The 120,517-nt window shown below is 60.5% G+C and overlaps 3 protein-coding genes across 3 annotated transcripts; 1 reads left to right on the top strand and 2 right to left on the bottom strand.

The window, feature by feature from the left end:
- Positions 1-10,201: 10,201 nt before the first annotated feature.
- On the bottom strand, positions 10,202-74,635 carry KCNT1 (potassium sodium-activated channel subfamily T member 1). Its single transcript, XM_082611826.1, has 30 exons — positions 74,505-74,635; positions 65,439-65,597; positions 38,951-39,030; positions 38,357-38,456; positions 35,878-35,934; positions 34,463-34,511; positions 34,331-34,390; positions 34,140-34,214; positions 33,990-34,073; positions 33,188-33,282; positions 32,138-32,318; positions 28,826-28,990; positions 28,388-28,524; positions 27,363-27,426; positions 27,132-27,240; positions 26,594-26,702; positions 25,648-25,797; positions 25,076-25,314; positions 24,519-24,753; positions 23,277-23,382; positions 21,738-21,910; positions 21,296-21,367; positions 21,056-21,190; positions 20,773-20,884; positions 17,108-17,209; positions 16,637-16,720; positions 16,421-16,543; positions 15,035-15,326; positions 10,449-10,533; positions 10,202-10,336 (listed from the first exon to the last, which is right to left on the bottom strand). Exons 2-30 carry the CDS (start codon positions 65,531-65,533, stop codon positions 10,216-10,218), a joined length of 3,489 nt encoding a protein of 1,162 aa, XP_082467952.1. The 5' UTR covers positions 65,534-65,597; positions 74,505-74,635; the 3' UTR covers positions 10,202-10,215.
- A 6,328-nt stretch (positions 74,636-80,963) lies between these two features.
- SOHLH1 (spermatogenesis and oogenesis specific basic helix-loop-helix 1) lies at positions 80,964-85,026 on the top strand (the record flags this gene model as incomplete). The annotated part of the gene is made up of 8 exons (XM_082627445.1): positions 80,964-81,028; positions 81,355-81,489; positions 81,924-82,071; positions 82,555-82,658; positions 82,747-82,790; positions 83,459-83,645; positions 84,130-84,200; positions 84,809-85,026. 8 exons carry the CDS (start codon positions 80,964-80,966, stop codon positions 85,024-85,026), a joined length of 972 nt encoding a protein of 323 aa, XP_082483571.1.
- A 29,505-nt stretch (positions 85,027-114,531) lies between these two features.
- Positions 114,532-118,986, bottom strand: LOC309801979 (beta-lactoglobulin-1/B-like; the record flags this gene model as incomplete). Its single annotated transcript, XM_082617134.1, has 6 exons — positions 114,532-114,590; positions 115,097-115,201; positions 115,922-116,032; positions 117,138-117,211; positions 118,064-118,203; positions 118,891-118,986. The coding sequence occupies 6 exons, from the start codon at positions 118,984-118,986 to the stop codon at positions 114,532-114,534; spliced, it is 585 nt and encodes a 194-aa protein (XP_082473260.1).
- Between the last annotated feature and the right edge of the window lie 1,531 nt (positions 118,987-120,517).

Raw genomic sequence — 120,517 nt, forward strand, 5'->3', positions numbered from 1 at the left:
CTGTCTACCCGTTTAGAATTTAACTTGGCGAAGAAAGCGTTGCCTGAATGGCTGAGCACATGATGAGGTTCATGTATGAGTCCTTGGTGGTGAGCTGGGATCCCAGGAGCCCAAATAAAACTGCAGTGAGTGAGCCCCATATTTTACAAATATATGTGCAGATGTATTAACTTATCCCCACACACGTGTGCGTGAGTGTGTGTACATGGTGGGGTGGGGGGGGTGGACGCTCGCACACACCAGAGACGGACTGTCTTTCCTGTGTGTCCTTTGACTTCACTTTGCACGTCACTGCAGAGTAGTGTGTTTGGACCCAAACTATGTTCTTTGCTCTGGCAAATTGAAAAATAGAATAATTCCAAAGTTATGTCTAGGTTATACTTTTTTTGTGTGTGTTATCTTCTTTTACTTATTATTTATTTTTGGCTGCACTGCACAGCTTGTGGGATCTTAGTTCCCCGACCAGAGATTGAGCACGCGCCCCCTGCAGTGGAAGCATGGAATCCTAACCACTGGACCGCCAGGGAAGTCCCTAGGTTATACTTCTATTTTTTGAAACGGTAGTTCTTACTTGGGGGGAAAAGTACCTGAAATAAAATTTCCTGTTAAGATGAACTTAGCCAGCCTTTCCTAACTGATGCTGACCTACTCTGTGAAACGCGGTTTGGCCTTTGAGAAGCGGCAGTGAGCGGCTTTAGGCAGCCCCCTCCCAGTTCATGGCCCTCGTTTCTGGTGGGGGCTCTGCGTGTGGGGAGGATGGGCTGCGCTTCTGCGTCACAGTCACGGCCAAGTCCGCCAGCATTGGCGGGGAGCAGAACACGTCTGGGTGGCATCCCACCAGGCCGCCTCTTGCAGGGATTGGGGGCACCTTGCTGTGGTCTGGAGCCTTCTCTGGGCTGTCCCTGACTGCATCTCCGTGCGAAGGCCCGAGCTGTGGGGACCGTTTGCGATCTCGGGGGCAGAACTTGCCCTGGGAAGAAGCAAGGCCCCTCTGTCTCCCTACCCCTCCCTGTGCTCATCTAGGAGGGGGTGATCTCCACTCCTTACGTTGTTCTCTGTTCTTTAGAAAGAGCAAGTTACCGTATCCAAGTGATTTCCTAAATAGCAAGGAAAAGCCACTTACAGTGGGAATGAATCATTGAACAAAGCATAGTAAAAATTATAGCCTGAACTCCACATTGTCAAGCCCGGATGTAATTTGTGAAAGGTTTGTTTCACGGGAACCCTTTCTTGGCAATGAGAATTTGGGGTCGCCGCTGGTGCAAAGAAATAGCAACAGCATAAAACCCGACCTTCCCATAAAAGTGAAGTCTAGGCTGGTGCTATTACGAAGGTCAGAAGCTAGCAATCTTGGCCTTGGAGTCACATCTCTGGGCCTGTGTTTTCATTTGGTGACTGATTGTCTGGAACTGGGAATGCTGAGGTACCATTACTGTGGGCCTCGGCTGCGCACACGTTCCAAGGTTACAGTTTGAAACGCTGTAATGATGTGATTGGTTCAATGGACAAGCCTGCAGCTCCAAGGGCCAGGCATTGAGATGGGGCTCAGATGGCCTTGGACCATGAGTGCTCTTTGCTCATCCAGGTCAGGATCCTGTGATGGGAGTTTCTGAGCATCCAGAAGGCGTCAGCAGTACTGCTAGGCAGGCTGAAGCATCAGGACTTAATTTAAAGTGTGTGTTTGGGTTTTTTTAAAGCAGTTATTTTCAGTTGAACTGATAAACCCCTCTAGTCTCCATTTTTGCAAGAAACAATCTGGTTTTTTGCCCTTTTAATTCTAGGTGGTGAGTTTTTTGTTGTTTTCATCACAATACAACCCTTGTTCTTTTTTTTAAATTGAAGTAGAACGTACCTACAGAAAAGCAAACGGATCCCAAGTACAGAGCTTGATAAAATTTGACAAGGTGTTTATTCTCGTTTTTTAAATGAGTGGCTCTCAGTATTTGTCACCAGAGTTCTCCCTGGAGTTTTTTGCTTCTAAAGTATATTTATTAATGGTTACTTTGTGTGGTTTTCGTAGTAGGCATGGAACTGCCAGTGGGAGTCGATCAGCTGGAGAAGCATCGTTGCAAGCCACTGTGTGCGGGGTGGAAAATACATGGTTATCTTTATATTTCTTCACACCAGACTCCTGTTCAGCTCGCGAGCGCCCTGTGTTTTATGGGCACTAAGATTCCTCATCCAAGGAGTGTTTGCTGCACCAGAGAGGCAGCCCTCCCGGGCAGAATCCACGGGGGTCAGGCATTAGGTGTCACCTGCTTAGGACGACGTGGCTGCTTTGGGAGGGTGTGCGCAAGGGGGAGGGTCAGGGGGCAGATGACCGGCCAGGTGAGGGCACATGGGGCGGACACGGGGCTTCTTGGGGGCAGCGGGGGCGTCTCTCTTTATTTGTTCTCGGCCCTCGGACCATGTTGCCGGCACCAGCTGGACATTTGGTGAAAGTTGGTTAAACTTGCTGCCGGGCTGGGGCTGGGGGACGCCAAGCCCTCGCTCTCGCACCTGGATGTGGGATGATCTCGCGGGACGTTTGCGTCACAAATCCTGGGGACCCATGGGGCGTAGGGTGGGGCCCAGAGCCCAGGGATGGGGATGTGGAGGCCACTGCCCGGTCACACGTGGACTGGAGAACGGGGCGGGGCCCATCCCACCTGGAGCCCTGCTCATCGTCCGGTGCCAGGTGTGGTCCCATGGGAAGGGCAGGAGTGGACGGCCACCCTGAAGTCGGGCAGGATCATCTGTTAGAGACAGACCTACGGGTGATTTGGGTGCTGGGACTGGGGCATCTGGTCTGGCTTTCTGAGCGCCCAGGCCCTCACGTAAACACTGGCGCTGCAGACCTCGTTCTAGAAGCCCTGGGCAGGTGGCACCTCAGTTGCCTAGAACTAGGTACAAGGGCAAGGCCTTGCCCTGGAACTTGGGGGGTTTCGCGCAGGGCGGGCAGCCCTCAGTGAGGGCAAACCCCCCCCCGCCACCGCCAGGCCTCCCACTGCCCGGAACCCACTCTGCCCAAAGGCGCCGCCCTTGAGGAAACACTGGGTAGTGCTCCCTACTTGGAGACGCTTTCCTTGGACTAGAAATGGATCAAATGAACAAACAACCCCTGCTTTCCGGACAATTGTGTTTTATGTTACTTTTGTTTATTTATAAAATAATGTACTCCTTAAAAGCATCAAATGCAGTAAACAGTTGAGAATCACACCAGGGGAAGCTGAAGGCTGCCTACCCCCAGTGCCAGTGCCCAGGGGGTCACTGCTGTCCACGCTTCCAGACCCTCCCGGGCATCCGCAGACTCGGACGTCGCACACACGGGGCAGGTGGCGTCAGCAAGCGGCCCCTGGGCGCCCTGTCCTCGTGGAGCTTCTGAGACGGGTGACTAGAAGGACCCGTGTCTGCTGGTCTAAGATGTCCTTAATTTTAAGATGTGCCACCAAGAAGGGGAAGTGCTGTCATGCAGACTGTGCCATGTCGTTGACCAGGAGACACCCTCAGAGATGTTCAGGTGTGTCTGGGGGCGGGGCAGGGCACATCTCAGGCGTGAGGAGGCTCAGGTAGGGGTGCTGTGCAAGGCCACACAGTAGAGTGACGCGTACAGCTCGGTTTCTCTGCATCAAAACCTGGCCAAAGACACAGGGACCGAAAATCATGCTCTTAGTTCCTGCTGGTGAATATAAAATACTAAAATGAACCCAGATTGAGACATTATGCTCAGCAGTGTTTAAATGGGGATAAAGATTCAACGTGAGAAAGTGTAATTTACGTTGTGTAAGAGGGAAACCACATGTAAAAAAACGTTGATGGCGTTCAGTAGGTATTATTCACGATGAAAAACGCTGCCGTTAGAATTCTCGTAATTTGATGATACCCGCTGGAGACCTCCAGCGAGCCCCACACTTAACTGGGGACACTTGCAGTGTTTCACTGTTAAGTCAGGGTGGAGGCCAGTTTGCCTGTGGTCACAGTGAGTAGCCAGGGCTTTCCTGGACATCTGAGCCGTTGTAATAAGACGGGGAAACAGGAGGTTTAAAGGTAGGAAGAGAAAAGCCCAAACCGTCTTTATTGGCAGAGATATAAAAGTCCTCCTAGAAAAGCACAGGAGGAGGTGGTGAGTGTTAGAAGCACAGCGACCAGCATGCAAACTGAAGTGTTTCCAGACCCGCTCGTGACCAGCGCGTGCATCGAGCAGGGCGGTCACGGGAAGTGAAGCCCACTGCTGACTCCCCGAACAGCCGCTTACGGTCACTTAGGGCATCCTGAAGGTGTGACTAAGCCCGAGGTTCAAAGTCTCCAGGTGCCGACCCCTCGCACCGGGTCTGCAGATGGGCCGCCACCCCACACAAAATCCCCAGAGGACTCTCCACGGGGTATCATCTGCTGATTCAGGGTTTGGCTCTGGGGACCCAGGACAAGGAGCCCTGACTCGGGTGCCTGCCTTCGCCCTGTCGTCTGGGCTTGGGAGGGGCTGGGCCCCAGCAGGTGAGCAGGGCCACGTGCCTCCACGTGGACTGCAGCTCCCTCCACCCACACGGGGTGCAGTCCCACTGGGGGTGGCGTGGCGGGGAGTCCATCCTGTGGGACTGAGCCCACGAGCCCTGGGGTCTCAGGTCGGGGGGTGTGGGGGCTCTGCTCGGGCTGGCACAGCGGGTGCACGGTGGGCTCATGTGGAATCCCAACGGCTGTCCTGCTGGTGTCACTGGGCGTCCCCTGACATGAGGGTGAAGCATTTTTTCAGATGTCTACAGAGCAAATTCACGCTTCCCTTTCTGGGAGATTCTGGTCATTTCCTTTGCCCACTTTCAATTGGGCCTCTCTAACTGGGTGGTTTTCTTACGGATTCATAGATTTTTAAATAATCTAGACAGGATTCTTTATGGGAGCAGCACATATGCCAAAGCGTGGCCTTTTTTTTTTTTTTTTTTTACTGTTGGTGTTTGGAATATAACCCCTTCTCAGCATTATTTATTTATTTAGTTTTGGCTGCGTTGTGTCTTCGTTGCTGCACACGGGCTTTCTCTAGTTGTGGCGAGCGGGGGCTACTCTTCGTTGCGGTGCGCGGGCTTCTCATTGCAGTGGCTTCTCTTGTTGCGGAGCACGGGCTGTAGGTGCACGGGCTTCAGTAGTAGCAGCGCGTGGGCTCAGTAGCTGTGGCTCGCGGGCTCTAGAGCACAGGCTCGGTAGTTGTGGCGCACGGGCTTAGTTGCTCTGCGACACGTGGGATCTTCCCGGCCCAGGGCTCGAACCCGTGTCCCCTGTATTGGCAGGCGGATTCTTAACCACTGCGCCACTTTTTAATTTTTTTTTTTTTTTGCGGTACGTGGGCCTCTCCCTGCTGTGGCCTCTCCCGTTGCGGAGCACAGGCTCTGGACATGCAGGCTCAGCGGCCATGGCTCACAGGCCCAGCTGCTCTGCGGCATGTGGGATCCTCCCGGAGCGGGGCACAAACCCGTGTCCCCTGCATCAGCAGGCAGACTCTCAACCACTGTGCCACCAGGGAAGCCCCTCTTAGTGTTTTTAATTGGCGTTTCCCTGGTTACAGATGAGTAGAGCATATTTCCATCTGTTTGTCTTTTTGATTTTCTTCTTTTGTGAAATGTCTCTTCAAGTTGTTTGCCTATTTTCCTGCTGGGTCGTCTTTTTCTAAACAATATACAGAAGATAAGTTTTTAAAGCATATTTATGTTATCTTCTGTATGTTATCTTACCTGTTCAGCGCTTCTTCACTCTCTTTTTGGTGTTGTGATAGGCAGCGTTTCTCAAGACTTATTTGGTTCCCCGTCCAGCCTCAGTGAGGACCCAGGCTCAGCCCCCCTCAGTGAGGACCCAGGCTCAGCACCAGCTCTTGGGGGAGGCCCTGGGGGAGGAGTTCCCCTGGGAAGACCCCCAAACCGCCCTGTGCAGCAGGGCAGCCAGGAACCAGCCACAGGGATTGCCTCAGAGCCAAGGTGGGCACTGAGCTCCCCATGGGCCCCCTCCGTCTGGACTCGTGGGGCTGCTGGCCTGAAGGGCTGGCCCCGAGATGGGCAGGAGGACAGGCTGTGGCAGACGCCCAGCGAGTGTGGAGCCCCTGCCATCCCGGGGGCTGTGGCCCGGGTCCCTGGGACGGTGCGGGGCAGCAGGAAGGCGGCCTGGGTGAGCTGTCCTCCCCAGCACGACCCAGAGGGACCCTGGAGGTGTGGTGCTTGGCTTCGAGGACCCCTGCCTCGGGGCCAGGTTCCCTGAACATCTTCCAGGACCCTCCCCCGTGACGAGGAGCCGCTCTGAGGTGACAGGGGTCCCAGCCAGAGAAGGGGTCTGCAGGGGCCGGGTGGTCTCCCTGCAGGTGACCAGAGCCAGAATGGAGGTCCACTGTGAACCCACGTTGTTAACTTGGGCCTCAGTCACTTGGAACTTGGGGGAGGCTGGTGTGCAATAGTCCTGGGTAGAGGTGCTTTTTCTATCCAAGACTCATCTTGCACCCCTCGCCCCCCGTACCACAGTCTCCTGAAGTATGACACTCAAGCCTGAGGGTCCCCTCCCTGGTGGGAGAGCAGGGCCCACAGCGGGACCGGGTACAGTCTGCAGCCTCCGAGCCCCAAGCCTGCCTGGGGATGGCGGGAAGGCAGGTCTTAGCCCACGGCATGCTGCTGTACCTTCTGCCCAAGTCCTCGTGAGAGGGGACAGGCCCTGGGGTGACAGGGACCCCACAGCCCGCCCAGGCAGGGGTCTTAGAGTGCCACGACGAGACCCTCGGGTGGACACGGGCTCTGCCCGCCCCATTCCACATGCTTACACCGCATCCCCAGTGCAAACCTCACGCTCCGGAACCTCCTCCTGGCTGCCTGGCCCCCGAGGCTTCCCAGGTGCCCAAGAGGAGGGCGAGGTAGAGTCCTGACCACGGCCCCTCCCTGAAGGACGGATGGTCTGCTGCTCCTCCATCTTCCAGGCAGCGGCCGGAGTTCAGGACCTGGGAGGGCAGCTCTCTGCCCTTGACAGGCGAGGCCTCGGGCCTGCTGGGAACTCACAGCCACAGTCAGGTCCCTGATGGAGGCCGGGCTGCCGGGAAGGGTGTCCCCCTGGAGACAGGAAGGTGCAGCCAAGCCTGGCCCACACTTCCGGGTCCAGCGGGCCTCTTGGAGCCTGCAGTGATGTGCCAGGCTGGGGGCCAGGAGGTCCCCCTGCTGCAGAAGGGCTGCAGAGGGTGTGGTTCAGTGCTGTGTGCCCCCCCACCCCCCCCCCAGGCAGGCCCTTGAGGGTACCTGGAGGTGCCCGTGCAGGGTGCCCGGGGCATGGAGGACCTGATGGTCATTCCCAGCTCTGTGCTCTGTGACCAGGGCCATGGAACGTGCTGCAGACTGTCTCTGACAGTCCCGCCTGGAGGGCCTGCTCTGGGCATCCCTGAGTTCCCCGAGACCACCCTGCTAGGCCCCCAAGCTCCTGCTGCTATCACGGAGGACGAAGGTGGCTCTGGCCATCTGGCCGCCTCTGGGGGCCTGGAATGCCGGGGGTGCTCCCCCAGCCCCCACCCCTGGAGGCCCCAGCTGAGCCCCCCAAGCCCCAGGTGGACGGGGCTGCCTTCAGGGCAGGCAGACTAAGGTCCTGGACGGCACACCCCAGCCGGCACGCCTGTCGGGGGACCCCGGGACGCAGCCCTGCCCGGGACGCAGGAAGCCGTAGCTTGCCAATCTCACAGGAAAATGCTGCGACTCTTCTGAGAGACCCACCCATCAGGGCGCACAGCTGCCCCCGAAAGGAAGAGGCACCTCTGAGACCACTGGGTGTGGACCGGGGTCGAGATGAGGGCCAAGAGCATTGTGGGGTGCCCGCCTTACGGTCCTGCGGAGGCCAAACATGCATCCGTGTTCGGCCTCTGGGGCACGGGGCGGGCCGGCGCCGTCCCGATGAGGGACCTCCTTCCTCTAGACAGGTGGACTTGGGGTGGAGGACTGTGCTGTGGACGCCCTGTCCTTTGTTTCTCCCTCTTTCTGCCTTCTCTGGCTTTAGTAAGCATTTGCTGTGGTTCCGTATCCTTTCGGCCCCCAGCTGCCAGTTGCACTTCTTTGTGAGATTCTGGGCGGCCGCCCCGTGCCTGGGCGCCCACTTGCACCTGCCGCACGTCTGCCTGTGAACACTCGGCTCCGGGGTGGGGCGAGCGGGCACCTTAAGCCGGTGTTCCCAGGCCCTGCGCCCTTGACAAGCAGAAATGGCCAGCACGTTGCTGGCATTATTGTTTTGACCAGCTTTCTATAGGAATAAAAAAAACAGAGGTTTTTCTCTAATTTTGTTATGTTTGAAAAACTCGGCAAAACATTGAGAAATGTTCTCTACTCGCTCGGTCAGGGCGCCTGGATGCAGGTCTCCAGCCTCCGCTGGGCCCTCTGTCTGCACTTAGCGGTGGGTGTGAGTGTGCATCCCGGTCTGGAGACGAACCCCACTTCTCACCGCCTGTCTTGTGCACCCCAGACTCAAGTCAGGCAACTCCTGAGGATCCCTGCCGGGGTTCAAGGGGCTGCAGCCCCACCTGGTTGGAGCCCCCGGTCCAGCGGCCAAGCAGGGTCCCCTCCCCTCAGGGAGTTGGAGCGTGGGTGCCAGGAGAGGTGGCGGGTGCAGGAGACGACGCTCACTGGCAGGACCCCAGGAGCCACTGACCCTGCTGGGACGGGCCCTGGCCCCAGAGGCCACCCTAGCCCACGTTGGCGGCCTGTCGCTCCATCAAGGGCCCTGGGGTCTCCCAAGCCGGTCAGCCCCCTTCCTGACTGCCCACAGCCCACACCATCCCCTAGGCATGTAGACGCTCTCTGGGCAGGAGGGGGTGTCCCCAGGCAGCCAGCGTGGAGGAGAGGAACTGCAAGTGTGCCCCTCCCTCAGGGCAGGCCCCTCCAGCAGCTGTGTGGCCCCGCCCTACCCTGGGGTGGCTGCGTTGGCTCCTCCGCCAGCCTCTGGGAATACTCTCTGGAGGAGCGGGAGCCCCACCCCAAGACAAACATGGCTGCCTTGTGCTGGCGTGGGGCACACGCCCCTCCTGGGCACAGCCGGGCTCCAGGGCCGGGCAGCTTGCCAGGGAGCCCTCCTGGACCCCGTCCCCGCCACCACCTGAGTTGCTTCCTGCTTTTCGGGAAGGCTCAGGCCAGCAGCATCTCCCTGGGGTAGGGGCTTCCCTGTGGGGCCCAGTGGGTTGGGGACCAGAGCAAGTGTCTCTAGCCCTTGAAACTGGGCGGCTGGGGCAGACCCAGGCCCAGAGCTTGAAGCCATGGAGGGGAGGCCTTACAAGCAATCCTCTTGTCTGCAGGATGCATCCGTTTAATAGAAGTTTCCAGCACTGAGCGTGCAAAACCTGTCAGAAACAGTCACACAGGAACCGCGGTGGTGCCCCGAGTCCCTCCCTCAGGAGGAGCAATGTCCCTCGTGGACGCCTGGGTCGGTAGCCCAGCGGCTGAATTGTGCTTCAGGTCTGATGTTAAAAGGAGGTCAGATGGCGTGGCTGCGAAAGTTCAGCGTAAAAACAGAGGAAAACGCTGTCATCTGATTCTCTTCCCCAAAGTCAAGGGCCGCGGGAGCCCCAGTGACTCGCAGGGCCGCTGTGGGGTCTCACAGCAGCCCCGCCTCCCTCCCAACGAGCCCAGGCTGCCGGCACCTCTCCAGAGCCCGCCCCGCCCCTGCCAGGGGCCCGGCTGCGCTGCAGACCCTCTTGCTGTCCATTTCCTTCTGGAAAAGGCTCCCTTCGCTTGCCTGCCTCACCGTTCCGGAGACCCTTGCGGCCCGACTCTGGGCCAGACCCTCAAGAGTGAGATCACAGGGGACCCACAGGGCAGACGAGGGTGGCCCACCGCCCCGTGACTTGGCTGAGAGCCGTGGGCGATGCCCAGGAATCAGTACCAGCCGTCGCCGTGGAAACGGGCAAGTTCAGGGGCTGCAGTGTGCCCTCCTGCTCTGGTGTGAGCCCCCGGCCCGGGCCTCTGCGGTCCAGCCTGGCTCCTGTCCCTGCACTGCGGCCAGACCCGGTCACGAGTTGCGGTGCGTTTGTGCAAAGGGCCAGGGATTGTATAGACTTGTAAAAACAGGTTAAAAAGGCTTCCCACCAGCGTCTGGCAGTGCCCGGGGCAGCCTCGGCCCTCACAGGGTCCAGTCCCGGGAGCAGCTCTGGGCTGGGCGGCAGGCGGGGGTCGGGGCCCTGCGCTCATGCATCACGCGGCTCATGGACCCTGGCAGGACAAGGTCAGCCCGGAGGGCTCCACATGGCACTCAGAACTGCGTCTCGTCCCGCGTCTCAGGGTTGCAGGAAGCCAGCTTGTTGCTGCAGCTGCTCTTCCGGCTCCGGGAACTGCTGGCCACGTGGGCCAGGGGGTCGGAGCGGATGAGATACCTGCGGGGAGGGCGGGAGGTCCCTGATGTCGCCCTGTGCCTGGGAGGCTGGGCTGGACGCCCACGCGTCAGATGGGCAGGTGTCCACACTTGCCCGGGGACCCAGTACTTACACGATGTCGTTGGGCTCCAGCCGCGTGTCCGGTGGGGGGTTGATGAGCACATAGGAGAGGGTGTTCTGGTGGTCGTTCATCTCGTCTGTGGAGACAGGGCCCAGCGCGCAGTCACCACTCAGCCCCCTGCCTCCACCTCTGCTCTGGGGGGCCCCGAGGAGCTGGCGGCTCTGGTCCAGCTGCAGAATCCTCCCGGCCTTTCAGCCGTCCTGCCTGAGCCCTCGTCCTGGCGAACCCAGCAGGGCCGGTCCTCCCTGACCGGCACTGGCCTCGGCCCCCGCGCTGCACGGGCATGGGGGCGGCCACGAGGGCAGCAGGCACTGGCTCCCACGGTCTCCCGATGGCTCGCTCAGCTGAGTCATCGGCATCTTCGGGTGCACTGACCCTGAACACGGAGCACACCTGTGCACACGGACACGTGTGCACACACCTGCGCACCCCCACTCCTAGTGCAGTCCTCACTCCCCCCCCCGCCCCCCAGTGCCCTGCATCCCCGCCCCATACAGGCCACCCCTGACCCCTCCTCAACCCTCCGCTTCGGACTTGTCCTTTCTTTCCCAAGACCTGCTCCCGTGGCACCAGCCCGGAGTCCGCCCGGCTCAGTCTTCCAGAGGGGCCCTTGGGCACACACGGGGTCCGAGCTGCCTGTCAGAGAGACAGCCTGGGGTCCAGCCCACGGGGTGGCTGTGGATTCTGGAGAAACCCTGGTCACCTCACAGGTGCCTCTCTGGCCAGATACAGGGACAGGGCTGGCCACTGTCTGGCAGTGACCCCAAGCTCACTGGCAGGAAACGAATGGCTGGCGGCCTCAGTTTCCCCATCTGGGTCAGGCCCTGGGTGGCCTCTGTCCCCAGCCCCTCCTGTTCCCTTCTCAGCACCATCCCTCCCGTTGGGAGGGCGCCAGCCAGTCCACTGAGGGGCGGGATTCTCTGCGAAGCTGGGGCAGCTGCCTGCTGACTAGGTGGGCGGGGGGCTGCAGCTCGCTCCTCTGAACTGATGAGTTCAGGGCCGTATCTGGCAGTGCGTTCGGGACCCGCACGGTGGCAGGCGGAGCGCGGCGTGCTTCCTGGGGACAGGTCGGGGCACAGGCTGGGACCCGGGAGCTGACGGACATGCGCAGACCCTGACGGGCATCAGCTGGTGCCAACCTCGCATCCACGCCCGGGAAGGGGACGGCCTGACCCCCTCGCCCACCCCCCATGCGCGGTCACGAGCCAGGTTGGCTCACGCTGGAGGCTGCGTGCCTCCAGGGTGGGCAGCACGGAGCTGGGCGGTGGGGGCAGCGGGTGGCGCAGGTGGGAGCGGGGAGGCTCCCGAAGGCTCTCAGGGACCCCGCACCCCTGACCACAGCCAGGGCGGCTCCACGGGGACAGGCGCATGGTCAGGACAAGGAAACGGAGAGGCCGGAGCCGGGCCGGGCCCCTCTGTGTGGCCGGGGAGAGGGGGATTCGCGCCTGCCTCGCTGGGCCCTCCCCTCCGGCCTGGACCCTGCTTCTCCCCCGGGGGGCATGGATCACAGGCGTTCCCGGCCCGAGGCAGGCCCAGCTCCGTGCTTACGGGGGCCCCGCTGTGGCGCCCGGGGCTGGGTGTGCTCGGTCGCGAGGCCCAGACCCCGACTTCCCTGGGACGGGGCGGCCTCGCCGTGCCTGCTGTGCTCTGGTGAGGGGCCGGGGGCTGGCGATGACACTCCTGGCCAGTGACCAAGGGCAGTGCTGCTGCACTCCCCCTCGCACCCCATACCTGGCACTGCAAGCCTTGTGCAGGCCCTCCTCCTTCAGCCCGCAGACCAGACACCTGGCCCGGCCCTGGGCGTCCACGCGTTCCTCTGGAGCCCCACCCTGACCACAGCCTCACTCTCCTCCGTGCACTGGGGGCAACTGAAGCACCCTCCCCCGAGATGCAGGCCGCTGCGGGGTCCTCGTGGCGGTGCCCTCCCCGGGGGACTGACTGCCCTGCAGGCCCCCAGGATCAGCCTCTCCTCTGGTTTTACGTCCTGGCTTAGGCACCTCTCGGTGTCCGCACGTCGGTGGGGGCTCAGGAGACACCACCCGGGGAGCCTGTGGGTGCGGCCACCCCTGCCTGGGAGCCTTGGCGGGGAGCAGGGGTGCAGCCGGGTGCAGGGAGGGGGGCGATGCAGCCACCCCGTTTGCAGAAGCCCCAGGCTTGGACTTGGGCTGGCCTGGGGGCTCTGCTGTGAATGCGGTCGTGGGGTGCTGGGTGAGGAAAAGCACAGGGACCCCAGAGATGCCAGGGCTTCGCCTGCTCAGGCCCAGCTGGGCCGGCCCCCAGCAGCTCCTCCGCCGTGAACCCCGGAGCTTCTCGCTCCTGGGCCTGGGTCTACCCCTGGCCGTCCAGTCCCACCTGAGCTAACACCTACCTGGGCTCAGGAGGCCCGTCAGCTCTGGGGTCACCCCTAACCCCAGGGGGCCGGGGCGTGTGGGCTCTGAGCCTCCCCGGATCGTGAGGGGCCCCCAGGGAGCGAAGGGGTCCCGGCAGTGAGGCCTGGGGCCTGGACTCTGCTCTGACCTCTGTTGGGGTCTGGGGGCACGTCTGGGGACTGTGGGGTGTCTTCTTGGAAGACACGGGGCCCCCCGCAGCACCTGAGCCTCCCCATGAGAATGGGGTACAAACGGGCTTTGCCTCAACTGGAGAGGGAACCCCCTCTCAAAGCCCCAGCTGGGGCGTGGAGGTCAACCATCCACCGGGCTTGGGTGGCCCTCCAAAGGCTCAGGGCGCAGCAGACCCCAAGGCCCCAGGCACCAGCCCAGGCCTCACCGTGCTCCACCACACCGGGGCACAGGCACCCTGGCCTGGGACCCTCCATCTGGGTGCTTCCCAAGAGCTGGGTGGGCTGCCAGGGGCTGGCTGCAGGCCGATGGCCACCTGCGTGCTCAGGGCAGGGCTTCTCTCAGACAACAGTCGGGGCAGAGGGGCTGGGATACTAGGGTCAGTACCGAAGTCAGCAAATGAAGGAGGAAAGTTAAGGTCCCTGCGGTGGGGCGGCCTGGGAGCTCGTGGGCCCCTGCCTGCAGGGAGCCTCTCTCGTGTCTTGTCCTGTCTGCCGGCCTGGCCGGGGCGGGCGGCCGCCAGTGGACCGTCGGCGAAGGGTTGGCCTGCCCCTCTGCCAGACTCCGGCCACCGGAGCAGAATTACCTTGCAAATATCCCAGGTTTACCCGATTCATGACATCACTGGCTGTTAAATTTGCTACATCCTCTACGGAACACACAGGAAGAGGGACAGACAGACAGAGAGAGAGACAGGTGAACAAGCAGTGCGGAGGCGGCGGCAGCGGGGAGGGGGGCGGGGCCGGCTGCAAGGCGGGAGGCCCGTCTGTCCCTGAACAGAAGTCGGCCCCTCATCTGCCAGGCTCTGGTGGGGGGGCAGGGGGCGAGGAGGCCCAGGGGAGCGCCGAGTGCCCACCCAGGGGCGCCCGCTCTGGGGCTCGGCTGGGCTGGAGCCTCTGCCAGTGCGCGATGCGGGGCCGTGAGCACGGGACGCCCCACTCGGAGCCCCGGCAGTCAGTGTGCCACCCAGAAGGGGCATGACAGCACCCTCCCGGGGAGGGGACACCGAGGGGGGACAGAGGTCAGTTGTGAGGCCGGGCTGTGGCCGGGAGGGGCTGGGCAGCTCTCACGGGCGGCCGTCCGCCTCGGGCCCCGCAGATGGCCAGGCCCGGGTGACCCTTGGGCAGCTCCTGGGTGAAGCCCGAGCTGCCTCATCCCACTTGGAGGGGACTCAGGGGTCCCTGACCCAGGAGGTGGGCGCCCGGGGACAGAGCCAGGGGCCTGGGAAGTGGGCAGAGTCCCCGAGATGGAACCCAGCAGAGGCCAGAGCCTTCACCAGGCTGGGCGGCGGTGGGGGGCTTGGGCCCCTTCCGGCCCCATCAACGGAGGCAGCAACTGTGGAGTGAGGGGAGGGGGTGGGCTTCTCTCCTCTGGCCGAGCCAGGGCACCCCAGGCCTGTTCACGGTCACGTCACAAACCTCTCCCCAGGACAAGCTATGGAGAAAATCTGCCGATGAAGACAAACGCCCTGGCACTGTCGCCCTGAAGTCGCAGGGATGGGGTGGCCGTGCGCCGGGAGCAACGGTGGGGCCCCCGTGGCCCGGGAACAGTATTTTGGTGCTCGGCCGTTCGACTGGCAGCCCCCAGGTCCGCCCCCGTAACCCCGAGCTCCAGCTGCTGGGAGGTCAAGGGGAGGGGTGGCCGGGGGCTCTGGGCTTTCCCTGCCACACCCTGTTCTTGTTCTCACAGTACGCAATGGGCCCCTGTGTTTCTGACCCCAGCAGGACCGGCTGCAGGTGGCCGGTCTGTCCCTGACCGAGGCCTGTGCCCTTGGCTTTCGGGGAGCCCAACCCAGCCCTCCCCACCCCCAGCTGCCTCCTGGAGGAGAGCTGCCTGCTGGGCTCGGCCGGCCTGGGCCTTTATTTTACAGATGGGGAAACTGAGGCCCCAGAGTGGAGGGGTGAGGCCGCCCTATGCGGAAGCTCCACACGGGGAGCTCTGACGGGCCGCGGGGCGGGTGCCCCGGCGGGCAGAGCACGGGCTAGGAAGGCAGACGGGCAGACGGCCCTGCGGCCTTACCGTAGCCGGTGGTGGGCAGCCCCAGGTGCTTCATGCGGTTCTTGACCAGCTCGGAGAGCTCCTGCCGCTCGGACCGCTGGTGCAGGCTGAGCCGCTGCTGGCTGATCCACTCGGCCGCCGCCTTCCCCGAGTGCCGGGCGCCCTTGCGGCTCAGCCTCCGCGCCCACGGCAGGCTCTTGCGCCGCAGGAGTGGGCGCTCCGCCGAGCCACCGCCCGTGCCTGCCTGTGAGCCCCAGGGCCCCTGCGCCTCCCGGGTTTCCTCGCGGTGCTCCACGCTCACCGAGACCTGGGACTGGCCGGGGAGGAGGGGTGAGGGCCCAGGAGAGGAGGGGGACCCAGGGAGGGGGGATAGGGAATGGGGGAGGGGCTGGGGTGACCCACGGAACAGCTGGGGTGACAGGGAGGAGGACAGTCACAGTCCCTGGGGGCACCTCAGCCCAGGGACGCCAGTGCCTTCCTCTGCAGCTGGGCAGAGGGTGCCGGGCCACAGCCCCAAACCACTCAGCCGTCCGAACTGCTGGCTCTAGGTCTGTCTCTGATTTGCTGGTGAGAGGGGGCACCTCCCTCAACCTCTCCGGGCCCTGCATGTCCTGACTTTGCCATGGGGCCGGGGGTAGGCACCTCCTCTGTGTGACTCAGTTTCCTCATCTTGGGGGGCAGGAGAGAGCGGGGCGGGGCACATGGTGGGCTGGGAAGTGCCAGGGGCTTGCATGGCTCAGTCGGGGTGTGGGGCTCTGTGGGTGTGGAGATTGGGATGGACAGCGGGGAGGAACGGGTACCTGCCAGGACGGGGGCCGTGGCACGAAAGGCAGATGTCATGGGGGCTGGGGGGGGCCTGGGCTTCCCGTCCTGGGCCTCAGTTTCCCCGTCTGTGTGGGGGCTGGGGTGATGCCAGGAGCCCTCTCTGAGCTGCACCTTGGCTGGTGCATCCTGGGGCCTTGCTCCCTGACCTGTCACCCAGAGCCCAGGGCCCTGCGCCCCTGCCAGGCGGGACTCGTGTTAAGTGAACCCCTGTGGGCCTGAAGGGACCACTCACCTGGGCCCTGAGGTTGTGAGGCTGCAAAGGAAACCAGGGCAGCCTGGGTACCTGTGGGGCTCCTGCCCTGACCGCCAAGGCTGCCTGAGCCCTCGTGGACTCAGGACCCGTGGGCAGGCCACCCTCTGCAGTTCCAGCGGGCGGCACAGGGGCCCCACGGTGCTCTCGAGCCTCCCCTCCCCCATGGGGGAGGGTCACAGCCACCCAGGGGATGTCCACGTATGGAGGTATGTGGGCCTGACCCCAAAAGGGCCTGACGGCAAAGGCCCAGATCCCCAAACTAGAAATGGGGTGGCCCGAGTCACAGAGAAACGGGGCCGCCTCGGGGAGCCCTTCTCCCCTCCCCGCACCTCCGAGAAGACGTGGCACTCGGTCCTGTAGATGCCGATGGGGATCTCGGCGCTGGAGGAGCACAGCTTCTGGAAGAGGCGGCCGTAGGTGCGGATCCACAGGTCGTCCTCTGTGACCTTCATCTGGAACGGGGAGCCTGGGCTGGGCCGGCCTCGGGCAGGAGGACCCTCCCCAGCAGGGCCCACCCGCCCTGCCCACCCGGCCCAGGCACTTACGGCACAGAGGTAGCCCGAGCCCGGCGTGGTGTCCAACCCCAGGAGCAGCCTGGTGATGGGGATCATGTAGTCCTTCACGAAGGACTGGAGAGGAGGGGCCGCGGTGAGGCCAGGCGGTGCGGGCAGATCTGCCTCCGCATCCCCTGGACACGCCCGCCGGGCACCCACAGCCTCCCATGCGGTGCGCCCAGCAGACAGAGCCGGCGGCCTTTCCTGGCCGGGGTCGCTCACTAGGTCAAAAGGGATGAGAAACCCAGAGGCTGCCGGTAGCCGACCCCAGGCAGCGCTCTCCTGGGAGGAAAGGACCGGGGACACTCGGGTGGATCCCTGCTGCTCCCCGGCAGGGATGGGGCCCAGAGCCGCCCAGTCCTGGCCGGCCTCCTGGGGACCCAAGGGCTGGAGGCTCGGCGAGGGGCACGTGGCTCAGGACTGGGACTGGACGCCGGGCGCCGGCCCCCCGCCCCTGCTGACCTGGTACAGCAACGTGTCCAGCATGCTGATGCTGAAGACGCGGCCGGCGGCGAAGGGCAGGCGGAACATGAAGGCCAGGTTGGAGCCGTTCTCCCGCTCCCTCTGCAGGATGAGGGGCTCAGACTGGCTGGTGCCCGTGGCTGCGGCCGCGCGGGGCAGGCAGCCCAGGGGCCTCCGCGTGCACGGGGTGTGTGCACGTGCACACGCGTGTGCAGGGCGAGTGTGTGGACACACACAGCAGACGGCCAACCACAGGCCGAGCACCCAGCTATGCGTCCCCCCAGACACACGGGGGGCCAGAGCCGGGGGTAAGGACTCGGGCTCTGCTGGGAAGAAACGGGGGCCTGTGCTTGGCTTAATGCCCTGCCGTTGCCACCGCGGAACCCTAACCCTTGCGGTAATTTCACCCCGGAGCACGAGTCCGTGAGCGAAATGGAGGGGACGGCAGGGCACGCACGTGAGCAGAGATAGACGTGTCTGCCTGTGCTGCGTGCATGGCGTCGCGAGGCTCCACGTGGGTCCCTTAGACCCACTGTGTACGGCTCCTGTGGCCGTGGAACAGACGACCACAAACCCCGAAGCTGAAAACCACACGCGTTTACTCTCTGTCGGTTTTGGACGCTGCAAGTCTGAACGGATTTCAGGGGCTGGAATCAGGCGTCACAGTGCCGTGCTCCGGCCGGCGGCCCCAGAGGACGACCCTTTCCTCCCCCTCTCGCCGTTTCCAGAGGCTGACCACGTCCCTGGCCTCTGGCCCTTCCTCCACCTCCACGCTGACCTCCGGCCTCCCTCTTGCAAGACCCCTGGTGATGATGTGTGGCCCCTGGGTGAACCAGGGCCCCCTCCCTCTCAGGATCCTTCAATGAATCGTGTTCCCCACCCTGTGCTGGTTCTGGGGCTAGGGCGGGGGCTTCCTGGGGGCATTGTCCCCACCGCACCAGTTCAGCCTGTGGCTGAGAGGTGGCTCCGAGCCCGTGAGACTGTCCTTCCTGCTGGACCAGAACATGCTTCAGACAGACAGACAAGGTGGGCCTCGTAGACCACCAAGGGCCCTCTCGTGGCCCTTCTCACTGGGGCTGCTCCTTGCCTCGGCAGCCTCCTTGCTGCAAGGTTGGACGGCGGGGCCGACAGACGCCGGGGGAAGGAGGCCTCACCTCTGTCCCTCCCCACCAGCAGGGAGCCCGAGGGCGCGCTGGACGGCACGCGGGCATCCAGGAGGGAAACAGTGCGTTATCACGTAAGAGCCGCAGAACCAGAGCCACGTGGCGTGGTGACTCCAGGCCGCGTCTTCCCACGGCAGCCTTCAGAGCCCAGGGCGCACGTTACGAGGACAAACGGAGGATTCCCGAGATCATTAACGTTGTCAGTTTCCCTTCACTCAGAACAATGAACAGTTTGAGAAGAAAAGAACCAGGACCGGTCGGGAGATGGAGGAGGAAGGAAGAGGCCTGACGTTTTAGTGGCTTCACAGGACCTTCCTGCTTTCTGAACGAGGGCCCTGGTTTCATGCTGTCCACGCTGTAGCAGCCGCGGAGGGTCCAGAGGCTTCAGCCGAGCTCCGAGGTCGCACGCGACAGTGAAACATGGGAACACATGAGGACGAGCCCTCCTGAGAACCACGCGGCTGGAGGGAAGCAGGCGCCTGACTGGACGGGCGTCTGGGGCCCTGCCAAAGGGGAGCCAGTCTGAATGGGCTCCCGGCCGAGGTCACTGTCACAGGTGCTGAGACTGTTACAACGATGACGCCACTGGGAGCCTGTGTCCTGGGATGCGGTGGGGAGCCCCGACTCTAGGAGATCTTCCTGAGAACACCCTCCAGGGAGACACGGACGCCACCCTCTGCGCCTGAATCACCCCCCCGTGCCAGTGCGACCTCTTGGAAGCACGTTGATCTGAATGCCGGGAACATTTCCAGCGTTCCTTGAGTTTCTACTCATTTAACAGGACTTGTCTTATGCAGGTTGTATGTACAGCGCGATCCCATCTTCCCTCCCCATCCTCCGCGGAATCCACTCTGCGCGGGGTGGGCGCGCCAGCTCCGTCTCCCGAGACTGGTGGCATCACGTGGCTCTGCCCGCCCCCCTGCCCCATCCTCAGCCCTGCCCCACGTGGACCTCAGCCAACAAGCGCCCAAGGCTGCAGCCGCCCACGGTCACACGTGCTCACTTCCTGACTTCTCTTCAGATCACAAACCACAGGACGGGGCTCCCACCGTGAACCCACGAGGTGGGGAGTGGGCTGCCCGCACCTGCCCCTGGCGATGCTGCTGCAGAGGAAGGTGCGATCGGGTGGTGATGCCTGCCACAGAGGGAGGGGGTGGGAGGTGGATTAGCGATGTCTGCCGTGCAAGGAAAGGGGAGTGGGAGGACGTCTGCTGGGTGTTTGCTGACGGACCTACTTCACGCCCACCTCCGGAACAGGTCGGGGTGCAAGGCCTGTGGGGAATTGGGTTTGCTCGAGGGAAGGCAGCAAGTGAGGACCAGCGCCAGGATGTCAGCCTTGACCCCAATTCTGTGCTGGTCACCCCTGCCCGTGCTTGGATCAGACTGGCCCGAGCGCCTGGATACAGTCCGGCGGGGGCTGCTGAGGCCGACTTCCAAAGCCACGGCCCAGCCTTGAGTGGAGGGAGTCTCAGCTCACGGGTCACTGCAAGGGGGCGTTTAGGGGGGTCCAGTGGGCCGTCGCGTGGGGTGCAGGCCAAGCCTCCTCCAAGAGCAGGACGGCCCGAGCTCCCGGGCCGCTGACTGAGGCCCCCGGCTGCCATCCAAGGAGCTCCAGGGCCACCACGGGCCTCCTGGGGGAACTCACTTCCATTGTCTGTCTGGGTTCAGAGCTCCCATGCTGTCCCTCTGTCTGCTGTCGGTGGCCAGGCCTGGCCTGGGGGAGCGGCCGTTCGGGTATCCTCCTCGGTGTGGCACAGGATCAGCCACGCAAGTGCAAGCCGTCCCCTGACAAGGACCTCAGCCCAGGCTCCCAGGGAATGGTCACTGCTCCCGACCGCAGCGGCCAGGGTCTCCTCCGTGGCAGCCCACCTGCTTCCTGGTTTCATCCAAGGCAGCCTGAGCACGGCCCTGCTCCTTGGTGGAGGGTAGTGCTGCACTGACCCGGGCAGCGGCCTGGGGCCCACAAACGTGCTAGGGTGGCACCACCAGGCCTGCGCCGCCCGTGTCCCTGGGCTCCACACCTGAGCCCAGCTGATGCCCTTCCTGGAGCCCGAGAAGCAGACAGCCGACTTCAGCTGTCCCACTGCACTGCTGTGTGACCTGAGGCAAGCTGTGCCCCCTTATCCCCCACCCCGTCTGTACCGGGACGAGCACGTCCCTGATGGGCAGTTGACAGAACGGACACAGTTCAGGTTTGGGCGCGGTGTCGGGGCCGGTGTCACCTGGGCTAGTAATTTCTGGCGTGATGGGCAACCTCTGCCCCACACAAGGCCCGGCCAGGCCCGGCCTTATGGGGACGATGTCCGCTCCTGGCCGATGACCCTGAGGCCTCCGGGCTACACACTGAAGAGCCTCATGCTGGGGCTGAGCCCAGGTCTCTGAGCCCCCTGGCCGGAAAAGGGCAGGCACCCAGGCCTCCCATGGCCCCAGTCGCCCACTCCCTCCAGGTTGTGGTGCAGGGGCTGAAGCCCTCAGCTCGGCAGGTCGGGCAGGGCTGCTCACCTTTTCCAGCTTGGAAAGAGCCAGAGAGTAGCTGTCCTTGGCACGAAACTGCATGAACCGCATGTTGGACGGGTGGGTGAGCTCCGTGGTGATGCTGAGGCTGGGAAAGAGCCTGGGTGGGGGGCGGGTCCCAGTCACGGACATGGGCAGGGGGCTCAGGGCGGGTGCGAGTCACGGACATGGGCAGGGGGCTCAGGGCGGGTCCCGGTCACGGACGTGGGGCTCAGGGCGGGTCCCGGTCACGGACGTGGGCGGGGGTCTCAGGGCAGCCCGCGCGTCGCACCGGAACATGGTCTGCACGCTGACGATGGTCTTCGCGTCGGCCATGTAGTCCTCCTCGGCGCTCATGGTGCTCTCCTTGTCCACCACCACCAGGTTGTCGGCGTAGATGATGCCGCACTGCAGCAGGCTGTCCAGGCTGTGGGGAGACAGCCTTGGGTGCGTCCTGCCCCCTCCCCCTGTGCCCTGGCCGCCCGGGGAGGAGGGGAGAGGGCAGGGGTCCTCCTGCGGAGCGGCGTCTTACTTGTCCACGGAGCCCTCCATGTAGTAGACCATGGGGAAGCAGCAGATGGCCTCCAGGAAGTGGTGGTCAGGCCTGTGGGCACAGCAGGTCCTGGAGGCGCCCACCCTGCTCTGCCGCCAGCCCAGCCCTGACCTGGGCGAGCAGGGGCCCCAGGACCGCAGCGTGTGGGACCAGGGGCGCCTTTAGAGGCCAGTGGGGCTGCTCTTGATTGTACCCACGGGGAAACCGAGGGCCCAGGGGTCAGGACAGCCTCGGCTGGACCCCGGCCTCTGGGCTGCCAGGCCTCTGGGGTAGCAGTGCTGGAGATTGGCCCCTGGGGGCTCACGGTCGTGGGGACCCAGTAGGGCCAGGAGAAGCCCTGCTGGAGGACGGTGGAGCACTGCCGAGGGCCGGGGGCTGCTCCCCTGCCTCCCGAAGGTCTGGGGTGCCCTCTGCCCCTCACTTGTTGTCCAGCAGCAGCACGATGGGGTTGAGCTCTCGGCGGGGCCGGTAGTAGGCCCGGAGCGGCACGATGAAGTTGTACAGCCCGTTGCCCGCTGTCTCCGCCGACACAATGATCAGCTTATTCTTGAAGCCGTAGGCCTTGGCATCTTCGTAGCTGTTGTGCCTGCAGCCCTGCGGGGGAGACGCCAGAATCAGCCACCAGGGAGGGAGAGAGGGTGCTGGGGTGGAGCCCTCGGCCAAATGGCACCTGGTCGCCAGCCACCTGGCCTCATGGGGCTACAGGCCACCAGCCTGCCGCACAGAGCACAGTGTGACCTGGGGCCACTGCGCGAGAGGTCACGTCCAGGAGGGAAGGGAGGAATCTGTGCGAGCACACGGTCTTAGCAGATGCAGATACGGACAGATGAGTTGTGTGTGTGCACACATTTGGTCGTGTGCATATACATTTGGTTGTGTGTGCGTGTGCACACATTTGGTTGTGTGCATACACATTTGGTCGTATGTGCCTGTGTGTACACACACCTTCTAGCTCTCTGCGTGGAGAGACTCAGATACAAAGCAGCAGTGAGCACACCAAGTGCCCAGACCTTATTTCTAAACGTGGTTTCCACTAAAAGGAATCAGGTTTCTTGGAGGAACAGTTGGTTCCAGGACTGGAGCAAGGCAGGAACAAGATGCGGGGAGGGGGGGCACCGTGGGTTCAAAGGCATGGACACGTTCAAAGATGAGGGGACATGTTGGAAGGACCGGGAGGCCAGCCTGAGGACCCACCAGCAAAAGTCCACGTGTCAAAACCCGCGTGATCCATATGGAATGCCAGTGTAGGAGTAACGACCAACTGGTTTGCCCTCTGAGTGAACAAGTGAGGCCACACTGACGTACACAAGTGGCTAAGAAAGGAGAAGCGCTTTCTCCCAGTGAAAAGCTGACATAAGCACAGAAGGAAGTGGAATCAGCGAACCGTCAGCTGGGGCGGAAACGCATCGGGGGAGCTCAGTCAAGACCGGCTCGTGTACCTGGTCCCCATGCATCTCCCCACAAACGACGTCCTAACTGCAAAGGCCAAACAGCAGCTCCTCCAGCAGAGAGACTGGGTGGGCGAGGCACCCGGACCACGCGCTCTAAGGCAGCATCACAGGGAGGCCTCCAGGAGGACGTGGCACCTCTGGGGGGTCCAGCCCCCGACACAGGGGCCCCCCGCCCAGGGACGCTCCACCAAACCCAAAACACGGAGGCCCAGAGACCCTGGGGAGGGGAAGGGGCAGGGAGCGTCCAGATGGAGGGAGACAAGCTGTGGCTCTGGCCGGGAAGGGCAGCGAGGGCTCCTGGGACAGCAGGGCGAGTGGAGCGTGGGCTGCGGGCCAGGCCGGTCGTGGTGAGTGGACGGTGGGTACGAGGGGCACCCTCGCCTCAGCAAGCGCGCGTGGATACGGGAGGGAGAGAACGCGCCCCTACAACAGACACGTCGGGGAGGGCAGGCGGGTCCGGGACGTCCCCGGCGCGTCCTTGCCCCTTCCCCAGCTTTGCCGTGACCCACCTTGTCCAGCCGCAGGCAGCAGAAGGGGGCTTTCACGGGCAGGAGGTGGCACAGGGTAGGGGAGCTGCCAATGTAGGGCGAGTTGGGGGGGTAGCCCTTCACGTACCTGGGGGGAGAGACAGGAGCCTCAGCCCGGCCCTCGGGCCCTAGGCTGCCACACGGGGGTGGGTGCCAGACCCCCGCAGACCTGACTGGGCCAGGTGAGGTTGCATGCAACCCATGCACGTGCACATACACACACACACACACGAGCTTACACAAGCCACGAAAGAACCTTAAGGGGCTCTGACGGCCCATCACCCCCTGGTGCCCCCAGCACCCCAACACCGGGGCAGACGCTGGCCCGTGGTCCCCGCTCCACTGGCTCCCCTGGGCCAAGCTGGTCACCCCATAGGCTGTACTCCCCCCGCCGTCCCCACGGTGCCCCGCGCACACACACGCGGTGGTCGCCCTGCCATGGTTGTCCCCCCAGGCCGCCTGGAGAGGTGCTGGCCTCCCGCTCCACCTCCGGTTGGCTTAAGGGACGTGGCATCCGAGGCCAGCCCGCCACCTGCCCCAGGTGTGCAGGAGCCCTGCTGGGCCCCTCGATCTCAGAGCCAGTCCCCGGCAGCCTGTGTTTAAAGCACGTTTACTCCACCACGGGGCAAAGGCAGGAGCAGAGAGTGGCTGCGGTGACAGCCCAGCTGGGAAGCATCGGCTGTGCAGGCCGGCGGCTGGCCGTGGCCCTGGGGTCGGGCGCCACCTGTCTGTCCCGGACGAGGCCAAGTGGCCAAGACCTGGGGACACACTGGGGCCTCTTCTGTCTCGTAATCTCAGAGGAAGACCTGGGCCCAAACCCAGGGCAGCATGATGGCTCAGGATGGGCCAGTGGCCTCCAGGCCCGGACGGCACCTCACCCAGGGCTCCCCTGTCTGTGACCTCTGCAGACCACGCTCAGAGGGCAGCCACCCTGCCAAGCGGGCCATGGCACTGAGGCCTGGCCGCCCAGGGCGTGATAGGGAAGGACGAGGGGTGAGGGCGGGCACTGCCTGGCCTTCCCGTCCACGAGCTGCGTCCCCAGAAGATTCCACTTGCCAAACAAGGTCTCCGGGGAAGCTGTTTGGAAGCCTTGTTCAGAGCATGGGGCAGACCCAGGACCAGCGCCGCCGGCCTGCCTCTTCCTGGGCGCCGGGCACTCACGTGCCATGCCTCCCCTCTCCCGTGGAAGGCTTCTGTTCCCCCTCCAGCCCCAGCAGCACTCACTCCACCACAGACAGCCCCTCCTCGTCCGACGGCGTCATCTCGTCCTCTGACTGGTCACTCAGCAGGTCGCAGGGCAGCAGGGTCGAGCTGTCGGCCACCTCCAGCACGGGCGCGATGCTGGGCCGCCGGCTGCCTGAGCCGTTCTCCGTGGGGAGCGCCAGCTTGCTGCCCCCGCTGCCTCCGCCGCTCTGTGCTGGCTGGCACTCCGTGTTCTGGAGGTCCATGGCCACTGTCCCTGGAACAGAGCGGCTGAACTTGGCTGGAAGCCCCTCCCGTCTGTCCTGGGGGCAGGGGTTCCCGGAGTGGAGGTGGACAGAGGCTCCCAGTGACCCTTGACGCAGGGCGGTCTCACCCGGCCAGGCACTTGGACATCGATGCCGACACAGGTCCCTACAGGAAGGCAGGAAGCCCCCACGGGACAGATGTGCAAACTGAGGCCAGAGAGACGGGACTTGCCCGGGGTTACGCTGCAGGCCTGAGCACCTGGGTCTTTTGGGCGGGTCCCCCGCCCGCCCCGCCCGCCCCGCCCTCCCACCGGGAGCTGCACTCGGCCTCACCCATGGAGGCGATGATGCTGTGCACGGGCAGGCGGGACGAGCCCTCGTACAGCCCCTGCCCCGCGAGGCCCTTTTTCTTCTGCTTTTCCTCCTGCTTGAAGATGAAGGCCGAGTTCTCCTCCTTGGTGATGTTGATGTAGAAGCAGGTGTCGGAGGTGGCCAGGATGTGCCGGGGCCCCGGGTTCAGCAGGATGCTCTTGTTCTCCTCCCGCTTCAGGCCAATGAGACACACACCGTACCTGAGCGGACAGGGCGGGGGCTCGATGGGGCCCAAAGCTGCCTCTCCTGGGCTCCTTGGGGGCTGACAGTGCAGCCCTCCCCTCGTGGGTGTCGGGATGCCTTCCCACTCGACGCAGAGACCCACCGGGGGCAGCCTCGAGGGAGCCTCAGAGAGAGAGAGAGAGAGAGAGAGGGGCCCCGTGCGGGTCTCACGGCTGAGTGGGCGTGATGTCTGACCCTGAGGCCCTGCTGGTCCACCCTGCAGCGGGCACAGGCCACGCGCATTTCAGCCTCCGGACCCCGCCCCGCACTCCTCCCACCCTGGCCTGGATCCGGGGTGGGGGGTGGCGTACTTCTTGTGCGCGTGGAAGGCAGCGTAGGTGAAGCTCTTGCCCTCGTACTCGCCGAAGAACTTGCTGTCCCCCATGCGGATGTGGTAGACCTCGTTGCCCGAGCAGCGTCCGTACATGCGCTGCCACTGCTCCGGTGAGTCCTGGCCTTCCCTGGGGCGTGGGGAGGGTGTCACCCCCACGGCTGCCCCCGCCCAGCCGGGCTATGGTGCCCCCCAAATGTGGCTTCTGCCGGTGTGGGTGGAAGCCAGCGTGACCCCTGACCCCAGCCCCTCCCCATCTGGCTGAGACTAGACCTGGGTGGCCTGATGGGTCCTTGGCCAGTTTTAAAAAGCTGTAAACACAATGGTCTGATTTTTAGGGGTGTCAAAGTGTTTCGGAGTCAAGACTGGCCTCTGCGGCCTGTGGGTCCTCCCAGGAGCCCCGGGCCACGTCCTCTTCCCCTGCCTGGTCCCTCCCCTAGGGCCGCCCAGGCCCCACACGGAGCCGAGGCCGCCCATCGGGGCCCCCCACACCCCAGCCTGGTCTTCCCAGAGAAGATGGCACCCCTCCTCTGTCCCAGGGCAGCCCCTTGCCTCAGGCTCTGTCTGGAACCCCAGCCCAGGTGCCAAATGCCAAACGCACCTTCTCTTACAAACCAAGCCCCGCCGGACCCTGTCACTGCCTAAATCCCAGGACTCTCCTGCTGCCCCTATGGCCCTCTGCGCCGTAGACCCTCTGGGCCCCGCCTGCAATTCCCAGCAGCCCCCAGGCCACCCCCCAGCTCCGACCCTCGCTCGGCGAGGCACCGACTGCTTCCTCAGCTGGGCCCTCGGCGGCCGCCCGCTGCGGCATCCTTGCCGTGTCCCCGGGCCTCGCCCCCCTCCCATCACAGGTCCCCTCAAGGCCTCCCGCTCCCCCAGCAGCCCCCTGGTCTCCCTGGCTGCGCGGTCCTGGGAGCAGCACTCACTGGCCGCGGGACGTGTGCACCAGCAAGGTGATGAGCGTGGGCGTGGCCGGGCAGATGCAGCTCAGGGCCAGCATGGCGTACTTGCACTCCTCCTCACACACCACGTGCTCTGTGGGCAGGAGCGCCAGGGCCACCACACGGCTCTTGCTGCCCCACGGCAGATGCCCCCTTGCCCAGCACCCCCAGAACCCCTCCCTCCTCTGCTCAGCCCCACCCAGTGCCCCGCCCCTGGGAGCCTGTTCATTCTCTCAGCTCTTCTGTGCTTGTCTCCGGGCTTGACCGAGAGCTCCAGGGCTGGGGGCGGGGGGGCTGCTCATGGTTCCCCCGGGTGCCCAGCACAGGCCTGCTTGCCTGTCCCCTCCAGGGGTCGGCACAGGTGCCCAGCCCGGGCATTATGCCCACAGAGGTGGTCGTCAGTGCCCCCGCCCTCCCTGATGCCCAGGCCCAGGCGCAGACCCTGCACGGGCTCTGCCTCTGTCCCCCACCCTGGCGCGCTTACCCGGGAGCACACAGGCGCCCCCCTCCGGGCCAAACATACCTGCAAACTTGACGTGAAACTTGTTCTCAGGCTTGAGGATCTGGACGTAGAGAGGGCAGTTGGGGGCAAAGTCCTTCACAGCCCAGGCACGCAGAATGGTCTGGTGGTCCTGGGGCGGGGAGGCCACGGTCGGTGCCGACGGGCAGCAGCAGGCTGGGGGAGGGGCTCTGCCCCTAGGCGCCCTCCCCCTGGCCTGCGGGCAGGTGGTGGGCGGCAGTGGGGGACACTCACCGCTGCGGTGCGGTCCACCTCGTTCCGGCTGCTGAGGATAAAGCAGGCCTCCCCGTTGTCCATCCTGCAAAACACCGGGTCTGAGCATCACCAGGGCCATCTGTGGTGCTCCCGTCTCGGCCGTCAGGGAAAGAGTTGGGCCTTGTCGAGACCCCAGCTCGCTCTGACCAGCCCTGGATGGGCTGAGGATGGGCCCCCGCTAACCCGGGGTGGGGCTGGGGCACGGAGTGAAGGGCCCACTTGGTGGCAGAGATGCTGGACCCTGCCCGCTGGCCTGTCCTCTCCCGGGACAGGCTGCCCGAGGCCTGGGGATGACCCGTTCTGCTCCCCTCATGCCCCCCAGAGCCCCTGGCTGCACAAAGGGTGGCTGAGAAACTGTCCACGCCCCAGGGCTGGGGGGCCTGGCGGCTCCCACCCCGTCACCCAGCACCCCAACTTGTCCCTGTCTGGGGCCTTGATTCCTGGGCGAGCCTGTGGGGCCCGAGGCTCAGGAGGTGGTTGTTGGGGGGACCCGGCTGCCGGGCCTCCTGCTCCCTTGGCCTCCACACAACCCACATTTCACCTCGAAGGTTACGTCAGGCCCTGGAATAAAATCCTGATGGGTGATGGGGGAGCCTCCGGGGTGTCTCAGTGTGCTGCAGCAGATTCTGGAAAGTTCCGTTCACAACTCAGCCTCCTTACCTCAAGTCACCCTGTCACCTTGTCTTCAGAAGAAAATCTGCCCACAGTCTCAGCTTCCCACCTGACTCAGAGCGGCAGCTGCCCCCGAGCCCCCAGATGAACAGCCAGGCAGGTGGGAGAGGAGGCTGGTGGGCTCGCCCAGGCGGCCCTGCAGGCCAGCCCGCAGGGGTCAGCGGGGTGCCTGGCCCGCCCGGGTGGGTGACTGGCACAGAGAGGGAGCTGCTGCCCGCCTGAGGGCCCCTCCCTGGCCTGCCTGTGCTCCGGGCGCCGCTGAGGCCGGCTTGGTGCCGCACCCTCACCCCCGGCCAGCGCAGTACCGCACCCTCACCCCCGCCGCCACTCACTTGGCCCGCATGAGGTCCTGGTCCTTGAGCGCGGAGCCCTGGAGGTAGATGACCCGCTGGGACCACAGCGGGATCTGCAGGACCCTGCGAACCTGGATGTCCATCTCGGTGGGGCACAGGATGACGACGTAGTAGTCCTGCAGGTAGGATGGGGTCAGCCCCGCCCGCAGGCTCGCTTGGCTCCAGCCCACCCTCCTCCCTAGTGTTTCCACACCAGTCGCCTCTCAGGAGCCCCAGCCTTCTCTGTGATGGTGTATCTGGCAGGAGGGAAAGGCAGGACCTCACAGACCCATCCCCACAGTGTGGGAGACCACCGGGGCTCCACCGCACAGGCAGGGAAACGCAGGCCCAGGGAGCTCAGGGGGGCCCTGGGGTTGGGTGGGGCCGTGGGTGGGGCCTCACCTGCAGCTGGGGGTGGGGCCGTGGGCGGGGCCTCACCTGCAGCCGGGGGTGGGCGTAGAACTCGTTCAGAAAGTCCATGAGCAGGTCGATCTTGAGGGAACTGACACACAGGATCACGTGCTTCTCCGTCTGGGCCCGGTGGCGGCTGTAGTTGCCCCCCGACTTCTGCCGCTCCATCCACAGGTAGACGAGCTCCTCAAACTGCAGGTAAGAGCATGTGAGCTCCAGGAGGCCTGGGGCTCCGGGAGCTGCGACAGCACAGAGCAGGGTGGGCGGCTGGCAGCACTTGCCGGGCACGAAGGCCGGAAGCGGCAGGGCAAGGACGGAACCGCGCGCGTCCCAACCACATCTCGGAAGACCACGGGGGTTTGCAGCACAGGCCACTCAAGGGGCCAGGTGGGGGCAGAATGGACGGTCCCGCCAGTGTGTGGGTAGTGAGAGATGCGGCAGGTCCAGCTCCCAGCCCCAGGAGGCCAGGCAACCGTTAGTGGATGCTGAAGGATACGCTCTGAGCATCCAGGTAACTATGAGACCTTTGGGTCTCCATCAGCACCTGAGACACGTTTTGGAGAAACCTGGAAACGTGTCTTAGAAAAGTCTCAGCCACAGAATTAGGGACCCAGATGCCCGGCATGGAAGGAGAACTTTTGAGTACCATGGTCCTGAGCCCACGTCAAGGGTGTGGGTGATTCGAGGCTGCCGTCTGGGGGGTGCCGTCCACCCTGGCCCACGCTTCCTGGCTGTGAGCTTTGGGTGTTGAGAGCCCTTTGTAAGTAGGACAGTGACACATTCATAAAGGTGGGCTGGCGGAGAGGGGACTCCAGGCTCCACGGAGCTGACTGGGGTGCTGACCTGCCCAGGGCCTCCCGCTACTGTCTGACTTCACGTCTGTGGGTGACAGCCAGACCCCGTGAGAGCACTGAGGTCGTTCATTTTTTTCCCACACAATTTAAAATGGATGGCAGCAGCCACTCCCTCTGGCTCTCACCTGCTCCGGGTGATGTGCTGTATCTTGCTAAGGGGAGATCACCTCACTGAATTTATTGAGAACCTACTAGGTTACAGTGACGAGGCCCCGTGGCCTCGAAGCACAGGACTGGGCCCTGGTGGGAGGGGCCAGAGACCCCAGGGTGATTCCTGAGGCCTGTGCGGGACTGCGGCTCTGACGGCAGACACCTGGACTCAGGCCTCCCATGTCACAGGCGTCGGCCTCCGAACGTGACCTTATTTGGGAATAGGGTCTCCAAGGACGTAATGAGTCATGACGAGGTCACACTGGATTAAGGTGGGCCCTATGTCCGGTGGCCGGTGTCCCGTAACGAGAGGAGAGGGCACAGAGGTGCAGGAATAAGCCACGTGGAGCCGGAGGCAGAGGTGAGAGGGATGCAGCCACGAGCCCCGGGACGCCAAGGACCATGGCACCACCAGAAGCTGGAGACACGGAAGCAGAGCCTCCCCTCAGGCCTCCAGGACCAGCCCTGCTGACCCCTTGGTCTCAGACTCTGGCTCTGGACTGTGAGAGAGTGAATTTCTGTTGTTTACGCCCCCACCCCCCCGTCTGTGGGGCGCTCTGTTCCGGCAGCTGCAGGAAGCACCGTGCTGATGTGTGGAACTCAGCCCTGAGCGGGGGGGAAGCTGTCAGCTGTCGTCACTGTACTCTGCGAGGGACGTTTACAGGTGGGCATTTCGTGGTCACCGTCTCTCAGGGCGCTGACTGGTGAACGTGGTTAAAGAGAGAATGGAGGACGCTACCTGGGACATTCCCTTTTCATCACTGACAGCACATCAGTCAGTCTCGCTGGTCCTGACCATCCACTAGCCCTGGAGGATGGTTTGTGCCTCTGACGCCGGGCCCTGCGGTCTCCCTCTCCTTGGGGCTTGGGCGCCAGCCTGGCCTGGGTGACGGGATGTAAGCGCCAGCTCTGAGCGGCCCCTGCACCCGCCAGGAGAGTGGGGGCCAGAGCACCGCGGGGACAGAAGCTCCGCAGCCGTGGGACAAGGGCACAGCCTTGCGGAGGCGTCCAGGGTGCCGGGGGCAGGAGCCAGCTTGCCTGGCACCGTTTACGTGAAACCACACACGACCCCTCTGTGCACTCACGGGGGGCGCACACACGGGTGGCAGCCCCCAGCCCCACAACCTGCCCCGGGGAGGGGAGACCGTCCCCTCTCTCTCCTGATGTAGCTCCTGAGTGGGACAGACTTTTTCATGCTTGAAAAAGTTCCAGATGGTAACGTAAAAATACAATTTTAAACTTAAAGAAATATGATTAATTAGAATTAAAAACATAATGATGTTCATAACTCATAACTATATAACTAAAAATGCAACTTAACTTATAACAAAAAGTAATTAACATATACAAATTTAGATATCTAAAATATTAAAAATACGATTTAGAAAACATGTGTGTATGAAAATATAATAAAATGTGAACGTGGATTCTAAAAGCAGCCAGGGCCCTGGGAAAGTGGATGGCCCGCCTTGAGGTGCTCTGTGGCCTGAGGGGGCTCTGCTGGGGCTCTGCTGGGGCCGGGAGGGAATGTGGGGAGGACAGGGAGGAGGCCACTGCTGAACCAGGTCCAGGAAGGCAAGTTCCGGCGAGCACGGGGATGGGGGTGAGACCTCTGTTTAGGGCTCTCGGCCCACGGGTGTCCCTCGCATGCAGCAGGCCTTCCTGGAGGGGGGGTGCTCCGGACCGGGGGAAGCAGGGAAGAGGGGGTGTCGGCTGGGGGCTCTGAGCTGCAGGGCGGGGGTGGGGAGTTGAGCTCAGGGTCAGCAGAGGACCCACGGGGTGGACTGGCCCCTGTTGCAGCCACAGTTAGGCACCTGCCCTGCCCCGTCCCTCCAAATCCTGAGTGTCCCCCGTGAGGTCTGGCTTCCCCCAATCCATCCTGATCCCTCCCTGGGCCTTTTCCTGCCCTCTGAAGGGTTGGGGGTGCCTGCAACCACTGGCCCCCTCTCCAGGCCTCTACCTGTCGTATCTAAACACGCGTGGCTCAGCCGGCAGACTGGCCTTGCTGACAGGTGACAGGGAAGCAGCTGTGCCCCACACGGTCCTGACAGCTGCTGCTGCTGCACCGGCTGAGGACTCCTGATGCCCAGCCCACGGAACACCCTGGCAGCCCCCGACGCTCCACACCCCGCACGGGACCTGGGGGAGCCGTCTGAGGACCCCCCCCCACTGTCCTGATGGCTGCGGGCCTCACTAGCTACAGACGCCCAGGAGGCCCCGGGCAGGCCCCACGTGAAGCGGCGTCCGCACCCCCCGTGCCCCCGTCGGCCTCGCGGCCCCTCCCAGCAGTGGCGGCCCTCCTCTCCCCTCCCGCCCCCTGCCGGGCAGGGCCCACCTGCAGCGGGAGCACCACAAGGGCCACGCAGATCATGATGACCACCAGCAGCTGGGACGGCCAGATCTTGGGCGTCACGTCTCCGTAGCCCACGGTGGAGAAGGTGACGATGCAGAAGTAGAAGGAGGTCAGGAGGGACAGGTTGTCGCCCGCGCGCTCCAGGTGCTGGATGCCGCAGGTCCTGGAACCGGGGATGGGGGTGGCGGCGGGGCCTCGGCCGCCCTGGCTCCTGGGGCGAGGCTGGGCCTGCCCGCGACAGCACGTCAGCTGTCGCCGACATAGCGCCCCAGCCTGGGCCTGGGTCCAGCTCTGCGCTTTCCGACCCCGGCCTGCGGGGCCGGCACACCCATCACGTGAGCGCGGACACGGCGCTGTGTGGGTTCAGCGTGGGTCTGAGGTCAGCGGGGGTGGGCGGGGCCCCCCAGGCTGCGAGCCCGTACCTGCCACCCACCTCGGAGCTCGTCCTCCCCCAGGAGGTCAGACGGCGCGGGGCATGCTCAGCCTCCCGCCCAGCTAGAGGTGGACAGTCCTTCCCCCGCCGTGGCCCTGCGTCCCATCCCCACGTACACCGTGGCGCAGCACACAGCGGTGCTCGGGGCCCTCCCCAGGTTGGACGCGCTGGCTGCGGGGAGGGGGTAGGCTGGACCACCCTGGCATTTCCTACCCCGCGGACACCCCGCCCTGCTCTGCTGGAGTGTGCGTGTGTCGGGGGGCGTGGGGGAGGGCAGGTGGGAGGCACACGGCCTTGGGACCTGCCGCGTCCTTGCTTGGGGCACAGGCACATGCGGGGGTGGCAGGCTCTCCGCTCAGCCCCCCGGCTGCTCCCAGACCTTATTCTCAGCTGGACCTCGAGCCGAGGGTCCCCCCCGGGTCCCCCCCGCCCCCCCCAGCCAGGAGCCAGTGCCCTCCTCCACCACATCTCCCCAGGCCCCAGAGGAGCCGGACTTGGCAGCTCTGGCCTAGGAACAGGGGCTCTGAGCTGCCTCCGGTCTTCCAGCCGGGCTTCCTGGACGCGAGGGCCGGCTACGCGGCCGCCTGGGAGGGACTCACCCCGTGAAGACGAGGCACAGCAGGGTGCAGAAGAGGATGAGGACCTGGTTGAACATGGCCGACTGGGTGCGCAGGATGGCTCGGTGGAAGTCGTTCTGCGGGAAGTGGCGCCATCAGGGGCAGAGCAGGGACTGGTCGGAGCCCAGGGCCCTCCCCCCGCCCCCTAATGTCCCAGACGCACGAGAATGAATGAACGGTGTGGGGGGAAGGGCGTGGCGCGGCTCCACCTGACCTCAGCTCTCGGTCTCCCTGTCCAGCCTCTGCCATGCCAGGGGAGGACCCCGGGCAAAGACCAGAGGCCGTGACCTCAGCGCCGTCACCTCACTTTGCAGTTGGGATGGGGGTGACCCGAGGGAGCCTGGGCTGGGGAGAGGCACCCTGGGAAAAAACAGTCATTGTGCTGCCTGCCAACAGGGGCCTTGCTCAGACCTCAGCACAGGGTCTGCCCGCGGCCCTGGGTCTCGGGGCCCCGCCTGCGCTCACTGCACTTTCACCCTCTCCCTCCTCCAGCCATGATTCCAGGGGCAGGGACAGGCCTGGGTGACTCTCCCGGGGCGTAAGGGCTGGGGCTCCGGCTGGTCAGGAAGGAGCTGTGAGGGCATCTCGTGGTGACAGAGACACATGTGTCCAGCGGTCGACCTGGCCTCCTGGGCACTGAAGGAAGCTGGCCAGCTCTCCACAGGGCCAGGGCATGGCGAGCTGTGCCCTGGGGTCCCGGGGGCCTCGCAGAGGTGAGGCGGGAGGGGCGAGGAGGGGCAGGGGGGAGCCCACCCTGCCCAGAGCTGCCCGGCCCCCGGCTCACGATCATGTTCTCCAGGGCGTGCTTGGCCAGCCAGCAGTTCAGAAACACCGGGATGAACAGATTCCGCAGCGGCGGCCAGAACATCTGTGGAGGAGACGCGTCAGGGGGCGGGGCTCGGCAGCCCCCTTCCGCAGCTGGCGGCTCACCCACCGTGATGATGAAGGGCAAGGTGTTGATCATCTCCAGGACGAAGGCCACGCGGAAGATCTGCTCCCAGATGTTGCCCTGGGGAGCCAGGGGGGCGGGCTTCAGAGCAGGTGGGCGGGGAGGGGGCCCAGGGTGGGGCTGGGGGAGGGGTGCGGGGGGAGGGCAGGGCCAGGCGGTGGGCGGGGGGCACTCACTTTGTAGCTGAGGTAAGTGAGGAGCATGGTCTCCAGGAAGCTGACCACGGCCACGGTGACCTGGGCGGGGAGGGGCCGGTGAGCGGGGCCGCGGCGGGCAGGGCCCCCCAGAGCCGTGCCGCCTCCACTCACCTGAATGGCCCACAGAGCCGTCTTCCTCTCCACCCACAGGATGGGGGCCCTGGGGAGAGAGGGAGGTGAGCCCTGGGCCTCTACGGACCGCAGGCTGCTGCTGGAGCTGGACGGAGGGGCCGAGGGCAGGAGGGAAGGGGAGGGGCCCCGGGGAAAGGGGGCCCCAGGGCGGGGCCTGTGAGGCCAGGGCCCAAGCGGGCTGCCCTGGGGACGGGCCGTGGGCTCAGAGTCCGCAGCTGGCCCAGGTGGCCTCCCCTTCTCGTCTGGGCTCCCGGGGACAGGCTCCTATGCCTGTCCCTGCAGGGGCAGGGGTGCTGGCCATCACACTCCCCAGTTTCCCACCTCAGGTCCTCGTCCATAACCCAGCAGGGGAGGGGAGTGACTTCCGGGGGGGGGGTGTCCCTGCCCCGACGCAGCCTTGGGACAAAGGCTGGGGCGAGACCAGCAGGAGGGGTCATGTGGCCGCGCTCAGCGCCGACCCTGCCCACCCTCCCCAGGCAGAGCCAGACCCCAGACGGCCAAGGCCCTGACCCCCGTGGGCCCCTGTGGGGTGGGAGGGCCCCCGCCGCAGTGGAGGCATTGGGCAGTTATTTCCTCGGCCGAGGGACACAGACTCTGAAATCCCCAGGCCTTCAGGGCTGCTTGGCTGAGAGTCGGGCCTGGGCTCAGGAGCTTCCCCGGCCGCCACTCCGAGCCACAGGCCCAGAAAGGAGAGGCTTCCAGGGCCGGGTGTGAAGGGAGGGGCTGGCGTGTCCCTTCCACCCCAGCTGTGTGTGCCTTCCAGGGACAGGGCAACAGGGCCAGAGTGGGAGAAGCTGCGGAGCTGGGGACAGAGTGTTCGGGGTCTGGTACATTGGGTCCTGCTGCTGCGAAGGACCAGGACTGCTCTGCGAGGCTGGGCCGCGGGTGCCAGGGGAGGGGCGTAGGCGCAGGTTAAGGCCAGAGGGGGCTCTGGGTCTGGGGAGGCTGGAAGGGAGAAGCCTCCATCAAGAAGGCGGCCAAGGCCCTGGGACACGTCCTAACCTGTGAACCAGGCACACCCGTTGCTCTCGCGTCACTTCCCACTGCCTGACTGGGCGCCTGCTTTCTTTGGCTAAAGGGTCGTGAGTTGCGGAGGCAGCGATCGACCCTCCGGCAGGTCCTCGCTGCATCTCTCCTCCCACCCACGGTCCATGAGGGCTGGGCCAAGCCGGCTGGCGGTGACCCCTGCTGCCACTCTTAGATTGCTCCTGGGCCTCTGGGGCTGTACTCTGAGGGGCCACCCCGCCACTGCCCGCTGCTTGGCCAGGGCCCAGGGATCCCAGGAGGGTCATGGGCTGCGGCTGGGCATCTATCCTGGGGGGCTGGGCAGTGTCACCCTCTGTCCACCCAACCCGGCCCTGGGCCTCTGAGTGGGAGCTGGGTGGCAAACTCACCAATTGATCTCGGAGGATGACTCATTGAAGGTGTAATTCTGCTTCGGGCAGCCCCAGCTGTGGAGAGACAGAGCTGGCCAGCCACGGCCCCTCCTAGCACCGCCCCCAAAGGGACCAGACCCTTCCCAGGGTTGCCACGGGCTTAGGGCGTATGGGGGGCACACTCTCCCCAACCAGGGCCAGGACCCCACAACTCAGATAGGCGTCTGTATTCTAACACCTGGGGGACGAGGCAGCCTGCTTGCACCCTGCAGATGCTCTCGGAGGGTCTCTAACGGATGAGGGGCAGGCCGGGTGAGAACACAAGAGGGGAGCCCAGGAGAGAATGGGGATTCCACCTGGGCTGCCGGCAGAGAAAGGGCTGTCGGCAGAGAAAGGGCTGTGTGTGGCCAGAGATGGACCATGGACCACTCAGGGCCTCCTGGAGGCCAGAGCTGCCGAAACAAGGCTGGACAATGTGCGTGAGACACGAAGAGAAAGCCGAGCTCCTGCCCCGTGGTGCCGACTCCAAGATGCATGTCCCTAAGTCACTCCCGAGGACAAGCCTCCCCAAGCCACCTGGATGCCCATCACTGGGAGGGTGGCAGGGGCCTGGCAGACATGCTAGTTCTGCCCCAGATTACAAGCGAAGCCACGGTCACTGGCCAACAGGACCTCACTCTCACAGAGCCCCATGGTGACGGGCAGCTCCCTGCTCCTTTTTTCTCAACTGACCCACTTCCTCCTAAGCCTGAGGCTGTTGTTGCAAACTCAGTGCCCATAGAAGTCGCCAGCCACCCTCCCATCCATCCACCCACACATCCATCCATCCACTATCCTTACATCATCCATCCATACACCCTCTCATCCACCATTCACCCCTCCATCCACTCATTTATCCACCCGCCCATCCATCCATCCACCCACCCATGCATCCATCCATCCACTCTCCTTACATCACCCACCCATCCACCCTCCTCTCATCCACTATCCACCTTCCATCCACCCATCCATCCTCCATCTATCCACTCATTTATCCCTCCATCCACCCATCCATCCTCCCATCTATCCACTCATCCATTTACCCATTCATCCATTATCCATCCATCTATTCATCCCTCCATCCATCCACCCACCTGTCCATCCATCCCACGCATACATCTACCAGCCCCCTCACCCATCCATTCGCTCTCCCACCCACCCGTCATGTGCCAGGCGCTCTGCAATGAATACAACAGAGCTGGTCCCTGTAGATCCCAGATGTCCCAGATGCCTCTGGGAGTGGGAGAAGGTGGGATGAACCCAGGAAAGTGCTTTGAGAGTCAGAACCCCGGTTTCCTTCTCAAACCACCACGGTGGGATCTGTCCTCCCGCACTCCCGATGAAGACAGGAGGTCCATTCTCAGGAGTGGGTGAGGGTCTGGCCTGGGGAACCCGCTCCACTGCACGTGACGGGGAGGTAACTATAAGCTTGCACTGCGAACTTTGACCCCGGCCTCCTTCCCAGCTCAGCCTGCAGGAGCCCAGGGGCCAGGCCTTACCCTGCAGGGAAGAGGGGAAGGATCTGCTCTGAGGAGCCGGGCAGACCCAGGGGACGGTGGTGACCAACTGGCCACACACCCTGACCGCAGGGCCCTCGGCCTCCGAGAGCCCAACCTTAGTGTGAGTGGCCAGACGCTTGAGGAAGTCCCTTCAACGCGAGCTCAGGGGAGCAGTGACTGAACAGAAGGGGGAACTGTAAGAAAGGAAAGCATTTCAGACAAACCCGAGGTGCTGATGGCAGGGCACCTGCAGGGGGAGCGACACTTGGAGATGAAGCGTTCTCGGAAATCAGAAAACACAAGAGCAGAAGTGAAAATCTCAACTAGAGGGCTGGAGAGAAAGCTGGGGAAACCCCCCAGAAAGAGCAAAAGAGGGAAGCAGGAGAGAGAGGACCATTCCAGAACCTTCCAGAATCCCACATCTGAGTATGAGGGAGTCCAGAGAGGCTCCCGGAGCAGATGGGGAGGTGGGCCAGGAGGGGCAAGGGGAACCGGGTGGAGCCCCAAGAAAGAGGCACACACCCTCCCCGCACCGCGAGGCTCACGTCCTCCCCCCACCGAGGCCTGGCACCCCTGCCTGCCCAGAAGGAGCTGCTGAGGGAGCCAGAGACCCTCGCTGAGACCCCCCTGCACACCCCTGGGCGAGCAGGGAGGGGGCATCCCAGACCCCCAGGGAGAGCTCTGTCCGGGTCCAGTGTGGCTGCAAACGCAGCCGTCGTCCACGACAAGGACACCCTTCCGCCCATGCTGAGCCGGCTGGTCAGCTGGAGCCTGAGGGTGGCGTCCTGGCCACGGCTCTGTTGGGGAGGGATGCTGGGTGGGGCCCCACAGGGGAAGGAAGGACTCCCCAAGGCCCTGGGCACAGGGACCAGGCACGGACCCCTGTGCGGACCCCATCGGCCTCTGTAACGGCAGAGGGCCCACAAGAAGGCCCAGCCCCGGGCACGCAGGTCACCCACCATCCGATCCCCAGGGCCGGGTCGTCCAGCAGGACGCGGACGATGTACAGCAGGCAGGTCAGCAGCTTCAGGGAGAAGTTGAACAGCCGGATCCTCAGGCCTGTGGGGGGCGGGACGGTGGTCAGGGCTCCCGGACCGGCCGGGTCCCAGCCCGCGCTCCGCCCGCTGCACCTGGGCCTCCGCGCCGGCTGCCCCGCCAGCACTGACGGGGTGGCTCTGCTGGGCCGGCCTCTGAGAGGCTTCACCCTGGCCCGCCTCACGGACGTGGGACAGAGGGCTCCCAGAGCTGGTGGCACCGGTGGCAGGGGGTGGGGGGAGCAACCGACAGGCTGACGGACCAGGACCCACGGGCACCTCCGCACCCCATCTTGCATCCCAGGGGGCCAAGCTCCTGCTGGGATGCAGGTGGAGGTTACCCGCAGTGGGAGGGTGGGGCCACACGGAGGGGCCAGGGAGCCCCTCGGGGTGAAGGGTCTGAGACGGTGCCACCCGGCTGCCGGGGGCGGCGGGCCCCCACAGGATGGAACGTGGTGCGGGCCGGAGATGAGGGGCACTCCCGCCGCCCCTGCCCCCACCCCCGAAGGCCCCACTCACTGGATCTTTGGTTTTTGATGAAGAACAGCTTCAGCCTCTCCTTGAAGGTGTTCTCATTGACGTAGAATTCCACCTGGACCCTGGAAGGCGGGCAGGAAGGAGTGGGCCCGGGGCCAGCGGGGGCTCCAGCCCGAAGTCCCCCACATGGCAGGCCCCTCCCTGCTGCCAGAGCCAGGGTCAGCACTGCCATCTCGGACAGAAGGCCCTGGGTGCCACGTCCCCATGTGCCCCCAGCGGACCTGCCCACCGGCTGCCGCCTTCTCAGTGCCCAGGGCCCTCCAGGCCCCACAGAGGTGTATGCTCACAGGCCCCCAGCCTGGGCTGTCACGGCAGCCACCAGGATTACATGTGGCCTGTGTGGCCCTTGGCTCAAAACATGCCATATCATTAGTACAGAATGTTCCAGAAGCCAATGGTCAGCTGCTTTGTCTGGAAGCCCCTGGTAGTTATGCCTGCAGACTCGCTGCAGCCCGCGGGATGGTCGAGGCAGACAGGCCAGCAGTGGGCCCCCACCCACCGAGGCCATTCCCTGGACGATCCCCAGATGCCCTGAGCCCCTGCCCGGGCCCCCAGCGTCCTGGGAACAGACCACAAGGACTGGCAGGAGTTTGCTGCCGAATGAGGAGGCGGGGTGGGGATGGCCCGTCTGGTCACTAGGGTTAACGTGGGACCCGGAGGCCACGGGCCGCTGCCCCCGCCTCGGCTGCGAGCCCGCTGTGGCCGGCATGCTGGCCAGGCGAGGGCTTAATGTTCCACCATAATGGAAACTCCAGTGTTGACAGCAGGCAGGACGACAATGACCCTGTAGCCAGGTTCCCGTGGCGGGAATGGTCCAGCACCGCTTCCCTCGCCGGGTGGGGGCCCCGGGGCTGGGCTGCCTTGCTCTGGGTTGGCACCTGGCATCTGCCCCACGGCCTCCGTTCCAGGCTGCATCTGCCCCATTGGCAGGTGGGTCTTAGGACCCCACAAGCAGCCCGTGGGCATCACTGTGGCCAGTCCTCACCCCCTGACCAGGCAGAGGCAGCAGGAGCCTGGGATTTGGGGCTTTTGACCGGAAAGGCCTGGTCCAGATGCCACACCCCATGCCTCGCCTCCCCCAGATGTCCGGTGCAGGCGGCCCCGCCACCCTCAGGGATGCTGTGCGGGTGCGACAAGACTGTCCAGGTGAGGCAGCCGCTCAGCCACACTCTGTGTGAAGCCCGTGACACAGCAGGCAGAGGAACGGAACACCCTGACGGCAGAGCAGTGCTACCCAGCGGAATCTCGGAGGGCTGCATGGAGGGGGTGGCAGTTGAGCAGATGGGATGCGGGACAGTGGTCCACAGGCAGAGGTGAGGGGCACGCTGGCCCAGGTCCCTGCTCCCCACCCCTACCTCCCTGTCGTCGTCCACCAGGGTGGAGGGCTGTGAACGTCCTCCCCCTCTGACCAGGCTCCAGCTCCTATCGATGCAGAAATTCATGCCGCAGTCACCTTGACAGTGTGATGGCACTGCTCTGCCTGCGGCCGGCTGCCCCAACATCTCCAAGAAGTGTTTAAAATATTCATCACTCCTCAAGCCTCTTCCAGGCACAGAGTGTGATACAGACTTGATGTGTTGGCAGCAGCCATCTGGACCTGCCCTGGTGATGGGCCCGCGGGAGGGGACTTGGGCAGAGCCCCAGCACCTCCCTGACCTTCGCCAGGTCGGGGGCCCTGGCCTGACCACAGTGGCCCCCACTGGTCACAGGGCTCAAGAAGGGCCCAGGGGGAGAAGCTGGTGGTGTGGGCCCTTCCCCACTCTCAGGTCCTGGTGCAGGGCGGTCAGCCAGGGTGGCAGGACGGGCCTCCCGCAGACTGGCGGGGTCCAAGCCCAGAGCCAGTGGTCAGTGCACCCCACTGCACACAGCATCCCAATACACCCACTGCACCCCAGCACACTCTCTGGCACCCTAGCACACCCACTGTACACAGCAGCCCAGCACACTCCTCGTGTCCCAGTATATTCCTGTACACGTCACTGTACCGCAGTGCACCCGGCGTACACTGCACCCCAGCACATCTCAGTGTATGCTGTACCCCGGTACACCCACTGTACTCCAGTATATCTCTGTGTACCCCACTGTACACTACACCCCAGTATACCCTACTGTATCCCAACGCATCCACTGTACACTGTACCCCAGCACACCCCACTGGACCTGAACCCCAGCCTCCTCTGCAGGTGCTGCCCAGAGCCGGGTCGTGGGAATCCCTGAGGGTCCCTTTGAGGAGTTGGTCAAATGCCTTCTCTCTGAAGGAGGGGCTCAGACAAGCTGGGCTGGGCCTGGGCCAGGTCAGGGGGTGGATGCCCCTCGGTGGTGCCCACGTGTCCAAGGGACCACTCCCCCACCGTCCTGCCCTGCACAGAAAAGCCTCAAGGAGGGTCCCCACCCCTCGTGCCCCTCCACTCGGGTACGCCCTTCCTGGCCCTCATCTGGCCAGCAAGGCCCAGCTCGGCCCACGTGGCTGGTGTGCGTGGCTGGTGGCCGAGTCTCCCTCCTTCCTCCTCAGCCTCCTGGGGACCTGCCCCCCGTGCACCGCGCCCCCAGCCCGCATGCCTCTCACGGCTGCTGCCGCTGCTGCCCCCGGAAGTCCCCGCCCAGGCCCAGGGGTCAGGACTGCCAACCGGGACTGGTCATGCCTCAGACATGGAACTCGTCAGCCCCCTGCCTGGGCGGCTGTGGACACCCATCTGGACAGGCCCCCCCGGGCGCTCTCCACACGGGAGGAGAGAAAGGGGTGGGGGGCGGCAGAGCCCGGCGGAGACTCGGCCCCAGGAGGTCGAGCCTGGGTGCCGGGGAAATCCACAGAGCCGCCTCCACTTCTAATGTCTCACGAGCTGTGGCTGCCCGCTTCTCGCACCACAGAAAGTAAGTTACAAGCTTTCCATTTATGAAGTGCGGGTGTAATTCAGCTGCAGGATGTGCTCTTGGCCCCGCAAGTTCCTGGGGGATGCAGCCACGCCGGGGTCACGGACCCTCTGGCCGGCAGAGCCCCGCCCCTTCCCTGCCTGTGGCCCCGCCTGTCTGAGCCTCGGCCGCCTCACCTGGGGCTCGGGTGGTGACAGGAACCGCCTGCCACGGGCGTCCTGAGGGAGCCTGGCAGGGCTGCCGTGACCGCGGAGAAGGTAACACGGTCCGCTCTGAGCCTCAGGTCCTCCCTCGTAAAGGCCAGGTAAGTGGTGGTTTTCAGAGAGAGGAAGAAGTGAGAGACGGCCCATGCCCGTGGCTCGGGCCCTGGCACCCACCAGCTGGGCGGTGCCAGCGATCGGGGCTGGACTTGCTCTGAGTCCGACTTTGGCCCGCACTTATCACTCACATCACCCGGAAGAGACGGCCCCGTGCCATAAACCCACATGTATGGCTGCCGGTGGCACGTGGCTGCCAGCCACCAGCTGTGGCTTGAGGCCCTGTGGTGGCCCCATGGTGGAGCCGGTGACCAGGCCCACAGGAAGCTGCTCTGGGGAGCGGGGGAGGGCTGGAGGGAGCCCAGAGCCAGGAGCCGGCTGACAGCTCACAGGGCGACGGGCCGGCAAACACAGCTTGAGAGCTCTGGGCGAGGGCAGACGAGGGGCCCACCCCGCCTGCACCCGCTCGCATCCATTCACCCGCCCATTCGGCAGGACGCCCGGCAGGGAGGACGGCGCGCCGCAGGGCCACTGCTGCCCGCAGCACTGGGCAGGCCTGGTCACGGGGCCCCGAGGCTTCTGAGAGCCCCGGCCTCAGACAGTCCCTGGGGTACCCCCTGGGGTTCGGCCATGAGCCCCGAGGACCGGACAGGCCAAACCCACACCCTGTCCCGGGACAGTCCTGAGCCCTGCTCCCTTCTGTCCGTCATGGAGTGAGCAGCTCTCAGGCTGGCAAGGACAGGCATCCAGGCCAGGCAGCTTGAGGGCCATCTCCCCAAGCCCGGTCACAGGGCCTCTCAGAGGGGTCCCACGAGCCCCGTCCCTACACACATGGAAACAGAGGCCCACCCAGGCTGGACGCTGGCTCAGGTCACCCAGTGGTCAGAGGAGACAGGGCTCTGAACTCCTGATGGGGCCTGGGTCTCCCGAGTTTCAGGGGTGTAGGAGTCAGGTCCCAGCAGGCGGCTGTGCCCCATCCCTACTCGGCTTGCGTTCGAGTGGGCCCAGGCCCGCTGCCGGTGTGCAGGGTCTTGCCCATGCTGGGGTGGACCAGAGGAGGCCCCCTCGTGCCAGCAGAGCTGCTTGAACTCCACCCACCCCACACCAGGACCGGACCTGCCAGGCGAGGGCAGGTAGAAGAAGGGGGCTGCAGCTCTCCCTGCTGACCGGCAGGCTGACCGGCAGGCTGGGGGAGTGGCCTTCCAGGGACTCCTGGCAGGCAGCTCTGGCACAGATGGTCTGTGCCGGGAAGCGGCAAACGCAGGGACAGGCGGCCAGACACCAGGCACACGGCTGTGGGAGGCCCACCCGCCTGGCCGTGCCAGCCTTGCAGTCACACGGGGCCAAGGTCTGGCGGCCTTCTTCCCGGTCTGCTGTTACATGCCGGTGGCCCTGCAGCAGGTGCCCGGGAGCTCCACGCAGGAGGCCACGGAGCCCCGGGCAAGGTGGAAGAGCAGGGCCGGGGCCTGACTGCCGACACCGAGGCCGGCTGTTCTGAGAATGGGCAGAGCCTGTGACCCGCCCAGGGGCCTGGACAAGGACAGGCACGGGTCCCGCCCTGCTCCCCAGGCAGCGGTAGGTCCCAGGGCGGGCGGGCAAGGAGCCAGGCGGGTCTGGGTTTGGAGGTGGGGCCTCAGGCCCCAGCTGCAGCCTCACCTGTTGGGGCATCGAGGGCACAGGCTCTCCTGCAGCTCTTCCCACGGTACAGGCTGGGGCACAGGCCGCCCGCTGTCCCACGTCAGCCCATGGCCATACGCCTCCCCTCTACCAGTCAGCCCTCCCGGAGCCTGGCACACCGAGGAAAGCAAGGGCTCCGGGTGACCTCTCAAGCCAACAGACGGCGCCGTCCTGGGCCTCCCCAGTCCGAGAGCGTCCTTGTACTGGCGCCTTGGCTCGGTCAAGGGCCCCGGTGAGCCCCCTTGGGCCTCCGAGGGCCCAGGGACGTTTGCTCTGCCCGTGACAATGCAATTCTGGGGCAGCAGGACCCCAGCCTCGGCCCCTCAGGCGGCTGCAACCGTCCACATCCTCCCACGGTCTCAGACCCACTCCTGGTGGGGCTGGGAGAGCCCTGCGTTACCACCTTCCCCCTCCTGTTACCCACCGCGCCACCGCTGGGGGACTGAGGCCCGGGGCAGCTCCCAGGCTCCTGCCGGCGGCGTTAACAGTGCAAAGCCTCGGGCTGCAGGGGGCGGCGCGGAGAGGCCCCGAGCGGGTGGTGGTGGCCAATGTCGACGGTGTTAATTAACGAGACTAAAAACCAGGCCCCAGTCGGTGGCCACACTGGACGCCGTGGGTGTGAGCAGGTGGGGGGCTCTTTCCCAGGAATGCCCCCGATGGGGCTGCTGAGGGCGCTTGGGTACCCTGACCTCAAAGCACCTTCTGCTTGACCTAAATCCTAGCTGAAGCCAGGAGAAGCCTGGCAGGGCTCACGGTGGGGCAGGCGAGCCAGGCGCCTGGGGGTCCAGATGGTCACCAGTGGTCACCTGTAGGCCTGTCCCCACGTAGGCACCACGGCAGGGGTCCCTGCTCCCTCCTGAGGGCTGTGGTCACCACCTGTGGGATATTCGCCTCCGGACACCCCCATTTCCTACTCCCAGGCTCCTCCCCAGGAAGCCCCACCCAAGGCCCAGCAGCACCGGCCGTGTCCCCGCTCTCATCCGGCTGCAGGGCAGATGGTGTGGCCGGAGCGGACCCTCCCCCCTGGGCTGGCACGACCCAAGCTGCCCTCCCCCCGGGCCTGCCAGGGGCTAGGAGGCCACCTGTGAGCCAGGCACTTACAGAGACAGAGAGGAGTTCAGGCTGAAATCTTCCAGGTGAAGCCTGGGGACGGAATCGAGTGGACACATCAACGCGGACGGATGGACAGAGGGCCTGGACTCCTGGACCAGGTGTGGGCAGGGTCCAAGGGAAGCAGGGGTGCGCCCGTGCGCACACTCCCGACTGGGCCTGGCGGCCTCGGTGCCTGAGCAGCAGCACAGTGCACACGGCAGTGCCGGCACATGCGCCCCGCCCCGCCCCAGGCCGGGGAGACCGCACGCAGGATGGGCACCCGCCTGTGGCCAAGCGAGCTGTGCTCACCGCCCTGCTCGGCACTAAGCCTGCCCCAGGCCCTGCGCAACCCCAGTGTCCAGGAAGCAGCACTGTCGGCCCCCCTTTGACACCCAGGAAGCTCATGGCAGCAAGAGGCGGGCCCCACACAGGGCCACTGGCTGGACGACCTCTCCTGGGCTCCCCCACCCTCTACAAGCCATTGCACCCCCTGCCCCTCGGCTTCCTGGTGACAAGGCAGGCCAGTGATTTTAGGGACCCCCAGGGGCAACCCCTCTACTGGGCCAGCAACACACACCTGCTGCCCGTTGGGCGGCCTGGCCTAGGGCTCTACCAGACTGGCCACAGCCAGATGACACCAAGGTGGGCGTGGCCTGTGCCGACCTGGGAGGGAGGCTGGGAGGAAGAGGCTGGTGGGAGCTGCCAGACCGCCCGTGTCGGGGCGGGGTGGGGAGGTGGGCACAGAGGGTCTGCTCTTTGCTGGTGACGCACCCACCAGGGGCTGCTTCTCCGCAGAGGCTTCACGGGGCCTCTCTTTAAATCCTTAAAGCACACATCTTCCAGAAGGGGAAACCAACCCTGCCTCCCTGAGGCCACAGGTGGGGAGGGGGGAGTGCAGGGCCCTCTGGGTGGGACCCCCGCTACAGCTCCTGGTGCCCGGGCGGGTGAGGTCTTGGGCGGGCGTGGTGTGGGGCTGGGCGCTGCAGAGAGCAGGGCAAACCTGGGCTTAACTGGGACCAGATCGTGCGTGTTTATCCAGCTCAGGTTTCCTTTGGCCTGGGCGCTGCCCCCAGTGCTGAGTCGGGCGACAGCTGCACCCAGGGTGGCAGGAACCTGGCAGGGCCAGAGCCGGTCACAGCGGACCGGGAACTTGCTGAGAGCGGGTGAGGGGCGCCGGCAGGAGAGGACAGGGACCGGAGAGAGAGAGTGGCCCTGCTCCTGGAGGGGGCGGGCACACGAAGGTGCGGATCTGCAGGGGAGGAGGGGCGGGGAAGCCCGAGGGTCCTGGGGAAAACAGCAGGAAGGCAGGGCCGCGCTGGAGCCGCCGGAGGGGGAGACGGAGGGGGCGGCCACGCGCTGGGCTCAGAGCACGCGGGGAGGGCGGGCTCGGGCCCCCAGAGCAAAGTGCACCGTTGGTCCTGGGCTGGCCAAGCCGGTGTTCCCTGCAGCCCTTGCTTCCCTGCCCTCCCCGGGCCCCGCGCAGTCCACAGAAGCCTGCAGGGCTCTGCACGCAGAGGCGGGGCCTGACCGCCGCCGCCCCCGCCCGTCCTTGGTGGGCAGCCAGGCTCAGAGGGGCCGCCCTGAGTCAGGGCCCTGGGTGTACGGGCGCCCCCCAGCGGCCACTCTCTGCAGCTGCCACCCGGGTCTCCAGGCGATTTCAACCCCTGCCCAGGCCCTGCAGCACCTGCACGGGCCCCGCCCAGGCCCCACCCCGACTGCACCCCGCGCCCCAAGGCCCCACCCCACCTGTGGGCCTTTGCACGAAGACCCCGCGGCTGGAGCTCCCCCTCTCTCCCCAAACCTTCCCGCCAGCCCAGCTCTGAGCGAGCCCCTCCTTGGACGTCCCCTCCGGGTGAGGGTCCAGGGTTGGCGAGGCCCGCCCCTGAAACTACCCCTGGGGAGGGCGAAGACAGCCTCCAGGCCCAGCTTATGGGCCTCGCCTCCTGGGGGCCTCCCACTCCTCCGTCCAGGTCCTCCCCTCCCCTCCCCGGGGACCCTCTTCCTGCCCTGGAGTTCCCTCGACCTCTGCGCGCGGCCTCCAGCGGGACCTCAGAGCTCGTCCTGGCCTCTGGCCTCCACTCCTCCCCTTGCCCGTGTGGCCCCACCCAAAGCCACACCCACACAAGGGTCCCCACTCCCCGGCCTGGGCTCTGCCGCCCGGACTTCTCCCCGTGGCCGTGCCTCTAGGTACCCCAAACTCAGCCGTCCACGGAGCGCTCCCCATTCCCTGCCATGACTCCCCACAGCTCTCAGACCCCAGAATTCTACCTCCAGATCCTTCTGCAGCCCGTTCCTTCTCACCAGGGCCCCTGCCACGCCTTCCCGGCTACCCCCATGTCCCCTCCAGCGAGCCACCAGTGAGCCCCTCACTTGCCACACCACCCAAACCCTCGGGGGCGGGGCCTGCTAAGTAAGCCTCTCCAGCCCCACCGGCCCCAGCTGCCCCACCCCTCTGCATCCCTCTTCCTTCAGCACACCTGGCACCTGGCTGGGACCTGAGCTGTGCCTGGAAACCTCCTGCCTACATCTTCCAGTGGCTCTGTCCCCACCAGCCCGGGGCTCTGCAGGGGTGTCCCCCAAAGCCAGCACACTGCCCTGCCCTGCTCTCCTGCTGGCCCCTGGGCGACAGCTCTGGGCCTTAGCACCCTCACCCCATTCTGGCTCCTGGGGCACCTCCTCCCACACACAGCTGTTGGGGCCCAAGGACTCGTCTCTCAAAGGCCAGGGGGCAGCACACGTCCAGGGCTGAAAGCACCCCCCCTGCCACCAGTGGGGCCCCTGAATTCGGGCCCCAGCAGGCCAGCTTTGCCTTCCTTGGCCCCGACCTGAGGCTGGGCTCCTGAAGACTCAGCAGGAGGTGGGGGGCTGCGCTGGGGCCCCCCAGCAGATGTGAGGCTACACGGCAGCACCCCTGGGGGCATGAAGGGGCCCTAGCCGAGCCGTGACCCTCCGGGAGAGTTCCTTACACGGCCAGCCTCTCCCTCACTGGCTCTTTAGCTCCAAAGCTTCAAGCGATGGTCCTCATCACCCCCTCCCCCAGGTCACATTTCTAACTATCCCCCGACAGCGTCCAGGAGATGGGGGTGCAGTGCTTCAGGGGCAGGTGGGGGGGCGCCCTGGGCAGGGCCGAGGCCTCGTGGCCCAGCGAGCCCTGCCCCCGGCTGGCTCCAGAAGGCGCGTGCAGTATGCGGGCAGCCACAGGAGCTACGGCCACAGGCTCCCTCCGGCAGAGGGCACCCACCTGCCTGCTCTGGTTTTACTGGAATCTCTATCAGACTCGTGTTCCTAAGGAACAAAGCCTGCAAGTCGTCCTCTGCTCTGAAACCTGCCATGGCTCCCTACTGCTCCTGTCCAGAGCAAACTCCACAGTGTGCATCCAACGCTTGGGGAGAGGAAGCTGCAGGCACCAGCCCTTGGTGCTGCTGGGCCAGCTCTGCAGCTGCAGACACTCCCTTCACTCTGCAGAAGGAGGCTGACGAGGACCCTGAACCTCAGGGGCTGCAGGGGGACTGAGTGAGGCTGCTCACATGAAGGGTCATCAGCACAGGACTGGGGGTGGCAGGGGTGGGTATGGGAGGAGGGCTCCCTGGAGGAGGTGTCCCTGCCACCACAGCTCCCATGCTGCACTGCGGGTTCAGATGCAGCCTGGACAGGACCTGCCATGCCTCTGTCCCTGCACTGCCTCCAGGAAGAGGATGGAGAAGAGAGGAATCTGGTCTCCAGGGCCTTGGCCGGCACTTGCCTCCCTCCTGCCCAGGGGCTGCCCATCAGCTGCTTGAGGCCACCAGGCGTGCCCGTTAGAGGCACTCAATCTCCAGCCTTAGCAGTCTCCTCCGGCAAATGGGAATGACTGCTGGGCAGCGGCCCCCAGGGGCGTGTCAAGGAGCAGGAAATGGGGTTTGAGGGTGGGGAGGGGCCCAGAAGGCATGTGGCCAGCAGGAGGGGCAGGGAGAGGCTCCCCAGGCACCCTTGGTCTGCCATCTGCCAGGCTGAGTCTCTGCCAACGCCTCGCCCCAACCCTGACACGGCACAGCGCCTCCCCCCACCGCCCCAGGCTTTGGCCCTGGCTGTTTCCTCTGCCTGGAAGCCCCTGCCCATCTCCCTGTGCTCCCCGCCCGAAGGGCCGGTGCCCCAGGAAGCCCCGCTCTCCCTGCCCCGGCCCAGCCTGCACCTCCCTCTACCAGGCACAGGTTTCCGTGCCCACGACATGTGCCCACACCAATGGGTCTGATTCATCTCGGTTTCCCCCGCAGCATCTAGAAGGGCTCCTGGCACAGGGCAGGGGATGGCTAAGCATTAGCCCTGCAGACTGAGCCTGTGTCCTCACCTGTGAAATAAGGGTGTCGTGCTGCGCCGGTCCTCAAGGAGGGGCCGGACAGGTGTTGGCACTGCCCCTGCCTGGCCGGGGAACCAGGCTCCTGCACCTCAGCTGCCACTGGCTCCAGGCACCAGCCCCAGGGAGCCTGAGCCCTGATACACCCCAGCTCCCATCTGCTATGCAGCCTCCCTGGGCCTCACGCTGCTCACCTCTGAAGCAGGACACAGATGCTGGCCCTGCCTCCCCCCAAGTGGCTGCTGAAACCAACAAGAGTATGGCCTCCAGTGGGACAGGGCTCGGGCAGTGGTCACCAAGCCACCTGGCACAGCGCCCAGGTCCCCCCTGCCTTTCTCCCCTCTGGTCTTATCTGCAGGCCCTCTGTGCTCAGCCTCTCAGAGCAGGAGGGAGCAGGGGTCCCACAGTCTCCCTGAGGCGGGCTGGAGACACACAGAGCGGTTGAGGCGGTTGGCTGGGGGGTCCCGAGGGAGATCTCGGCCGTCCCTCCCTTCCCGGGGCTGCAGGCAGCGCGCGCGGCAGGTGCAGCCCAGCGGAGCCCGTGCGGGATGCGAGCGCAGAGATGCAAAGCCCCTCCCGCGGCGCCCCGCGCCCCCGCCCCTACCTCTGGCCCACGTCGCTGCCTACGGAGCCCCCGCCGCGGGCCGGCAGCAGCGGGCTGAGCCCATGCGGCTCCTCGGGGGCCGAGGCGCCGGCCGGGGCGCCCCCCGGGCCCGCCTTGCCCTCGGACGGCGAGCGCGGCAGCTTGGCCCGCGCCATCCTGCCAGAGCGCACGGCGGCGGCGGGCGGCGGGTGGAGGCAGAGGAGCGGGCGCTACCATCTCCGCGCGCCGCCCCGCGTTCCCCGCGCCGCCGCCGCAGTGGAACGGCCGAGGGGGGCTGGGAAACTGGGGGCGGCCGGGCTCCCTCCCGCCGCTGGCCGGGGGGCGCCCAGGCTCGGCCGCCTCCCCACCCCGGAGGCCGGGTACCCAGAGGACGCCCCACGTGGGAGGGGGTCTTGGCGCCCCAGGCTTCAAGGGGCTGCCTTACAACGGAAGTAGTAGTAATAGTCATGCTGACGGTCACGGCGCTGGGAGGAGGGGAGGAATAGTAGCGCGGTGACAGCCGGTGGCTCTTGGCCGGTCACCTCCGCAGGCGGGGGCTGCTGGAGAGGGGAACCTCAGCTGGCCTGTGGGTTCTGGGGACGCGGGTGGGGCTCCAGTTGGCCAGCCCAGAGCCACGTACACCTGCCAGCCCCTGTCCCTGCTGCCCAGGTTGGGTGGGTCCAGCCCCTCGGTCAGGTGGGACATCCCTGTCCTCCCAACCGCAGGCACTCAGGGGCTGCCCTTTCCCCCACTTCCTTGCTCCCAAAGCTTTCCGGGAGCCCATGGGGGTGCCAGGCCTGCCTTGATTCCTGCCACACAGCAGCCCTGTGTCATTCTGTGGGGGGACTGCTGGCCGGGTGGGGGTGGGGCAGGGGTGGGGAACCAGGTGGAAGCCAACGTGTGTTTGAGGGTGGAACTAGCCAGGCTTCCTGGAGGACTGGATGGCGGGGGATTCAATCAGGGGTGAGGAAAGGGGTGGGTGGTGCCACCTGAGGTGGGGCAGACAGAGGAGGAGATGGCGGGCTCTTCCCAGACCTGTTCTGGACATTCTCAAAGTACACAAGACAACCATAGTGGATGCAGTGGAACATTATCCAGCCTTAAAAAGGAAGGTAATCCTGACACAGGCTACAACATGGATGAATCTTGTAGATATTGTGCTGAGTGAAATAAGCCAGTTGTGGGACTTCCCTGGTGGCAGATTGGTTAAGACTCTGCGCTCCCAATGCAGGGGGCCCAGGTTCGATCCCTGGTCAGGGAACTAGATTCCAATTGCATGCTGCAACGAAGAGTTTGCATGCCACAACTAAGGAGCCCACGAGCTGCAACTAAGGAGTCCATGTGCTGCAATTAAGGAGCCCATGAGCTGCAACTAAGGAGCCTGCTGGCTGCAACTAAGGAGCCCATGTGCCGCAACTAAGGAGCCTGTGAGCCACAACTAAGGAGCCCACCTACCGCAACTAAATAAATTACAAAATTAAATTAAATTTAAAAAAAAGAAATAAGTCTGTCGCAAAAGGACAAATCCTGTAGGATCCACTTATCTGAGGGACCTAGAATAGTCAAATCCATAGAGACAGAAAGGAGATGGTGGGGGCCCGGAGCTGGGAGATGGAGTTAGCGCTTAATGGGGACAGAGCTTCAGTTTGGGAAGATGGGAAAGATCTGGAGATGGATGTGGTGATGGTTACACAACAACGTGAATGTGCTTAAAGCCACTGAGCTGGGTGCTTAAAGTGGTTAAGATGGTACATTTTTGGTATATTTTACCACAATTCAAATAAACAATTTTTTTAAAAAGAAGGAAGGAAGGGAGAGAGAGAAGAAAAAAAAGGGGGGATAAAGAGAGGATGGACTTCGTAAGACAAAGAACCCAGCCAACAATAAAACATGACTTGGAGCAGAAGGAATTCCCTAAACAGGCTTCAAGCACTAAACCCACTGGACAGGGACAAGCTCAAAAATGAGATACGTCAGTATCTCAACAGAGAGAGGGAAAAAAGGGAGATGACAGAATTTTGGAGACACACCGAGAGCCCAAATGCTAAATCACATGGGATCACTAATGAACCCAATCCAGAAAAGATATGACTGAAAATGGAGTTCCTGACAGAGGGAGGGCCCTGCTGGCACAGAAGCAGATGCAGAGCAGAGGGTCCAGGAGCTGAGAACTGTGGGAACACTCACCCAAAGAACTGCTTGGGCCCTGGATAGAGGCCCCAACCTGTTTTAAGCATTTAAAACATATGTAGAAAGTATTGAGAAATATAATGAGGAAAGAACTACATGCTGAGTCCCAGGAAAATAAGGTACAGGATGTGCCCCACCCAGATATTGATCCCATTAATCTACTGGGCTGAAAGGATAAAGAAAGAATTCTCCAGGCGATGAGACAGACAAAGCAAATCAAGTGAAGAGTAGAGCGAGCTGGCTTCAGGGGCTGGGGGAGGGGGTGGGGAGTGAATGTTTAATGGGGACAGAGCTTTGGTTTGGGAAGACGAGAGATGGATGGTGGTGATGGCTGCACGTTAAGAACATGCTTGGGCTTCCCTGGGGGCACAGTGGTTGAGAGTCCGCCTGCCGATGCAGGGGACACGGGTTCGTGCCCTGGTCCGGGAGGATCCCACATGCCACGGAGCGGCTGGGCCCGTGAGCCATGGCCGCTGAGCCTGCGCGTCCGGAGCCTGTGCTCCGCAACGGGAGAGGCCACAGCAGTGAGAGGCCTGCGTACCGCAAAAAAAAAAAAAAAAAAAAAAAGAATATGCTTACTGCACTTAAAGACAAAGACCGTAACAAGAAGCAAAGAAGGACATTACATAATGATCAAGGGATCAATACAACAAGAATATATAACAATTATAAATATATATGCACTCAACAAAGGAGCACCTAAACACATAAAACAAATATGAATAGACATAAAGGGAGAAATTGACAGTAACACAATAATAATAGGGGACTTTAACACCCCACTTACATCAATGGATCAGACAATCCAGACAGAAAATCAATAAGGAAACATTGGTCTGAAATGACACATTAGACCAGGTGGACTATATATACATATATATGTGTGTATATATATATATATACACACACACACACACACACACACATACACATACATATATGTGTGTATATATATGTATACATATATATATATATATATATATATATATATATAGAACGTCTCATCCCAAAGCAGCAGAATACACATTCTTTTCAAGAGCGTATGGAACATTCTCCAGGATAGATCACATGCTAGGCCACAAAACAAGTCTCAGTGAATTTAAGAAAACTGAAATCATATCGAACATCTTTTCCAACCACAAGACTATGAAAGTAGGAAAAAAACTGCAAAAACCACAAACACGTGGAGGCTAAACAATATGCTACTGAACAACTAATGGATCACTGAAAAAATTAAAGAAGAAAATAAAAACATACCTGGAGACAAATGAAAATGGAAACACAACGATCCAAAATCTGTGGGATGCAACAAAAGCAGTTCTAAGAGGGAAGTTTATGGTGATAATGATACAAGCCTATGTCAGGAAATAAGAAAAATCTCAAATAAACAACCAAACTTTACACCTAAAGGAACCAGAAAAAGAACAAACAAACCCCAAAGCTAATAGAAGGAAAGAAATCATAAAAATCAAAGCAGAAATAAATGAAGTAGAGACTAAAAAAAATCAATAGAAAAGATCACTGAAACTGAGAGCTGGTTCTTTGAAAAGGTAAAGAAGATAGATAACCTTTAGCCAGGTTCACCAAGAACAAAAGAGAGAGGGTCCAAATCAATAAAATTAGAAATGAAAAAGAAGTTACAGCTGATACCACAGAAACACAAAGGGTCATAAGAGATTACTACAAACAATTATATGCCAATAAAATGGACAACCTAGAAGAAATGGACAAATTCCTAGAAATGCACAGTCTCCCAAGACCGAACCAGGAAGAAATAGAAAATAGGAACAGACCAATTACCAGTAATGAAATTGAATCAGTAGTAAAAATCTCCCACAAACAAAAGTCCAGGACCAGATACCTTCACGGGTGACTTCTACCAAACCACTAGAGAAGAGTTAACACCTACCCTTCTCAAACTATTCTAGAAAATTGCAGAGGAAGGAATGCTTCCAAACTCATTCTATGAGGCCAGCATCACCCTGAAACCAAAACATGACAAAGATATCACAAAAAAAGAAAATTACAGGTTAATATCACTGATGGACAAAGATGCAAAAATACTCAACAAAATATTACCAAACTGAATTTAATAATACATTAAAAAGATCATACACCATGATCAAGTGGGATTCATCCCAGGGATGCAAGGGTGGTCCAATATCCACAAATCAATCAATGTGATACATCACATTAACAAATTGAAGAATACTAATCATATGATCATCTCAACAGATGCAAAAAAAGCTTTTGACAAAATTCAACATATTTTTATGTTAAAAACTCTCAACAGAGTGGGTATACAGGAAACAAACCTCAACATAATGAAGGCCACATATGACAAGTCCACAATTAACAACATAGTCAATGGTGAAAAGCTGAAAGCATTTCCTCTAAGATCAGGAAAAGACAAGGATGTCCATTCTTGCCACTGCTATTAAACACAATATTGGGAGTTCTAGCCACAGCAATCAGAGAAGAAAAATAAATCCAAATTGGAAAGGAAGAAGTAACACTGTCACTGTTTGCAGATGACATGATACTATACAAAGAAAATCCTAAAGATGCCACCAGAAAACTGCTAGAGCTCACCAATGAATTTGGTAACATTGCAGGATACAAAATTAATATACAGAAATGTGTTGTACTTCTATACACTAACAACAAACTATCAGAAAGAGAAGTTTAAAAAAATCCTATTTACCATCACATCAAAAAAAATACCTAGGAATAAATCTAACTAAGGAAGTAAAAGATCTGTAAGAAAACTGTAAGACACTGATGAAAGGAACTGAAGATGACACAGAGGGAAAGATATACCATGCTCATGGATTGGAAAAATTAATATTGTTTAAATGACCATACTACTCAAAGCAATCTACAGATTCAGTGCAATCCCTGTCAAAATACCAATGGCATTTTTCACAGAACTAGGACAAATAATTCTAAAATTTGTATGGAAACACAAAAGCTCCTGACTGGCCAAAGCAATCTTGAGAAAGAAGGACAAAGCTAGAGGTATCATGCTTCCTGATTTCAGACTACACTACAAAGCTATTGTAATCACAACAGTATGGTACTGGCACAAAAACAGAAATATAGATCAACAGAACAGAATAGAGAGCCCAGAAATAAACCCACACACTTATGGTCGGTCAATCTGTGACAGAGGAGGCAAGAATATACAATGCAGAAAAGACAGTCTCTTTCCCAGTGGTGCTGGGAAAACTGGACAGCTACATGTAAAAGAATGAAATTAGAATGCTCTCTAACACCATATAAAAAAAAAACAACACAAAGTGGATTAAAGACCTAAATGTAAGCCCTGGAAACATAAAACCTAGAAGAAAACAAAGGCAGAACATTCTCTGACATAAGTCGCAGCAATATATTTTTGGATTTGTCTCCCAAGGCAAAGTAAACAAAAACAAAAGTAAACAAATGAGACCAAATTAAACTAAAAGCTTTTGCACAGCAAAGGAAACCATCAACAAAACGAAAAGACAACCTATCAAATGGGAGAAAATATTTGCAAATGATATGACCAATAAGGAGTTAATACTCAAAGTACATAAAGAGCTCATACAACTCAATAACAAAAAAACAAACAACTAACTGGATTAAAAAATGGGCAGAAGGGCTTCCCTGGTGGCACAGTGGTTGAGAGCCCGCCTGCCGATGCAGGGGACACGGGTTCGTGCCCCGATCCGGGAAGATCCCACATGCCACGGGGTGGCTGGGCCCGTGAGCCACGGCCGCTGAGCCTGCGCGTCCGGAGCCTGTGCTCTGCAACGGGAGAGGCCACAGCAGTGAGAGGCCCGCGTACCGCAAAAAAAAAAAAAAAAAAGGCAGAAGACCTGAACAGACATTTTTCCAAAGAAGGCATACAGATGGCCAGCAGGTACATGAAAAGCTCAACATCACCAATCATCAGAGAAATGCGAATCAAAACCACAATGAGATATCAACTCACACCTATCAGAATGGCTAACATCAAAAAGACCACAATTAACAAATGTTGGCGAGGATGTGGATAAAAGGGAGCCCTAAAACACTGTTGCTGGTGCAGCCACTGTGGAAAACAGTATGGAGCTTCCTCAAGAAGGTGAAAATAGAACTACCATATCATCCAACAATCCCACTCTCCTGGGTATATATCCCCCAAATCCTTGAAAACACTAATTCAAAAAGATACATGCACCCCAATGTTCACAGCAGCGTTATTTACAATTGCCATGATATGGAAGCAACCTAAGTGTCCATCAACAAATGAACAGATAAAGAAGATGTATGTATAAATACAATGGAATACCAGTCAGCCCTAAAATAAAAAAGAATGAAATTTTGCCATTTGCAGCAACGTGGATGGACCTGGAGGGTATTGTGTTTAGTGAAATAATTCAGAAAGAGAAAGGCAAATACTGTGTTAACACTTATACGTAGAATCTAAAAATAAAACAAATGAATGAACATAACAAAACAGAAACAGACTCAGAAACAGAAACGGACTCTGGCCCTCCCACCTCCCTCTTCAAAAAGCCCTGTGGTCCCATGGGGTCCACCCAGATGATCCAGGACTGTCTCCCCATCTCAAGATCCTTAACTTCAACACATCTGCAAAGCCCCTCTCGTCACCTAAGACACTTGCAGGTCACAGGCATTAGGACATGTACATCTTTGGGAGGGGGCACTGCTCAGTCCATCACACACGGTGAACCTATGTAACGCCATTGGTCAATACAGAAAACCCAGAAAGAGTAGTCCAGAAAAAAACACCTTCAGCTGTCATCCTTTGAGGCTGCTAATACACTTTGAAAACTGGTAATCAAATGGAAAGGACTGAGCGTGTTTTCCTGCTTTCTCAGCAGGAATTACGTTTCGGGGTGTACAACTAGGTCCCATTGATGTAGGAAAACCACCAGTTAAAGAAGAATGTGGCTTATACTAAAGGAGGGTGGAGCAGAACAGGAAAGGAGCTCGTCCAAGCCGCCACAGCACGTGGGGCTCAGGGAGGACGTCCGGTGGGGTTGCCACCCTTCGCTGCCCCAAGCAGGGGGAACGCATGGTCGTATGATGACGGATCACCTTGCATAACTGCCCAGTGCAAGGGCTGGGCTGTCATCGTTAAGCCATCGTGTCCCTCTGGCCATCTCTAACGGAGGGACAACCAGGACATGGGGCAACATGGGGACCGTGGTGGCACTTTAAGCCTTCTCTTGCCTGAAACATTCGAGTTCCGTCCACGAGACCTTCAGACCCAACATCCAGTTTACAGGAGTATTGGAGGCGGAGCAACAAGCTGAACCACCCACCAAGAGGCAACCAGACACACAGATGGCAGAACATTCTACAGGACCAGAGGCCTGGCGTATCAGCTACCTATGCTGTGTGACAAATTGCCACCAACTTCACAGCTTAAAGCAACATATACTCACAGTGCCGAGGTTAGAAGACCGGGTGTAGCTTAGCTTGGTGTCTTGCTTAGGGTCCCACGTATCTGAAATCAGCATCAGCAGGGCTGGGTTTCCACCTAGACCCCTGGGGAAAATCCGCCTCCAGGCTCATCCAGTTGGCTGGATTCAGCTCCTGGTGGCTGTAGGACTGAGGTTCCCCTTTCCTGCTGGTTGTTGGCTGCTCGGCCCCTAAAGGCTGCCCTCATCCCTGGGCCCCTCCACCTTTAAGGTGGCAATCGTGGGTCAGATTCCCCTGTGCCCAAAATCTTTTCTTCCACTTCCAGCCAAGGAAAACACTCCTGCTTCAAAGGGCCCCTGTGACCAGAAAGGGCCCAACCTCCTGGTGATTAACTCAGCCAACTGATTAGTAACCTTACTTATAATGCAAAATTGCCATGGGTATGAGCTTCCTATGGCTGACGTAACAAAGTACCACAGTCTGGATGGCTTGAACAACAGAAATTTGTCCTCTCCCAGTTCTGGAGGCCAGAAGTCCAAGATCAAGGTGTCAGCAAGGCTGGCTCCTTGTGAGGCCGTGAGGGAGGATCATTCCAGGTCTGTCTCCAGATTTCCCTTTTTTAAATGTCACCAGTAGGGACTTCCCTGGTGGTCCAGTGGCTAAGACTCCGAATTCCCAGTGCAGGGGGTCCAGGTTTGATTCCTGGTCAGGGAACTAGATCCCACATGCTGCAACTAAAAGATCCTGCACATAGCAACGAAGATCCCACGTGCCGCAACTAAGAGCCGGTGCAGCTAATAATAATAATAATAATAATAATAATAATAAATGTTAAAAAAAGGTCACTAGTCATGTTGGATTAGGGCCTACCCTAATGACCTCATGCTCATGTAATGACCTCTAAAGACCCTACTTCCAAATAAGGAGATCCTGGGGGTGACATCTCACCATCTTTACCGGCTTGGAGATTAGGGTGGGGGACCTGGGGAGGCCACACCTGGTAGGAGCCACTCTGGATTAAAAGGATTTAGTGAACCCTAATAACCAGATGCAACACAATATTCCTGGACCAAACAAACCAGCCGAGAAGGACAGGTTGGGGCCACCAGGGAAATGTCTTCCCCAAGCCAGGTATGTGCTACCCCCTCCCTGGACTCCACCCTGGCTGCAGACCCAGAGCCAGGACCCCTCACCCACTCCCCCCAGGCTCTCTGATCACCTCATGGGCACCACCCGGGGCTCCCCAACTTCTCAGGGGAGATGCCTCCTCTCCTCCTGCCCCCCCAGTGCAGACACGAGTCTCAGGAGATGCCCCATAGATGCCACACGAAATCTGTGCTTCCCGGGGGAGAGCCACACGAAATCTGTGCTCCCCCAGAGGCTCCAGGGGAGGGTCCTTCCTGCTTCTTCCAGCTCCGGGCGGCCCCAGGAGGCCCTGGCTGTGGCCACGTCACCCCAGTCTCTGCTCCGTCTCCACAAGGCTTCTCCTGTGCGTGTTTCTCTTCTTACAAGGATGCCAGTCAGCGGATGTAGAGCCCACCCTAAATCCAAGGTCATCCCATCTCAAGATCTTTACCTTAATCACACCTGCAAGGACCTTACTGCCAAATGAGGTCACATTCCCAGGTGCCAGGTGGACATGAATTTGGGGGACACTATTCAAAGCACTGCAGTGGGTCTGCGGTTCTTTCCTGCAGACCCCCCTCCTGAAGTTCCCCCAATCAGCTGTGCGACCTTGAACAAGTCCTTTTCCTTCGGGATCTGCCTCTACTCACCAGGTGCCTGCACCCCGTGGGTGAGGGGAGAGGGGAAGGCTCTCCCTCCAGGGATCCTGGGATGTTCTCGGGGCATAAGGAATTTGAAAGCAAGGCAGAGCTTAACCCCGTGAAAGGCTACTGGCCATCTCTTCTTTTTTTTTTTAAAAAAAAATTAATTAATTAATTTTAGTTTTGGCTGAGTTAGGTCTTCGCTGTGCCCAGGCTTTCTTTAATTGCGGCGAGCTGGGTCTACTCTTCGTTGCAGTGCGTGGGCTTCTCATGGCGGTGGCTTCTCTTGTTGCAGATCACCGGCTCTAGGCGCAAGGGCTTCAGTAGCTGTGGCTCACGGGCTTAGTTGCTCTGCAGCACGTGGGATCTTCCCAGACCAGGGCTCAAACCTGTGTCCTCTGCCTCGGCAGGCAGATTCTTAACCAGTGCGCCACCAGGGAAGCCCCGGCTATCTCTTCTGTAGTGTCCACCTTGTTTCCCCAAGCCTGCTGTGGATGGAATGTGTGTGTCTCCCCAAACTCACATTGAAGCCCCAACCACCAGTGTGATGGTGTTTGAAGGTGGGGCCTTGGGAGGTGATTAAAGTTAGATGAGGTCCCGAGAGTGGGGCCCCAAGATGGGATTAGTGCCCTCATGAGAGCACGTGCTCTCTGTGTCTCTGTCTGTGTCTCCCATGAGGACACGGTGAGGAGGAGTCTGTACAGCAGGAAGAGGTCCCACCAGGACCCCCCCAATCCCCCCACCCCTGGCTGGTATCTGATCTCAGACTTCCAGCCTCAGAACTGTGAGAATTAAGTGTCTGCTGGTGAAGCCCCTAGGCTGGGGTGTTTGTCACACAGCTCGAGCTGCCTGAGACACAGCCTGGACACTCTCACCTCCCATTTTCACTCCAAGTGGATGAAGCTGAATGACACGTGCACAGCGGCAAATGGCACATCGTGGGAAGCATATCAGGAGTGAAGGGAAACGCAATGTGAAACAGAAACCGAGCATGGTTTCTGTGACACTGGAGGATGCTGGCCACCCTCTCGCTGGATGTCTGTATTCTGCTTTGCACTAATTGGGAGGAATTTACTTTTGATTCGTGTACATAATTCCCCGGGATGCAGGCTTAGAGGCAAAGAGATGCACTGAGATGTCCAACACCAGGGGCCGGGATGGGGACCCGGCTCCCGGGGACGCCCAATTCGCCATCTCAGGGTCTCCCATAGTATCCTCGGGATGTGGGCAAGGGGAGCCAGGGCCCCTTCTCATCACAGAACTGCTAACACCTTGACTGGTGTACCCCTAATCCCGGATCACTGAGAGCGTGGCTGTCTTCCAAGTGCAGACTCGGGTCCAGGAGCCCCGCCGACCTGCCTCGGTGTCCACGGGCTGGTGTGGAGGTGACCATGCCGCTGCTCACACGTGTGTGCGCCCCTCCATCACCCACACCCTCCCTGTCCCATTTGTTCTTACTCCTTTATCCTCCATCTTCTCGCTGTCCAGCCTGCCTTCTCCTGGCCTCCCAGGACCGGGGTGACCCAAGCCCCCACACGCCCACCCAGAGGGAGGGACACAGGGTAGGAGGAAGGGGTGGCCTGCCCCTGGGAGCCCCAGCCACTCTCTGCGGGGGGCCCCCAGGTGACAATGGGGAGCAGAACTAGACCTGGCCCCAGTCCTACAGTGGTGTGGCAGAGATGCCGGCAAATGAGCCCCAGGCCCGGTAAGTGCTAGGAATATCGATATAAATCTTACCCCCTTGGGACACAGCACACAGAATCGGCCAGGACCTGAGCCTTTCCTTGGCCTAATCATGCAGACAGAGGAAAGTGAGCCCCCAAGAGACACAGGGACACTGAGAGAGCCTCCTGGCGGCATCCGGGTCAGCCCCCAGTGTCCATGCACCCAGCGCGCTCGCCACTGTTCTGTCGATGGTTTAAAGTCAGAAACTGCAGAGACAGAGGCAGACCGGAGAAGGCACGCAGCTGCAGCTGCGGAGGACGTGGGCGGATCCCCCAAGAGGTGAAGGACCCTGGGCTCAGGTGGGAGGGAGCTGAGGTGAGCACAAGCATTTCAGGCCTGGGCGACAGAGGAAGCTGGGAGTGTTGGGGGCCCACTGGAGAGGCTGGTGTGAAGGCGGGCAGCTGTCCAGGGCGCAGAAGCAGCCGCCCCAGGAGTGACCAACTTACGCAGGGAGGGGGTCCGGGAGGACCCCCGAGCCTTGGGCCTGAACACCCAGGTGGCTGCTCTGGGCTGGGGAGGGGCTGTGGGGGGAGGTGGGGCATCTGGCTTTAGACCCACACTCCGGGGTGCTGGACGACATGTCCCCCGCACCCCAGCACCATCCAGTCCTATTCTGCATGAAGCTGAAGGTGGCAGGGGACCCCAACCTGCCTGGGCCCCACCAGCCTGGGCCACTGCCATTTCCCAGGTGGGCCGTGTCCTCCAAGGCCTTCAGGTCTGTGATGGACACAGGCCCCTGGCCTGGGTGGGGCAAGAAGGCCAGGATGGGGCCGGGATCCCACCTTGCCCCACCCTGACTGCGGCTGAGCAGAAGGCAGGCCCTGGGCGTTTAAACGTAACACCAGGGGCTTGAACTCAGCCCCCACGCAGGAAGAACCCAGGGGACCCCGGGGGGGCTGGGCCTGCTCCAAAGTCACCTCTCTGAGACCTGCCTGCCCCTCCCGGAGCCCAGCCCAGGGGTCGGAGGGTCCAGCCCTGGGGGCCATGGCTGCCAACAGTGGCTCCTGCAGGGTGGGGCAGGGATCTGTCCTCAGGGCGCCCCCCCCAGTGCAGGCCTGCCTCCCCACTTCTCGGCTTGCTGGGTGAAACAACACTGAGTGCTGCTCAGTCCCACAGAAGCAGTCAGGCTCCATCCTCTGTCGCTGGAAGAGCTCAGGGAAACACGGAACAGGGCTCTTCTGGGCAGCGCTCTAACTCTGGAGGCCTGGCCTCCTCACCTCCCTGCAGCCGCGCCGCCCCGGAGCCCCCAGAGGGGCACACACACCTCCCCACCCCCCACCCCGTCCTCCACTAGATCCCTGGGGGCGAGGGGGGCACGGACCCTGACGTCACCTCCCGCTGCTGGTTGGGTCCTGGCCGGACAGGCAGCTGGGGAAAGCAGCTGGTCCCCGGCACGCAGGCCGGGAGAACACCTGGCCGGGCCTTCTCTTCACCTGTGGCTCCGCCCACCCCAGCCTTTCGTTGGTTCTACCCCTCGTGGGAGACGAGCCTGTGGTGGGACAGCCCGTGTCCCCCGCACCGCAGTGCAGAGAGGGTGTGAGGTGTGGCGGCTGGCTGAAGCCTCGTGTCCATGTTACAGACCAGGAAAGGGAGCAACACTTACAACGACCAAAGCCCCGTCTGCAAAGCCCTTTCCCGCTCTCCTCACAGCCGCCTTTTCCAGGCCGGGCTACCATCGGCCCTCTGCAGGAGGTGGAGCGGGCACGGGGGCTCACCGCCCGGCCAGGCCTGCAGCCCCTGAGCCCCGCAGGGGGCCCTCAGAGCCCCAGGTCCATCCCCCAGGACCAGGTGCACCAGGCGCACTGGAGGGTCCGCTGCGGGGGGGAGGGGCCTCCTGGAGTTGCCCCTTGGCTCCTGGGGCGAAGCGGCAGTGAGCTGACCCGGGACAGGGTGGGGAGCCCCGAGCCCCAGGCTTTGGAGGGTCCAGGTTTAGGGCTTCTGCCTACAGCCCTGCTCCCCAGACCCGGCCACAGGCAGTGACAAGGGTCCCCTAGGACCCTGGCTGCCCCCTGAAGGTGAGCCAGTCCTGGCTCTGCCTGCCTCCTCCCTGCCCCCCTGCAAGAGGCTGGCCAGCAGTCTCCTTCGCTCACGTGGGCTGAGCCCCGCCCCCCCCAAGGCCACGGTGTGAGGCTGTGGTGACTCATGGCTGTGGCTTTATTCCCCTGGAGAACAGGAAGCCCACAGCCCTGACCGCCTACCCACAGCCTGCCAGGAGTCGGGCAGCAGCGCCCCCGCTCACCCCACAGAGGCTGCCCCGGGGCACGTGAGCGGGGCTGGAAAGGAGCCCAGGCAGCAGGGACCCAGGAGCACGCGTGGGAGGGCAAGCACAGCTCTTTTTCCCGGACCCACGACGTCCCCCCTCTGCAGTGCTGATTCGCCCAGGCCACCGGCCCTTCCTCCTGCAGCGCCAGGACCCTGGCCCCGGCCCAGCCCCGGGCTCTGTGGGACTGTCCCTGGGGCACACAGAAGCACTGGCTGAGTGCACACGGCCCTGCTGGTGGGGCAGGCTGGCCTCCTTGGCCTCCAGCCTCTCGGGCCCTCCGGCCTCCCCACAGCCTCTCAGCCCCAGTGCCTGCTCCCTTCCCTCACCTGACGTACAGACACATCCTTACCACCTCTCCACACGTGCAGCGCAGGGTCTCCACGCCAGCCCGGCGACCATGGGGGCCTGTCCTCTGGAGGACTCCCCCCGCCACACACACACACACACACACACAGCCCGTCTCTGAATACCACGAGCACACAAGCACAAAGTCCCCGGGCCCAGCACACAGGAGACTTTCCCCCTGAAAACAAGGCCGAGGAGAACAGAGACTGGGGGGTTGCCAGGAGCTGCAGGGCAGTGACTGCTCACAGGTGCGAGGTTTCCGTCTGGGGTGATGGAATGCTCTTCAACTACATAGTGGTGATGATGTATGTGTACCAAATGTCACTTTATATTTTAGGTTTTGTATATTTTACCACAATAAACAACCCCCAAGCCACAGGGTCCAGAGCACGGTGGAGGATTCAGTGCCAGCTTCCCATTTCCCAGGGGACAGGGACAGTTCCCTCCAGGCAGACACACGCCACCCTTGGCTGACGGCAAGGACCTGCCATCCACTCCTAAAATCTAAGGGATGTGTCACTGCAATTACATCGGTTGCAGTCACTGGCTTTTCTGGAGCATTTGGAGGCCCCAGGCCCACTCGGGGAGATGGATGCCGTTTCCTGCCCACCTCTGAAAGAACCTCTGGGGCTGCTGTTATCGAGAATTAATCAAGTCCCAGCGGAGCAGGCAGTGAGGGCCTGGTGCCGACTTAGGACGGTGCTGAGCTCACGTCTGGCTTAGAGAAGTGCCCGGCCTTGCCCTCCTCTGCCTCTGCCCACCCAGGCAGCTAAATGAACTCTTCACCTGGGTGTGTGTTTTCGGGTGGGTTTACCTATTACCACAGTACTCAGTCCAACCAGATAAAACTACACGGCCTTAACGTGCCCCTCTGCTGGGCTTGCACCCTTGGTTCTATGTGGGTGAAGACCTTGGGTTCCATCTCTCCTCCTGATTCTACCTGGAGAACGCAACTGAATGCTATGGGAGGTCTGGAAGGATATTCTGTTTCCGGCAGGCAGGATGGATTTTATACTCACTTTCCACAAGCCTCACACACAGTCCTTACATACTGGCCTCCTTCACAAGCACGACTTCTTTCCCAGCTGCAGCTTCAGCAGTGGATTATTCTGAGAGCCTGAGCTGTGCCCTGAAGAATTGCAGCCTCACGGACTTTATGTGCTAACTTGAATAACTGCATTGTTGGGACAACTGCAGATTCACGAGCCCAGTTCAGGGCTTGGTGGGGAAGGAGACCCGCAGATACCAGGGCCCCTCCCCCAACACACTGCCAGGGAAGTGGTTCTGGTCCGAAGTCCCACAGGCCCCAGCGTGAGTCCCTGCACGCATCAAAGCACTTCCCCTGAGGCTGAGAGAGGTATGGTGCTGGGTGTTGACCGAGGCAGCTATTTGGGGAAAGGGCAGAGAAACGCAACATTTCTCCCAGCTTCCTGCCAGCCTCCTCAGCACATGAATTACTTCCAAGGGCTCGTTTGGCTGGTCCTTTGCCGAAAGACTCAAGTTTATTTTGCTTCGTGCCCCCCAGGAGAATCTGAGGTGAGGGGATGTTGTCATCCCTGGTAAGTGACCACAACATGAGCTTGAAGGACACCGTCCCTTAATTAATAATAAATGACCACAGCCAGCGTCTGGAGGACGCCAGCCCTCAGCCAAGCTGCGGGGCTTCGCCACGTGGCGCTTCCGGCCCTGGCTTGTGCCCCAAATCAGCAGAGCTGCCAGCGGGACCGGGGGCCTGTAGGCAGAGCCGGGGAGGCTGGCCCGGGGATTGGTCTCTGGGGAGAGTCCCCAGCACGGAGCCTCCCGTCCCATCCTCCAGGCTCCTGCCGGGAAAACGCTTCCCACCCTCCCCACCCCCCAACTTCTCCGGGTCCGGAAACCCCGGGAAAGTTGAAGGGCGCGGGCGCAGCGGCGGCCTTCAGCACCACGGACAACTCCGCGCGCCGACCCCCGCCCTACCTGTCGTCGTTCTGGAAGGACTGGTCGCCCAGCAGCAGGTCCCGGAAGCGGTACCGCGGTGGCAGGGGCACCAGCTCCGAGTCCAGGTCGCTCATCCTGAGGCTGGCGGTGTCCAGGAGCGCGCCGTCCCCGCGGCCGCCGGCGCCGGCGCCGGGCTGCCTGCGAAAACACGCCAGCGCCCACTCAGCCTGCGCCCGCGCTCGCTGCGCAGAGCGGCCCCGGCCAGCACAGCCCCTGCCCGGCCCGTCCGCCCCCGCCCCCCCCCCCCCCGCCACCGGCCCGCCCTCCCTGCCTCCCCCGGCCCCCCCCCACCGGCCCGCCCGCCCCGCCGCCCCCCACGCGCCTGGCCGCGCAGCACAGCCCCGCCGCTGCGCCCACAGCTGCTGCCGGGCCGCGCAGCCCACTCCAAACAAAAGCACCTCCAGGGCGTCGGGGAGGTCCACCACTGCCGATGTCAGGGGCAGGCACTCACATCACCCCCGATGCCACGGGGGCCGTGGAAGCCCTCCCGGCTCCCCCCCCCTCACAGACTTCGCCAAAGCTGGCTGCTCAGCCTTCCTCAGGGTCCAGAACACCTAACTCCCCCTCAAAGACCCCCTTCCAGACCCTCAGGCTGCTGGGCTCGGGGGAAGTGACCAGGAGGCTTAAGAAGAGGCCCTCATCTGCGGCCTCCCCGGGGCCAAGCAGCTCAGGTCGGATCAGAGCCTGCGAGGGGGTGTCAGCAGGGGAGGGCAGGATCCCTCTGAGCCCCCAGCTGCCCTCTGCCCAGTGTCACCAGGATTCTGGGGCCACAGAAACCCCTGTGCCAATCACCTGGCAGTGGTAGAGCAGGGGTCACACCCGGTAAACCGGGAGGGTCCCTGGCGGTCTGCAGCCTTCTGGGGCACCAACATTTGTCTTCCGGGGCTCCTTCCCCTTTCCTGCCCCCATTCCCACAACCAGGTGAGTTCTGGCTGCAGTTACCCTCACGCACTGAGGCTCCCAGTTTCCAGCGTCCAGGGCAGCAGCCCCCAGGGCCCTCTGAACATCACAACAGGCCCTCTCTGCCCTCCAAGTCAGAGGCTCGCTAGCTGCCCCTGGAGCCCCACGACACCACAGTGGTGCCGGATGCGGCAAAGCAGCTGCACATTGTCAACCAGTGGGGATTCTCGTTTCCGTGGTGCCCGTGGGCAGGGAGGGGGCCCGGGCCACCAGGAGTCAGGTCAGACCCCGGGGACTCCCGGCCCTCTGGCAACCACCTGACCTTCCAGGTTGAGTCCAGCCCAAGGCCACCCCTAGGTGCTGCCCCTCAGCACCCGGTGGGACACTGGGGGGGAGGCAGGAATTATAATATCTCCCCGCAGCCTCTGCCCGCTGGGCTGAGCCCTCACTCACTCTTCTAAGAGCCAAGACCCCGGGGTCGGGGGAGCAGCACATCAGCTGTGACCCTTTAGTGGTGGACCCGGGAATGGCCTCCTGGGCCCCTTCTCAGTCACCACAGGAGGCAGGGCAGATGAGCTGGGGGGGGAGGTGGGTTCTCCCCACTGTCAGGCCCGTCCCCCCAAGGGACAGGAGGAGGACAGAGGAGCCAGCCCAGCCTCTGAGCAGGTGCAGAGGTCTGCTGACCACCCTCACTCCCACGCTGAAAAACCACGGCAGGCTGTACGAGAGGCTGGGAGGCCAGGGCCACTCACCTGGAGCACGAGGTCCACGCGGGCAGGTGGGCACTATGGACCCCTCCTCTCCCTCCCCAACCTGGAAAGAGCAGGCACATTCCCTGGGCCCCCACCGAGGGCCTGGCCCATGCCTCCCGACCCCCTGGACGAGCAGCAGGCAGGTGTCAGCCCCCCATCCCACGGCCATCGGGAGCTGCTCAAGGACCGTCCCAGGCCAAGGCTGTGAGTGACCACGTGGGCCCAACACGCCTGCGTGCTGTTCTCCCGGGTCTCGGGGTCAACCCCGAGGATCTGGCAGCATTTGAGAAATAACATTTCCTTAATTGCATCAGCGTGGCTGCATGTTTTTCCTTAGTCACAAGCTGGTGGGGCCGTGGGTAGGGGCATGCAGGCGGGGGAACCACACGGCCGGAGGTTGGGGGCTGTGTCTTCTTGCTTTTGCCCCTTTCTTGCCAAAAGCCTCTTTCAATGGCAGACCCCCAAGAGACTGCCAGCTCCCCGGGCATGGCTGCCTCTGATTCCCTCCCCACTCTGACCTGCTTTGGGTTTTCTCTCCTGGCCTCAAGGCCCAGACACGGCAGGGCCCGTGGAAGCGCTCGGAACCCAAGGCTGCTGTTTGCTTCAGGGGGACACAGTGGGGGGAAGAAGTGCACCAGGAGTCAGAGGCCAGGCCCCTGCCCGCACGCTGTGGCCTGGGGAGGATGACAGGGGACACTGTCCTTCTTCCCTGACGGTGCTGCTGGGACACCGGACACTGGAGCGAGCGCAGGGTGGAGAGCAGATACCCCACAGGCCTCCTGGCACCCTGCCTTGTTGCAGCAGCGGAGCCGAAAGCACACATGAACCTGAGTGTTTGTTGTGCTGGCCGAGAACCAGGGCCCCAGGTCTCCTGGAATGGTGCCCCTTGTAGGAGGGATGTGGCTGAACAGCTGCTCCCCGTGTCGAGGGGGCTGGTTGAGGCCTGTCTCCAAGCCCAAAGGCTTGTGTCACTGAGAGCTCTTGGGCATGCAGGAGTTGGGGGGGCGGTGCCATCCCCCTCGGAGCTGAGATGGTCCAGGTGGGGCGAAAGCAAGGCCCCACCTCGGCCTCCTCGTCTCCCCTTCCCAATCCCTCCTCCCTGCGGGCCCAGAGGGGCCGGGAGGAAGTCTGGGACCCCCAAACCACACCCATTATCCTTTCCGTTCTGTGTGATGGCCACATGGAAGAACGGCCGATTTCTGTAAGAACTCAGTGCTTCGGTCGTATAAAGAAGGCGTCCATCTTCCCAGCCCTTGCTTGCCCTCAGGACAAGGCATGGGCCTTCATCTGGGGGACTCACCAACCCCCCGCCGAGCCAGGGCAGAGCAGCCCCCTCCCAGGCAAGGTCCTGGGGACTCTCAGGGCCCGTTGGCGTAAACCCGCAGGCCCAGGGAGCCACCAAGGGTCCTGATGACTGAGCGGGCTCGGTCCTGCCCCATTAGTCCATGCTGGGTGGCCCCATGAAAGTCACTTCACCTCCCTGAGCCTCAGTCCCCTCATCTGTAAATGAATATCCTGACGCCTTCTATCTTTAGCAGGTGATTGTAAAGACGTAAGGAGACAGCAAGGCTGAGGTGTGCAGTGTGGTGTCTAGCACACGGGTGTGTAATCCACATCAGTTTTTTTTTTCTTGCGGTACGCGGGCCTCTCACTGTTGTGGCCTCTCCCGTTGCGGAGCACAGGCTCCGGACGCGCAGGCTCAGCGGCCATGGCTCACGGGCCTAGCCGCTCAGCGGCATGTGGGATCTTCCCGGACCGGGGCACGAACCCGTGTCCCCTGCCTCGGCAGGCGGACTCTCAACCACTGCGCCACCAGGGAAGCCCCGCATCCGTTTTTAATTTGCGGCTGGTGAGCCAGCAGTTTGGCCAAATCCCAGTGGACGAAGGGTCTGACCCCAAGCGTCAGGTCCTGGGACGGCCAGCTCCCCATCATGGTCTCCCCAGTGTGGCTGGAGGCCCCTCTGGGGGGGCTCAGACTTGGGATGCCAACCTACGGGGTCCAACAAGGGAGGCTGAGGAGGAGAACGGAAGCCAACACCCGGCACACACGGCGGGAAGTCATCTCCCGGTTCGGTGCACATGTGCTCGCGCGCCCTGACCCTCGGGGCCCAGGGGAGGGAGAGCCAGGGCCTCAGCACCCAGTGCCAGCCGTGTGCCAGGCACTGTGACTACAGCATGTGGCACAGGATCCTCAGAACCCCGCATGCAGCCGGGACTCCCCGTCCCTCTGATGGGAGGTGAGCCTAGGAAGAGGCCCACAAGGTGGGGCGTGGGGAAGCCAGGTGCACCTGATACGGAGCCGTCCCGTTTACCAGCAGCTGCACTGCCTCCAGGCGGCCAAGGGGAACCCCTCTGAGGGCCAGGACGTCTGCCTCCCTTCCCTCCCAAATCCGCCCCCTTGGTGGTCAAGGAGTCAAGCACAACTGAGGAGGGTAAAGTGGTCAAAACCTGCTTCTCCCGCCAAAGGCCCCAGTAGTTGCACAAGTTCTGTCGCCTCAGTCAAACCATTCCAAAGCCCAGAAACAGAAGCGGCTTTGCTTATTTTCCTAAGCTGACCTAATCCCATCACCAAAATCAGCTGCAGACAACACCAATGTATATATGAGGCAATCTCCCTTAATACTCGAAGTGCAAAAATCCTAAGTAAACTGTTACTAAATGGAATGCAGTAGTGCATTACAACACCGTACCAGCAACACCAAAGAGGGTTTATCTAAAAAGAGTGCAATATACTTCACTATGCAAAGAAACTAAAGGAGGGCTTCCCTGGTGGCGCAGTGGTTAAGAATCCGCCTGCCAATGCAGGGGACACGGGTTCGAGCCCTGGTCCGGGAAGATCCCACGTGCCACGGAGCAACTAAGCCCGTGCGCCACAACTACTGAGCCTGTGCTCTAGAGCTCGCGAGCCACAACTACTGAGCCCGTGTGCCACAGCTACTGAAGCCTGTACGCCTACAGCCCGTGCTCTGCAACAAGAGAAGCCACCACAATGAGAAGCCCGCGCACCGCAACAAAGAGTAGCCCCTGCTCGCCACAACTAGAGAAAGCCCACACATAGCAACGAAGACCCAATGCAGCCAAAAATAAACAAATAAATGTATATAAAGAAAGAAAGAAATTAAAGGAGAAAATCTATATGATCTTGTGAGTAGATACAGAAAAAAGATTTGTTAAGACCCCCAAATCCATTAATACATTAGATGTAGGGGGAGACGTTCCTAATTTGATTAACAACAACCAAAAAAATCCAGGCAATGGTGGAATCCTGGAGGCATTCCCGCTCCAGTTGGGAACACACGAGTCTGCCCACCACGAGGGGCGTCCTCGGCTCCCACCGAGATGAAGCAAAGAGTAAGAGAAGGAAGAGATGGAGCTCTCGTTGTCTGCAGCAGGCATCACCGTTTGCCAAGAAAATCAGCTGAAACCTATCAGAACAAATGAGAGCATTGAACGGGGCTGCACAAACCCACGGCAGGAGCGACAAGGCGGTGGCATCACGGGAGGGAGGGCCTGCTCACGGCAGCCGTGCAAACTCAGGAACCGGGGCCCCCCTTGCCACCGGCCCCCAGGACCACTCAGAGCAATGGCCCCTGCTCTCCGGCGCCCTCACTGACGGCAGGAGGGGGTGGTGCTCCCAGAGCTCAGCAACCCTCCTCCAGAGGAAGGGGCAAAGCTGATCAGCTCGCGCCAACGCACACGCTCATCTTCTCAGAACCTGCTTCCGAGATTCACACTGAAGGATAAATACGCAAGACCTGCCAGGATGGGTGTAAGAGAAAAACGGAGAAGGGACGGGCCTTGCCAGCTGTCAGGGCTGATTTACAGCTCCAGCAACGGGATCTCCAGGGCTTGGTATGAGAGAGAACACAGAGCAGGGGAACTCAGGAGAGAAAGGAGGCCTCGGGAGGTGCTGGGATGAGAGCAACCCAACCCATCCTCAGGGCCTCCCACGAGACGCTGGCAACATCCTGTGTGGTGGGAAGGGCGTCCCCCCAGTTTGCTGACGGGGAAAGGGACACCACAAAACGGAAGTAACTCAGCTACCTGGGCAAGGCCAGCGCCGGAGCTCAGGTACTCTCAGTGGCTACGCCATCCGGCCGCGGGCCTTCCGTCAGCTAAAGAAAGACCCCAGCTCACAGCCCCCAAATGAGGAGGAGCCTGGAAGAGAACGCAGGGCAAAGATGCTTGGGGTCGAGAAGGCTTCTTGTTTAGCAGGACAGACGTAAAAATGCTTCCATGTGGGAACAAGAAGACATTTTTGTTTAAAGACACGCTGATGGAAGGGAAGAACAGTGAAAGAAATCAGGTCAGTGCAAGGGTGCCTGCAAGTCACGCAGGAAAGACAAGCAAGCTGAAGGACGCAAAGGACGAATGAACAGCAGCTCAAAGAAGAGAAAACAAAACAAAAAATGCAACTGACACACGTGAAGGACTTCCTGCCTCCCTGGCCCTTAGGGAGACAGCCCAGCAAGTGCCATGATGGGGGGGGACTCCCTGACCCCGAGCCTCGAGCTGGGACACCCTCCTCTGTGCCTAGGATGCTGGGCACAGACCCTAGCCTCACGATGACCCTGCAGACGGGCAGGACGTCCGCTACGTAGGACATGCTGTGCTGTGAACATGCAGGTTCCAGTGACCCGAGTGGACACGTCTCTACAAAAGAACAGCCCTTTCAAAGGATCCCATTTAGGTTAAAAACTAAACACAATCTGCTCGGAGAGGACCCCAGTGAGACGGGGCTTTCTCTGGCTGCCTGGCTCATACCAGGTGTGCAGGATGTCCCCACCGCACGGTGACAGTTCGGCGGGGGCGGGGGGAATGGTGGGCTAAGGGCTGTGCCTCATCCTTGGTGTTACACCAGGAGGCATACTGAGCAAGACTTGAGTTACTGGACATGAGAAGCGCCAGGGACAACCTTCCTCTCCCCATGCATCACCAGGCTGGAGCCGCAGCCCCAGCCCCTGTCCTGGGACCAGCCACGGGCAGGTCTCTGGGTAGGAAGGGCATATGACATCCTGGGAAAATGTCCCTTCTCCCCCCAAGGCTCCTTTATAAAGGAGTCCAGATTGCTTGCAATGCTCAAGCCAACCCGGAGTAGGACTGAGGGACACCTCCTTTGGCTCAAAGACATGCTCTCTCTCCTAAGATGCATTCTTCAGTAGCTCCCACTCGGTTCAAAATTTCCAAGGAAACGGGAGACCTATGACTGACAGAGGGATGGCGGATGTGTGCACGTGTGTGCACATGTGTGGGTATGCACGGACCTGTGTGCGCCTGCGTGCACACAGGCGTGTATGTATGCACAATGCACACGCGTGCGCACACACGTGTATTTGCCCGCACATGCGCACACATTCCTGCCCAGCGGCCCACAGGGGAGTCCTGCAAGCGTCACAGCACCACCAGGGTCGGGGAGTAGTCAGTCGAGCGCTGGGCCGGGTGCCCGGGCAAGCAGAAAGCCGCCGAATCCCTCTGCTGACCGCGACAGGAAAGCTAAGTGTCTCCTTCCCACCATAATAAAAAAGCCAGAGCTGCTCAAGCTGCCTAGAGCTGGGGGGTGTGCATCTCTGGGGAAGGACCACCCTCTCCCTAGGGGAGGAGCCTTTGAGTCAAACCTGTGGACGGCTGCTCACCGCCGACTCCGAGCTGCATCAAATCCCAAAGGGAAAGCTCAGAACACGTCGTTGAGCTAAATTCAAGCTGGAGAGCTAGTGAAACAGACGCTTCATAGCAGCTACCCCCTGGCACAAAGCCAGCCCAGAGGACAGGGAGGAGGGGCCTGGTAGCCGTGTGGACACGGGGCCTTGGGTGTGGCCACGGGGGCGCCATCACCACCCCTGGCCTTCCCCCAGCCGTGGGCCCGCCCCCCAGACACAGGGGAGGCAGAAGCCACAGGGGAGGCAGAAGCCACAGGGATTGCGGTTCCCACCCTACCCAGCCGCCCACCTGGGCTTGGATCTACCTCTGGGGAGAGCCCATGCTGCACGCCCCTGTGGGGGACGCAGTGTGCCCGGGTCCCTCAGTGCCGGGCAGCGAGCCCACGTCCAGATGGCAGACCCAGCACTCACCCCCTGGCTGGGTGCGTGGTGGCCATTGGGAGGTGCCGGGGGAGGCCTGGGCCGAGCTGCGGGGGGCTGAGGCGGAAGGCTGCCCTGTGTGCCCCACTCCCACGGCCGTGGGACTGGGGTACCACCGTGTCCCTGCTCAGCCACCAGGCTCCAAGGGCTGGCACAGCCTGCAGGGGCGTTCTAGGCCTTGCCTGGAGCTGAGGCCCAGGTGGGGACACCCTGCCCACACCTCACACCCGGCAGATCCCTCTCCTTGGAGCCTCATGTCCTGGAGAAGCCAACTCCCTGGCTGGCTTCCCTATCCTTTGTCCTGTAACATCTGTCAATACCTCCAGGCTCACCTCTCCCAACACCCTAGGGGCTCCCATGTCTGCCAGATGGGGTGAAATTCCGCACTCGCCTGGCACCTGGGGCCTCTGTCCCTGATTTAAGACTCTGAGCTCTTCCCAAGATCAGACACCTGCCGAGAGGGGTCCAGCAGCGGCCTCTGGCCCAACATCCAGGGTCTCTGTGAAGATGGCTGAAGGCTCACGTGGGGCCTACCCCAGGGGCGGGAGGCTGTCCTATGGGCAGGAGAGGGGTTTCTGGTCACGTCATCGTCAACGTGCAGGGCAGCATCCCAGGCCCCCAAGGCTGGCACTGCAGGGTGGCCTTCAGGGCTCACTGCCCCATGCAGGACAAGCTGGCCACAGCCAGAGAGACTGCACAAGGGACCCCTGAACACACCCCCTGTGGGAAGTCTAAACCGCAGAGCAGACCTCTTGGGAAAGGCCCTTCCAGGAACCCCAGCCCGGAGCTGGCCTACTGACCCTGCCTCGTCCTCTGCAAACGGTTTAAACTTGCCAGCATCTAGTACGGGCCTTGGCTACGGGCCAGGCCTCCCCATCCCCAAGCACGGTAGGAGGAAGAGGTTTTGGTGAACATGGGTGGCCCATCCGCACACACAGCCCACAGAGTTCCCACGACTCCTTTAAAATCGCCCGTGTCATCAGGTGCTGCTCCTGGGCCAGCACCCGTCTCGGGGCTCCACCCAGAGGCTCCACACACCCGGGCACAGCTTGCAAATCCCCACATCCTCGGGGACGGAAGGAGAAGCCTCAGGAGAGAGTTCATGATTCAGTCACGAAACCCTCTAAAAAAGCACGACCCCTGCCGAAGCAGGGTCGTGCCAGTAACTCGGGGTTGGTCAGACACATGGACAGGCTGGGACACCCGTGTGAACGGTGGACAGAGCCCGCATGAGCGCACAGATGACACCCACGGACCCGCGCTGGACACAAGCCGAGCTCCGAGCGGGTGCCCCACCCCATCCCCTGCTCACTCACCTCTGTCCTCCCAAGCTGTGGCCGTAGCCACCCCGGGCCGAAGGCAGACCCCCAAGTTCCCTCCAGCCCCCAGACCAGGAAGCTGTCCCTCCTGCCGGACAGGACTGGCCTGTACCTCGGGCCTTGGGAGCATTTTCCCACGGAGCCTGGGCCACTTCCTGCCGCCCCACAGGCACCGCTCCCTAATATGGGCTGGGAGAGCTGGCCGTGACCTCCAGCCAGACACGCACCCTGGCGGGATGCCGGCCCTGGATCTGCGCCGTCCACCGCTGGGGCCCAGAAGGTCTCCTGCTGGCCCTGGGTAGGCAGGGCTGCTGGGGAACCAGGAGGTTCCAGTGGGAAGGTGCAAAGCTAGGACTCTGGTTTCCAGGGCTGACCCTGCTGTGAAGCCTGGTGCAGGAACCCGCCCCTCGAGCTCCGCCAACCTGGATCCTCACCCACCTACAAGGGGTCTTCCCTCTCTGAGCTAAAGCCCACCTCCCTGAGCTGCCAGCCTTGGCCTCCGCTGCCCCACCCCACCCCAGCCAGGCTTCCCTCTCAGCGAGCCTCCCCTGCTCTGGGCAGGGTGGAGGGGGATCTCTACCCCGCCTGACCTTCCTGGTCGGCAAGGGGGGGGGTCTCTACCCAGCCTGCCTGACATACCCTTGGCCCTGGCAGCCACTCCACGTGTGTCTGAAGCATGACAGCAAATCACTGCAGGGACAGAGGTCAGCTCCGACCAGGGGAGAGGAGCGCTGTCCCGGCGGACGCGGAGCAGCCTGCGGGACCGAGCCCCTACCTCACCTGCAGCAGGCAGTCAAGTGGGGCAGGGGAACTGGACATGGGTCGCCAAAAAGATGGGTGACACCTGTCCGAGCAGGGAGATGGGCAGAGTGGCAGCGAGACCACGTCACAAAACCCCTCTCTGGTCACTTATTCTGTGCCTGACAGATGCCACCTGGTTGATCCCTCAGGGCAGCCTGAGGGAGGTCCAGGCTGTGCCCACCTCACGGGGTGAACTCCACTTACCAAGGATACCACCTGCACAGCCTGCTCTCAGGGCCCCTACCTCTCACCCCAAGCTGTGCCCCCAGGACCCCACGGGTGCCAGGCCGGCACTGTCCCTGCAGAGGGACCACCCTGACCCTTGACGTGTGGCTGGAAGCTTCCCCTCCCGGTCCTGGTCCCTCACCAGGAACGGCCCTTAAAGACCATTCGCTCCACCACTCACTTGGCAAGCTGGGAAGCCAAGTCCCACAAGGAAACAGCCGGAGCACCTGGCCTTGTACCCCGGCACCCACCCCTTCTCTGGCCTTAGAACAGCTGACCGAGCGGGACCCAGAGTCCAAGGTTCTGCCCAGCCAGGGAGGGTCACACAGGGCAGCGGCTAACCTGGAGGCTGGCTCCTGGCACAGGGTGAGGGGCAGACGTGTGTGCCTGTCCTCTGGGGCTGGTGGGGTGGGGAGAGGGCCCCGAGGACAGGGCCCTGGGGCAAACCCCCATCGGGATTGTCACTACTCTGCCCTTCCCGGGACGCCCACCGGCACCGTGCCCTCTGTGCCAGTCACCTGGACAGGCAGCAGCTTCGTGGCATCGTGGGACACTGCACAGGGAAGGTCGGCTCCCAGGCCACCTGAAAGCCCCTGTCAGTTAATTCTCTCCTCACACAAGTGAATAAGCAGGACCCTGAAAGACAAGTGACCAGCCGAAAATCACCAAGCGACTAGAACCCAGGACTCCTGCCGTTCATCTGACAGCCCACCTGCACCCGACACCCCAAACAAGACTCTTCTTAGGAAGAGCTGCCCTTGAAAACCCACTTCTACCTGGAGAACCCCGGCCCCTGTGCCTCGCTGGGTACAGCGCTGCCGCCCCCACGGGCTCCTCCCCCAGGCTTGACCAGAGAGGGGGCTGGGAGGCCAGCACAGCACCTGGCCCCTCTGGCATGCAGGGCACTCCCGCTTCCTGCCCGCAGGGTCTGCGCCTCTGGTGCCTGGGAGATGCTCACAGCCCCGCATGTAAGAATGGCCACACTCTGGCCACCTGCTGGTCATCTGAGTAAGTGCTCCCCTCACTGCGACCGGGTCCTGAAGGGCACCACGTCCTGTTCCCCACGCTCCCCACGCTCCGGGGTCCTGGGGGGCAGGTAGTCCTGGGAAGTGGGGATTTGAGGATGAGGGGCCCTGGGGTGGCACGAGCCCCGTCCGGGGTCCCTCCACGTGGGGGAGGGCACTGCAGACCGTACCTGGCGGCGCATCGGCCGTCGTCGAACACGAAGGTCCGGTTGGTGTGGCCCCCGCCGCGCGCCCCCCTGTAAACACCCCCCGGGCTGCGCGCCCCGTCCGGGAGCGGCATTGGGCTGGCGGCGGCTGCGACTCGGAGCCGAGGAACAAACGAGTCGGGAGCGACTGGCGACTTCTTCCCCCGCTTTGCCCTGAAACACTTTTCTCTGGTTACGGTGGGGGTGGGAAAAAAGAGCCTGTTCCAGGGTCGGTTCCGGCGCCTGTGCGGGCGCGCCCCCTGCCGGCCGCGTCCGGAACCAGGCTGGGGACGGGGTGGGGGTCCGCCCGCATCCCACCCCGGGGACCCGTCTCCATCGCGACGCTCGGCGTCCCCGTAATCCCGGGAAACCGGACAGAGGCTCTTTAAAGGCTAGAAGACCCTAAGAGCGACCCCGGGGGCAGGGGTGCATGGTGGGAGGGGCTCCGAGAGGGCCGGGGGCCTCTGGGCGCTTCCTGTTTAAAGCGCGAGCATCAGCGATGGCGCCTGCGCTGCTCGATCCTGCCCTCGCTCTGAGCCGCTGGGAGGGGCGGCCGATCAGCACCTGCCCCGCCCCCATCCCCCCACGGCACCTGTCACTCCTGCAGAGACCTGCACCCAGACCCCGTCTGTCCGTCCTCGCGGCACACCTGGGAGGCCGCTGGGCCAGGAGAGGGAAGGGCGGTCGGACCCCTGGAGGCAGGAGTGATTGCACGCTGCCACCTGCCGCCGCCGGCACCTCTGCCGCGCGCGGCTGCCCTGCTCTGCTCTCGCCCCAGCCCCACACGGAGCACCTGGCAAACAGGCAGAGGAGGGCCTGCAGCCTGCTGCAACCCCACGACCCAAAGGAAGGCATCCAGGAAGCAGGGGGATCCACTGGAGTGCCCCACACGCTCACACTGCCACCCTGGCTCAGCTGACCCTTGCCCCCGCAGGTAGAACCCTCTATTCTGTCCCCAGTGCTGGCCTGACCCTCAGTAACCATAAGCGTGGCGGAAACACAGAAGAATAGACAGAGAAGGAAGGGAGGCGTCTCCCAAAGAAGGGCGAGGGATTGCGGCGTCAGGCGGGGGTGGGGGAGCTGAACCAGCATCAGCCACGCAGCTCATCTCACGGCCTGGGGCACCAACCCAGCCACCCCCCGCGGGGTGGTCAGTGCAGGGGCTGTCAGGGCGGAGCTGGGCCAGCTGATTTGGAGGGTGCACGGCATGTACTTCGTGGTCCTGACATCTGCAGCGAGTCTCAAGTCCCATCCCTGTTTACTTCCAGAAAACAGCAAGCTGAACACAGATACTTTGTGCATGTGTGTGTGTGTGTGGGGGGGCACTTGGCAAAGGCATGGCTTGCCCCCAAGTCCCCAGAAGGAGTGCAGCTGGTCCCCAGGCTCATCAGCAGTCTTACATCTTGGGGACTTTCCCTACTTCCTCCTGAGAGGAGGATGCTGCTGCAAGAGTGCCACCCACCCATGGCCCCCAGCAGGTCTCTGCCCTCCCCCAGGACGCCTGCCAGGTGTGTCCATCTGCGGGCCCCTTGGAGGTGCCCTCTGGCTGCTTAACGAGATGACTGGCATGCTGTCAGTGACGGGGAACTCTGGCAAGCCCGGTAACATTCCTGAGAGCTTCAGGGAAACCAAAACTTGGCCCCTCTCTAACACGAAGGAGCCAAGCCCCAGAACAATGGCGTGTCCATCCCTCCCCAACCAGGAGCAGGAAGGGGAGAGAGCCCCAGGCCCTGGCTTGCAGCCCACCTGCTCCAGCAAGGCAGCCCGGCAGATGGGATCTCTCCGCCAAAGCTCCCCACTGTGCCCCTGGACACCCGGGCCAACATGCTCTGCGGGGTCTGCTCTGGCACTGCCCTCTCTTGGGCACTGGGGACCCTCCCAGGGCAAGGAGCCGGGCTTCTCACACCTCCCGTAAATGCCGGGCCGTACGTGCTGGCAGAACCGGCCATCCCCAGCCTTTTCTGGACTCAACACAGAAGGTGGCGCAGTGATTGAGAGTCCGCCTGCCGATGCAGGGGACACGGGTTCGTGCCCCAATCCGGGAAGATCCCACATGCGGCGGAGCGGCTAGGCCCGTGAGCCATGGCCACTGAGCCTGCATGTCCGGAGCCTGCACGTCCGGAGGAGCCTGTGCTCCACAACGGGAGAGGCCACAACAGTGAGAGGCCCGCATACCTCAAAAAAAAAAAAAAAAAAAAGAAGCCAGTCTGTGGGCTGAGCAGGACTGGGCAGCAGGGGCTCCGGAGCACCCCCTTCTGTCGGGAGTGCTGGCCTAGCACACGGGCCCTGGCCTCCTTGCTCCCCAGCCTGACCTCAGGCCCACCCATCCTCACAGCATCACCCTTGATCGCGATGCGACTTCTGTCCCCGGCCCAGCCCTCCCTTTATCCCAGGCCTGGCCTCCTGGGGTTCTGCCGCCTCTCCTGCATGGCCTGACTCCACGTGCCCCATGTTACTGCCCCCGCCGGTCCCCCAGCATCTGACCTGCGGCCCCAGCCTGGGCTGGCCGGCCCCTCCCCCATGCCGCCTTCAGGACTCAGCTGAGCAGAGTGGAGACGTGGGCCCAAGCCCTCAAATGGCAGGACCTCCCACAGCTGCGCTTCGCCCATCTCCAGGTGCTCCCACCGCCCAAAGCCCCACCCCAGGAAGCCCACCCGCAGCCCTGAGCCCCTCCTCGGTTGGAGACAGGTTTCCTGCTTCCCCGGGGGCAGGGGCTCCGCCCTGTCACCTGGCTCCGCCCCAGGCCCAGCACCCGGGGCGCACTTCGACCACTGCAGTGACACCTGCCCCAGCTCCCTCTTGCCTCGCTTCCCGGTGAACTCGCCCAGCAACTGCCCCCCACGCCCACAGCAGCCCACAGCACTGCTCTGAAGTCCTCCTGACTGAAATAGAGCTTTAGTACCCTCCCCTCCCCTTAAAGGTCCACCTCCCTGAGAAAGGACCAGTCTCCACTTTCCCCTTCCTCCCTCCCTTCCTTCCATCACTCCTCCAACAAAGCCCAGGTGGGCTTCATGTCCAGCACTGGGACGGCCCCTGGAGACCCGGCGAGGTAAGCACAGACCTGGCACCACTCACACTGAGCACTAAAAGAGGGCAGAGTGAGTTTTTATGGGAGCCCCCTGCCCAGAACCTGCTGGAGACGGGGGCTTCGTGGAGTGAGTCTGCAGCTGGAGGCGGGGCGGGGAGGAAGAGCCAGGGCTCAGCCCCGAGAATGAAGGTCCGGGCCTGGGGCAGGCAGAGGGCAGGGGTGCGAGAGGCAGGAAGGCCGGCCAGCCTTCAGGCAAGCCCGGGTGCTAGGGAAGGCACAGAGAGGGTGCGTGGGATTGGAGACAGGGCTGGGAGGCATCTGCATGCCTCCTGGCTCCTGAGTGGGTGGTGGCACTGGCTTAGGCAGAGCATCCCCTGCAAGAGGATGCCATTTGGGGGACGGGCACAAGTGAACCTTGGACCTGCAGGCCCTCAGAGGCAGGTGGGGCCCCTCTGCCCATCCTTAACCAGCCGGAATCCCATAGATCTTGGCTGACCAGCCTCCCCACTCCCATCTTAGCTCCCCTACCTGGGCCTCAACGTCCCCCGTGGGCCACACTGATCCTGAAACCTTCTCCTCCCACACCTGTAGCTCCCCGGCCCCACAGAGGGGATCCTACCTGCCCACCTTGCCCATGTGCCAGCCCAGGGAACCGCCTGGGCTCGTGTTTTTCCTGCTTGGGACGCTGCCCAGCTCGGTCCTGAAAACCACCTCGCCCTGAGGACACCCTCCTGCCCCTCCCTCCACAGATTCGTTGTCTACTTGGCCCCACAGTCGTGAGACCCTTGAGGGTAGCGCCCAGCTCGGGGCTGGCACCCGGGGGCGCCTGCGGTGGGTAGGTGAGGGGACACCCCACTGAGCGGGAGCTGGGCCGACCACCCGGAAGGGGTGGAAGAGGACCACCTACTCTGACCACTTACCCCAGGCGCGGCTTCTTTCTGGCAACTTCTCGGACGAGAGGAGCTTCACTGCTCGCGGGCGTGGGGCGGGGCAGAGCGCATGTGAAGGAGGCGGGGCGCGTAGGGGCGGGGCGCGCGGGGGGGCGGGCCAGGTGCTGCCTGGGAGGGAAGCACGTGGGGGTGGGCAGAGTGCACGTGAGGGGGAGGGGCTGCCGGACGGCATGCGTGGGGCGGGGCGCACGTGGGGGCCCGGGCGCGTTGTTGCTTTCTCCATTAGCTCGAGCGGCGTGCCTATGGCGTGCAGGGGTCCTGCGTCAGACGCTGGGCTTCCCGGAGGCTCCGGCTCCGAGGGGTGCAGGTGAGAATTGGGGGGGGCGCCGGAGGGGGTCAGCTGGAACGCCCCTGCCCGGGGGTGCTGTGGGTGTCCAGACCTGGCGCTTCTATCCAATTCAAATGCACCGAGTCCCCGTCCCCACCCAGCATGGCCCACCTGGGGCACAACCCCGACCCCTGGCCCTTTCGGGGAAAGAAGGAGGGGTGCCAAGAGGTAGGGCCCAGGGCCGTGTTCCTGGGCGACCCAGGCCTTGTCCTGCGCCCGCCTCCCAAGATGTCCATCACCGCCTCGGGGCTCCGGGGGCGTTTTCTGGGATCACAGAGCGTGGCGCTCTTGTCTTTTCTCGGCAGCGGTCTTTTCCTGTTTGGAACCCAGTTATGCTGCGAGGATGTCCGCCAGGGCTCAGGCCAGGCCAAGGCCCCTGCGGTGGCGAAGGGTCCAGCCTCCTGCCTCCCGCGGAACGTGCTCAGCGAGAGGGAGCGCAGGTGGGGGCCGCGCAGTGGGGGCGGGGGTCAGAGGAGGTCAGGTTTGTGCCAGCGAGAGCTGGTTTCAGGTGGCTGGGACAGGCTCGTGCCGTCTGTCTGGTAAGGGAACGCTTAATACATCCCCGAGGTGAATATAACACATGCTCTTGGGGGTGGGGGTCCCAAGGGCCACCGTGGCAGCCCTTTCTTTGACCTGAAGTCCTGGGCATCTCGAGGTTGTGCACGTGCAACCGACACCCCCAGGCAGTGACGGTGCAGGCTTGGCTGTAGCCCGCAGCAAACACCTGGATAGCCTGCAGCTTGGCGTCCAGGGTCCTGGACCAGTGTGTGTGCTGACACGGTCCCTGAGGGGCTCAGGGGGTTCTGGTGGCTGCAGTGCTTTTTCCCGGTCAAGGCCACTGCCCCATGGTCGGTGGTCACTTCCCTGGAGGCAGGAAGCGGATCTCCTTGAGCTGTGAGCGCCTGCGGACCCTGCTGCCCCAGTTCGAAGGCCGGAGGGAGGACATGGCGTCAGTCCTGGAGATGTCGGTGCAGTTCCTCCGGCTCGCCAGCGCCCTGGTGCCTGGCTGGGAGAAGCACGCTGTGAGTTGTCCTGCGGCAGCCCTGTCAGCCCTCTGGGGAGGAGCCATGGGCATCCCCCCCTACCCCCCGGGCAGCTCTGACCACCCGGCTGCCTGGCTTCCCTCTGCCCTCCGCCCTGCACTGACAGGACTGCTGCATTTCTGCGGACACGCCTCCGTTTGTGCACCGCACCACCCCCGGGAGCCCCGGGGGCAAGCTGTGGCCTCCATTTGTGTTCCTTGTACTCTTGACCATGGTGCCAAGGCCGGTATGGGTAAAAAGCCCATTGCTGTGTGGTCCCCGGGCGGGCATAGCCTTCAGCCTCCCTCCCGCCCCCACCCCCCAACCTTGAGGACACGGTCTGCACTCAGGGAGGACCTCTGGGACCCTAGGCAGGGTGGCCAGTGATGGACCACAACCTGCTTTTTTTGTGGGTTTTCCAGTTGACGGTCTCTGTTGCGTTTTTTGTGTTTATTTCTCTTTTTGCTTCTTGCTTCTTCGAAGGAGATACGGCACACCTGGCCGAAGGATGTTTTGCAGCTGTCCCTGGCGAGCCAGACCCCAGCAGGTGCCCCGGACCCCGGCGTGGGGACGTCCCGCGTGACCACGTTAGTGTCCCTGTGGGGCCAGGGGACTCCCGGGCATGGTGTGTGCAGACTGTTCAGAGGTCTCTCCTTCTGTCTCTGCATGGTTTAGGCAGCGGGCCTCCCCGAGCTGTGCAGCTGCGGATGTGGACGACGGTAAGGCCCCGGTGGGGGCAGCCGCAGCGCTGGGTGGGCTGCCGGCCCTGCCTGGTGAGCGTGAGCGGGTCCTTGTCCTCCCATCGTGCCGCCCCTGACAAGGCCCACAAGGCAGCATGATGACTGTGCTCCCCTCATGCTGGATGCCTGCCACGGCAGTTGGTCACTGCTTGGACTATGGCTGCCAGTCCCCGAGTGCCACGGGAGGCGAGACTGTGCCTTGCCCCTCCCCTGGTGTGCTCATCAAGGCGGGGAGGGGGTCTTGCTGTCGTCAGGGCCGGCAGCAGAGCTGGGCCCCCCAGAGAAGGTTGGGACTCAAGCTCAGGGCGTGAGGGTGCAGGGATCATACAGCGTGGCGGTCTGAGGGTGGAGTCCTCGGTCAGGACTCATGGAGATGGGGGGAGAGGTAGTAGCAGAAGGGTCCCCAGGCCCGAGCCCCCCATGGTTGACCTGAGGCCGAGTCGGCATCTCCACCAGGAAGCCTCCCTGGCCCCAGGTGTCAGGTGCCTCACCTCTGGGCGTGTATCTTCTCCTGGTTACTTCTTGGCTTTTTGCTCCTAAAATTCACGGGTTCCCTACGCAGGACACAGTGGGCAGGGACTCAGGTCTTCGGGGGAGGGCTGCTCTCCAGGTGAGGAAGGCTGACCCACGCCTCGCTTCCCCCATAGAGCCGCCCAGCCGGGTCCTCTGGTCTTCAGGCCTGAGTCCCTCCAAGGCCCTGAGGCCGTCCCCGCTGTGGTCTCCCCACTGGCGGCAGACACCCTCCCCGCTGGTGAGCGAAGAGTCTCAGAGCTGCTTGGGCCAGGCTGGGTCCCCAGGTCAAGGGACTGACAAGGCCATAACGCTGGATGCCAGGTGGGTGTCCCAGTGGTGTGTGCATGACCCGCTCCACGCCTCCTCCCAGCCCTGCCCGCGCTCCGCCTGGACCCACTGCCCGGGAAGTTTGCGCCCCTCACATCCTCGGTGTCTGCCTGGATGGCCCAGGCTGCTGGCCCAGTCCTAGAGCAGCCAGACTCTGCCGTGTGGCTTTCTAACGTGCTTCTGGAAACGCTGTCGTCTCCTTAATGGTCGTCTGTTTTGGTTGACAGTGAGTTTGTGTTTTGCGAGTCCTACCGGCTGGGGTGTGGGCCGGGAGCTGCCGGGGCTGGAGAGGAAGCAGCAGCGGGCTGGGCTGGCTCCGGGCAGGCAGGAGGGTGGGCTCAGGGTCCGGCCGGGAGGGAGCACCCCGTCTGTCTCTGAACCCACAGGTGCCTTTCAGGGCGCACGCTCTTCTCTCGAGGTGCAAGTCCTGGGGTCCACCTGGGGTGACTCAGGGTGAGGGTGTTCTTGTTGCATCCAGGTCTGTGTCGGGGTGTGACGTCGAAGATGGGTCGTCCCTTCTGCTGACTGCCAGTCCCGACTGGTGGCTGGGTGAGTGGGGGACGCTCGGCCTGGGCCACCTTCTCCCCTAACCCGGAACAGGCTTTGGGGTCTGGGTTGGTCCTGTTGCGGGCTGGGCGGGCAGCTGGGGCTGTTGGGGAGATGGGATGGGGTCCAGCTTGCTGTGTGACACTAAGGTCCCAGCGTCTGTCTCTGAGCTCCTGTTTCCTTCTCTGCTGGTGGTTTTGGGGACCACCGGTGGGAATGACAAGTGGTGTATGGGGAGTTACCTGTGAGCGTGAGTGCACGGCAACACGGGGTTGCTTGTGTACGGCTGCAAGTCAGTTTCAGAGCCTTCTCCCAAGACCTCGTCCCCACAGAGGCGTCTGGATGTGCGATGAGTCCCGTCTCTGCAGGATTTGGCATCACGGGGTGGGGGACCCCTTCCTGGTTCTGGCGCTCCTGGGTCTCGAGCAGGGCTGGCAGGAGTGGGCCCACCCACCTGGTCAGGGGTCCTCTTCCCACCTCAAGGACGAGCAGAGGGCTTCCTGGTTGGGTGGGACAGGTGGGCGGAGGGGGGCCCCCTTCTGCACACTGAGTCCACTCTGCATGCCCTGGGGTACCTGCCTGCTCTGCTGACGTGTCCCATCTGCTTCCAGGGTCCCTGGAGGGCAGAGGCAGCAGTGCCCCTTTTCGGGTCCCCGCCAGGAGCAGCCTGCTGGACAGGGCAGAGCCCAGCTTCCTGGGCGACCATGAGCCCGGCTCCCAGGATCCCCCAGACGGGCCCCTGGAGCCATGGAGCTCAGACGTGAGCTGCCCCGGCTCGGCCCTGCGGGACGAGGTAGACAGCATCTTCCCTGACTTTTTTGCTTACTGAGGACCGGGTCGTGCCAGGCCGTGGGGCACGGGGCCTTTGCAGCAGCTCGTGCCGCACGCTTGGGCATTGTATTTTGGGTTTGGGCTGCAGCTGTGCTCTAATTCCAGCGAGGCTGATGGGGCTGGGGGGAGCAGAGACTGAATATTAAAGAGGAAAAGCAGTTTTTCTGGAAGAAGCAGAACTTGTGTAGCGTTCGTGTAATTAACGCGATTCACTGGGCAGATGGCACCGCTTCTGTTGAAAGTGCAGGCACCCCTGCCTGGGGATTTGTTCCTATGATGTTCCTGGCCTGTGGGATCCCTAAATAACCCGGCCCTGGGGCTAGGGAGGGAAGGAGTCCACAGAGGGGGAATTGTGTCCCTGTCCCCCAAGAGGCAGGCGTGGGACCCAACTCCCTGCGCCTGTGAGGTTGGTCTGAGGGGCCCCACAGAGGTCCATTGGGGAGGCCTCTTTCCGGACCGGGGGGGGCGCCTGGGAAAGGAGCCACCTCTGCCTTCGAGATGGTGGCCTTTGTGCTCCCCGTGCAGGGCCCGTTGGGGGGCGTGGGGCAGAGGCTGCTTGGCTTTCCCGTCTGGACCCTCAGCTGCTCCCGTCCCCAAGGATCGGGGAGGCGCTGGCTTCCTGTGAGGAGTGACCATGCCTGAATCCCATCACCTTTCAGTCACAGCGAAGGCGGTGCTAGTCTCTGACCCAAGCTGGTCAGGGGCTCAGCCCACCCTGATCCCTGCTTGTCCCTTCCTGGAGCCCTGGGCATCTTCACCCCAGCACCCTGGGACGGAGGCCCAGGAGCTGGGACTCAACTTGTTCAGAAGCCTGATCGAGACCCCCAGCGGGTGGGTGGACCCACCCTGACCCTTAAACTCCCCACTTAGACCTTTAGAAGGTGAGGGGCAGGACCCCACCCTGGGTGGCAGGAGGGCTCACTTGCGCTGCCTCCAGCCTGTGAAGGGGGGGGTGCTCGGAGCTGGTGTTGAGAAGGGTCCAGGGGCCCAGGCAGGGTGGCGGGGCCGGAGCAGGGGTGGATGAGCGGCGCCTGCCCCGTCGTGGGAGGAGAGCAGCCTTCAACCCCACACCTGTGTGGGGGTCCTGGGTCGGGTCCCGCAGGCCTTGGGACCACGCACACAAAGCTGCTGCATCAGACAGGGCACCGCTCCAGACGCCCACACGGGACTGACGACCATCTGCGGGCAGACCTCCCTCCTCCCTCGCTACCTGGGGGAGTGCAGGGAAAGCTGACCCCCCCTCCAAGGTGGGGAGAAGAAAGGGCTGCCACGGCAGCTGGAGCAGAAAGGAGCTGCGGGTCCCAGAAACAGCTTGCTTTCCACCCCTCCCCTGCTCTGGCCCTTTTCGAACCAAATTACTCCTGTTGGCTGCAGTTGGGTGTTCAGGGGTGGATTTAGAAAGCACGGTGGTGACTGCAGGCTTGTTTTGGGGAGTGAGGGGGTTTCAGCATAACACCCCCAGCTCTCGAGGTGACCTGCTTTCCTCCCCCCACCCCCAGGGGCTCCCGGAAGTAGGACAGTGGGTGCTGCTTGCACAGAGGGGGATGTGGGGCTCGGCAGGACACCAGACACCCTCGGGCTGCACCCTCTCCCAGGTCCACCAACCCCTCAGCCCTGGACATTGTTGCTGGGCAGTGTCCGTGGCTGCACCTTGGTGACCGTCAGCCGGCTAAGCTGGGAGGTGACCAGCTGCTCTGTCCAGCACCACCATCCACCCTCCTCTGAGCCCTGCCTTTCTCTTCCCCTTCCCCTGCCTCCTCCTCCCCTCCCTGCTGCCGATCTTGCTCCTCGAACTTCGAGGCCACCTTGGGTCAGTACCCATTGGTGTCGTGGTCAAGGTGCTCAGTGCTGCCCAGGAGCCTCACACGGCCTCTGGTCACGGGTCCTGACCTGGAGCCTGGCACAGCCAAGGGCCTCTCTGCCCACCTGGGAGGGGCCGGCCACTGCTTATCCTCAGGGGTCTGGAGGGCACGGTTCCAGGGCCTTGCCTACCACCAGGCTGTGACCTTTTCTTGGCAAGGCCAGGCCCATCCTGTCCATCTTCCACCTAGGTGCCCACTGAGAGAAGTGGTACCCTCGCTTCAGGCCTCAGCCCTCCCGAGACCCTCACCCAACCAGCCTGGCCTCACTGTGCCCCCCACCCCCATGTGTGCTCCCCCGCACATGGGGACACCTGGGCAAAGGACAGGCCCCACCTGCCCTGGAATCTGGACTCTACAGGCCTGAAAGAGCCAGAAACAGGCTCAGTCTTTCTCCAACCCTGCCTTTGGTCTCTGGAAACCCAGGACACCTCGTCATCCCCCAGCGGGGGCCACAGCCTGCCACCTGGGCACAGCAGGGTGCCCATGGCATGACAAGGTCCCCCAGGGCAGCCATGCCCAGGCCCACCTGGCTTCATCATCTTCAGGGTCGTACCTGACGCTGGGGAGGGCGGGGGCCTTGGTCTGGCCCTCCTGTGCAGGGGTCAGAGCTGCAGCTCACGCCGTGGCCGGGAGCCAGTGTCCCCTGTGGGTGCTGGACCTGGTCACCTTCCAGGGCCCACCATGAGTCCCTCCCTCTCCTCCTTTTTCCAGAACCTTCTGGAATCTTTTTGACTCTTCCAGAGGAGAAGAGGACACTCTTCTGGCCGAGTGCTGGTGGACAGGGCGAGGGAAGCTGAGCCCCATGATGGAGGCGTGGGGTCTAGGGAGGTCCCGGGGATGTGAATCCTGATCCTCCTATGAAGGGGTCTCTGCAGAAATGGGCTTCGGGGCTGGTGGTCGGAAGGGGTGCAGATGGTGGTGGTTCCCTTCCCTCGCCGGCTCTGTCTGTCCGTCTCTGCTCCTCTGGGACCTGCAGGTGGCCCCCAGCCCCTCAACACAGGCAGCTGGTACCCTCGGAGCTGCTGACGCTGCAGAGGCAGCCGCCCAGGGCGGTGCTGGCGCCCACAGTGTCCACTTATGGACCAGCGGGTCAGCGCCCCACCTGCTGCTTATGGGGCTGGAGGGGGTGGCATGTGCAGAGCCATGGCAAGGGGGGCCTGGGCTCCCGTGCACTCCAAAGCCCCTGCCATTGGATGGGGCCTGGGTGCCAGGGGAGGGAGCGCCCAGCGAGGCCAGAGTTGGTGTCTGGTTTGTCCAGAGCCCGGCCAGCCCTTCCTGCAGGGGGTGCCCTTGGTGGTGCCAGTTCTAAGGAACGTGGGTTCTGGGTCCTCCCCGAGCCCCAGGCACATGGATGTCTCTGCTTCTGAGGGATGGTGGGAGAGAAGCTTCCGGATAATGTGAATTTCCCGTCTCTGCTGATGGGATCGAGCTGACGTTCCCAGTGCCTGCATTTGCCTTCTGGAGAGTCGGGCCAGGAGGTTTCTCTGAACGGATGGATGTGCTGTGCTGCCTTCCCGGCACAGAAAACAATCCCATTACGCCTCTTAGAAATTGCATTTTATCCTTGTAAGCGTGGAGGTTGGTTGCACTCAATTCATTTGAAACGCTTGGGATCCTAACCCGAAAAGGAAAGCTGTTGGTGAAGTGCGGGGTGGCAGGTGGGGGGGATACCTCGCCCAGAAGCTTCAGGGCCCGTCCCCAGGCTGACCTCAGAGGCCGCGAAGCTTCCTGCGGCAGCCAGTGATGGATTTGTTTCCCGGTGTTGGGGTTTCTCTGGGTGGGCCCTCCCAGGGCATCGTTCCTCAGTGAGTCCTTGCCCCCCAGCCTGCTCGGGGACTGTCCCGAAAGTGCCCTGTTCCTGGGTTTGGGATGGACGTCGGAGGCCAGGTGATGGCACAGTGGCCACCAGGACACAGACCCTTCAGCAAGAAAGAGGAGCGTTGGACCCTGGAGAACGCCCTTGGCCTTTTTGCGGGGCTGAGCAGGGCCGCTGAGCTGGGCCGCCGTCCTGTCCTGGTGCTTCCTGCAGTCACATGCAGCCAAGCCGGCCAAGTGGGTCCACGCAGCCCAGATCCCAGGCGGCTGGGGAGTCCCTGTCCAGGCTGCCCCCCTGGTACCCCCAGGGGTGCAGTGCCTGTGCTTCACGGGGGCTTGTGAAATGGGGCGGGGGCAGCTTATTCAGAATGCAGCTCCTCAGTCTGTGAGGGGCCAGGGGTCAGGATACCTACCGGGCACACGGCCTCTGCTGGGGCAGGCGGCTCCTGAACCCGGTGCCCACGGGGTGGGGGTGGAAAGGGGTCTAAGCAGCACAGAAGGGCACTTGGGAGGGGTGTTGGGGTCTGCAGCGTCTCCACCCCTCGTGGAGGGCAGCTCCGGGGGACGAGTCCAGGAGCATCACAGCCACAGCCTGACTCCCCAGGGTCCTTTGGAGGACACGGCTTCCCATTCCCCAGTCTCCTCCTCTTTTAAACCCACGGGCACCTTAACGGCTTTTGCTTTACAAATGGGGGAGGGATTCCAGGGCTCCCAGGCATGTCTCTGGTACTGTTTCAGGGCCGGAGTGGGAGGGTGTGGGAACTCGGTCCTTGGAGGGGGTGCCGGAGGGGTGCTTCTTCCTCTGCGTGTGTGTTGTGCATGTGTGTGTGTGTTGTGCATGCCCGTCTGAGCCTCTGTGTGTGTGTGTTGTGCGTGCCCATCTCTGTGTGTGTGTGTGTGTCGTGCGCGCATAGTGGGGTGAGCCCCTAGGGATCCCCACAGGCCTGGCTTCGCACAAGTGTCCCCTCGGGCTTTTTCCGAATGCACTTAACTCTCCCACGCCTGGTGGGCAGGCTCAGCTGTGCCGGGGGCTGGGGGTTGGCTGGCTGATACCCCTGCCTGTGACATGTTCCCCAGGGTGCTGGGAGCCTGGCCGTGGTGGGCGCTGGCAGCGGAGTGAAGGAGGGGCTCCCCTCCAGCGCTGGGCCAGGCGGGAAGACGGGTGCTCCCGAGCCCCCTGCCCGGCCATCCGTGAAGCGGGTGTGCTGTGCCCCCAGGGGTTGGATGGAAAGCTGCCGAGTGGTGTGCTTCAGCCACTCCTGTTATTTCTGCTGCTTCGCAGGAGACGGGGGGTGGGGGGGGGAGACGGGACACCCCAGGGCTTAGCAAGAACCCCCTGCCACTGCAGTTGTCTCTGGGATCAAGGATTTCTGAAACCACCTTCGGAGCTGGCTTAGCTCTGGTGATGGGATGGGGTCCCTCCTCCCTTGTCCTAAGTGCCCCCCACACCCCAGTGTGCTGTGGGTGGAATCAGAGCTGGAGGCAAGGGGTGTGAGGCCTTTCCCAGAGTAGGGGGGTGGGGGTCGGCAGCTCACGGGTGAGAGCGGCTTGTGCTGAGAGGAAGTGGGAGTGAGCGAGGAGACCCTCAGACTATGACCCGGACCACTGGGACCCAGGGCATCTGTGGGGTGGATGGGGGGGTGGGTGCTGCCTGAGAATGAGGGCATGCAGGAGGCAGGGGGAGCGGACGTGGGTCGGGACACGGGCTTCTGGTGGAGGGGGGGTGCGCCTGGGGGAGCCCGGGGGGGCAGGCAGAGAGGGCGGGGTCAGTACTGCCTGGGTGCTGGGGTGTGGCCTGGTCCCAGCTGTGGAGGCGGGCGGTCCCTTTCTCTGACTGAGGGACCTTGCAGCCAGCTCCCTCTCGTCCTGGGCCGATGCAAGCCTTGGTGCCACACGGCCGAGCCTGGCCCAAGACATGGCCTCGGGGGACTCTTGGCCACCAGAGAGAGCCCCCTGGCCTGGGGCGGCAGTGGCCAGAGGTACAGCCCTTGCGGGAGCAAAGGGGCTCACCCGCTGTGGGGCAGGGAGCTTCCCTGAGGCTGGGGTCCAGTGGAGGGGGGCCTGGCTGCTGGGGGACTCAGGTGGGCCTCCTGGGCCCTGGCCCCAGGTGGGAGCCCTGGCTGGGCACTCTGTGCATCAGAGGGGGGATCAGGGGGTACCCACCAGGCTCTGGCGGCTCGAGGAGGGTAAGACACGTCCTCTGCTGCCTGCCCAGCCACCGTGTCCGCCCCCAGGGCCTCAGCCACTGTCATTTAGGGGAGACCAGGGTGTGGTCTGAAGGGGCCCCTAAGCTGCAGGCACTCTGCCGGCCGACCCACTGGAGCTGTGCTCTCTGCCCGGAGACTCCACTGCCGGGGTCTCACCCCACGGCACCACCACAGGGTGAGCCCTGGGGCTGCCACTGCCCGCAGCCCCGAGCCTGAGAGGACCAGGGTGGCCGTGGGGCCTGGCCTCGCCCTCTCCTGACACCATCTCCCAGCTTTGTGCTCTGAACGGCGTCCTGGTGAACCCCTAGCAGCTTCTCCAAACCCCGTGGACATGAGTCCAAGGCCAGCTTGGTGTTGCCAGGAGGGTCCCCATCCCCTGTCCCCAGCAGCCTTGGCCTGGGGTGGGGTGTCAGTGGGCAGCTCCCGGTCACCATGGTGGCACTGGCCAGGCTTGTGTTCGGGCTGAGGCCCCCCAGAGCACACTGGGTCCAGGACAATCATTTATTGGACACAGCAGGACAGGCCTCCAGGAGGGCGGAGGCTGCTCCTAGGGGGTGGGGCAGCTGAAGGGCTCCTTGGGGTAACCGAGATCTTCTAGTCCTTCGGTGCCTGGGAGACACCCCTGTGAACAAGAGGGGGTGCGGCAGGCTCAGGGGTGGGGGATGGCCGGGGCGGATCTGCGGGAGGGGCGGGGCACTGTCTTGAGAGCCGGGACAGCTGGCTCCCCACCGCCCCGGGCCCTCCCCCGGGTCACGGCCTGGGGGCGTCTGTTGAGGGACAGAGGAGGCGATGGGGAGGGGCTTTTGTCACAGGCAGCCCTTGCCGGGCCCTGGACCCCCAAGGTCCGCCCTCCACAGCCCTCCACCTGCAGGCCCACCCGGAGTGTGTCCACAGGCCCCCCTGCTCCCCCGCTGGCCCTGCCTGTGTGAGCCTGGGTCAGCCCGATGGGTGTCCCCACCTTGGGTCCCTCCCACGCCCCCCGGCACTGCATCCTGAGTCTCCAAGACGTCAAGGCCCTGTGTGTGTTGAGCGGCACCTGCCGCCGACCCCCAGCCCCAGGGGCCCCCCTGCTGCAGTCCCCACAGGGTCAGAGGTCACCCACCTGGGCCTGGCAGCCTCCCTGTTGTCAGGCGCGGAGGCAGCGATCTGTGGCGAGCCGAGCGGAGGTCCGGGCTGTGCCCTCCGCCCCCCGAGGCTGGGGCAGGGGTGGGCACCCACCAGTTGTGGTCACTTTGATGATGTTGGTCGGGTGGATCCCGTGGTTTCTGCAGTAGTTGGTAAACGTCAGCAGGGCGTCCGGGCTTGCCTCAGGTGTCCGGCCTGGGGGCACAGTGACAGGGGCCATCTCTCTTACTGGTCATTTGGGATAGTGGGCGGTGGGGTTCTGGGGGCTGGGAGGCTGCCCTCTCGGGGTGTGGGCGTGGCTATGGGGAAGGACCAGCGTTCGGGTGGGGGCAGGCCTCTTCTCTGGGTCCTGGTCATCGCTGTCCCCTGTCCTTTCTTTACTCCACGTTGGGATAAAGGGCTGGGGCCCCAGGAACGTCTGAGGGTGTCTGGGTCCAAACGGCCTCGAGGTGGCCAGGGTCTGTCCTATGTCTTGCTGGCTGTAGCCCAGTGTCCTCCCTGGGGACTGGGACCCGCAGGGGACTGAGTGCCCCTGGAGGGGGCGGGGGGAGGGGCTTGCCCTGCACTTGCGGGGTGGCGGGCGGTCCATGTGTGGGCACAGGCAGGAGGGGGTCTCTGGGCACTTACTCAGGAGGTTCACCACCACCACCTCCTTCTCACGCTCCTCGCGGTGGTTGCAGAGGATGACATAGCTCTTGGGGTCCACTTTTTCCAGGAAGAGCCTGTTCTGGTCGGCATCTGTGACCCCGGGGGTCAGGGTGGGAGGCGGGACAAGAACCAGACCTTGGGACCCCTCTGGTCCCTTCACAGGGCTGGACGACTTGCTCCTAAGGGCCAGCCAGGCTCTGGGCTGGGCAGGACCAGGTGTGGGCCTCGGGCCCTTCCCAGACGCCTCCGCCCACGCGTGCCCGCCACTGCTGCCGGTGCCACGGGGGTGCCGCGACCGGCCTGGGGACGACGTCTCGAGGTGGGCGTCCTGGCAGCTGGGCTCCTGGCCACACTCGGCCCCGAACTGGGGGTGGAGTGGGGCTGGGTGGGTGGGGCCTCACTCCACCTCCAGCGGTGGGGCTGGAGGACGGTGAGTCTATACTTACTCTCGAGCAGGTACTGAAATTTCCTTTTCATTTTATTTGCCATCATCGTAATTGGGACACACACACCATTTACCCTGGGAGGGGGTGATAGGTCACCTTGGAACCGGGGTCTGGAAGGCAGGGCTTGGCCTTCTCCGTGCAGCCCCTCGGTGGGACTGGGGGAGCTCGGCCACCCTGGACCTTGGACTCTCATGTCCGTCTCCAGGCAGCGAGCCCCTCGCCCCGCCCCACGTCACCTCTGAGCCCGGGAAGCAGGCTGTGAGGGGGGCGGGGGACAGGGTCGTGCGACTCACCTGGGCTCCGCCCCGCCCGCACCTGCCCCAGACTTACTTCCTGTTCAGGTGGAGCTGCAGGGCCCTGGGGGTCACCTGGATGCGGTGGATGAGCAGCCGCGCGTCCTCGTCCTCCTTCAGGAGTTTGGGTTGGTTGGAGGCCAGCCCTGCCAAGAACCATTCGCCGCTGACCTGGGGAGCAGAGTGGGGGACGCTGGTGCCGGCTGGCCCTGTCCCTGCGGCTGCTGACCCCAGCCGCCTCTCCATCCCACGCCCGACGCCCACAGCTGACTACCAGAGTCTCGTTGAAGTTGGGGTCCTGGGGCCCCCAGTGCAGGGCCTGGGGGCAGCCGAGCAGGGTCAGCCCCACAGCCAGCAGCAGGAGGTTCATGGTGAGTCGGGGGCTGAGGGATGGCCGGCGGCACCTCAGACAGTGTCCAGAGCCCGTGGTGGTGGCCCTTTTGTCCCCTACCGGGAGAGGTTCCTGGCCACGTGGCGGGCTGTCACCAGTCCCCTCCCATTGACCACAATTACCTTCTATTTGTTGAGTCTGCGGTCAACAATGGCCACTTTGCCCTTGTCCACAGCCCCCCTGCCTGTCCGTGGTGCAGTCATGCTGTTTACAAGAACAACGGGTGTGTCCGCCTGGGCAGGCTTCCAGGGTCCTTGTGTCCCCACCGATGATCAAGTCACAGAGCTGCTTGCTGACCTGGCAGCCCTGGGCAGCCCTGAGGTCTCCCTTCTGACGGCCACCCAAATGTTTGTGTGGCTTGGTCGTGGGGCCCTGGGACTTGGGGGGCGGCCCCGGGGGAGCGGCAGCACTGGACGCCCTTACTCACCGGGGGTTGACTGACGTCCCTGGCTCGGGGGACAGGGGTGGCTCCGTGACACGGCCTGGGCCACGCTACTGGGCGCTTCCCCTGGAGTGGACCATCTGGGCAGAGCCAGGCACAGCGACAATGAGGGGGCTGCGAGCGGGAGCCGGGATGTGCCCCATCTCGACTCCCCTGTTGGAGCCTGAGTGTGACTCCCTCGTGCTGCACAGGGACCCCCGGGGCCCTGGGGCACAGGGCAGAGCAGCTTGAGTGCAGACACCGGCCCCCCCCACCCCCCAGGGCTGTGTCCTTAGCTCTCCGAGCCACATCTCCTCACCTTTGAAGGGGCAGTGACGACGCTCCCTGCCTGCTGACTGCCGGCCGTTTCTTGGCTGTAAGACCCTTTGAAGATGCTCACGTGGGGTCTCCCATCTCCCTCCCTCATCCCCCACTGAAGCGGTGGCCTTGTGCAGCCGACTGTGCCCAGGTAGAGCCCCTCTTTTGATATCGCAGTGCCACACCTTGGTGTCAAAACCGGGCAAGGACATTACGAGAAAGGAAATATTGAAGGTCATACCCACCCATGAATGTAGGTTCAGGAACCCAGGTAAACATCATACAACGAATCCAGCCATCTGTGGAGAGGAAGGTGCGTTACAACCTGTAAGGTTCCATCCAGAACTGCAAGGTTGGTTTAGGGATTGTGAGTCAATCCATGGATTCCATCACTTAATAGAGCAGAGGGAAAATCCTCTGATCATGGTATTAGCTGCAGGAAAGGCAGTGGATGAAAGTCAACAGCTATTGGTGGCAAAAACTCATACCACTCTAGAAATTAAAGGGAGCTTCCTCATCTGATTAAGGGGTTTGCAAAATACTAGGGCAACTGACCTCTCTCTTGGTGAAGCATCAGAAGCTTCTAGGAAGGGAAAGTCAGAAGGATTTCCAAGGAAGTGGCGAACCTGAGATGGTCCTAGGTGACATGACCCCGTGTGGAGGATGTCCAGGTAATCTGCAGGTAACTTGTTCAGATTCATTAGTGAGTTTAGAAAGGCGATTGGCCACAGGACCTGTACACAAAAATGAACTGTTTCTATACGTGAGCACTGCCTACTTAGAAGGTGAAATTTAGAGAGACTTTATTTACAACTCAGTGAAAAAAATCAATTAGCTAGGAACAAATCCAGTGAAAAAATGGTGCAAGTCTTCTGCACAGTAAACTATAAGCTAGTATTGAGAAGTTAAGATAAACTAGATACATTCATACACCATGTACATGGATTAGAAGCCTCAATGCTATAAAAATGTAATTCTTTTCCTAAGAACAATAGGCTCCCAATCAAAATTCCAATAGGGTATATGTCTCATGGGACTTTGCCAGCTGGTTCCAAGATGTATGAAAATGCTGAGAGTTAAAAATAGCCCAGGGGCCTCCCTGGTGGCGCAGTGGTTGAGAGTCCGCCTGCCGATGCAGGGGATACGGGTTCGTGCCCCGGTCTGGGAGGATCCCATATGCCGCGGAGCGGCTGGGCCCGTGAGCCATGGCCGCTGGGCCTGCGCATCCGGAGCCTGTGCTCCGCAACGGGGGAGGCCACAACAGTGAGAGGCCCGCATACAGCAAAAAAAAAAAAAAAAAAAAAAAAAAAAAAAAAAAATAGCCGGGACTCTCCTGAAGGTCGACTTGGTAGGATTTGCTCTCCCAGACTCCTGTTCTCATTATGAGCTTTAGTGATGAAGCCAGCGTGTAATCTGTGTGAAGCTGAAACAGAAATGAACCAAAAGAGCAAGAAACAGACCCTGGAGTCTGCGTACGGGCACTTCTGAGGGTGACGGTGGCTCTGCAGAGAAATGGGGCGAAAGGCAGCCTTTTTCATACATGGTGCTGGGTTGTCTGGATGCTCATAAGGACAAGAATGAACCTTGACCTTGACCTTACGTCAAATGCAAAGATAAATTCCAGCAGTGTTAAGAGTTGGATGTGCCCCATCCTGGGGATAGGTTGAAGTTCTAACCCGGGACCTCAGAATGGGACCCTGCTTAGAGGTAGGGTCTTTGCAGATTTAGTCGGTTAACATGAGGTCACAGGGTAGGCCCAACCCAATGTGACTCGTGTCCTTGTAAAGATGACAAGCGTGGACACAGTCATGCAGAGGGAGGATGACCGGAAGATGACCATGTGCTGACAGAGGTGGAGGTTGGGTGGATGTAGCCACGACCCATCCTCCCCTCGAGCCTTTGGAAGGAGCCTGGCCCCATGGACACCTTGACTTGGCGTTCTGGCACCAGGAGGATAACGCGGCTGTCTCAGCCCTGTCTGTGGTCCTCTGATGCAGCAGCCTCAGGACACACTTACAGCAGGATAGTGGTCAAGGTCCTGGCAGGAACAGTGAGCACATCCAGAGGGGTAATGAAAGAGCGTTTGGGGAAAGGGCTCCTGAAGGAGTGGTGGGAAGGGTTAGGAGAAACCCACAAGGGAGGTGTTACTGCCCTGGGCTCAGGGGCCTCGGGGAGCAGGTGGTGGACTCTGGGCTGCAGGTGTAGGCAGGGCCCCCAAGAAGGACACAGCATGGCTGAGGTACAGCCCAAGGGAGGGGCAGTGGGGGGTGAGTACCCCAGACTCTCGATCCTGCTCCTGGGGGGGCCTCCTTTTGGCCGAGTCCAGCTGGAAACCACCACTTCCTGCACTGTCAGAGGCTAGAGCCCCATTCCCTGCAAGACACAATGAAGTGGGTGAAAAATTCAGCCCCAGGGTGGCAGAGGTAAACTACTCATGTAGCCAAGGGGTCCTGTCCACAACATATAAAGAGAAGCTGCTAATCAACAAGAAAAAGACACAACTGTAGAAAATGGGCAACAGACCTCAGTTATCATTTGACAAAGACACCAAAACCATGAGAGAGTGTTTTAGCCCCGTTAGTGATACAAGAAATGAAAGTTATAATGAGATTTCAGCCACCCCCACCCCCAATGCCCTAAATGACTAAAAGTAAAATTCCTGATTGAAACGGAGCAAGACCCCTTGGTCCTTCCCCACCATGTCCTCCGCCTGCCTTTTGTCTGTGGAAAAACTAGCCAAAGAATAAATTTAATCAGAGAAGTGAGAAAATGCAGAAGCAAAGGAAAACAGTCAAAGGAGACCAAATAATCATAGTTTAGTATTAAACAAAGTCAAGGACATTTAGTTCCTCCTCAAGGGCTATGGATAATATTCTGAGCTGTATTCTGTGAGCTGTCTTATAGATACTGAGACCCCCAACAGCTGAAAGAAGTTAACTACATGATGACCAGGCTGTAGCCATGACATAAGCTGCCGCAATTCTGAGAACTGGCCTCAAGGAAATGGGAACAAACCGACCCTGGAACTGAAGACTAACTGTACCTAAAACAATCAAGATGACGCTGATCCGACCACCACAGGACCAGTTTCAAGATGAGTGTCAGAGCTGACTGTGCTGTTTCTGCATGTAGCCCCCTCTCTCTGTCTGTAAAAGCTCTTGTCCCCTGTCAGTGGGGGGCCAGTCGGCCTTTGGACGCGAGTCTGCCCTCCCCACTCCCTGATCCCCGCCCCCACCTGGTTGCTGGCCTTGGAAATAAAGCAAACTTTCCTATACACCAGGCTTGCCTCTTTAATGGCTTTAGAGCAGCGAGCAGCCCGACCCCACTTTCAGTTACATGATCGCCCCAGTGATGACAAGGACGTGGGACAGCATGAGTTGATGCTCTGGGGAAGGAATGCTGGTCAGTTCAAAGGCACGGGAGAGCCATGTGCACGGGCCGCCAAGGCCCCTGGATACGCCTGCTGCTCTCCTGGGCGCCTCCCCACCCAGGTCTGTGCACAGAGCCCGGCCTGGAGGCCGCCCCAGGGTCACCGACAGAAGACCAGGCGACAGAGCTGTAGGCTCTTCACACGGTGGCTCTAGAGCCATGGGAATGGGGACTCACAGCTGTGCCTGTGGGGCCTCCTGAGCGGTGGATACACGGGGTTTGCCGTGTGATGATTCTCGGAGATGCACACGGCTGTTTTGCATTTTTTTGTGCATTGTACCAAAATAAGTAGAAAGAAGGCAGTGGAGCTATTAATGTGTTGATTTGATGACTGTTTCCCCAGAGGTTTTCTCCGAGTCTCCACCCGCCCCAGGATGAGGGTGACCTGAGGGCCTGAGGGTCTGGCAGCGTGGGCGGCTGGACAGTCGGGGACACCTTCCACCAGCCCAGATGGGAGGGGCTTTGTTGAGCTGGGAGCCCCAGGCCAGTGGAAGCGCTTTGGGAGCAGAGTGATAACAGCGGGTGTCCGGAGACTTCGGTGTTTCGTCCGGGCACCGTGGTTCCGTGGCTGCAGAGGGTTTCAGGGGTGTCCACGTCGGTGCGCCGTCCACTCGAGTCGGTGAGCGCCCTCTGCCAGGCCCCCCTACTCCAGCTTGACAGGACTCTTGTCCCCAGGGCTGCTGGATTTTGTCATTCATCTTTCTGCAGCGGCTGGTTGGGGGCCTCCCGAAGAGGCTGGTCTCACGTGAAGCAGCTGCTGAGGAGGGCTGTGTGCAGGGAGAGGGCTGGCCCAGCCTGGCCCAGCTCAGGAGACCTCGGTCTTGGAGGGAGCAGCCAGGGTTGTGGGCAGAGGCCTTGGGGTGGGGTGGCGGGAGGGTCGGGTGGCCCAGGTAAGCCACCTGGACCAGCACGGGTGCTGGGCGGGGGGAGAGGGTGAGCATCCATGGCGGCTTCAGGACGGGGCCGCAGGGATGCCCCTGCACCCTGAAACGGGTTGAGGCGGTGGCTGTCCTTCCCAGAGGGGGGATGTGTGGTCCTCACACTCCTGGCCACAGTCCAGCCTGCAAAGCACAGAGCGGCCACTGCTCGCCACAGGCCTGGAGCCCTGGGAGTGCCAGGCCGCTCACTAGCCGTCTGGCATGAGGAGGGAACCCCCAATCCCATGCTCCAGAGAACACGGGGTGCCCAGCATGCCTCCTGTCGTGGGGTGCTCTCTTACATTTAGGTTGAATTGCAAAGTCCCCGTGGGGACCAGCGTGAGTGAGGGATGCTTAAAGAGGTCACCTGACGGAGGTAGCTGGGAAAGTTTGAAGGCTTTCCCGGGACCTGGGTCAACGGTCCACATGTGGGGTGTCGGGAATGAGGCCATTCAGGTCTCCTCAGGGAGCAGCTCCGGTCTGTGGGGCAGTGTGAGGGGCCCAGGAGCCAACAGGCTGGCCATGGAGGGGCCACAGTGGGTGGGGCTGGGCTGGGCTGGGCTCACTGAATCCCTTCCTGGTTTCACAGATGTCAGGTGAGGCTTGGCGGGTCACTCAAGGTCACGCCTGGAGTGAGGGTGGCCGGTCAGGTCCCGGCCATGGGCCCTACCTGCGGCACTGGCCTAACTCCTCTCCACCCCCCAGGGGTCCCCATTTTCACTCCAGGCAGGTCTCCTGACAAGGCCACCATGCTTCCAAATCGTCAGTTCCTAATGGCTCTGTGTCACGGCGTCTCCCTTCTCAGAGGAAGGCACGGCCGACTTCCGGACCCGGGGTCTTCCACCCGATCGCCCGAGTGTGTCCTCGGTGTCCTCCTCGACAGGGGCCCATGGTGAGAACCCTCCACCCGGAAGGGGTCCCTCCTTAGCCAGGAGCTTCGCAGCAATCACGTCAGCCAGGGTCCAGGGCGCCAGGCACCCTGGCACTTTCGCAAAAGTTTCCTGAGAGGCTAATTTTCAGGAACAAAAGCTGTTGTCGTGGAGGCCGCTTCCTGGAACAGACCTGTCTGAGGCCTCTGGCTTGGGACCAGCGGCTGCACACCTGTGTTCCCGCCCGCGTGGCAGGTGTGGAGACCAAAGTCTTCATCCTTGTCTTGGGACCCAGTGACCTCAGCCACCTGCAGGCACTCATGTCAGTGTGACCAGCTTGCCTCATCCACCTTCCAGTCTCCGCGGAGACCGGATGCCAGGGCGACACTGAGAATAACAAGCAGCTGGTAGCTATTTAATACCGCAGCCAGCTCCGCAGCAGCAAGGGAGCTGCACCTGGGCAGGTGGTCAGAAGGAGGCGGTCCTATCTTGGGGCTGGCAGTGGGCCTTCCGCAGGTGGTTGTTCAAGTGACTCTGAAGCCTCTCGCCTTCTGAGACGGCCCACACTGTCTATGGAGCATGCAGCTCTCTAAATAAACCTGCCTTGACTTAAAAAAAAAAAAAAGTGACCCTGCAGACCCCACAGCCCAGTGGCCTGAGATCTGTCCCTGGGGCTCCCCCAACCCTCCACCTTCCAGGTTGGCAGGACGCAGAGATTCAGTTGTCCTGCGCCACGTCCCGTGCCGCATCCTGCCCCGCATGCCAGCACCAGGCTGCCCGGTGTCACCCCCTGCCCCTCTGTGAGGCTGGTCTTGTGTGTGCAGGTAGTCCTCCCCACTAGTGAGTCGTTTCAGGAGGGGCTGGTCTACCCTGCGCTTGCTGCGGTCCTCCCAGAAGTCTTTGATTGACGCCTGATGTCTCTCTGTCCTCTGATGGTGTGCGTGTGTGTGCCAGCCTGCAGGCGGCAAAGCCACTGACGCGGTGAACGTTAGACCAGGAAATGAAGACCTGGCTTTTCCGTAGGGACGCCTGCCACCAAGATGCAGACGGCTCCTGGGGTTCCTGCGGTGCAGCCATTGAAACGGCTCTCGTATGTGATGGGGTCTCATACTTGCATTTTAGCTGTATTTGAAATTCACAAAAACAGTATCACAGGGCATATTCTTTTGTGTCCAGCTTATTATGAAGGAAGTATTGTGTTTGTGCGATTCATCCATATTATTTTTAAATTAATTATTTTTTTATTGTACTACAACATACCTAACATAACATTTACCATCTTAACCACTTTTAAAGGCACAGCTCGGTGGCATCAAGCACATTCACATTGCTGTGCAACCATCACCACAACCGTCTCCAGAACTTTCTCATCTTCCCAAACTCTGTCCCCACTAGACACTTGCTCCCCTTCCCCTCCCCCAGCCCCTGAACCCCAGCATCTACTTTCTGTCTCTGTGGATTTGACTCCTCTAGGGACCTCATGTAAGTGGATCCTCCAGGATTTGTTTTTTTAAAAAAAATAAGTTTATTTATTTACTTATTTATTTTTGGCCGCTTTGGGTCTTTGTTGCCGTGCGCAGGCTTTCTCTAGTTGCGGCCAGCTGGGGCTACTGTTCATTGCAGTGTGCGGGCTTCTCATTGCAGTGGCTTCTCTTGTTGAGGAGCACGGGCTCTAGGTGCACGGGCTTCAGTAGTTGTGGTGCCAGGCCTGAGTAGTTGTGGCGCACGAGCTTAGTTGCTCTGTGGCATGTGGGATCTTCCCGGACCAGGGCTCGAACCCATGTCCCCTGCGTTGGCAGGAGGATTCTTAACCACTGCGCCACCAGGGAAGACCCAGGATCTGTCTTTTTGTCACTGGCTCGTTTCACTGAGCATAATGTATTTAGGCTCATCCATGTTGAAGACGGTGTCAGATGTTCCTTCCCTTTTATGTCTGAATAATATTCCATTGTGAATATTTTAGGAAAATAATATCATATGCCACATTTGGTTCACCTGTTTACCTGTCCATGGACATTTGGGTGGTTTCAACCTTTAGGTTCTTGTGACTAGTGCTGCTGTGAACATGGGTGTACAAATATCTACTTGAGTCCCTGCTTTCAGTTACTTTGGGTGTATACCCAGGTATGTAATAGCTGGATCACATAAAAATTTTATGTTTTATTTTTTTGTGAAACTGCCGTACTGCTGTTTTCCACAGTGGCTGCACTATTTTACATTCCCACTGATGAATTAGGGTTCTGATTTTCTCCACGTTGTCATCAACACTTATTTTGTTTATCTATTTTTATAATAGCCATCCTAATGGGTGTGAAGTGATATGTCATTGTGGTTTTGATTTCCATTTCCCTAATGATTATTGATGTGGATCTTCTTTTTTAGTACTTATTGGCCATTTGTTTATCTTCTTTGGGAAAATGTCTATTCAAGTCCTTTGCCCATTTTTGAATTGTTTGTTCTTGTTGTCATTGAGTTGTAGAAGTTCTGTATATATTCTGGATATTAATTTCTTATCAGATATAGAAGTTGCAAAGATTTTCTCCCATTCTGTGGGTTGCCTTTTCATTCTCTTAATAATGCCCTTTGATGTGCAAAGGTTTTTCATTTTAAGGTAGTCCAGGTTATTTTTTCTTTTATTGCCTGTGCTTTTGGTGTCCTATTCAAGAAATCATGGCCAAATCCAAAGTTATGAAGCTTTCCCCTACATTTTACTACACAATGCACAACAACGTGAATGTGCTTAATGCCCCTGAACTGTGCAGTTAAAAATGGTTAAGATGGTAAGAATTTTATAGCTTTAGCTCTTATGTTTTTTGAGTTAATTTTGAGTTAATTTTTGTGTGTATGTAAGGTAAGGGTCCACCTTTGTTCTTCTGCATGTGGAGATCCAGTTTTCCCAACACTATACACAGTTTGTTGAAATGACTGTTCTTCCCCCATTGAATGGTCTTGGCACCCTGGTCAAAAATCATTTGACTGTAAAAGTGAGGGTTTAATTCTGGTCCCTCGATTCTATTCCATTGTTCTATACATCTGTTTTTATGCCAGTACCACACTGTTTGGATTACTGTAACTTTGTAGTAGGTTTTGAAATCAGGAAATGTGAGTTGTCTACCTCTGCCCCTCTTTTCCAAGGTCGTTTTGGCTATTTGGGGTCCCTGGAGATCCCATAAAAATTTTTAAATGGGCTTTTCTATTTCTTGGGACCCGTATGAATTTTAAGATGGGTTTTTCTATTTCTGCAAAAAAACCCCACTCCTTTAGGATTTTGATAGGGGTTGCAATGAACTGTTGATGGCTTGGGTGGTATTGACATTTTCCCAATGTTAATTCTTCCATTCCACAAACCTGGGATGTGTCTCCATTTATTTGTGTCGTATTTAACTTCTTTTAGCAATGATTTGTAGTTTTCAGTATACTAGTCTTTGTCTCCTTGGTTGAGTTTATTTCTAAGTATTTCATTCTTTTTGATGCTATTGTAGATGGTATTGTTTTCATAATTTCCTTTGCGAATTGTTCATTGTTAGTGTACAGAAACACAACAGATTTTTGTGTGCTGATTTCATGTCCTGCAACTTTGCTGAATTCATTTATTCGTACTAACAGGGTTTTTTGTGCGTTTTTTTTTTGGTGGGATCTTTAGGTTTTTCTACATGTAAAATCGTGCCATCTGTAAACAGAGATCATTTTACTTCTTCCTTTCCAGTTTGGATGGCTTTCATGGGTACATCCGCGTTACTGTTTGTCACACAGGCTTGTGGTTGGCCCATTCTCACTGCTGAGTAGCACTCCTTCGTGTGACTGTCCCTCGAGTTATCCTGCTGTCAGTGGACATTTGGCTTCCTTCTGGCTTTTGGGTCTTGCCTGTAGAAGTCCTTTGGTGACTTATAATTCTATTTATTTAGGGGCCCAAAACTAAATATGTACTGCTTAATATTAAACAAATATTCAGTACTAAAGAAACAACTAAATATTTAATTAAATATTTAGGAGTAGAATTGCCAGATCCTGAACAGATGTGCTTCTGATGTCATTAAAAACTACCAAAACTGTCTCAAAAGTGGCTGTACCATTTTGCGTTCCCACCGACAACATCTGAGAATTCTCCTTTCACACGCTTGCCAAGGTTGGGTGAGTCAGCCCTTAATTTTAGCTGTTCCAATGGGTGTGAAACAGCAGGACACCTTAGCTTGGATTAACCTCTCTGATGACTAATGCTGGTGAGTACCTTTGCATGGGCTCATCAGCCATTCGTGTGCCTACTTTTGCAAAGTGTCTGTTCTTGTTTGCCGCCCTTTTTTTTTTTTTTTTTTTTTTGGTACGTGGGCCTCTCACTGTTGCAGCCTCTCCCGTTGCAGAGCACAGGCTCCGGACACGCAGCCTCAGTGGCCATGACTCAGGGGCCCAGCCGCTCCGCGGCATGTGGGATCCTCCCGGACCGGGGTACAAACCCGTGTCCCCTGCATTGGCAGGCGGACTCTCAACCACTGCGCCATCAGGGAAGCCCTTGCCGCAAATTTTTAATTGCATTGATTTGGCAGCAAGGTCTTCAGAGAGGCCTCTGGAAGACCCCTCTGGGACTCCGGCTTCAGGCCCCAATGGGATGGGGCAGGGAGCTGACTCCCTCTAGAGAGGGGGCTTCTTTCTTGGAGGACACTTCCTAGGTTAGAATCCTGGCTCGAGGTCTATCTTTCCTTTCAGCACGTTGCAGGGGCTGTTTCTTGTCCTCTGTCCTTCATTGTTTCCGAGGAAAAGCAATGCCAGGTGTTTCCTGTGTGTGATGTTACCTTTGCGTTTCAGCGGTTTTCCTATGGGCCTGAGAGTGGTTTGCTTTGTACTTATTCTGCTTGGGGTTTGTCAAATGTCTAGAATCCAAAACTGTCTTTCATCAAGTTTGGGATTATTTTTTGTTGCTGTCCATTATTTCTGTAAATTTTCTGGTTGTTTGTTTGGGGTATGTGTGTGTGTGTGTGTGTGTGTGTGTGTGTGTGTGTTTGCTTGTGTCCCTCCCTTCCCCCCTTGAAACTCCCATTCAATGTATATCAGGCCTTTGGATCCTGTCCCACAGGTTGCTGATGTGCTACTCATTTTTTTAAAAAAATCATTTTCTCTTTGTTTTTTTAACTAGGATAATTTCTACAGATCTATCTTCAAGTTTGCTGACTTTTCTGTCATCTCCACTCTGCTGTGAAGCCATCCAGTGAGTTTTTAATTTTAGATATTATATAAATTTTATATTATAATATATTTTATATATAATATTTTATATTAGAAATGTATACATATATATTTGAGTTCTGGGATTTCTCTTTATTTCTTTTTATAGTTTTTATATCTCTGAGGTGTCCCATGGTTTTGTTCTTTTTGAGCATACTTCTCCACCCTATTCCTGAACATAAGTACTTAGGAAGCTGTCTGGTGGCTCCAACTCTGGCTCACCAGGGCAGTAGCCTGCGTCTGAGTTGTGTTTCCTTTCATTATGTGTTTGCTGGTTTGGTGTTGTATCTGGATGCCGTGAAGGGTGCGGTTTAGATTCTCAGTTCTGTTTTGCTGCTCGCAAGAATCCTTGGCAGTCAGTTTCTTAGCTGGCTCTGTTTCCTCTGTGTGGTGGGTCGGAAGTGTCCATCCATCCTTTCGGGCCTGGCTGGGCTTCAGGTCTATCCTCCCACGGGGAACCAGGAGCTGCGGGGACTCAGGGCCTGCCCTCCATGGCACTCTCCCTCCTGGGGTCCCCTTTCCTCCCCAGCTGGTTCTTTAGGCCAGGAAGACCCAGAGTTCCTGTCGAGTGTAGCCGCCCAGCCTGAGTGGAACAGGGCCCGTGCTCAGACAGAAAGCTGCTTAACAAAAAGGGGAAAGCCAGCCAGCGCTATTTTCTTCCCCCAAGGCCAACTTCTCTCCAGTTTCTGCTGTCTGTTGGTCACTCTCCAGTACCTTTGGAGAGTTGTTTTTATATTTTCTGCAGACTTGTCAGTTACTCTGTGTGAGTGGTGGGGTTGGTCTGATGGCAGCTGCTGTGTTCCTGGCAGCAGGGCCTGGACTCGTGTGTCTGATGGGGCAGGATGACACAGATGGTCGTCGGGCAGGGCAGGAGCAGGGTGACCGGGTACGAGGCTGCTGCGATAATCCAGGTGGGAGGAGGTGGCGGCTTGGACCAGGGGGCAGCAGTGGGGCGGGTGAAGGGGGTCGGATGCTGTTTTGAAAAGAGAGTCAAGGATGTGCAGAGGGATCGGATGAGGATATGGGAGAGAGGGGCCTGAGGACTTGAAGCGCGTGCGTGGCACCGGCCTCCACCCTCTTTTCCTCCCTCATTTGGAAGCTAGGAAATGTCTCTGGGGGCTTCCCTGGTGGCGCAGTGGTTAAGAATCCACCTGCCACTGCAGGGGACATGGGTTAGAGCCCTGGTCCAGGAAGGCCCCACATGCCGCGAAGCAACTAAGCCCATGTGCACCACAACTGTTGAGCCTGCGCTCTAGAATCCGCCAGCCACAACTACTGAGCCCACGTGCCACAACTACTGAAGCCCACATGACACAACTACTGAAGCCTGTGTGCCTAGAGCCCGTGCTCTGCAACAAGAGAAGCCACCGCAATGAGAAGCCCGCGCACCGCAATGAAGAGTAGCCCCAGCTTGACCCAACTAGAGAAAGCCTGCGTGAAGCAACGAAGACCCAACGCAGCCAGTAATTAAAAAAAAAAAAAAAAAAAATGTCTGCCCGAGTGACTGGGAAGATGCAAGAGGGCTGGTGAGGCCAGGTCCGCTCTAGACGCAGGAGTGGACGTCAGTGGACGTGCAGAGCTGGCGGTGCTGGGCGCTCTGGGGACACTGGGGAGGCTGCACCACAGAGTAGGTTCCAGAGCCACTGCTTGGCCCTGTGCTTGCAGCCATGAGATGTGCAGGGTCCCTGTGGGGCTGAGTGTGGAGAGGAGGTGACGGCACGGTGACTCCTGGGCTTTTTACACGAAAGCACCTGAGACTCGGGTGGAGTGAGGGGTCCAGGGCTGCCACTTCCTGGCGGGGAGGCCCCGGGCAAGCCGCGTGGAGTGTCAGGGCACCCTGGAAAGGACCTGGAGCAAAACATCGTCTCACGAGGCCTTTGAGAGGAAGAACGGGATGGGGCAGCGTACGTGTGAGAGTGATCTGGGCACAGCCGAGGACTGTGTAAGTGGGCAAGTCACTTCCAGGCGGCTTGAGTCAGTCTGTTTGGGGATACCATGGGGGTGGGGGAACACCTGGTATGGCCCATCTCAGAGAGGGGTGTTTGTGCCACTTAGAAGCGGCCAGGGGTCCCTGGACCATCCAGGCACACTCGGGGGACCCCCCAGCCTCATTTCAGGCCAAGGGGGTCCGAGCAGTGTGGCCGGGGACCAGTCCTCTGAGGCCCCTCTCCCAAGTGTTTTTCTGACATTATCCCAGCAAGGCCAGGTGGCGTCCGTCCATCGCAGGCTTGGTGACGTGGGCAGAAAGTGGCTGCAAAAACACTGCCTTTGGGAAATGCCGGCACCTCAGGGAGCCTGTCTGCCTGGGGCAGAAAGCGCCAAAGTTCCTCTGAGGACAGAGGGCATGGGTGGGGTCGCGCTTGGCCTGAGTCCTCCACCTGCAGAGCATCCGGTTTGCAGAGGCCGCTCACAGGAGCCAAGCTGTTTCCTCCAGCGCAGTTGGAGTTAAAGGCTCCGAGTGAGGGGTCCCTGGCCGGTCCCCCCAGGGCAGCTCCTGGGTCACATGTGTGTCCTTGGCCAGAGCCTGCAGCTGGACAGGCAGACAGTGGGAGGGGGATGGGGAGGTGGGCACACGGAGCAGCCTGGCCGCCCCCCTCGCTCCCCAGTGCCCTTACCCTGGTCTCCACAGGTTAGTCTGCCAGAGAGTGTGCCGGGCGCCCGCTTAAGCTCCACTGTCAGGTGATGAATAGTATTTTAGTACAAGCATGGCCCATATTGCGGGCAACTGTATTTTTAGTTGCTGGATCTGGCAATCCCATCCCAGGGGCCGGAGCTCTAAACCCCGTCCTCTCCTCCCCGCCACATGCCGTCGGTGGGCTCCCCATCCGAAGGGACCTTCCCTGCAATGTCCCCACGTCTGTCTGTCTTTTCCTCCCAGTCCCAGCTCTAGCTGCACCTCCCACCTGTCTCTGGCCCTGTAATGCTGCGTGGTGACCCGTGGAGGCCTGTCCATCTCACTAGCCCTCCAGGGGGCGGTGCTGCAGTGTGTGAGCCACGTGCCTCAGCCGGTGTCTGCGCCCAGATGGGCCACCCACCCTCGCTCACCAACCCCCATGCATCACCTTCCAGGGCCCCAGGTGGGCTGGGTGCTGGGGAAACGGTGAGGAGGCCATCCATGCCCCTGGGGACTGGGTCCGTGGGTGGGGTGGACAGGCCAGGGCTAATGCCTCCCCGTGTCAGGGTCCTCGCCCTCAATGTCACTGTGCAGGATTTTTTTTTTAATGTGATTTTAACATGTTCCTTATATTTTTCTCATAAGGGTTGCAGGTTCACAGGAAAGCTACCATGCTTTGAGCATCTGTTCACCCCCAGCTTTTTTTTTTTCTTTTTGGCCGTGCTGCGTGGCAGGCGGGATCTTAGTTCCCTGGCCAGGGGTGGAACCCGTGCCCCCCGCAGTGGAAGATGGAGTCCTAACTCCTGGACCGCCAGGGAATCCCACACCCTCAGCTTCTGCATGAAAAGCAGGTGGCGTCTGCACAGGTGGCCGGTGGGTTTACTGCCATTGTGCTGGCCTCACGCGGTGGCCATGGTGCGACCTGCTCTGCTGAGCTGTGGCCTCCTGGGAGGCCTTGCTCTTGCCGAGGGCATTTCTGGGGCAGGATCTGGTCACACCTGTCTCTGGCATTTCCAGACGGTTAGTACTGAGGTTAGACTCAGTTTCCGAAGAGCCGGCCCTGCTGGTGGGTGGCCCCTGGCTCAGCCAGGGTGAGGTGGGGAGCTTCTATCCAGGTACTGCCTTGCAGGTACCTGGAGAGGAGAGGGCGGGGACCTGTCTCAGCTCACCTGTCCCACAGGTGCACCGGCCTGGCTTCACCTGGATCTTCTGGGGAGCGTGGGCTGGCGCTGTGGTCACGCAGCACCCCTCTGGCCTGGGCGGGGATGGCTGCGTTGGCTCACGGAGCCCAGAGCAGGATCGGGGTGCAGGCAAGTCAGGGCGGTGCCAGCCCGGCCCTTCCCAGGGTCGCCGTCCCTGAAGGACCCCGAAGGTGGCTCCACCCGCCGGACTGCAGTGCTGGGTGCGCACTACAGGGGGAGGCCGGGGGGCCACCTGCTGCCCCCTCCCAACACCCAGAGTGTTTACAAGCCCGTGGGCCAGGCTGGGAGAGGCTGTGGGCCCCTTAGTTGTTGGTTGGCAGGACCTGGAGACCCACAGCGAAGGAGGGGCTGGGCTCCGGGTTGGATGGCCTTCCTGGGGCGGCAGAGGGATTTGGAAGGCACCTGGGTGAGCCAGGATGCAGGTGGAGGGGAGGGGGGAGCGAGGCGAGGACAGCGGGGCAGGAGGGGCCCGGCAGGAAAGCTCAGGGGGTGGACCCGAGCTAAACTCCCGGTGGCGGGCACTGGGCTGTGGAGGGAAGAGAACAAGGTCAGATTCTAGGGCCTTCGTCCATTGTGGGCTCCACATGCGTTGACTGAGTCCGGGGAGGGTGAGGGACATCCTGGAACTGCCCCTGGCCCAGTACAGCAATGAGTGAGGTGCAGGCGGGGTCAGACAGGGCAGGAGTGACTCTGAGCCCCTCTTCACCCCCAGGTCCGGCCCCCCTGTTGTCCCAGCAGTGACGCAGCCAGTGCTCGGGCAGGCCCCTGGGGCCCCTCTCCCCAGCATCTTAACGCTGGCCTCAGGGCTGAACTGCAGCTTTCCCTGGCAGCACAGGAGTGCGGAGACCCTGCTCCTGCCTGCTTTCCCTGGCAGGACCCACTCCTGCCCGCCTGCCCCGAGTGCCACCTCCACGTGACACTTGCATCCACGTCCTCGTCCCAGGGCTGAGCTGCATGGTTATCTTCCGGGCGACAAAGCCTGGCTGCACCGGCACTTCTTCCGGAGTCTTCTGGGCCCCGGCCAGGCCCAGGCTGAGGGTCAGCCGCAGAAGGGGCCCTCTCTCCAGGGCCATGACCACAGGGCCCCAGAGGGAGGAGAGGCCAGGCAGCCGGCGCTCTTTCTTCGTATCCATCCTGCAGCGGCCACTTGCTGCCCACCCAGCTGTCCCAGCCCGACTCCCAGCCACTGAGGCCTGGGGAAGAGGCAACCCCTTGCTCCAGGTGTTCAGAAGTTGCAGCATTTAAGGCACAAAAGAGACCTCAACTTTTTTTTTTAAGATAGTGAGCCGTGAAAAATGCTACCGCAGGGCTGTCTGCAGGAGTACGGGTCACGGGGGTCGGGCGTTCTAGAGTGCGAGGGGTGTTCCATAGTCACGGCTCCTCCATCCCCCACAGGCAGGGAAGCTCAGCTGCCGGATTTCTATGGGAGCAGCTTTGGTGATTAGGTGGGAAGCAGACAGTAACAGAATCCAGAATCTCCAAGGTGCTACATGCTGGGTCGTGATTTGGAGAAATAGGGCTTCTTCCTATGAGGGACCCACGGAGAGCGGCAAGGAGGGGCCGCTGTTTGCTGGGAGCCTTTTGCCTGAACACAGAGGGGCCGGCCAAGGTAGCACTGAGCCTGGGAGGATGCCAGGGTCTGAGCGAGCCTCATCTTGTACACAAATTAGGAGGCTTTAGCATGGTTTTAGGGATGCCCCAGTCCAGACGATTGCACATCAGTTGGGCATATTTGTGTGAGTCTATTTCTGGGTTCTCTACTCTGTTCCACCGAATTATGGTTCTTCTGCAAATACCACCGTCTTGATTACTGTAGCTATATAAGATTTGAAATTTGTTAGACTTGTTCTTCCCATTTTATTCTTTTTATCTTAGCTATTCTATATTCTAGTTCCTTTATCTTTCCCTATAAATCTTAGAATAATCTTATCTATGTCTACAAAAAAGCTTGCTGGGACTTGGATAGGAATTGCATTAAACCTGCATATCAATTTGAGGAGAATTAACATCTTTGTTCAGTCTTTCAGTCCATGAACACGGTCTCTCCATTTACTTAAATCTTCCTTGATTTTTTTAAAATCAGCATTCCATCATTTCAGCCTTCAGATCCTGTATATTTCATTAGATTTACATCTCCAAGTATTCCACTTTTTTTGAGTGATTATAAATGGTATTGTATTTTTAATTTTCATGTCCGCATGTCCATTGCTAGTATGTAGAGATGCAAGTGATTTTTGTATGTTTATCTTGTATCCTGCCACCTTGTGAACTCACTTATTAGTTCTAGGAGGTTTTTGGCTTTGTTTTTAGATTCCTTGAGATTTTCTACATAGACACTCATGTCATCTGCAGATAGAGGTGCTTTTATGTCTTCCTTCCAGTTCTGAATGCCTTTTCTTACCTTTTCTTACCTTTTTTGCTCTGGCTAGAATTTCTTGCACTAAGATGAGTAAGAGGGGTGAGAGGAACTTTATTCCCACACTCTGGATCATTTGTCATTCATCACTGACGAAAGGTTCATCATTCCCCATTAAGTGCGACGTTAATTCTAAGTTTTTTGTAGATGTCGTTATCAAGTTGAAAAAACTCCCTCTAATTCCACTTTTCTGTTTTTTTAAAATCATGAATGGGTGTTGAATTTTGTCAAATGCTTTTTCTTGCATCCCTGGAATAAACCCTACTTGATTACAGTGTATAGTTCTTTTTGTATATTGCTGAAATCTATTTGCTGATATTTTGTTAAGGATCATTGAATCTATATTGATGAAAAATATTAGTCTGTAGTTTTTCTTTTAAAAAAAGTCATTGTATGGTTTTGGTATCCTTTTTACCAATATACTAATATTTGGTATACCAAATACCAATAATATTTTGGTAATATTAGCTTCATAAAATAAAGGGAAGTATTTCCTACTCTTCTGTTTTCTGTAAGAGATTGTATAGCATTCATGGTAAATCTTTAAACATTTGGTGTAATTCTCCTGTGAAACAATCTAGGCCTGGAAATGTCTTTTGGGGAGTTCTATTTTCTTAATAGTTGTAGGGCTATTTAAATTATCTAGCTCATATTGGATGAGTCCTGGTAGTTTGCACTTTTTAAAGGAATTGGTCCATTTCATCTAAGTTGTCAAATTACTGTATACAGAGTTGTTCATAGAATTCCCTTATTATCTTTTTGATGTCTGTAGTGTCTGTAGTGATAGCCCCTCTTTCATTCCTGACATTAGTATTTTGTTCCTTCTCTCTTTTTTGCTTTCTCAGTCATGTTACAGGTTTCCTTTCCAGTGTTTATGCCTTTTTTTCTTTTTTTCCTTTTTTGGCCATGTCAAATGGCATGCAGGATCTTAGTTCTCCGACCAGGGATCGAACGCCCCCACCCCCACCCCCCGCCGCCACAGTGGAAGCATGGAGTCTTAACCACTGGACTGCCAGGGAAGTCCCCCACCCCTTTTTTTTTTTTTGTCTTACTGCACTAAGACTTTCAGTATGATGTTGAGTAGGAATGCTGGAAGAGGGAAACTTGCCTTGCTCTCAATCTTAGGGGAAGGCATTCAGTCTCTCACCATTAAGTATGATGTTAGCTGGTTAAAATTTTTTTTTTAAATTACCAGTTTAGGGATGTTCCCTTCTATTTCTAGGTAGGATTGTACTTTCTGGCTCCATTCTAGTTCAGTGACAACTCTGGCTGACAGGTTGAGAAGGGAGGTAGTGTGTGTACCTTCCAGGATGGAGCACTGGACGGATGGCTCGACCCTCTGGATATCCACATTTCCCCTCTGGCACGGTGACCAGCAACCTCATGGGTGATGGCTGTTTGATCACCTGGATCCTTGAGTGACCACAAGTTGTAGATGCCCCTGCCAACCTGCAAAGGAGATTTCTCATATACAAGACATAAATCTTTGATGTTTTGAGCCACTGAGATTTAAGGGTTGTTCATTAATGCAGCAAAGCCAGCTTATGTTGAATGACCCTCCTGATGCATAAAGAATTTGCCTCGTGAATGGGATATGATGTTTTTAAAATTTATTTTACTTTATTTTTATTTATTTATTATTTATTATTATTATTATTATTATTTTGTGGTACGCGGGCCTCTCACTGTTGTGGCCTCTCCCGTTGTGGAGCACAGGCTCCGGACATGCAGGCTCAGTGGCCATGGCTCACGGGCCTAGCCGCTCTGCGGCATGTGGGGTCTTCCCAGACCGGGGCATGAACCCGTGTCCCCTGCATCAGCAGGTGGACTCTCAACCACTGCGCCACCAGGGAAACCCTAAATTATTTATTTTAACATCAATTAACGGTGCTTATATGGGTGTTCCTCTCTTAATCTGTTAACAAATTTATTATATATTGTCTAATGTGGAAACATCCTTGATTTTCTGGCTTAAATCACTATGTACTGAATACATTGTTGGATTCGAGCTGTTAATAAATTATTTGGATATTTGTATCTTTATTCCAAAAAGTGATGGCTCTGCTTTTTTTTGTCTCCTGCATCATCCCATCCAGCTTTGTTAGAGGACGGTCCAGACTCCCCATCTCTCTGTGCCCTGGAACAGACTGTATGAGCCAGGATCCATCTGACAGTGGTTTGCTGGTTCTCATCCATAGACTGAGAAGATCTGGAACTGGAACCGTTCTTTATTTTCTAAAGTTATTTTTCTTTCAAAGTTTTCTTTTTTAGCCAAATTTGGTATTTAATATTTTTCTAGAAATGTATCCACTTTACCTATATTTTCAAAACTTTAATATTATACATAAATTGTTATTATATGTAACTATACATATAGCAATATGTGTGTATATTATGTTATACGTAAATTGTTCTTATTATTTAAAAATCCCTGTTTCTGTTGCTATATACCCCCTTTCCATTTGTGATGCTCAAAAGTGGTTGCAGAATAAGTGTCCTCCAAGGGTGACCTCTTTTGTCCAGCTCCTCTATCCAGGGGAAATCTCTCTATTGCATTTTAACACAAAAAAAGATCAATGCATTTTTGGCATATGAAGTTTGATATCAATAGTCTTACTAGTAGCAATTACCTTTATGTTCCTGAAAGCTGGTCATGAGGGTCATGGGGCTGCATTTGTAAAAGAGGGCAGAATTTGATCTGCAAGCAACTAAATTAAGTTCTTATATCAATATTCATTAGACTAAGTGATAGCAATTTTCTATTTCCTGTCCTTTGTGTAGTTTGGGTGTTTGCTGAAGATGCGAAGTTAACTGGCAGATGCCTCTGCCGCATCCCTACCTAGTTTCCAAAAGTTTAAAAGAGCCGTGATGATGTGTGCAGGGTCCCCAGGTGTCATGAGGCCTGTGATGCAGACACCTTAGATCCTGGCCCTGTGTCACCGCCTGAGCCGCCCGGGTCCCCAGCCCACGCGCATCGGCCAGGAAAGACTCAGACAGGAGTGCACATTGGTTTATGCCTTTATTGCTGAAGGAGGAACACCCCCGAGCAGGAGACCCCAGGCGGGGCCTGGAGGGGCCTGGGTCCCAAGAGGGGTGACCTTGGTCCTGGTCCCTCCTGACCCTGCTGATGGGGGAGGCGGGGGAGACATCATCTGTCCCCAGAGAGGCCAAGGCTCCCGGGCCCTGAAATGGACATGGGGCTCTCCTGTGATTCCTGGGCAACCTGCTGGACCCTCGCCAGCCCCCCTTCCCCGGGCTGGGCCTGGGGATGCAGGACGGCCCCTCCTCGGGAGAGGGACCCCCGCCTCCCCCCTCAGGTGGAGTGTCTGTCACCTGTGCCCACTTCCGGGGCCTCCACCTTGGCCCTCAGCCCTGCCCAGAGGGAGCAGGGGGAGGTCAGCATGCGAGTGAGGCCAAGACACAGGAAACAACATCCCCAAAGGCCACCCCTCAAGAGTGGGCATGCGGCCAGCGGCTCTGCAGTCGCCAGGAGAGACCCCAGCTTCCAGCCATTCCCGCAGGGGGACCCCAGGGCCTGATGGGGGAGCCCGGGCCCCACCAAGACCCCACCCTATGCACGTGCCCAGGATGTGGGGCAGGGGGGTTACGTTACCCCCAGGGTGCCGGCAGGAGCTCACCTAGATGCGGCAGTGCTCTGTGGGGGAGGGAGAGCCGTGCGGGAGGGTCAGGACGGGACTGGACGCCCCGGGACAGAGGGGCCTGGCAGGGGGTGGGGAGGGTCCCACCTCGGGGGTGCTGTGCCCTCACCCCCTTCCTCCCGGCAGCCTTGGGGAGAATGGGGCTCACCACGGGAGGAAGTCGTCCCTGGGGCTGGTGGCTTTCTGCCCAGGTAGTGGGGGCTGGGCCTGGGAGCTCACCTTCCAGCTGGGTCGGGCTGAAGGAGAGCCGGATGTGCATGGGCAGGTGCTTGATGGCTCTGTTGAATTTCTCCATGACCTCGTCGTCCACTTGCAGGGTCCTGGCTGTGGTGGAGGGGTCAGTCCCTGGGGGCACCCCTGCCCCTCCCAGAGCTCGGGGACACCCAAGGCCCTGCCCCATCCCCCAGGGTGGTCTGCAGGGCTCAGCGCCCCTGCCCTCCGGGGCCCCTGCCCTCCCCGCTCGGCCCATTCCCTTCGTCCTCCTCCCGGTGCACTGCAGTGGGGGTCTTCACGGCCGTAAGAGGAAAGGCACCCCCCTCCGGACGTCTGGGTCTCCTCCTGCCCTCCCTGCCCCACCCTGGGGCTGGCTGACTTATGACCAGGAGCCTGCACTGCCTGATGCCCACGGCCACTTCCCTGGGAACACACAATGGCACATCTTCTGTGACAATAAAGATGTCACTTGACATGTTTTTAGGACGTTATAGTTGAAAGATGTCTGTGTCACTGAATTCTTATTTGGTGAAGTAATTGAAACTCCCGGGAAACAAAGGCTGTTGGATTCATAGTGACCCGCTGGCTCCATCGAGGTGGTCACACCAGTCACAGTGCTTGCAGTCCACCTGCCCCTCAGCCCGTGTGTCTGTCCCTCGTCCCCAGCCACCTACAGGCCCACAGGACACCAGGCCCCAGTATGTGACCCTCTCCCGATGCCCCTCAGCCCTCCTCCTCTTCCTCAGGTGTCAAGCTCCCCCGTTCCCACGCGCTCTTCGCAGTGAGGACCGCACCGCGGGCCTCCCTGGGAAGCAGGACTTGGGCACGTACCCAGGTACTGGCAGGCCAGGCTGTGCTCGGGGTGGGCGGTGTTTTCCATGCAGAAAAGCAGGTAGTTTTTGTAGTCGGTGTCCAACACGAAGATCTTATTCTCATCCAGGGCTGGAAGGGAGACCACGGCAGGGCGGAAGTCAGTTCCAGCGGGGGGAGTGCGGGTCAGCTCCTCCAGCCACCACCTGGCGAGGACCGGCCGGGAGTCCCTGCTGCACCCCCCGCACTCTAAGTGCTGCAGCCCCTTTCCCAAAGCCGTCCCCAGGCACATCAACTATGGATGCGCCAGAGACATTCCACCACCTCCTGGACTCAGGAACACGCACCACTCAATCCCAGATGCCCCCCTGGACTCAGAGTGGTCAAGAAATGGGAGTGTCACGTTGACCTCAGCTGAGATTGGGCACCGCTGAGTGAGAGACGAGGGGAGGGTCCCAAGAGCGGTTACATCGCGGGGCAGCCCTGAGCCGTGGGAACTGAGGCAGCCCTGAGCCGTGGGAACTGGGAGGGCAGCCCTGAGCCGTGGGGACTGGGAGTGAGGGTTGCCCTGACAGAGGCCAGTGGGCGGCAGCAGCTGCACCACAGGGTCAGGCAGCTTCAGGGGCAACGCCAGCATACTGACCCAGTGCGGGCAGGTGGCTCTGGAGCCCCTGGGGCAGGCGCCCTGGCATTGGTCAGTTCTTGTCTGGCACAGACAAGAGTGAGTGAGTCAGAGTGAGTCCCAAGGTGGCCCAGGCTGCCGGGCGGGAGCGGCCCTGGTGGAAGCCCCCCTGCCCACCACGGCGCTTTCTCATCTTGGATTTAGTGAGGAATGAGTGAACCAGTGGGTGAGGGAAGGAACCCGTCTCGTGGAGATGGAGGAACCCATGTGGTGGGCTGGGGGCCGTGGGGCACCCTGACCGCTGACACTGGCTCTCAGCTCCGCCTGGACAGGCACAGATGCTTCCTGAGCTCAGCCTGAGGGGCCCGAGCTCCCGGCCGGCAGAGAGAGATTGGAGAGTCACCTTGGGGAGCGAGGCCAACCTAGCAGGGACCTGCCCGCGGCCACTGGCCCCACAGCACCGGGCAAGGGGCAGGGAGGGCAGTGAAGCTGGTATAATAACAGCGTCACTTGTCACCACCAGCCGCTTAGCACCCTCGGGCCCGGTGCCAGCCCCCTGCACCTGTCCAGAGCCCCCCAGGGTGGTGGGGCTCCTACCACAGACCCGGCACTTACAGTTGATCTTGAACACAGCAGGGTTCTCGGTTTTTTCTGCGATGATTTTCTCCTTAGCACACCCATCCTTCTCCCTGAAAGGCAGGCGTTTCCTGAACCACATGCACAGACCATGCACGGTTGATCAGGCCAAACTGTGGGCCAGGGTGGAAGCTGGTCCCAGGAGGGGCCCGAGCCGGGGTGGCATTGGAGCCCAGCTGGTCATCCAGGCCTTGGCTGCGCTCACAGTAACCTCTAGGGCCACGGGTGACCAGGTTGGACAGGCCACAAGAGGTCAGACAGAGTGAGGGAGAAAAGGGCCGGGAGCGGCCAGGCCCTGCGGTCAGGGGCAATGACCTGCACCTGAAGACAATTCTGGGGTTCGGGTCCCCATCTCTGCACCCCACCCCCGCTCTGAGGGCAGACGGGGCTCGTGGTAGGAACGGCCACCCTGAGGACTTGGGCCTGCAGCTGCCCAGCAGCCTCCACACGGGGCTCTCCCCACTCTGCTTTGCTTCTGTGACATCCCGTTCGTCTTAGATATTGAAGGGTTCAGACTAGAAAAGATGCAAAACGTCGCCCTGCTGCTCAAGGACATTCGTGATCCTTGACCTAACTCAGAATTGAAATAACTGCCTGAATGGACATATCTTTCCTACGTATTTCCACTTCAGTGGATTTTACCTCCCCTTCCAAGTTAACTAAAATTATGTTTTATGTTCATTTATTTTATTATGTTCCGAAGCATCAAATTAATAAAAGTTAAAAAAAAAAAAAAAGCCCTGGGTGGGGAACCCTGGATGGGGCTCCGAGGTTCCCATTCCCCGTCCCTGGGGCCCTGGGGCCCTGGTCCTGCCCAGAGTGCAGCCGGGTCCCACCAGGAGCCCTGACGGCTAACCGCCCCCTGCTGGCCTGCAGCCCCGGCGGGGTGTGGGGAGCATGCGCACCGTTTCTGCAGGAAGATCTCCAGGTCGCCCTGGGGCGTGGGCCTCAGCTCCTCCACGTTCACTCTCAGGGGGGCGCTCTTGGTGTCCAGCAAGGAGATGTCGCTGGCCGCCATGGCCATGGAGTGCCACGTCCCCGCCACCTGGGGAGCGAGCTTGATCGGCACTCTGGGGGCGGGAAGGGGACCCCGTCCCCACGGTGGGCTCTCTGTCCCACCCCGACCTGAGGCACCCCCTCCTCAGCACCCTGAGGGATGTTCTCCCTAAACGCACTCTGAGCCCCAAGAAAGACCCAGAGGAGCCCATCACACAAGTGGGAATGTTTGGATCTTGGGGAGACATGGCTGGAGGTGGGGAAAGGTTGGTGGACAGAGAGACCCTATTAGGGGCTTAACTGTGTCCCTTTAACCCCCAGAGCCTCAGAACACAACTCTTTGGAGACAGGGTCTTTAAAGAGGTGACAAAGGTAAAATGAGGTCATTAGAGTGGGCCCTGATGCAATGTGACTGATGACCTTACAAGGAGAGGAAATTAGGACACAGGGATGACACAGGTAAAGACACAGGGAGAAGACAACCGTCTACATGCCCAGGAGAGCGGCCTCAGGAGAAACCAGCCCTGATGACACCTGGATCCCAGACTTCCAGCCTCCAGGATGCAGGACGATACCATGTTGTTTAAGCAGCCCTGTTGGGGGTATTTGTTAGGGCGGCCCTAGCAGAGTAACGTGGACCCCAGACATCACAGCCTCCTCTGTCTCCCCTTGGCCTCTGAGACCCCAGCTCCCCTGCCCGCCCTGCAGCTCACCACCCACCCAGCCCCCCTCAAACCTTTTGGATGTCCAGGTCCTCCATAGTCTGGATGACGTTGACAGCCTGGGTGCCACACGTGAGGGCCAGGCCCAGGGCAAGCAGGAGGTACATCATGGCTGCGGCCTTGGTGGCACTTCTGGGCTCTGGAGGGAGAGGAAGGTCGAGGCACTGGGCTCAGGGTCTTATATAGGAGGAGGGCCAGCCAGCCAGCCTGTGCTGGGCTCCCCGCCATGCAGTTCCCCGAATCCCCTGTGACTCATCCTCAGGCCCTCGGGTGGCTTCCTCAGCTGGGACAATAGGAGGCCTTCTTCCCTCCAAGGCCAAGCAGGAAGGTCCTCTGTGTCCCTGGGACTGGACGGCTCCTGCTTGGCCCCAGAGAGGAAGGGTCTGGAGTGCGAGTCCAGGCTGGCCGCCAGCATCAGGAACACTTCCTGGGTCAGGCTCTTGGACAAGGACAGGTCAGAGCCAGCACTGAGGACAGCTGTGTCCTGGAGGGTGGGCCCGTGGGTCAGCCGGGGTCTGGAGAGCCCCATGCCAGGAAGGACCCAGAGGCGTGAGCCACGGGGTGGCCATCTGCCCTGGACAAGGGGGTCACATCACCCGCACCCGTCACCCCTCTGTTGCAGGCTGCCCTTCCTGGGGGCTCCATCAGCTCTCAGGACCTCCCACTCTGTCCTGCTGAGCAAGGCCTCCCGAAAGGCTATGGTCCCGCTAGGTTCCTCCCGCTCTAGTACTCTCCTGTCTCGGGCATCAGCTCCTTCAAAACCCACGGACGCGGCCTGGGTGAAGGGTTCTCTGTGGTCACCCCACTCCCTGCAGGCTGGGGTGAGGGTGACGTGGGGCTCAGGTGGAGCTCCAAGGATGGGCCTGGCCTGTAGTGAGAGCTCTGTTTTATCTCCTTTAATTCTTGCGACAATCCTCCAAGCTCAGAGTCCCCAGTTTCCCTTGTTATGATGAGCCACAGGCAGTTATGGAGTTGAATTGTGTCACCCCAGAACACATGTTCACCCAGAACCTCAGGACAGGACCTTATTTGGAAACAGGGTCTTTACAGGTGTAAGTAGTTCAGATGAGGCGTGCTGGAAGGGGGGCTGATCTACTGTCTGGTGTCCTTGTAAGAGAAAACGAGGACACGGAGGGGACACAGGGAGAAGGCATGTGAACACGGAGGCAGAGATTGGAGCGTGGCTTCTACAAGACCAGGCTCCAAGGACTGATGCAACACCAGCAGCCGGAGAAGGGGGGAAGGATCCTTCCTGGGAGTCCCTGGAGGGACCTCGGCCCTCCGACGCCCGAACTGTGGACTTCTGACCTCAGACAGGACAGGGTACACTTCTGTAGTTAGAAGGCCCCCCGCTCAGTGGGTGGCCCCCTAGGACACCAGCACGGGCGGCTTGGACCCAGGGGTCAGATGCGAGAGGCCATCCCCTCCAACACAGTTCCGCTCTCAGAACTGGGTCACACAGGGCAGAGGGAGGTCACCCAGGGAGAAACAAGCACCGTGTTTCCCGGTGAGCCCACCAGCCGCGGGGCATCTGTGCTGCAGGTTCTCACGTGTTCCTGTGAACCGAAACCACGAAGCATGCCCTTCAGGGTACAGCTATTCATAACTTCCAGGAACCTTCAGTTTCCATAGAATACCATC

This window comes from Mesoplodon mirus (assembly GCF_964341445.2).
Source record: "Mesoplodon mirus genome assembly, chromosome: 1".
Lineage (NCBI taxonomy): Eukaryota > Metazoa > Chordata > Mammalia > Artiodactyla > Ziphiidae > Mesoplodon > Mesoplodon mirus.

Excerpts from the sequence above, each read along its gene's own strand:
- KCNT1 (XM_082611826.1), bottom strand. The coding sequence starts at position 65,533 with ATGAGCGACCTGGACTCGGAGCTGGTGCCCCTGCCACCGCGGTACCGC. Across the intron at positions 35,935-38,356 it reads CCGGCCCTGGGGATCGGATG|CTGGGGCTGCCCGAAGCAGA; the intron begins GTGGGTGACCTG and ends GTCTCTCCACAG. Across the intron at positions 28,991-32,137 it reads TTGTGGTGCTCCCGCTGCAG|TTTGAGGAGCTCGTCTACCT; the intron begins GTGGGCCCTGCC and ends TCTTACCTGCAG.